The sequence below is a fragment of the Excalfactoria chinensis genome, chromosome 2 (assembly GCF_039878825.1).
Source record: "Excalfactoria chinensis isolate bCotChi1 chromosome 2, bCotChi1.hap2, whole genome shotgun sequence".
In the NCBI taxonomy this organism is placed as follows: domain Eukaryota; kingdom Metazoa; phylum Chordata; class Aves; order Galliformes; family Phasianidae; genus Excalfactoria; species Excalfactoria chinensis.
Window position 1 is genome coordinate 114,776,577 of NC_092826.1, and position 100,935 is coordinate 114,877,511.

At 42.0% G+C, this 100,935-nt stretch overlaps 2 protein-coding genes across 3 annotated transcripts; both read right to left on the bottom strand.

Annotated features, from left to right (window-relative positions):
* Nucleotides 1-938: 938 nt before the first annotated feature.
* TCAIM (T cell activation inhibitor, mitochondrial) lies at nucleotides 939-23,122 on the bottom strand. 2 transcript variants are annotated; one of them, XM_072330221.1, is made up of 11 exons: nucleotides 23,011-23,122; nucleotides 21,317-21,388; nucleotides 14,738-14,873; nucleotides 13,659-13,812; nucleotides 12,246-12,492; nucleotides 10,928-11,050; nucleotides 8,897-8,994; nucleotides 6,511-6,602; nucleotides 4,271-4,503; nucleotides 3,604-3,735; nucleotides 939-2,230 (listed from the first exon to the last, which is right to left on the bottom strand). In XM_072330221.1, exons 2-11 carry the CDS (start codon nucleotides 21,343-21,345, stop codon nucleotides 2,005-2,007), a joined length of 1,470 nt encoding a protein of 489 aa, XP_072186322.1. In that variant the 5' UTR covers nucleotides 21,346-21,388; nucleotides 23,011-23,122; the 3' UTR covers nucleotides 939-2,004. The 2 variants fall into 2 exon arrangements, with proteins under 2 accessions (XP_072186322.1, XP_072186323.1); XM_072330222.1 differs by having other exon boundaries at nucleotides 944-2,230; nucleotides 13,668-13,812.
* Nucleotides 23,123-37,025: 13,903 nt separating this feature from the next.
* TOPAZ1 (testis and ovary specific TOPAZ 1) lies at nucleotides 37,026-67,297 on the bottom strand. Its single transcript, XM_072329561.1, has 19 exons — nucleotides 66,445-67,297; nucleotides 63,620-63,687; nucleotides 61,809-61,939; nucleotides 60,603-60,664; nucleotides 58,232-58,344; nucleotides 55,587-55,672; nucleotides 54,910-55,047; nucleotides 49,828-49,891; nucleotides 48,586-48,737; nucleotides 48,248-48,340; nucleotides 47,864-47,979; nucleotides 46,734-46,800; nucleotides 45,343-45,517; nucleotides 44,535-44,635; nucleotides 43,853-44,018; nucleotides 42,560-42,724; nucleotides 39,389-39,592; nucleotides 38,674-38,857; nucleotides 37,026-37,300 (listed from the first exon to the last, which is right to left on the bottom strand). Exons 1-19 carry the CDS (start codon nucleotides 67,200-67,202, stop codon nucleotides 37,087-37,089), a joined length of 3,057 nt encoding a protein of 1,018 aa, XP_072185662.1. The 5' UTR covers nucleotides 67,203-67,297; the 3' UTR covers nucleotides 37,026-37,086.
* Nucleotides 67,298-100,935: the final 33,638 nt, after the last annotated feature.

Consider the following 100,935-nt stretch of genomic DNA (forward strand, 5'->3'; position numbering starts at 1 on the left):
TGATAACCTTCTCTTCTGTGGGTTGACATATTTTGCTGGAAGATTTTATGTACTTCTCCTCTAGAAGAATGGTGAGACTCCTCAGATCTGCTCCAAACTGGAAGTGTCTAGCAGTGATAATTTCCATTACTCCATTACATTTCAGCTCCATTCCATTCACTCTTGCCTGTCCTAGCCAGGTCGGGGTCCTCCTTACTTGCTGAAAGATCCCACACTCCATTGCATAATGGCTCTTTACAGCTTACATTCCTGACAGTTTTACTTGTCTTCTTTAAGATTCAAAGAGAAGGTCCCCAGGTCTAGCTCCTGCTTTCCTGTGACATTAACGTCAGTCCTCACTCAATCTCTTACTGTGATTGCTGTCACAGTCACATCAGATTCTTGGTCAAGTCTACTTGCCTTTACTCATCAAACATTTTCTCTCTTCTACAGTCAAACTGGACAGCTGCTTCTTTTGCCTGAATGCTTGCAAAGAGGTATTCAAGTTCAAGCAAGAAAAAGAAAACTGCTTTTATTCCTAAAGGCAGCCTACTTTCAAAGAGCTATTACAGGGAGTATTGCTAGGCTACAATTGATGGGAGTGCTCATTTGCTTAGTACAACTGGGACAAGGACATGATTATCAATGCTGGGTGGAACGAGGGGGAATAACACACAACAGAAATACACTGCTTAGTCAGAAGAAACTATCAGCCTACCTTTAGAATCTATCAGCAATAATTACCGATAATTTGACTGAAGTAAAGGCACAAGATCGTCTCTGCTTCTGCCTCTGTGTTTTATAAAGAGACAGGCTTGACATCATAGTGGCCTCTTTTAAGACTGGCACTAAGTAACTCAAAACTGAACCTTTCAATTGGGAAAAAAGCCCCACAAAACAACAACAGGGAACCCCAATAACTACCTTCCCTCAGTACAGACGTAAATACAAGACAGGCCAACATCAGACAAATCCTTTTTATTTCTTCTGTTGCCAGTTGCTAAAGGTGAATTAAAGTCCAAAACCATTAAGCTGTTAGTTCTTCTCAAAGGATGTTTTTCAAAGTAGTAGCCCACATACAAAATACATCTTAACATGTATTACAATGAAAAAGTGTTGACAAATTCACAGTTCGTATTTCATTTTAGTCAAAGAATAAAGTACCAGTAAAGATACACATTTGCTCTACGGAGCCTTACTGCAAGCTCCTTGCTCTCACTGAGAAGTACTTACTCTTGCAGACAATCCCACTCAGACCAGTGCTACTTTTCCTTAGATGAACCATTAAACTACTCAGGCAGTAAGAGCTGCGAATGGGATTTGCAATCTGTTAGGAGTATACGTGAAGAAGATGGTCTGTATTTATGAAGCAAATGCTGGAAAACAACAGAATGACGCCTCCTTTACAATAAACGCAGACAGTACAACTGGCTTATGTTGAAATTCTAAGGCAACAATATAGGAACAGAATATGAAACTGTACTGCAGAGACCAAACTTAAGTACTGTTTATTTCTGCAGAGCAGTTGTACTCTGATTTGGTTTTTTTTTTAATTTAAATTTATTAAGAGGTAGCAATATGGAATGCTAATATTGCCACCAGATAACTTACGTATTCAGTTTCTGCACCAAAAAAAATCCTTTATGACAATATGTAGTGTCTTGTTTGAGTATTATACTCCATGTTTAAGGGTGCCTATCTAGCAATACTTAAGTATATTAAAAATACACGTGCACACTTCCGCAGACTTGCAATGTAACATCTTTTCATTGGTAACTATAAAAATGCAGTTCCACACTGCTACCATACACCAGGACTCTTACAGTAGTACAGAGAACATACAGATCTCTTACCTAGAACTGGTAATACTGTGCATTGTGCAAATTGTCCAGTCCCTTCGGAGCAGCAGTTAGCAGAAAATTTGAGGATATCAAAATACAGATTTAAATAATTTACTCTTAAAAACACTCATATTTATAGCCTCTTACAGAAAATAAACAATTCATCTGATTATCAGATATGTCCTCAGCTTTTCCAGTTCCAAGGTATACACAGGTCTCCATCCTGCAGCACGGAGTAGAAATGTGAAATGCAAAGGTGCATGCCTTGTAGGTACGGTAATGATTCTTGCAGCAGTCGCTTACAACAATCTATCATCTGCGCGCTGGTGACGCTGGGCTCCTTATACAGCCGATCCAAAGAAAACTTCTCAGCAGAACTATCTATCAGCTCTTTTTCTGTGATCATCATCCTAGCAAATAAAGACAGCACACAGGGGCAACATTAGAACTCCTACAAATATTGAACTTAAGAACAAAGTAAGCTAGACTACACGTGCTTCCATGACTATGCACAGCAGCGCGCCCACACACATCAAAGCTCACAGAATCATTGTTTTTTACTAATCTGGTGGTCAGAAAAATACCAAAGAAAAGCCCTGTGAGGCTCCATATATATAGAAATACTCAGATAACCATGAAAGTACAGGCTTCAAGAGTAAAATCATATTAGTAACTACTCTGTAACTTTAGGAGTCAGCTGGTGATCAGAACAGCACGCTGCTACACACCGAGTTTACAGGCCCTCACACCTCCTGCCTGGCTCTGGGCTGGACTAGACCTGGAAACACAGAGGGATTGGAGGGTAGTCCTGCTGTTGGGTCAGCTTGGATTCAACTAGGTCTGATAGTGTCAGCATCATCGGAGGTGAGATGACTCTGTACCTATTCAGTCAGGCTTCAGATTCCAGAGGTGGTGCTACCTCTCATCTCATCCAAGAAGTACTACTGTGAGAGAAGCCCCAAACTAAGCATGGTCACAGCTACTGAGACTATTGTACTTGTGTTAAATGTCTACTGAAGGGTCTCAACACCACTCTTCATCTGATGTGAGTGCAGGAGCTGCTTACATTTGCAAAGCACTGCACATTCGCTGACACCTGTGAGCTAAGCTTTCCCCCTCTGTAAAGCCCCAGGCTCCCTTAAGGATATCAAGTTAGCTACACTCAGTGAGAAATGCAGGCTTATTTTTACTTGCTTCCACAAAGATGTTTAGACCTCAATAAAGCACAATATAAAACAGACACTACGCAAAAGTGAAGAAGTGGATTCATATTAAATCCTGCATTACTAGACAACTGACATTATTCATGTAGGTAACACAATTTTGTAGAAGAGTAACATCCAAACTCTCCAGCACATCAAGCCATACAGAATTCCAGCTACACTATGGCATTTACTGCACGTAAAACATTCAAAATATACCCAGGGCATCTCAAAATACTTTCTCTCAGATTCTCTTCAACCACCATGGGAGGCTAAGAAGAAACAGAAGTACAGAATGAATTCTGATCAAAGAAAGGATTGAATGGAAAAGGAATTTTCGGATTCAGTAAGATGATAACAACAGAGAAATATCACATATCCACACACGCACAAAAAAGAAATGGTGATAAACACAGAATAACTGTTTTGTATTACCTATAGAACAAGAGTGCCAAAAGAAATCATCAGGCTGCAGGTCTATTGTTGTAAGCTATCCTCAATGTTTCAGCACTGTTCCAAGTAAGAAACACGTTGTGCAAAGATTTTCATGAACAAAAATGTACTGAGATATAAACACTTACTCTTCCCTTCTTTTCAGATTCTCTCTTGCTTCCTGCGCTTTGGCAATAATAAACCATCGAAGGGTTGCTGGATCACAGACTGTTGGGATGGTGAAGTGTCCAAATTCATGTAAGCTTGGTGTGTATCTATCACTGCAATGAAACGTGATGGAAATGAAAAGCAAGGCTTTTTTTCCACGTAACTACTTCCATGAATTACTTAAATGGATTCTGAACATAAGATTATCAGTAGATAATCAGAATAGTAGGTAAAAAAAAATAATAATCAAGTTTGGCTCATAAGAATACATAAACATCATACATAAGTATTTCAATAGCATTTCATAAGCAACAGAGTCAACAATATTAAGAAGTACATATAGTTGGCATCATCATATATAAATAAATGTTGCTCTGACAGCACAAAACCTTTGATTTAACCCAATACAACAATGTAAGATAAAACCTCCAACCTTGACTCCAACTTGAACAAAATACGCATAATTTCCATCAGCCTGACTCTTTCCCTAACCCATGTAAAGGCACAAAAACCCTTAAAAATAAGATAGATACATTGAAAATCCAAAATTATTATTATTTTCTTCTTAGTGAAAGCAATAATCAGTGGAACAACAACAAAAAAAAGTAAAAGCTCCAGACGAAATAAATCTTTCCTGCAAATACTCACCTTTCTAGAATCATTTGCAAGCCTCTCAGACTCTGTGGATGAAAAGGCAGTCGACTGTCAAGTAGTTTGTTATAGAAAGAGTCCAGAGTGTCATAGTACTCTTCGAGAGTCAAGAGGGGTTGCAGCTCTTCTACATATATTACTTGTATGCCTCCCAGAAGTTGGCTTATCCGATCTTCCAAGAACAGCAGCCTTTCCTGAAGTTTATAATAATTTGGCAACCTCTCAAAAACCTGTGGGGACACACACACACGCACGAGCTTTTATATTATCAAGCATATACAAGTGAATTGCAAGAAATGAAAATGTGAGCAAGAGACACTGAACGGTGCAAAAAAAACAAAACAAAACAAACAAACAAACAAACAAAAAAAACCCACAACAAAAAAAAACACACCCCCACCACCCATAAAAAACACGGGAAACAGCAATCAAGGAATATATATATAATAAAGAAAGAAATATTGTATTATACATTTTGGGGTGAGATATAATGGAAAAAGTCCGTAAGTATTTTCAGTATTTACACTATAAATGCACCAATACCATATGACAAGATCAGTGAATGCCCTTTATGTATACAGAATTAACATTCCCAAATCTAAAGCAAATTATAATCTAAAGCCTACATAAAATGTGTATCTATCATACACTGCCATCAAGAGTGTCTTTGCCAGCCTAATTAATATATCAATTCCCCAAACAGCAGAGAGCCTGCAACACTGGGACTAGTTTTTTTCCATGGACTTTAGCTAATAATATTTATCTGGAGTCTGAAGGAGAATCATAGAATCACAAGGTTGGAAAGGACCTACAAGGCCATCTAGTCCAACCGTCCTCCCATCACCACTGATACCACAAGCCACTAAACCATCTCTCATAGCTCCTCATCCAAACACCTCTTGAACACTGCTAAGAATGGCGACTCCACCACCTCCTTCTGGGGGAAGGAGGGAAGGAAAGAGCCAGACATCTAATTTACAAACTTCTGCCAGAAAAGATTAAGATGTGATCAGACTTGTGAGCCATGACATAGAAGGTTGGTGACAGAGAGAATGCTGTAAGAAAAAAGTCTGTCGTAGTCACCACATTCCACCTACTCAGCTCTTAGCAGAACACAGCTTTTCATTAAAAAAAAAAGAAAATACTCCTGCTGGGACAATCAAGTGATTTCAGAATAACCTCTTTATAAATACGAGAGAGCAGTAGAATCCAAGCAGCTTTTGGCCAGTTAGAAAGAGGAAACGTTTATCTCATTAAGGAATTGATTGGCTTTTTTCCCCCAGTATTAGAAAAATACTTGTATTCCAATTACTATCAATGCAAATCTCAGAGTAGAAAGCTCTGCATTCAATTCTAGTTTCTCACTTTATTAAGTTCATAAATCGTTCCATATTAACAAAACATGGCTTATCTTTTCCTTCAGTGAAACATACAGGCAAAAATCCGAATCGCCACCAGAGAAAACTTTGGGTTGAGCGCTCAGTTTTCACATGATAATTGATTGGAATGCAGAAATAAAATATTCTTAAATTCTAGCTGGGTGAAATTTCCAACTATGAAATTCCTCTAATTATCTCCTTTACATGGAAATATTTTTTGAAAGAGCTATTGCTAGCATTTTAATTATCAAGATTCAGGAAAAATTCCTTGAAGTGACAGGCATCCTCATACTTTATTATGCTTTATTATATAGGATGCCAGAAATTTGCTGACTCTGAACTTGACACAAAGAGCAGAATTTGCCTATTCACTGAAGATAAATTTTTGTAACACCTCTGTCATCTGCCTAAAAGAACCAAGTGAAGATACAGAGTTGGTAAGCAGACACCGACTGAATAAACCCCTTCGCAACTCCATTTAAGTTCCATTTACATCAACCATCAGAACAGAATTCCTAAATTCTTCATGGGAATGAACACTATAGAGGAAGAGATATTCTACCAGTGCTTATTGCACTTATTACTTATAGACTGGAACAATGCGTAACTTATTAGAGTCATTTATATCTAATCAGAGATGAGACTGGTTTGTTAGTAGAAGCAGCAGGAAAGATCTGACAAAGATTGCTGTTAGCAAGATAAGATTAAATTCAGAACGTGATGTACAAGGTTATGCTAAACATAGCAGCCATGTTTTCTCCTTTAAATTACTCATCAGTAATCAGTGACAATATTTTGGCTATAGTTTAAAAAAGGATGTCATAACAACAAACAACAGCACTTGCTCTGAAACCTTACTTTGGTCCAGTGATGGTGAACATCCATGGTCCCCAGCATCACGTGGCCTGCTGCGCTCATACCTGAGCGGTCTGTGAAAACCACTGTGCGTCCTAAAGATCAAAGGAAGCTCCTTACTACATTTCATTATTGCCCCCATTCACACAATTACGTAAGATTTAGGCATGCTACTAATTTGTCACCAGTAGCACATTTTCTTAGCACAAACAACATGAGCAGTTGCTTTCTTTATTCTCAAAATCCAAAAAAGTGATCCCTGAAAACCCTAGTTCAATACATTTCCATACAAGCCTTAACTAGCTTTTGCTTTCTCCCTGTTTAAACAAATAGATCCAGTAGACATTCAGTTAACTGGAAATACAGAAAATATTAGCAAACAGCCCCTTCAAATAATCTGTACAAATAACATATACCCAAGGAAATATGTGCTATATACTTAAGGCATATAGAAATAAAGTAAAGGTTGAAGAACCATTAGCATAACCATTCAACAGTACTTCCACAAAGCTCTCTGTAGCATGCAAGCCATCAGAAATGTCTTCCTATTCATTTTTTGCTTGTTTTTAAGATAGAATAGAAACAACATAAAAGACTCAGAGTGTATGTATATATATATATATAAAATTCTTAAGAACTCTTCAGGTTAATAGCACATGCAACTACTTATCAAAATAAGCTTCCAAAATAAGCCTTCTGTATAAGATATTCATCTACAAAACAAGGTTTAATAAGAAGATTTGGAATGTAACCAAGCACCAAAATCAGAGTGCAAAAAACGAAACATAAATCAAAACACTTTGTTACCATAAAGCAAACAGATGACAATCTGTAAGCTACGCAGCATGAACATTAAATGCCTGTAGCTGTCCAAAATCTCTAAATAAAATGCTGCATGCCAATCAAGGCAGGACTCTTGAGACCAAAAGAGCAAGTGTATCCTTCACAAAAAAATCATAATGGACAACTGTAGAAAAGGGTTATAAATCCACTTTTGATGTCATCTCTCCAAGAACTACAAGACTGAGACTTTGCTTTGGCAGAAATAATTAATTAGGAATTTCAAGGATAGAAAAAATAGACAAAAAGTTTAATATAATGGCTTCCACTTTTGAAACCAGTAATTATTCTTTAAGTGTTTAGATGATAAAGGCAGACAATTATGTTAAAAAAGTATCTGTGTGAGAAACAAAGCTTCTCTTGAACCCACTTCTCTACTTAAGTATACTGACTTTTGAGCCTGCTCTCAGCAATTGTGTATCCAAAATCCTTATGAAAGTGCAACACTGACTACAGGACATCTAGTCCATCCTCTTACCCAAGGTGAGATCAACTGTACCTGTGTAGTTACTGACAAGTATCTACGAGAATCGCAGAATGGCCTGGGTTGAAAAGGACCACAATGATCATGTAGTTTCAACCCCCCTGCTATGTGCAGGGTCACCAACCACCAGACCAGGCTGCCCAGAGCCACATCCAGCCTGGCCTTGAATGTCTCCAGGGATGGGGCATCCACAGCCTCCGTGGGCAACCTGTTCCAGTGCGTCACCACCCTCTGTGTGAAAAACTTCCTCATAATACCTAACCTAAATCTCCCCTGTCTTACTTTGAAACCATTCCCTCATGTCCTATCACTATCCACCCTCGTAAGCAGTCACTAAGTATTAAATATATTAAGTATATTACTAAAGATTTTAAAAATAGAGACTACAACAGGCTCCCAGGACGTCTCCAGTTCTTTACATCCTTAGCACGTGTAGGTGAAAAAGCTAATTTGAAATCTGATACAGTTTAAATCTATTATTTATTTATTGTCTTACTTCACTCCTATTCACAAAGGATTAAGTGAATCCCCCAATGAAAGCCACTCAAAACTGAGTATCTGAAGATGTTACAATTACAGCAAAGAGCTAATGCCACAGGTCAAACAGTTGTAAGTCAGGTTTAGAAGTAGAGATAATATGACTTTAAAGGGGTTCTAGTAAGTCCTCCTTATACTGACTCTTCAGAGATTTACTAACATTCTTGTCTTGCATCTACCAGGAGTAACAAAATGCTGTTAAGCACTGCATCCTTTCAAAGACATGGGCTGGATTTTTTGTTTTTACTGCTTAGACCAGTGACTTCACCTCACTCGGCCTGCACTTACTCAGAAGCAAAATGAAAGGTGAGTGTAGTGAATATCATGGGAGGAACAGTCACTTCAAAAAAACAGCCAGTAGCTTACAATGTAAACTCTGACCTGCTTTTCAGTATGCCTGACAAGTTTCCCTGCAGGTATCAAAAGCACTCGTGAAAACCAAACCGAGTTCCCTTGACACAAAAGACTCAAGTTAACCTCTGAATCAATACTATGCTAGGATATACGAAACAAGTAATGGAAACACACCTTTGACATTCTTTAATACTTCAGGTCTCTGTTGTACTAAGCGACCTAGACTGTGCAGCTGGCTACAGCGATGAGCAATACCCCAGCTCCTCTGCCACCTAAAGAAAAATACAATTGAGAGCATTCCATTCTCAACATTATAAAAACTAAAGAAACCAAAAAGCAACAGATGAATTGAGATACAGATGAGAGGCTTATAGCTCAAAAAAGTAACACTCTTTAACACTAATAAAAGCAAAGACCTACTGAAAAGCTGTCCATGTCATACGCTATTTGAAGAGAGAAAAGCCTAAATGCAATTGAACAATCTCTCTTGAAGTAAGCACCAATAATAATATGGGATAAAAGAGCAGAGTAAACCTCTCCAAGAGAAACAAATATAAAAGCTGGTGGACATAACGGAACTTGAAAATTGAATCTCTTGCTCAATAAGAAGGGGGTTAGTAAGTAAATAGCAACATACAACCCAGTATTTGGTTCAGTCATGCGGCATGTAGGTGCTGTTTGCACATTGTGTAACGTTTGTCTAGAGGAGCAAATACTGTGTATAAGGAAGTTGGTTTTTTTTTTGTCCAAGCTCAAAAAACAATAATTCTAGTGGTAAACTTTGTGTCTATAATAATACCTTTGTTAAACCATACAGTAGCCAAGTTTTACACTGGGACTTTAATAAATGTAATTTCGACATCTCTTCCATCACAGAGATAGCAAAGCTGTTCATTACATTTCAGAAAGAGCTTAGATCACAGTTGTCCCAGTACATATGTATGTACATATAAATATGTTCTTTATCTTCTGCCAAAGCTCCGACTGTTGAAAAATGGGAAACTGGTATTCCTATATCATACTAGGTTTGGCTGGAATTGACTTAATTTTCTTCATAGCAGTCCTGTGTGCGTTTGTTGTTTTTAAACTGTTGATAGCACACTGATGTTTTGGCTGTTACTGCATACTGCTGACACAGCACTGAGGTTCTCACTCTTTCTCCTGCTATGTTCCCATCAGCAAGTATGCTGAGGACAGGCAGGACTTATAGAGAGGATAATGCCAGCTGATCCCAACTGACCAAACATGTTCCAAGACCATGTGATGCTGTGCTCAGTAATAAAAGCTCAGGAAAAGGAGGAGAAGACATAGACATTAGTAGTTATGGCATTTGTCTTCTCAAGGAGCCATTATGAACATCGAGGTCTCAATGAATTAATTCCTTATTTTGGTTTGCTTGCACACACGGCTTTGCTTCATTCCACTTGTTAAACTTTTACACCGATCTGCAAGATCTCACTTTTGCTCTTCCTATTCTCTTCCTCCAGTCACACTGGTGGTTTATGAGTGAGGGGCAGCCTCATGTACTTAGTTGCTGGCTTTGATCAGACCACTACATTTCATTTAGAGAAATCCATGACTGGAAAAAAAAAAACACTCTTTGGGATGGGGCAATTGCCACTACACCATAGCACATAAAATGCAATTCAATCTATCATTCTAATAACTACCTATTGTTGCCTAGCAATACCATTTTGACTTTCAGTAGCACCAGAGAGGGATATAAAGAGGTGGCTTACAGATTCTATCTTCTCTTCAGCCATCCTAAGCATACTCATGGAATAAACCTAACAACCTCATTCTTCATTTTTTAGACCTGTAAACATCAGCATCAGACTGGAAGATCACAAGAAGCAACCTTCTATTGACATACTTATTTGTCAGGTTCCTGGTACTTAAATCCACTTCTAAATGATGAAAAGTTAACAGCCCCTCAAAAAAAAAAAACCAAACCAAAAAATAACAGTGAGTCTATATATTGAGTTACAAATGCTAGGTATTTTTGAGTAGACTGCATCAGGAAACTGTTGTCCCACTAGAAATCTTCTGGACCAATCTTACCCAATGCATCTCATATACAATATTGTTGTATATGAGATACAGCTGTTCTGATGAAATTAGCCTTTAAAGCTCATGGCATGACATTACACACTTAATTGCTTTGACTGCCTTCATGCAGACACAATGGATGTAATCTATTATTACCTGATATCTGAGAGCTGGAGCTGATGAGAGAGTTCAAACTTTAAACGTTCTAGTTCTTCTCTAAGCGGCAAACTCTTCTTCAGCTTGATAACTGCATTCGCTTCATTATCATCCAACCAGGATCTAAAAAAAAAAAAAGAAAAGAAAGAAAAGTAGAATGCTGTATTTTCTTTCATGCAAATAGTATATCTAACCAATATATCTAACCAATATAAAATGTTAGCGGTAAGAATTCAAGTTAAACGAAGAAAGAAGTCTCTTTAAAGTAGAGGACAGAAGCTGATGCAGCTAAGTCACTTCCCCTTAAAATATTAAGAAAATCTCACGGTTCTTGTTTTGGGGACTGGGCAATCAAAGTGAACAGAAAGACTTTGACAGTGTTAGAACAATTAGATTTTGAGAGTTGTGAAAGGTGGCAGGCAGCAGATTAGTGCTATTTATTTAGGGGAGCAGCTCCAGAACTCAGTGCTTTAATGAATGAAATTCCCAATCATATATCTTAAATAAACAGATGAACTCCAAAATGATCTTCATAGACTGTCAAATAGAGGAGGTGGTACTAAAGGGCCAAGTTACACAACTCCTACAGAGCCGGGATGAACACAGGTTACACGGGTCAAAGTTTCACTGGTCTTTTTCCAGTAACCACAATCACCAAAATGTGACTTGCGGTGCACTTTTAAGGCTCTGAATAAACAAACCATTCTGTTCGTAGGGGAAAGTTACTCTTTAATTTAGCCTTATACAGTATTCTAATGGGGGAAAAAAAAAGAGGAAAAAGGAGGCCCAGTGCCAGATGGCTAGGTACTGAAACAAGACTGTTAATACGTAACTGTTTGCGTCGTCTCTTGTAAATGTGTAAAAATAACTAAAAAACATTGTTTACTTGGTAAATCTTGATTAACTGCTTTACAGTAGCACAAGCACAGCAGATTTCCTTGGGAAATGCTATGAAAAATAATGGCTATTTTTTGCTCTGAAGATGCTACTATCTCAATGCTAAATTTATTTCAAATTGAACTAAGTCTCATTGATACAAAGAGGGTTTTTGAGACAGCATTCTTGTCCTCAAAAGCAGCACATGCAAGCAGTTTATAAACAACAAACTTCTAAATCATGACGCATTTAATGCAAGTTCAGTATTTATATTTTCATTAATTTATGGCTGGTACCCCAAACAATACATTAGAAGCTCAGTGCTATAACATCTGGCAACTTGAAACATTCCAACCTTAATTTTCATGTATTACCTCCTTTTATGTATTATTATCTTAACAAAAAAAGAACCAAACCATAATCAAATAAAAGCCTTACATACGTTAAAGTTGTTTCCACTCTTTGGGCTTGGTCTAGTTCTTCCTCAGGATCCTTGAATCCAGTAAACGAATAGTAAGTCTTATCCCATTTGATAGGTCTGTTCAGTGTGCTTTTTGCTTCCTTATGGGGCTGAGAGTTCACACTCAAACTCTGAATATGCTCCGTAGATAAACTGCAGGAGTTGAGAATATCTAATACTGTGCTCAGGAGATCTCGTGTGTGTAGAGTAAAACTGACCGCTCGAAACCCTACAAAATACAAGTTTCACAAAATTAGCAGTATTTAATTGACATTGCTTTAAGTGCTTTCACATTTCTATCATACAAGAACTAAAGCAAAGGTGCACGTAGGTAGAAATTACTATTGCTCTGTTTTTTCAATATTCACTGCAAAATTGAAAGCAACTGAACCATAAACATTTTTAAACAACTGAATGATTGGATAAATTGGAAACCTAGCCATAGATGCAGTAAAACCCAGGAGAAAGTACTTTTGCCTTAGCAGTGTCAGTCCAAAACACAACTCCTATTGGAACTCATAGTCAATTTGCATAGAATTTACTGTGGAAATGCAGCAGTGTAACAGATCTTCACAGACTACAAAGAAAAACTTCAGAACAGAACATTACACTTGCACACTGGATAAAACTAAGATCTGGTAGTTAAGTGTTTGGACTAATTACTCCATTAGATAGCAAGCCAATCCAGGAGTAAGAAGCAGAAGCTTTTAAACTTTTCAATTGTCATTTTAAATAGACTGAACATACTGCTACTATTTTCCTGAATATAGTGTTATTTTGTTGCATTTTAAAAGAATCTCTCACAATTAGCTCATGTTTCCTGACCAGCAGGATACAGAACATGAAACTCCTCTGTTAGAAAAGGCATACTGATCCACCAGAGACAAATAGGGAAAACAAAATTAATCAAAACCTGTGTTGGAAATGTGGCAATATTGTCTGTATTCGCATAGCTAAGAGTCCACATGGCAAATTCAAACTTTAGTTATTAACACAGAGCTTCTGATTTCAGAATAAATACCTGCTGATCCTATAAACACCCCGATACTGAGTACTACACATTGCCTTTAATAAAAACAAGCAACCTGCTGTAGCTCCAGTTAAACACAAGTAGTGGTACTAAAAGCACTGTAACTATAATTGACAGCTATGTTTTTCACTTCATCATGCTGTCACTTGATCTCAACCTCAAATTCTCATCCTTTCAATGCTTTTTAAAGCTCAGATTGCTTAATTACTTGATACAGTCTTAGCTGGTCTCATCTAATGCCCATTTTCATGGTTTGACATGATTTTATCGAGTTGAAAAGTCATTGTGACTGCACACAATTAAGGAACGATCTTTCTTAAAGAATTTTAATACAGGAAGATACATTCTGCACAATATAAAAGCACCTGAGGTACCGAAGGATTCTTGAACATTAGAAGAGTTTGGTTCTCTTTCTCTTACATAAAAGGTAAGCTGAGTTGGCTTAAAGGAGTGAAACCCTGGTTTCTGCAGATTCTCCAAGTAGCCATTTAACCTCTTCAGAGAGTTTTCATTTACTGCCTGTTAAAAAAAATAAATAAATTATGAAAATAATTACAAATGCGACCAGTTCTCATCTAAACATTCTCAGTCTCACATGTAGAATTTGTTTTTACCATCTGCCAGCTGCTCTAACTGAACAGTCATACAGTTCATATTTTCCAGCATAAAGGAATAATTATCTTGCGTGAATTCACTGCATGATGTACATACTTGTACATTACTGCACAAACTTCATTTTTTAAGGATCTGGAGCCTAAAAAAAAAATAAAATCAACTGATTTCAAATATAACGTGCAGCCTTTCAAGCATTAAGTATTATAAATTAGGCTGGGAGAATTTAGTCTGGAAAGGAGGCTCAGAGGAGACCTCACTGCACTCTACAACTTCCTGAAAGGTGGCTGTGATGAGGAGGGGTTTGGCCTCTTCTCCCAGGCAACAAACAGGACCTGAGGAAATGGCTGCAAGTTGTTCCAGAGGTGATTTAGACTGGACATAAGGAAAAGCTTCTTATCTCAGAGAGTGGTCAGGTGCTGGAATGGCTGCCCAGGGAGGTGGTGGAGTTGCCATCCCTGGCAGTGTTCAAGTGGTGTCTAGATGAGGAACTACCAGAGATGGTTTAGTGGCTTATGGTAGCAATGGTGATGGGAGGCTGGTTGGGTTAGATGGTCCTGTAGGTCCTTTCCAACCATGTGATTCTGTGATTCTAATTTCATATTTTCATCACAACTAAACAGAAAATATAACCCATAAATTAAAAAAAATAATAAAAAAAATATTTTTTAACAAGAATAGAAACCTTAAAAAAACAGTGCGTGCTTTTGCTCTTTTGTAACAACTACATTTGGCCCCAGTGCTTTCTCTACTCTGACAGCGCAGAAAACAGATCACTCCCATCTTTGACATATGTCACATTTACAAAGAAAGCCCACTGCACGATTATTACCCTCTCTTTGGGATGCTGGCCAAAGAAATCTGGATGCACAGCAAAGTAGAAAGGTTTGAGAGCATGGATGGCATCAGCTCCTGACAAAGTTCTTGACTGAATAATGCACTGTAGCAATATCTTCTCCAGACATAACCTAACAAAGTAATAAAATGTTTATGTATGATGCAACCAACCACACGACAAGCTGATATAAATTACATTAGAATGTAACAGAATGGCGTAAACATACTCAGTTGCAAATATAATCATTTAGAAGTGTTATTAGAAGGCTGAGGGCTGGATTTTTTTTACCCTTGGGACGCACCATGCTGCATTAATATGGAGCAAACCTAATAGGTTCCAGACACAGTGGATGCTAATGGCTGATTAAAGACATTTAAGCACAATAATATTTTCCTCTAAAGCAGGCTCAAATGCTAAATATCCCAGTCATATAGTTAGAATGATAAAGACTGGCTGTAGTGGTACTTCTTGTAGACATTCCTGAAGCTGCTGATAAAAAACCAACCCTTATATACTTTTGAATCTCCAGGTTAAAACCACAGCCCTCCCATTTTTGTTCCAAGCAGTACCAGAGTATTAAAGGCAGAGTATTAAGTTTTACCCATAAATAATCAAAAAAGTTCTGCATTTGAGGACCATATGGTCATGACAATTCTGAAACAAATTCAATCTCAATTCCCAAAAATACCCTTTTAACAGCATCTAGTAAAAGATGACAGTACTTTTTTGTTCTTTCATCTTCATGGAAAGAAAGCAAAGACAAAATAGGAATTTCAGTGGTACATAAAAATGACTGTTTCAAGAACAGAAAGAAAAGTTAAGTACTAGAAGCAGAGAAAATACTTAAGATTGAATATATTTGCTCATTCATAAATTAAACAACAGTCCTGCAAAGAGCATATTTGTGTAATAGAAGACCAAAACTGAAGGAAAAAGTCCCAAACTGAAGACCACCACTATTTCCTACCATGACTCAAAGCTGATATCCAAGCAGCATGTTAACTATAGTATATATAAAAATGCAAGAATAGGCCAAGTGTAAATCTTTAGTAATGCTTCTCCCTTACCTGACTTAACAAATTCAACTGGCCAATCATTCCCTGTGTGATTAACATTCATTTAGTTTGCAACTCAAAAGGGTAGGAATTCTGCTCTGTTAAGCAACACAGTAAAGTTTCACTCCTCACAGTACCATCCATTAGGAGGACTACAAGCCCCAGTAAGAAAAGAGAAGACAAGGAAGAGACAAAGCTGCTTCCTATTCATATAAAACAGTATAATAGTAAGCAAGACCATTTGTACAAAGACCTATTAACTCAGCATCCTACACCAAATAATAATCCTGGACACAGAAACATGTGAGACTATTTTCTGATTGCTCTTGTTAATTTAAAAGATAGCCCCCAAAGCCCCAAATCTCTGCTCAGACAACAAGCAGTCTCTCTCCTACAGAGAAATGTGAAACGACAACAGTTGAGTTGTCAAGCAGATGCTATGACCCTTACTTTACCTTTCTTCAGTCAACCTTTCCAGCTCTTCAATTAGAAATGTGAAAGCAGTTAAAGCTAATGGTTTCTGCCTCTAAGAGGAAGGCAAATATTTAACTAGCAGGTCTTAAAAGTCAGCCCGCTGCAAAAAGGAAAAGTTTTTGTAGAAAAAGTGGGAAGGAAAACTTGTAATGTAAGAAGACTGATGAAATTTCCGACTGTTTTGACTAAAGACAATTTTTGGGAGTGTAAATTAAATGGAAGATAGAATTACATCATTTAATACAGGCAAAAATTTCTGCCTCTTTGCTGGTAGCATCTGAGAAAGACTCCCAAGAATAGTGCCCTGTTACCAGCTAGGACTGAATTAATTTCCTTCCTAGTAGCTGGTACAGTTCTGTGTATAGGCTATTTCAGCTCCTCGTGCTGCCCTTTATAAAAAAGGGGCTGGGAAGGGGTGTGCACAGACAGCTGGAAGGGGACAGAAACGGGACATCTGACCCAAACTTGCTAAGGGGTTATTGCACAGCATATTGTGTTGTGCTGAACTATAAAACTGGGGAAACTACTGCTCAGAGACTTGCTGGGCATTGGTCAGTGGGTGGTGAGCAACTGCATCACTTGTTTTGTATATTTTTCTATTGTTATTATTTTCTCTTCTTTTTCTGTCCTGTTAACTGTCTTCATCTCAACCCACAAGTTTTCCCTTTTTTCTCACTGTGTGGGGAGAGAGTAAACAGCTGCATGGCGCTGAGCTCACTGCTGGGTTAAACCACTTTTGGTGCCCATTGTGGAGCTTGAAGGTTGAGGTAACAACAGATCTGACAAGAGCCTGTTGAAACAAAATGCTAATAAGCATTATATTAGTTTAATAATCGTACAATGCTGATCCTTTTATTCTCAGTGTTGTTGTGCTTGTTCTCACAGTTGCATTATGGAACACCCTACTAGCTGCCTGTGCTCCCCCTTGCTCTGTTCACTATCTCATACTGTTACTGTATAACATTGGCCTATGTTAAAATTGCCAATTGTGAGATTAGTTTGGTATTTGTATTCTGTATTGCCGTCATCTCTGTACTTTGGGAACCATCTCCTGGAAACTATTAATAATTACACTCTTTACTACGAGCTGTGTTGTAACACACCAGGCAGCTCAGCACCACAAAGCCTTTCACTCAATCCCCACCAAGGGGGGGATGGGGGATTGAATTAAAAGAAGGTAAGACCTGTGGGCTGATATAAAGACAGCTTAATAGGAACAGAAAGAAAAACCAACCAACCAAACAAAAAAACAAACAAACAAAAAAGCCATCAAGAATATACAGAACAGGTAGTGCAACACCGCAACAAATGCAACAACGCATTTGTTCACTATCCAATGGCTGATACTAAGCCAGTTTCTGAGCAGTGACCCCATCCAAGTCAACTGGCCCCAGTTTTACAGTCCTTCGGGTCAGTAGGGAGGATGCATGGTGTTGGATTGCTGCATGCTGAAGGGAGCTCCGGTTCCATCAGAGCTCCTCCTTTGTTACTCTGGGTGATTCTTACAAAGCACTGAGCAACCACAACAGTGATAACATGAACCATTCTATAGTAATTAACTTCATAGAATTCAAATTCTCATCCAACATCAAATCCCCCTAAGGTACATGGAAGGATGGGGACAACTGGTGCATCACTCACTAAGTGTATCCTGGTCCTCAAGCAAAAGTAATCCTATGGATGGGTTAGTCTTTGCTCGAGGCAAGAATAACCCAGCACATTTTTCCTGCATGCTACAGAGACTTTATCTCCTTCTACAGTACATAAGAGCTTTGACTGGGTAGAGCCAGCTCAACTGTCAGATCCCAAGTGTTGACTAACAAGGTGGCTTTTGCTAAACACGTGTCCAATGTTTGAATGTCCCAGCACCCAGTTTTAAACAGATCACTGTATCACTTTATCTTGTCAGAGGTTGGTATATGATAGAGGAAGTGACATATCCACTCAATGCCATACTCTTTGACCCTGGTGTCTATGAGGTCACTTCAGAAACGAGCCCTGCTGCCTGACATAATTCATTCTAGGATGCCACACTGCCGCAAGACTTTCTTTTCAAGACCCAGGATAGTGTTTTGGGCAGTAGCATGGGGCATGGGATGTGCTTCCAGCCAACCAGTGGATGCTTCAACAATTTTAAGTACATGGCACTTGTCATGGCAGGTTTGTAAGAGTGTGAAATAATCAACCCACTAGGCCTTCCTAGGTTTATATTTCAGCCATTGTCCTTCATACCAGGGAAGCATTATCATTCAGATTCCTTTACTGAAGTACACATTTCATATTCATGGAAATCCTGTGCAATAGCATCCATAATTGAGTTTACCCCTTGATCTCAAGCCCATCTATACGTTGCATCTCCTCCTTGATCACCTGAGGTGCCCATGGGCCCACTGAGCTAAAAATAATTCACCTTTCTGTTGCCAACTGAGAGCTACCCAAGCCATTTCAAACCTAGCAGCCCAATCCATCTGCTGGTTACTTCTATGCTCCTCAGCGGCACAACTCTTGGGTACAGCACTGCGTGCTGTTGACCACTAGGGCCTTACACTCTACACTCTAATCTGAATTAAAAGCCTCTTCATTAACATAAAAACTAAGACCAGCACATCTAATTTGCCTGAGGAACTGCCCATTGGAAACTGGAGCAGTCATTTTCTTGGAAGAACCCCCTTCTGAGCTTGCTTGTCCTCACAATCGACACATCCCTGTCTCTAAGGTCAAAGTAGATTTTTCCATCCCATTTCTGCATATCCTCTCCATGGTCATGCAGGTAAAATCCCAGGGTAGTATATGGTGTGTACCCACTATAACCTTCCTCTTGAGCAGAGGAATGATTTTTTCCCACACCTTCTCTCTTGCCCTGAAGAACTGTCATGGCAGGTAGAGCCCAAAGTTATAGACTAAATGAACTCCGTGAACATTTTAGAGGGATGGCCCACAGCCTACGGGGATGATATCTGCACATACACATCAAAAGACATGATGTAAATTATATGGAATGGTGGGCGGATATTGTCCTGGTATCAGCTTGAATAGCATTAATTTTCTTTCTAGTTGCTGGCACGGTTCTGTGTTTTGGATTTAGGATGAGAATAATGTCAACAATACACTGATGTTTTAGTTGCTGCTGAGCAGTCAAAGACATTTCAGTTTCTTGTACTGCCCTGCCAACGAGGAGTCTGGATGTGCACAAGGAGCTGGGAGGGGACAAAAGCAGGACAGCTGACCCAAACTGGCCACAGGGATATTCCACACCATATGGTGTCATGCTGAACAACAAAACCGGGGTGAGTATGCCATGGGACTGTCACTAACTGGGGGCTGGCATCGGTCAGCAGAGGGATTAGCAATTTCATTCTGCATTATTTATTTCTTGTATTAATTTTTTATCCTCCTTTTCTGTCCTATTGAACTGTCTGCATCTCAACCCACCAGTTTTACCTTTCTTTTCCCCCACCCCACTGGAAGGGAGCAAGTCATAGGCTGCCTGGTGCTGAGCTGTCTGCCAGATGAAACAACAACAAGTAGCCATGATCTTTTTATTCATAACATCAGGAAGAACTGAAGTCGTAAAGCAGTAAGGTAATATCATGCTTTTATGGAGTCAAAAGCTCTTAACAACAAGAAGGTGCCACACTTGCTCAGTGACAAAGGAAAAAGCTTTATTTGCCTTAGCAAGAAAGGAAGCAGAGCACCCTGGATGAAAAGTTCACTTCATACGCATTACTATTTGGGATCCAGAAATACAAAACCAATTGCCTCACTGAGGGAAAAAAAACCAAAAATAGCAGTTTTCCGCATATTTTTCTATTGCAGAAAGTAGATACAAAGTTGTAAAATAATTCTTTCCAGCAAAGGCAAAAAAAAACCAACAACCCAAGTTAATCCAATCAGTTATCTATGTGATGGCAACTTTTGATTAACAGCTGAGTATAAAACCCACATCCTACTAGGTGCAGCTACCGAGAGGAAGAAGGGGGTTTGTTTCTCTCTTCATCTTGCTTGCATGCTGTATCAAGTATCCATTCTCCAGCCATGCTGCACACTCCTTTCAGCACTTAGGACAAAAAGTTCCAATGTACCTGGAAACTATTTGTCACTTCCATCTGATATTCTGTACAAGAAAAATGGCCAAGTATGGACAACTTCATTTTCCTTGTTTTGTATCTAAACAACACTGTCGTGCTAGTAGGAAGGCTCAGGATTCCAGCCAAAAGTCTATTTTGAACTTGCTTAAAAGAGAAACGCTCAAAGGCCAAAATTAGTCTGAGTGACAGAAGGATGAATTCACTCCCTGAAGGTGAAAGACAGAACTCTGAGGCATCCTTCAAGCAAAGTGACAAAATAAATTAGTTAAAATGCATGTAGAGAGAGAAAATGCAAGAGAGATGCTTATGGCTTCTTGCAGAAACGACAATGAATTACTCCAATAGCTTCATTCTGATTTAAAGAGCAGAGAAAGGCTTTGTGTTAAAATCAAGGTCACAACCACTTTGAGGACAGCCGTCGCTACACCATGAAAGATATGAAACACAATCTCTACCAGAACACATTGTGCAATCACGCTCTAGGGTAGATCTAATTTATTGATTGAATCATTCCCTTCAGCTCTCTTTTCACTTTTTCTTCACATCTTTCTCAAGCTTGACTTTTTGTTAGTTTTGGCACTGACAAACTTTGTTAAACTAAGCTCACTACTACAGATATATTCAGGCACTTTTAAACTCTGAGCCTTAACAACTCAGTAATGCATTGGATACCACACTCAGGTTGAGAATACCATTTTCTCATAACCAGGCAATTCTAAAGCCCTCGCTTTGTCGAGAGCCTTTTTGACTACTCACTTGAGAACAAGCTTAAAGACTTTGGGGATTTTCAACTGTGCACACTCTGCTGATAACCTCAAAAGCTGCACAGAAGAAAAAGCCAATGAAATAAGCACTAAGTAAACAGCAACAACAACAAAACAGCCCATCAATTTTGCATATATGCAAATCATAAGCAATCTTGAGCATATACCAATTAGGTCAGCAACGTTTCTTACCTTCTCACAACTCTCAAACAGCAAAACATTTCAGCAACTCAGTGCTCCAGAAAGCTTTCATCCATCCAATCACTTAAAGGGAAAAGAAATGAACCCCATTTAGTCGTGGACATCAGCATTTCTGCCCATCGCTTATCAGTGCATGTTCTACACATAAAGATGTTTCCTCTTTTGTCTGCAAACAGTGGGCCTTACAAACATTAAGAGCTCCTACAATGTTTTGATTTGAAGGGTGAGTATTTAAAGATGCTCCAGGGAGAGAAAATAAAATCCTTACCAATTCTGTACTGCACGTGCTTCCTACTTCTGTTCTTAAGAAAAAACAATGCGTTTCAAGCATTAGCACACCTGAGCTACTGAAATTCCATGTCATTTTTCAGTCCTCTAAGTTCAAAACTTTACAAATGGGCGTGTTTTAAAATGTACGTGCCAAGTATTTTATGGGACCAAAGGGAAAGTCTTGCAGAATAGCACCTGGAAGCGTTTTGAGAAGATTGAAAACAATGATTTCTGGACTACACATCCATAACTGAGCATTTTGAAGCAGAAGACAAACCACTCACACATCAGACTGCAACCACGCATCTAACAATCATTAGGAATTACGACCCCTATTGGCAATGTTTTCTTCCCAAGTTTTCAATGGCTTCTGAGAATACTTTTCTTCATGCTTTTCAAAGTAGAGTGCACCCAGTATGTATGCTGTGTTGAAGCACTTGGGAGCATGCTGTTACCTGGGAAATGCCATTCCTACTTGCTATATAACAGGATGGTTACCGTAACTACTGTGTGAAACAACTCAGCTCTTATGAGCGCATCTTACCGACACAAACATACATAATCAGGACTATATTGCCACATACTTCAAGCAGGAGGCAAACACATGCTGAGCTAAAAGCTCCTCTGTTTATAAATCCCGTCTCCTGATTTCCAGCCAGGTGGGCCCGACACCAACCCTTTCATTTCTAGCATCCCAAACAACAGCACTAAGCCATAAACTACGCTAAGCACATTAACAAGCTCTCTGGAAATAAAACGCTTTTCTGTCCCTGTGCTTTTAGCTACGAGGATCTGGACAGAGGACAGAAAAATACCAAGAGCCTCACTAATGGGTGCTGGCACTTTATATAACCAAACAAAGGCATCATTGTTGCTTGCTTGAAATGCTCTACGAGAGGCTCAAGAACTGTTACGGATCTTAAAGTTTCGTGCTTTTATGCCCACCTCACATACACGCCAGCTGCCAGAAAACAAGTCGCTAATTACGCAGCGGTCGTTCTCACATCGCCTTTACCAACCCTACGCCGTGCGCTACCACTTCGACACCGCACCCACGGCCGTTAATTGCGGCGTTTACCCGTGCTGGATCCTCGCGGCAGCGTGAAGACCGTACACAAGCGAAAGAGATGACCGCATTCGGCAAACAGGTTCCAGCGGCGCTCACGCGCTCAGAGGAAAACAAGCTACAGTAACCCAACCGCTGCTGTTTTTCAGGGCTCTCACAGCTCGGCCGAAGGCACCCCGCGCTCCGAACGCAGCCGAGCACGTCAGGGATGTCCCCCCGGCGGCAGCGCGCTGCTCGAGCGCAAGGACGGCACCGAGACGCGACGGACAGCCCCGACAACACCGAGCCCCGCCGAGCAGCCCCCTCCCACGCAGAGGATGCCGAGTCCCCATGCAGCAGCCCCGCTCACCGCCGCGGCCGTACAGCTCCGCCGCCCTCCACCCGCCGCCCGCCGGCGCTCGGCCCCCATCGCCCGGCGCTGCCCGCGGCCCCGGAAGCGGCGGACGGGGGCGGGGCGCGGCGGTGGGCGAGGGGATTCCCGCTGCGGGCGGGGCCGGCGCCCGCATGCGCTCTCAATCCGCCGCTCCGCTCCGTTCCGTCGCGCTCAGGGGGCGCCCGCGCAGGCGCAGCCGTTTCCCGCCTGGCGTCGCTGTGCGGCCCAACACCTGCCCGGCCCCACAGTGAGGCGGGAAGGGCCGCGGTCAGTGATCATACCCAGCTGACAGCAGCTAACGGCCTTCACGCCTTTACGTGCGCAAAGCTCGGCCTCAGCTTTAAGAAAACACGCTAAAAAAACCACAACACGTTGTTTTTTTTCGTCCTACAGAAAGAACTGCAGTGTTAACACTGGCATTGAACGCTCTCACAAAATGCATTAGATCTCATCTAGATGAGATCCGCAGTAACAGAGAAGGTGAAGGTGACATAATTTCTGATTTTCATTCTCTGTCTGTTTCCAGGTATATCAGAGGTAGCGACAGGAAGAATATGGGTAAAATAGACTTGGGTTCTATCCAAGTTTGAACCAATGTAACATAAAGGTAAATAAATGTGATTAGTCTATTTATTTCAATGTATTGGCAACATATATTGCTTTAGTCAGCCCATGTTGTAGGATTAATCTGACCCACAAGCATTTTCTCAAAGTGCTTTTCTCAATAAACAAATAAATAAATAAATAAAAATCCCCAATGAAAACACACTATTCTTTTTCTTTTACTACAACGTGCATCACAAATTCAAAGGTTTGTAAGCTTTCAAAAGCACGCTGTTACACATACTTGTTTTGTCCCTCCAAATTCTCTTAACTGCACACTGTAACAGGACCTCACTGCTGGGGAAAGAAGAGGAAAACTATCTACTGCTGCAGAGTGTAAGAACAAAGAGAGATTAACTGTTAGGGAGTGCAGCTACCTGCATACAACCCATTGCATTTCTGAGCAAAGGCTAAAAAGAGGACTGGCAAGGCTTAGGAACTGCACGTAGCGCAGCGAAGCTTTAAATCAACAGTCTCACAACCCTTGGGGGATTTGCATGATGTTCATAATGTGCAGCACGTTTTTGCTTCCCAATTAAAGCCATTGGTTACACAAGCAAATTGGTTGCATGACCAGGCAGACAGAAGAATACATCTAATTGACTCAAAAGAAAAGTGTGCTGTTTGTTCCAATTGGGAGAGATGAGCAGCAGGTGCCGCTGCCAGATACCTGCTCCATTGCACAGATCCAGGACAACGACCTTCTCCCATCCTTCTGAGCACAGGAACGAATTCTGACTTCTAGCCCAAAGTCTAGAAGTCTGATTATGAATGCTGCCACCACGTTCAGCGGGACAAGCAATATGGCTTCCTCTGGCCTCATTCTCCTCCATGGGCTTGGCTTGCCTGCTCTACATGACACATCTCTGCAGGAGCGGAGTGCAGGTGTGTGTGCATGCCAGGAGAAAAACTGTGGGTTCCTAAAAGCAAACGAGGGCTCCCATACATTCAGATGATTTCTATAAAGTGAAACACACATTTCTGCATGAAAGGCATGGTTTTCCACACATTTCAGAACTGTAAAATGTAACTGCAGCACTTGCAGCTTATCCAGAACCTTCCTTCCCTAGCGTAGGGATGAGAAGAGCAAGGGGAAAGGGCCCCAGGGTACAGGCCCCAGCCTGTACCAGCCATCGCAATGAAGTGCACCGCTCTGGATGCTGGCAGCACAGCTCCAACTCCCGGCAGGCAGAGGTGGGCCACGAGATACTGCCCTCAATCACGAGTGAATTACAAAAAACGAAAGAGCAACAAATCCAAAGCAGAGACAGAGCTCATCACTGACTTGGCAAGGAGGGACAACCTTATTGTGACAGTTTCTTTTTACACTGTAAAATTTGACCCAAAACAGGCTAGACAAGCCAGGAGCAGTTAGGGCAGTTAGAGAAGGGTGGGACGATGCACAGGGTTGCCACGGCAACCAGCCCACCAAAACCAAACACAACCCTTAACAGAACTCTTGCAGTTGCTGCCAGAGCAGACCCGAAGTTCTCTGCTGCTCTCTGCAATGAACTGCACCGCTCTGGATGCCGGCAGCACAGCTCCAACTCCCAGCATGCTGCACAATGACATCGAGGAGCTGTGCAAGAGCATGATGAGGCTCAGCATTAACAATAAGCAGGTGTGTACCAGAGATGCACCTGACAGTACAGGGTGGGCCAAACACAAAGGGCTCACACCCAGGCTGTCTGAACCAGTGAGACAAAGGGTGACCCCTGCTGCTTATGTGTGTGACCCATCCAAGTGTGACCACTGAGCCACATGGGGATCGCACTCAGCTCGGCCAGGGGCTGGTAGATAGGGATGGGGAACAGAATAGGCCCCGCATAACCCATGGGGAAATGGTTTTGGTCCTGCTGCGAAAGATGGACACTCACAAGTCCACGGGGCCAGCTGGATTGCACCCGAGAGTGCTGAGGGAGTGGGCGGATGTGGCTGCCAATCCACCCTCCATCACCTTTCCACAGTCCTGGCTAACAGGGAATGTCCCGCTGGACAGGAAACATGGTGGCCAGTTATGAGCGTTGTCCCCCAGGTATTGGTACTGGAGCCCCTTCTAATTAACATCCCTATTGATGATCCCGACGAGGGGATTGAGACAACCTCAGTAAATCTGCAGAGGGCATCAAGTTTGGAGGGAGTGTTCATCTGCAAAGAGGGAGAAAGGTGACACAGAGGGACCTGGATAGACTGATCAATGGGCCAGGCTAAACTCTATGAATTTCAATACAGCCAAGCATTGGGTCCAGCATCTTGGTCACAACCAACCCAGGCAACCTTCATATCTTGGGGAGGAGAGGCTGGAAAGCAACCATATGGAAAGGGACCTTGCTGTACTGACAGACAGTCGGCTGAATGTGAGCCAGCACTGTGCCCAGGGGGTCAAGAAGGCCAGTGGCATCCTGGCTTGTATCAGGAATGGTGTGGTGAGCAGGACTAGGGAAGGAATCCTGCCTCCATGTTCAGCACCAGTGAGGTCCCACCTTGAGTACTGAGTTTAGTTTTGGATAGCTCTGTACAGAAAGGACACTTCAGGTGCTGCAGCAGGTCCAAAGAAGGGCAACAAGGCTTGTGAACAGCTTGGAGAATATGCCCTATGAGGAGCGACTAGAGGAAGTGGGGCTGTGTAGCCTGGGGAAGAGGAGGCTGAGGGTAGACCTTATTACTCTCTATAAATACATGGAAGGTGACTGCAGTGAGCAGAGCTGGTATATTCTCAATGATAACAAGTAACAGGACCAGGGGAAATGGCCTCAAGTTGAGCCAGGGGAGGTTTACATTGAATACCAGGAAAAGCAACTTTACACAAAGGGGGGGTTATGCACTGCAGGGATGGTTCAGTCACCATCCCTGGACATGTCTAAAAAGCATTTGGATGTGGTGCTCAGGGACATGATTCAGCAGAGGGCTGATAGAGACAGTATAGTACGGTTAGGTTGCTGCGTGACTTGATGATTTTTAAGGCCTTTTCCAACCTGAGCAATTCTATGATTGTATGATTCCAGACTCCAGAGGGTAACGAGGCCTCAAAACAGAGATGTGACCTAAATGGACGTCCTGTGCAAAAACTAGCAGACCAATCACCAGGAAATAGCCAACAACCACATCCACCTCAGCACATGAAGCGCAAGCTCTGCAGTCGGAGAGTGCACAACAACAGCACCCAAGATGGGCAATCTGCAGACAAAGTGCAGGATGACTTGACACCAGAGGCCAAGAGGCGAAGAGGTCCATTTGCAGCATCTCCACAGACAAGCAGCATCTCACCCATCAAGTCCAACAGGAATGCTGATGAGCAGGCTCAGCTGAGCTGCACTCCAGCCACAACTTCGGGTGCCCAGCACGAAAAAAAGCGAGAAAGCTTCAAGGCAGATGGCCTGAATGCAGCCAAAGCGGAGAAATTACACCTTGAACTGTTGCTGCAAGAAAAGGTTGAGGTCAAGAAAGCACCAGGGAAGTGTAAACAAAAAACGAAACATCTGGAAGTGCAGAAAAGCAGAAAAAGATCCTTCCTGGCCATGGATGACTGCTTTGCAATTGAAGATCTGGCAGATGAGGTCATCCCACCAAGGAAAAGGATCAAACGAGCAGAGCCCACATTGCACCGGGGCTCCTTCCCTGGCAAACTCTGACAGTCGAAGCTGCACAACCAGCTGCAGCAGCTCCCATCGCTGCCAACCCTGTAGCATGCCATGCTGCAGGTGGACAGCCCCTCTGCCAGTCCTGCTTGCTTCTTCAGCCTAACCACCACTGAAGGACTCTAAAAGCAGACAGGCTGCACAACAACATGGCAGCCACAGGTCATTATGTAATGCCAGTTGCAAAACTGTACTGTTAGACAGTCTCCTTTCCATGTGGACATGATAGTTCATTTACTCTGTGATACCTATAATGACCAAGGAATCATTTTCCATCAAAACCAAAGACATCAGATAAAACTATATTCGTTTCTGTAAGTGCACAGAGAAAACTCTTACCTGATATAGATCTGTAGGTATTTATATCCACAAACTTGAATAGCAAATTCAGGTGATCCATGTTGTTACTGTATAGTGTCTATGTATGTGTACGTATTTATTTCCATAAACCTGAATAGCAAAAGTAGGTGATCCGTGTTGTTACAGTGTCTATGTATGTGTAGGTATTTATTTCTATAAATATGAATAGCAAACTTAGGTGATCCACGTTCTTATAGTGTCTACGTACGTATATGTATTTATTTCCATAAACTTGAATAGCAAATTTAGGTGATCCATGTTGTTATACTTTCTATGTACGTGTAGGTATTTATTTCCTTAATCCTGAATAGCAAATATAGGTGATCCATGTTGTTAGAGAACACCTTCTACTCTGGTATGTACTTCTGAGTTTCTTTTGCAGGGGGGATGAATTTTAAAAAGCCATTATCTTCTTCTTTTCTTGAATAAAAGTTTAACATTCAAAAGCTGTGTTTGCACCATGAATATTCTGCAAGGGGGAAGAAAGACTGCAATCCTTCAAGCCTGAACATTCTTTTGCACTCAGTTTCACCTTGCTCAAAGGAAAGTCGCATGGGGCAGGGTCACCTTCCCAGCAGCCATCTCTGCCCTAAACCCTACATTCACTCCTCAACAGAACAGCGTGGACAGCAGAATACCAGGAAAACCTCTCTTACACAATGTTGTACTACTGATAAGACGTCTTACACATTTCAAGAAGAATGCTAACCCAAAAGATGGAGCATAGTTTATTTCTGCTGCCCCGCTATCACTCCATTTAATAAAAAAGATTTTTAATAACAAAGATCCACTTGTCAGTTTTAGGGTCCATCTTCTAAAAATGGCACTGCTCAAATTAAGACAAGCCTACCTCTCAACACCTGCGTTGCTCCATCTAAACTTTCTGTTTTGAGAAAAATTTCTGCAGCATTATTAACAATTTGACATCTTGACGCCAACTTCTCTGGCCCAGTAAATCCTTTCAGAACTGTAAAATGTATCTGCAGCTCTTGCAGTTTATCCAGAACCTTCCTTCCCTAGCGTAGGGATGAGAAGAGCAAAGGGAAAGGTCTGAGAAAGCCGTGATACTCACGAGCACAGACTACTTACACAAAACACAGATTTCATTTGGAGACACATTTGTGCACATCACTTCAGTAACACGATCCAAACTGGGAGTGAAAAAGAAAGAAACTGCACAGGAAAAACTGTCATGAACAGCAGTGGACTCTCAGATTCGGTAGGCAAATAACCCAATATCCATTGTTCAACAGCTCCCGCCACACCATTACCCATAATATTATTTCTACAGTCAAACATTCCTAGAATTTAATAAATTCTGTCATCTGTTTGAGTTTGCTCACGTTCGTATATTACTATCCTTACCGCCAGGCATCAAAAATATGAGAGAAAAGACTCTGATATTCACAAAGGGACGATGGCCTGAAAAGCACTTCTAGAGCTCCAGGATGTCTGAACTATTTATGAAAAGGCACACAGGATATCCTACGCAGCATATCCAAAGTTAGTTTGGCCACAGCAGTCAGTCCAAACACTTCATCCTATCTCATTTTCTGCACAACTTAAAACCACTTCCCCTCGTCCTGCTGTTCTCTACTGTTCCAAAGAGTTGACTCCCCCCCAGTATACAGGCTCCCTTTACTTAGCCTTTCAAGGCTGCAATCCGGCCATCCCACAGCCTTCTCCAGGCTCAACAAGCCCACTCCCTCAGCCCATCTTTGTAGGAGAGGTGCTCCAGCCCTCTGATCATCTTTGCGGCCCTCTTCTCGACCCTCTCCAACTGCTCCCTGTCTTTCTTGTACTGGGGGCTGAAGGCCTGGACTCAGCACTCCAGATGCGGAGTAACAAGGGCAGAGTGGAGAGGGACAGTCACCTCCCTATCCCTGCTGGACAACCCTCTCCTGATGGAGCCCACGATACCCTTTGCCTTCCAAGCTGCAAGAGCACACTGCTGGCTCACGTCTGGTTTTTCAGCCACCAGGAAACACTGGATACCAAGACAGCCAGAAAGACTAGATATGACAGCTAAGAAGCCGGGCGGGATGCTGGATGAATTGGGTTGAACCCACGGTGCAGTCAGGAACACCTGATGGAGATCAGCTTGTTACTACTTGGGACTTATTTCTTGTTTTCGAGAACACATCCACACATGAAGATGGTTCCAAGCAAAGCACAGGAGAACAGCTACATCAGAAAAGAGCCAAAGTCAAATGGGAAGGGATTTTACCAAGGGAATCCTAAGCCGCCTGGCAGGCAGAGGTGGGCCACGAGATACCACCCTCAACCATGAGTGAATTACAAAAAACGAAAGAGCAACAAATCCAAAGCAGAGACAGAGCTCATCACTGACTCGGCAAGGAGGGACAACCTTATTGTGACAGTTTCTTTTTACACTGTAAAATTTGACCCAAAACAGGCTAGACAAGCCAGGAGCAGTTAGGGCAGTCAGAGAAGGGTGGGACGATGCACAGGATTGCCACGGCAACCAGCCCACCAAAACCAAACACAACCCTTAACAGAACTCTTGCAGTTGCTGCCAGAGCAGACCTGAAGCTCTCTGCTGCGCTGCTGCCCATTGGCCCCGCTGTTGGCCAGCTTCAGCACCAGGGCAGCAATGTCATCTAAACTGAAGAGCAAGGAGAGAGCGGTGCCCCAACCTGTACCAGCCACCACAATGAAGTGCACCACTCTGGATGCCGGCAGCACAGCTCCAACTCCCGGCATGCTGCACAATGACATCGAGGAGCTGTGTGAGAGCATGATGAGGCTCAGTATTAACAATAAGCAGGTGTGTACCAGAGATGCACCTGACAGTACAGGGTGGGCCAAACATAAACGGCTCATACCCAGGCTGTCTGAACCAGTGAGACAAATTGTGACCCCTGCTGCTTATGTGTGTGACCCATCCAAGTGTGACCACTGAGCCGCACGGGGATCGCACTCAGCTCGGCCAGGGGCTGGTAGATAGGGTTGGGGAACAGAATAGGCCCCGCATAACCCATGGGGACATGGTTTTGGTCCTGCTGCGAAAGATGGACACTCACAAGTCCACGGGGCCAGCTGGATTGCACCCGAGAGTGCTGAGGGAGTGGGCGGATGTGGCTGCCAATCCACCCTCCATCACCCTTCCACAGCCCTGGCTAACAAGGAACGTCCCACTAGACTGGAGACTCTAATGTCATGGCCAGCCATGAGCGGTGTCCCCCAGGGCTCGGTGCTGGAGCCCCTTCTATTTAACATCCCTATTAATGATCCCGATTGCACCCCAATTGGGAAATCTGTTGAGAACCTGAAGGACAACTTGACACCACTGGCAAAGAGGAGCAGATGCTCAACACCATTCACAGCAGCCAAAGCAGACAAAGTGCAAGTCGAAACTCTGCAGCAGCCCCAGAAAGCACCAGGGAAATGCAAACAGAAAACAAAACATCTGCAAGTGCAGCAAAGCAGAAAAAGATCCTTCTTGGCAATGGACGATCCCTTTGCAATTGAAGATCTTGCAGATGGGGTCATCCCACCAAGGAAGAGGATCAAAGCACCAGAGCCCACATTGCACTAGGGCTCCTTCCCTGACAAACTGCCAGCCTAAGCTGCACAACCCCTTGCAGCCAACCCAGAGGGAAAACAGGCCTCAAAAGAGAGATGCTACATAAAGGGACGTGCTGTGTACAAACTAACAGATCGACAACCAGGAAGTAACAGCCATCATGCACGTCCAACTCTGCACGGGAAGCAGAAGCTCTGCACCCCAGACGGGAAATCTGCTGAGAACCCGAAGGACGACTTCACACCATTGGCCAAGAGGTGCAGATGCTCGCCACCATTGGTAGCAACCACAGCGGCCGAGGTCCAGCTGACAAGTCAGAAGTCCTCTCTCTTGCCAAACAGTTCCATGCACGTGCACAACTCCAAAGGTGTATTTTGAGTCTGTCCACATATTCGTTATCTTTCCTTGTGCTAATTCCTGGGCTCGGATAAGCACAATTCTTCCCCCTTCTGGGCAGAGGTCCCGGCAGGCAATGCTGCAGACTCAACCACCTTATTTTCATTAACAATCGCATACCTTGCTACCCTCCATCCTCTGCGCGCTCAGATGGGGACATAGCTGCACCCATCTGCATACTGGTTTTCTGCCCTCTCTAGTGGAGTCTCCTTAAGATCCATTTGGCTGGAGTAGACATTTCCTATAGTCTCAATGCAGTCATGGGTAAATGGGTCACCCTCATCTCCACTGAGGATGTCAGCTGGGTTAATGATGTTGGACACCACCCAACCACGCCAAGAAAGGTCCTCAGTTTTTTTGATGGCCGTGGTTCACGGGTTTGGAGCATTGCCTCTTTTCTTTCTGGTCCCACTGATGGTTCTCTGTCCATTCTATGCACTCCTCTCAGATTTCTCTGGCTATCAACAACTCATCTGCGTACTGCAGCAGGATACCTTCTCCTTCAGGTCGGTGCCAGAGCTCCAAGACCTCAGCCAGCTGGATCCTGAAGATGGTAGGGCTATTTCTGAATCCCTGGGGAAGACTGTCCAAGTTAGCTGCGTTTTTCTACTTCTTGATGGAGTCTCCCACTCGAGGGCAAACAACCTCTGGCTTTCAGGTGTGAGGGGGATGCAGAAGAGTGTGTCCTTGAGATCCATAACTGTAAACCAAGACAAATGCCAGCCCAGGTTGGTTAGTAAGGTATATGAATTAGCCACTATAAATCCTGCGTTACATGATTTATGGTTCTCAAACACTGTACTAACTGATATTTCCCATCTGGTTTCCGTCTTGGGAGGATGGGGATGTTATGTTCAGATTCACGCTCTACCAGTAATCCATTTTGGATCAAATTATCTATGATCGGCCCGATTCCTTTTCTCTCCTGTTCTCTGAGTGGATACTGTTTAACCCTTACTGGAGTAGCCTGTTCATTTAGTGCAGTCACAATGGGGAGCGCCAGTTTTGGCTCTCCCTGGAGGATCTGTTGCCCATACCTCGAAGGAAACTGATGTGCTTATTTCTGGGGGTATCGTGATTTCCATTTTCCCATGATTTGTGCAGGTCCCAGACACCTGAGAGATATTTCATCCCGTACCTCGAACTGCAACCTTCCTTTCTCAAAGGTGATTTCTGCTCCCATTTGTTTCAATAAATCTCGACCTAATAAAGGCTTAGGCCAATTTGGTAGGGATAACAATTGATGCACTCCCCCCGTTTTACCCAATCTGATATACACGGGTTTTGTCAAGAATGCCTTCTCAGTATGGCTGGTTGCTCCAGTAACCTGTAAATAAACAGAAATGAAAGGTAAAGGAAACTCATTTAGTACAGGACACTTTGCTCCAGCATCCACCCTATTCCCCTGGCTTGAGCTTATCTGCTAGGGGAGACCAACCTGGTCCCCATCGGTCCCCTGATAAAGGGGCCAGGCTGGTGTTCCACCGAGGTGTTCTGTCATTGCTCAGAGGACACTTCCTCTGCCAGTGTCCATACTGTTTTACAGAAGGCGCACTAGTCTGGCAGAAGAGAGCCCCAGCCCTCCCTCCTCCTTTCCACTCCTGTCAGACACTCAGGTCTAACAGCATTTTTAACCTGCTGCCACCAGGGCTTTTCTTTCCCATCTCTGCATACCCTCCCCCCTGTTAGAGAATACCCTGCAGGCTATTTTGATATGTCCTTCCAAATTACATCCCTCAGGGCTCCGGATCTGCTGTAGCTTATTGTGAACTGGGGGAGCGGACTGTCCACACTTGAAGTGCCATTCGCAATAGGACTCCCAGGAGGTGATGGCGAAATAACGCTGTCACTAGTGGGCTCCTCCCTCCTTCTGGGCACCTGGTAGAGGTCTGGGAGTTCTTTCAGTTGCTTCAATTTCAAACACCTCAGCCCCATTCTGCAAGAAGAAGAACATCTGTGAATTCCCCGCGTAGCAACAACACTAACTGCAATATGGTCTTCTGTTTTAGAGTACCATTCAAAACCCATTTTTCTCCAGCCTCCAGCTTAGATAACAACCACCATTCACTGCAATACTTAATCCAGGTGTTCTTCTTTAACACTCCTGCTGTTTCACTGACAACTTCTTTCAATGGGAGAGAACTCATCCCAAAGAAGTTGGGGAAAGAAAACTGCCTGGCAAAGGCTTACTCGTCCCCTGCCCCATTTATACAACACTTTACAAACAATTCTCCTTTGCTGTTTCTGGTCAATTTCCTTGCAGGACAGTGAAATCCTGCACTCAGGGCTCCACACTCGATTCACAGCAAGACTGTGTCTCATTCACACATCACTCAGCGTCACGCTTGCTCACTGAAGTCAGAGAAAGGGGTGAAACACAAGAATGCTTCAGCAACCATTACTCCAATTACTATTCCTGTAGCTACTCCAAGTACTGCCCACACTATCAGATCCAAAACCCAATCATTTCCTTCAACAGCTCCCAGAGGGAATACGGGTAGCCAGACTTCTAGAGTATGGGGGAGTCCCGCTCACAATGGCGCTCTAGCCCGCAGTAGGACTCTGACCCACAACACCAAAACTGGGATTCAGAGGGACTCAAACCCCCTTTACCTTAGCGAGGCTCTAACCAACAACCCCAAAGCCAGCGTTCAGAGAGACTCAAACCCTCCTCCTACCTTAGTCTGCTGCACAAGGCCGTGTCCATCAGTCTCAGGTCGCCGAGAAAAGGAGATCCGGGGGAACAGATTCCAGTGTGCGCTGGACATCCAAAGCCGGGATGACACAGTCCTTGATTGGTGAGAGTCCCATCTGGGGTGCCACAACTGACCTGTGGAACTGCACACAGACTCACAGAGGGTTGGAATTAAGGTAGTCATATTATTTTAAGATGCCACACCAGGGCATGAGGCTGACACTGCCACAACTGCACAACTACTGCCTCTTAAGCAGACAGATCTATCCCTCACCAATGCACCATCATTAGCAAGAAATGCTAACTCATCCTAGACAACGGGTCATCCAAAACTAACTAATTGCACAAATGTCTTCTAGCTCTCCCCTCCTTCTCAGACATGCGCTGTGTTTAGGTAGATCTTGTTGAATATGACTTCCCTTGTAGCGGATGGTCCGGTTTCTTATCTGAAAGCTTCAGACCTGGAACTCAAGGAATCTCCCACCATGCAAGGCACCATCAATAAGCAAAAGCCTTGCCCCTTTCCAGCAGACTCCGCCCAAGTTCTGTGCATCCCTTCTAAACCGCTCCTCAATCTCTGCCTCTGGAGTGAGTGTTCTTCCCTTGGCTAAATCTGTGGAATTCAAGCTAGGGCCAACCTTGTACATGTACAGAGGGCCCCCCTGTACAGTCCCTCTGCACAGGGACCAGCCAAGGGTTTCTGCCTCTGCTCGCTATCAGCTTCTCCTGCCCCATTACACCCAGTGGCACGCAAGCTCTGAGGCCGAAAGCCTCACTATTATGTTCTGATCCTAATTAGGATACAGGTCAATTTGGAAGAGTTATGCAGAACGGGACAGACTGAAAAACGTAGACTTGAGATGGCCAACAAAGCAGACAAAGATGCAAAATACATCCACGGAATGTGAAAGGATAACCATGTGCATTAGTTACACCTCTGCCTACACAGACATATTTTACCAAGCTGAGGAGCACTGCATTAATACTCTGGTAACTAAAAGTTTGAACACAATAGCAGAGAAATTTCAAGTTACTCTTTCTTCTCATGTAAAAGTCTCACTAACATCCTATTTGAATTCTCCTGTGACCTGAGCACAGCACACAGGTCTGTCCACTACAAGCTCTGCTCCAGGCTATAGTTAGAGCTTGGCCATATGCGCAGCTGGGAACTTCAGCCCAATTTATTCGTGAGCATTTGCAACAGTGTGTGCTATGGAATGGCGAAATGAGTCAGACTGCACAGTCTGACTCACTTCAGACATTCTTAACCTCCACACATGGCATATCACACTCCAGATCCCTGCAGAAGTTGTTAAACTCTTCACCTCTACTTTGCCATCGGCTTATTCTCTGGCACACCTATGAACAGGAACTACACGGGTATGAATGGAATTAGGTATTTCAATGACAACACTGATTCGCAGAAATTTTGGATGTTTCACACAAAGAATAAAACATTTATTAACATCTCAACAATTCCTCCAGGATGATCCGCCCTCCCTTCTCCTACTACAATTTGAAACGCCGTTTAAACCAACAAGCTTCTCTTCCCAACTTCTCACTTCCATCAAAACATGTGCGTTTTAAATTACCCTCAAACTACCAATGCTTTGAAACAAAATTGTGTCAGGTCTTCCAAACCACATCGTTCTGTTTTACCTGGAAGAAGCTCTCCACACCTGTAAAACCTGCAAACAAATATACATTTTGTCTCCCACATGGGGGGGAAAGACATCTATTAAGGGAGTTGCTTTACTTCTAACAGAGCTTCTTTCACCTACTAAGAAACAGTAACTTACACCCGGGGAAAACAGATGGATACAGTAGCTGACTTAGCAAAACTGTATCATTTTTGTTGCACCTTTCTCCTTTGGAACATTCCCTCATCCTTTCAGGCTCCTGGAGTTCCACTCACCCATTACACCTTACTTAGCAATGGAGTTTCTGTTGCCAGAACCCTACTGAGAATGTTGGTCAACAAACCTTTCTGAAGCTCTGATACACATCAAACAGACCAGATTCGTACAGCGTTCCAAGAGGGCTCAAGAAACATGAAGTATAAGACTGACAGTAAACCTGTTTAGATTGCCTACTCGTTAATACTGGCGACACAGAAATAAACTGTATTGACAGAAAGCTGGATTCTGATGCATCAGTTCCATCTTCCTAACTTCTGAGCAACGATGTGGGGAGCTTGCTACGCCTGCTAACGTCAGACCTGACTGAGACTGCATCACATCAGTTGAAGATGCCACTCAAGGGATGGAGACAAAACATTGCATCAACTTTGCACAGTTCCAAGCTAACCTATAATGTCAAAGAATAACCTCCACAATAAACAGGAACTATGGGTTTTTGGAATAGGGAATTGAAGGTCTAAGGGGCACACGGATGGGACAACAGCCTCACAAAATAAAAGAAATAAGACAAAAGAAAACATGCTGTTTCTACAGACTACGAAGCCACATGAAAACCCTTCACTTAGAGAAAGCAGAAACGCTCAACCAAAGTCTGAGATTCTCCATAAACTAGGACAGTTAAGATCCTAAGGATACAGCTTTTTCATCATCTAGTGATGCCACTAAAAACATCTATGTAAAGTGGGACGACCATCCAGAGATCTGCTGGGAAAGTGTCCTACCATCTGCATTATCATCAGTGTAAGTATTTAAAAATACAACTGAGGTCTGAAGCCTTGCTCTCAGTCGGTAAGGTACAGTCTGAACACAGTGGAACTGCCTTTGGTATTTTTTATTATTTTGAACAATGATTGCTTTCACCTCTAACCCTCACAAGACTTCAGCAATTAATGACTACTGAAACAGCCAGACCTTTCCTGCCCATTTCATATTCTCCTTAAGCCATTTTAGGGCAGATGTGAGCTCCAAGCTGTACACTTCTTCCATATTAACATTCACTGTCGTATGCCGAAGAAAAAGCTTTGGATCAGATATACCAGCAGCCAGGATAAGTCTCTCCCTTCCCGCTTGGTAGTCACTGCTATTCTCAGCTGCCTGGTCTTCACATCTGAAAGCGAATTTGCAAAAACACAGAATTATGCAACGTGCACACCCGGTGCCTCATGCTTTATATTGGCAACAAGATTACAGAACCATTACAGTAACGCTTTACGTTCCCTTCGCTTTTCACAGGTGCCAATTTCTCGACAAATTTCAGCTGCTTATTCTCAAGAACATACACACTTAGAAGAAGTCATCTTTTTTACCTATTTTACAGTGCTGAAACGTAATAGGATTTCAGGCCAGTGCAGGGCAGCTCTGCAGTTTTCACACTGCCTGAAAAAATGCTCGACTCTGGGCTGGCAAATGCAGGAAAAGAATGAAAATTGTTTCATGAACTGGAAATGGCACGGATGTTTTTAACGTGCTCAGGCCCAAAGGATTCCCCATGTTTGGCATGAGATCATCTGCGGAATACAGATGTACTAAGTTACACACCTGTGTTTAAACAAGAGTACAATTTATTCATTAAGTAACCCGGCAAAAGCAAAATAACCAACTCATGACATTGTCACCTAGTAGGGACTGCATCTCCAACATCTACATACATTCCCTAAAAGAAAACCAATCTCATTGTGGTGTTGCCTTTCCCTGTGTGCCAAATTAGCTGAAGAATATAACCGAGGTGTGATCAGAACTGATCTTTGGATGAGAACAACTCTCACATTCATAACGCTGCTCTGGACAGAGCTATTTTCCCAATAATTTGATCACTTTTAAAACTGAGACCGATTCTTGTTCTCTGACGCATGCGAGATACACATGCATTTTACAGGACACTGCCATTCGCACCTCATGTAACCAGTGTTCCAAACGTCAATTTAACATTCCCAGCAGAAAAACCTGCCAGAAATCAAATTGTCTGAGGGAATGCATTCCAGAAAGCACAACAAAGATCCTTTAACTCATCACAAGAACAAAATTAACGCATGTAGTCCTTGGGAAGGAGAGACGGAAAAGAAGACAAGAGTACTCAAGTTTGAGATGCCTCTACGCATCTTTCTTAAGGAATGCAGCCTTGCTGTGCAGTTTCACACCTTGATGCTGAGTCATCCCATCCCATGAAATCCATTCGAGGCATAACCCCACAGTTGAACTACAACACCACAACTGAGATATCAACCCACCCTGGTTTCCAAAATACACCTTCAGACAGGAAACACAGGCCAGCAACACCCAGCAACAACTTCTTTTCTGCTACATGTATAAAAAACAAAACCAAAAACACAAACTACTCGCTAACCAGTTTGCAAAAGAAGGATTCCAATAAGTTTACAAACAAGGATTCTCTCTCTCAACCAAGAGAAATTAACATCTCTAATTACTTACACGTCCACATGGGTAAGTACAACAACAGAAGGTTTGTATCTGACTACACACCTTTTCAGTATTATTAGAAAACTCTGAGTATGAGCTCCTGGACTTTGAATGTCACTGGCATTTGAAACGAGGAATAATTCAATGGCCAACAGCATCTCAACCTCAGACACGTAAAAAGGAACCGGCAGTATTTTGTGACGTAAATTTCCTTGCAACGGCGGGTAGCAACCCAACGATAAAGCAGCTGAGAATAAATGCAGAAATGCAAGAAATTAGGATAGCCAACACTGAATGTGGATCGGTTTTCTTCCTCACGTGGCTAAGAATGTGGGAAAAAAAAACACAAAACCTTAATGCCTTTTACTGCTCCATCTGGGAAACGGCCTGTTATCAGAAGACAACCAGAAGTATTTACTCACATCAGCATCGCGGTAAAATGTTACCTTTAACAACGACTAGCAATCATTAAAGCCTCACAGAGAGATCTAGTCTGCCCAGACGGACATGTGAAGGTGATGAACATTTTAAACGCGTCAAGGTTCGTCATCTGAAATTCTGAAATGGATCATTTCATTGAATTCCATTTATTTTGTGCCAAGCAGTATTCAGTAATTTCTATTTCCCAGTAAACATCCTGGTTAACTGGAATTCCCAACATCGACACAGAATGCTCTTTACTGCTCACAACGACCACTCTCACCCTTTTCAGACCAACATACGCAGCTGCTAACGTTACCCACAGAAACCAGAGAAGGACGTTTACAAAGCAGCTTACTTTTGTAGTAGGTTCGAGCTTTACTCCACAAACAACTTCTTCCCAAACCTGTGATTAATCCTCTAAGTAAGAAAAAATCAACAGCTATGTTTCTGGAAAGCATGAAGTCTACTGCAGAAGATGAGACCCCAAGGTTCTTGCTCTCAAAACAGGCTTTCAACAGCTTGTTAAAAACGCCGCTGTACTGAGAAACTTCCACAGCATCTGAAATGCAAAAAACAATATTGACCAGTGAACCCCAATGTAAACCTACCTGCAACCAGCCCACCAAAACCAAACAACCCAGCACAGCAGTCTACCAGTTGCTGCCATCTGCAAAACCAGAAGCTTTCTCTGCTGCGCTGCTGCCCATTGGCCCCGCTGTTGGCCAGCTTCAACACCAGGGCAGCAATGTCATCTAAACTGAAGAGCAAGGAGAGAGCGGTGCCCCAGCCTGTACCAGCCATCGCAATGAAGTGCACCGCTCTGGATGCTGGCAGCACAGCTCCAACTCCCGGCAGGCAGAGGTGGGCCACGAGATACTGCCCTCAACCATGAGTGAATTACAAAAAACGAAAGAGCAACAAATCCAAAGCAGAGAGAGAGCTCATCACTGACTTGGCAAGGAGGGACAACCTTATTGTGACAGTTTCTTTTTACACTGTAAAATTTGACCCAAAACAGGCTAGACAAGCCAGGAGCAGTTAGGGCAGTTAGAGAAGGGTGGGACGATGCACAGGGTTGCCACGGCAACCAGCCCACCAAAACCAAACACAACCCTTAACAGAACTCTTGCAGTTGCTGCCAGAGCAGACTTGAAGTTCTCTGCTGCTCTCTGCAATGAAGTGCACCGCTCTGGATGCCGGCAGCACAGCTCCAACACCCAGCATGCTGCACAATGTCATCGAGGAGCTGTGCCAGAGCATGATGAGGCTCAGCATTAACAATAAGCAGGTGTGTACCAGAGATGCACCTGACAGTACAGGGTGGGCCAAACACAAAGGGCTCACACCCAGGCTGTCTGAACCAGTGAGACAAAGGGTGACCCCTGCTGCTTATGTGTGTGACCCATCCAAGTGTGACCACTGAGCCACATGGGGATCGCACTCAGCTCGGCCAGGGGCTGGTAGATAGGGATGGGGAACAGAATAGGCCCCGCATAACCCATGGGGAAATGGTTTTGGTCCTGCTGCGAAAGATGGACACTCACAAGTCCACGGGGCCAGCTGGATTGCACCCGAGAGTGCTGAGGGAGTGGGCGGATGTGGCTGCCAATCCACCCTCCATCACCTTTCCACAGTCCTGGCTAACAGGGAATGTCCCGCTGGACAGGAAACATGGTGGCCAGTTATGAGCGTTGTCCCCCAGGTATTGGTACTGGAGCCCCTTCTAATTAACATCCCTATTGATGATCCCGACGAGGGGATTGAGACAACCTCAGTAAATCTGCAGAGGGCATCAAGTTTGGAGGGAGTGTTCATCTGCAAAGAGGGAGAAAGGTGACACAGAGGGACCTGGATAGACTGATCAATGGGCCAGGCTAAACTCTATGAATTTCAATACAGCCAAGCATTGGGTCCAGCATCTTGGTCACAACCAACCCAGGCAACCTTCATATCTTGGGGAGGAGAGGCTGGAAAGCAACCATATGGAAAGGGACCTTGCTGTACTGACAGACAGTCGGCTGAATGTGAGCCAGCACTGTGCCCAGGGGGTCAAGAAGGCCAGTGGCATCCTGGCTTGTATCAGGAATGGTGTGGTGAGCAGGACTAGGGAAGGAATCCTGCCTCCATGTTCAGCACCAGTGAGGTCCCACCTTGAGTACTGAGTTTAGTTTTGGATAGCTCTGTACAGAAAGGACACTTCAGGTGCTGCAGCAGGTCCAAAGAAGGGCAACAAGGCTTGTGAACAGCTTGGAGAATATGCCCTATGAGGAGCGACTAGAGGAAGTGGGGCTGTGTAGCCTGGGGAAGAGGAGGCTGAGGGTAGACCTTATTACTCTCTATAAATACATGGAAGGTGACTGCAGTGAGCAGAGCTGGTATATTCTCAATGATAACAAGTAACAGGACCAGGGGAAATGGCCTCAAGTTGAGCCAGGGGAGGTTTACATTGAATACCAGGAAAAGCAACTTTACACAAAGGGGGGGTTATGCACTGCAGGGATGGTTCAGTCACCATCCCTGGACATGTCTAAAAAGCATTTGGATGTGGTGCTCAGGGACATGATTCAGCAGAGGGCTGATAGAGACAGTATAGTACGGTTAGGTTGCTGCGTGACTTGATGATTTTTAAGGCCTTTTCCAACCTGAGCAATTCTATGATTGTATGATTCCAGACTCCAGAGGGTAACGAGGCCTCAAAACAGAGATGTGACCTAAATGGACGTCCTGTGCAAAAACTAGCAGACCAATCACCAGGAAATAGCAGCCAACAACCACATCCACCTCAGCACATGAAGCGCAAGCTCTGCAGTCGGAGAGTGCACAACAACAGCACCCAAGATGGGCAATCTGCAGACAAAGTGCAGGATGACTTGACACCAGAGGCCAAGAGGCGAAGAGGTCCATTTGCAGCATCTCCACAGACAAGCAGCATCTCACCCATCAAGTCCAACAGGAATGCTGATGAGCAGGCTCAGCTGAGCTGCACTCCAGCCACAACTTCGGGTGCCCAGCACGAAAAAAAGCGAGAAAGCTTCAAGGCAGATGGCCTGAATGCAGCCAAAGCGGAGAAATTACACCTTGAACTGTTGCTGCAAGAAAAGGTTGAGGTCAAGAAAGCACCAGGGAAGTGTAAACAAAAAACGAAACATCTGGAAGTGCAGAAAAGCAGAAAAAGATCCTTCCTGGCCATGGATGACTGCTTTGCAATTGAAGATCTGGCAGATGAGGTCATCCCACCAAGGAAAAGGATCAAACGAGCAGAGCCCACATTGCACCGGGGCTCCTTCCCTGGCAAACTCTGACAGTCGAAGCTGCACAACCAGCTGCAGCAGCTCCCATCGCTGCCAACCCTGTAGCATGCCATGCTGCAGGTGGACAGCCCCTCTGCCAGTCCTGCTTGCTTCTTCAGCCTAACCACCACTGAAGGACTCTGTGGGAAAAAAACATGCTTGAAACAAGCAAAAAGAACAGTACAGACTAACTGCTTTAACTTTCAGCTCTTAACACAGGACGTCTCTTTACTTACCACAACCATTTTGCAAGCCTGGCAAGTTCTGCAGAACTTCCAATGCCTGCCTGTATAAACTCTGCCTCAGGTACTTCTGCATTAGTGAACATAACAGGTGGCATCGACTGACGATATCAGCTTCACTGCATGGCCACAGCGCTGCATTGGTGATCCACTCTGACTCTGGGGCAAAGAACAGCGCAGTGATATTATCACGTTTTAAAACTGCTAAACTTCTGACATTTGGCCGTTAAAAGAGCACTATAAGCTGTAGCAGGAAACAATTCTCCGAACTTCATGTAACATGTCATTTGAGCTATTAGCAATTTGATCCATGGGACTAATACTTCTCTGATGTATTCTCAGAACATTAAGAGTCAGCCGTCATTAAATATTATCGTAGTGTAATGAGCTGTAAGCAGTGTATACAAAGATAGGTGCGTATATAGATCTGTAGGTATTTATATCCACAAACTTGAATAGCAAATTCAGGTGATCCATGTTGTTACTGTATAGTGTCTATGTATGTGTACGTATTTATTTCCATAAACCTGAATAGCAAAAGTAGGTGATCCGTGTTGTTACAGTGTCTATGTATGTGTAGGTATTTATTTCTATAAATATGAATAGCAAACTTAGGTGATCCACGTTCTTATAGTGTCTACGTACGTATATGTATTTATTTCCATAAACTTGAATAGCAAATTTAGGTGATCCATGTTGTTATACTTTCTATGTACGTGTAGGTATTTATTTCCTTAATCCTGAATAGCAAATATAGGTGATCCATGTTGTTAGAGAACACCTTCTACTCTGGTATGTACTTCTGAGTTTCTTTTGCAGGGGGGATGAATTTTAAAAAGCCATTATCTTCTTCTTTTCTTGAATAAAAGTTTAACATTCAAAAGCTGTGTTTGCACCATGAATATTCTGCAAGGGGGAAGAAAGACTGCAATCCTTCAAGCCTGAACATTCTTTTGCACTCAGTTTCACCTTGCTCAAAGGAAAGTCACATGGGGCAGGGTCACCTTCCCAGCAGCCATCTCTGCCCTACACCCTACATTCACTCCTCAACAGAACAGCGGGGACAGCAGAATACCAGGAAAACCTCTCTTACACAATGTTGTACTACTGATAAGACGTCTTACACATTTCAAGAAGAATGCTAACCCAAAAGATGGAGCATAGTTTATTTCTGCTGCCCCGCTATCACTCCATTTAATAAAAAAGATTTTTAATAACAAAGATCCACTTGTCAGTTTTAGGGTCCATCTTCTAAAAATGGCACTGCTCAAATTAAGACAAGCCTACCTCTCAACACCTGTGTTGCTCCATCTAAACTTTCTGTTTTGAGAAAAATTTCTGCAGCATTATTAACAATTTGACATCTTGACGCCAACTTCTCTGGCCCAGTAAATCCTTTCAGAACTGTAAAATGTATCTGCAGCTCTTGCAGTTTATCCAGAACCTTCCTTCCCTAGCGTAGGGATGAGAAGAGCAAAGGGAAAGGTCTGAGAAAGCCGTGATACTCACGAGCACAGACTACTTACACAAAACACAGATTTCATTTGGAGACACATTTGCGCACATCACTTCAGTAACACGATCCAAACTGGGAGTGAAAAAGAAAGGAACTGCACAGGAAAAAACTGTCACAAACAGCAGTGGACTCTCAGATTCGGTAGGCAAATAACCCAATATCCATTGTTCAACAGCTCCCGCCACACCATTACCCATAATATTATTTCTACAGTCTAATATTCCTAGAATTCCTAGCAAACAAGAAAAACATCCCCACAATGCCAAAGTTCAGAAGACTACTGGTCAGCAGGGCACAACAAAATACCTTGATCCAGATGGGCAACTGAGAAGGATGCAGACCATGAGAAGGCAAGAGACACATCCAGCCATTAAACTACAGGAACAGATTAGTACCTCATAAATAAATGACTCATTCTTTTTCTTCAAGTCAGGTGCCTACAGTCCAGTGTACCTTTATCCACTGCAGTGCTCTGCGATAGGAATTCATGACACTTATCCCAGCCCTTCCGATGAAAACTCTGTCTGCTTCATTACACTGGGCATGTTTTATCACTAAGAAGAAAAAAATACACGTTATTTTTGTTTCTACCAGTAAAAGAGCTTTAAAGAACTGACAGATCACAGCACTTGCACACATTTTCTGAAATATGGGGCACTAAGTGTCGTAGTTTTTTTTTTGTTTTTTTTTTTTTTTTTTTTTTTAAGTCTGACAACCAAAATTAGGGTAAAACACAACAGTTTGTCCAGACACTCTGTAACAGTACTTTGGTTTATCCATAAGATGTCTGGGCATGCAATGGCATAGCTTATGAACCAAACCATAACCACAGATACATAACCGTTGCAACCCCAATCAATTCCTTTTTCTGCACACAAGTATATGAAGTTAATTTGTGCTAATAAGTGTTGCACTTCAGAGTACAATCCTGAAAGACACTTTCTTGCCACTGCTCTGAGAACGTTCCTCATCTCTTAAAGATAATCAGTACTGTTTTCTCCTCTTGATATGAGAAAGCTCAAATGTGTAGTCCTCAGAAGGGGCAGTCCCTCAAGTTTAAGCACCATGTACTTCATCACAGAATTGTTTCTACTGATCATTCCATCTGTTTGGATTTGTGCCTAAAGAAATTCTGAATGCTGTATACAATCAAATTAACTGATACAAAGAAAACCTTCAGCATACATTTTGGCTTTGTCCTTTTAAAAACTCTACCATGAACAGGAGAAGCAATTCAGTGTTTACTTCAACTGAGTTTTACCTGCATCAGCAAAATCACAAAAAGGAACTCCTGGTCCGTCTTTCTCAGAATCTTTTGTTAATATTTCAGTGACACATAAAGACAATCTTTGAAGATCGTCAGAATGTTCACACGCAGTTCTTGCATTAACGTACAAAGCTCCCAACTTGGCCCAATCATTCTTTTCTTTGCAATACTGCGAAGAAAGCGAGTGATGAATATCAGCTAATTTGTTTCCAGAATACCAAACAGAAAGTATAATGGAATTCAAGAGATAACTAAGATATAATTAAGCAGAAAACAACAAGGATAACATATAATAATAGCCAGTGTCCTATGAAACGACTGAATGCATTCCGATGGCATTTTCCTCAACTACTCTTTTGGAAAAGAATCAGGCCAGACAGTCTGTATCAGTTCACGTGAAGAGTTTATAATGAAATATTTCCAACGATGCTATGATCAAAACCCAGTACTTTATCCTTTTTTCTCTCAAAGTTTGTATTTTTATTACATTTTTTCTCAAATCATTAAAATTCGATTAGCATCACCAACCCAGTTTCCTTTCACCAAGGATTACAACCTGAATCTTTCTCACAACGTGGACTAAAAATAACATGCGGTCCTTGTGAGACACTCCTTACTACGGTATAACTTTTCTGAGAGGTTCAGGACTCAGGCTATATTGATGTGCTATAATACAGTGGCACACACAAAAGAGTTAAATTTAAAACAAGTGCTTCAGGGTACAGATAACTGCAGCAGGCTGCAGTGCAAGGTCTGCAGGTAACCAACTGAGCTGAGATCAGCTACACACATGTCAACAAGGAATTACAGAGACTTTTGGGAACTGGGTAAGCAAAGTTGTAACCAGTCCTGATCCCCTCCTACTTCAACTTCAGCATCTGTGCAATAATACTTTGTAAACTACACTATAAGTGGACATAAGTAATCTGGCCTCCAATCTGAAAAATGCAGAGACTCAGCAAGTAAGCGAATCTCTAACATTTTCATATTCTTCAAAATAACCTACCTAGTGTCCCCAACCACATCCTTTAGTAATTTGCCTTTTTATATTAACTAGGAGCTCTATCCACTGAATAAAGTATTAAACAGTTTCTGGTGAAGAAGGATGCATCACTGCCAATTACAAGCACAACAAATAACTGCTTAAAATTATTAAATCTTTGAGTTGGGTGCAAGATAAAAGATACATGTAGGGAAATTAGAATAAAAAGTGACATCACAGCAAATCAAAGACAGTTTTTCCCTGCATGGTAACATTTCCCCAAAATAGACTCGCATAGAAATAGATTATCTTTACATTAAAAAAGACACCACAAAAATAGCTATTTTCCAGAGAAGTCATGGTTTCAGCACTCCAAAAAGCCTGAAACATGCACACACAGTACCTGAATTTCTGCCATTATCAAGTTCAAGTCCAAAAGCCAGTTGCTTTTAAAATGCATCTCCTGAAATCTTCAACAAGAAAAAAATATTAATACTTAATTTTAACACATCCTACTGAACTAAACCACAAGGAGGTGATCAGCCATTCATTATATTTGGACTAAAAATGATGTAATCTTTTATTTAATTTACTACAAATAATATGCATTCTGGACACTGAAAAGAGACGTTTACAACCATATCAAAACAAGACAGCACATGAATCTACAAATAAACAAAGAGATATTTTCACAGAAAATACTCCCTTGTCTCACTATAAACACGACTGAAAAGGTAGCAATAAGACTTGAAATACATTAAGTAAACGCAGACTGTATTGCATATGTTTCTGACATAAAGGTTAGAAAAAACAGCAACCAAAGTGCAATTCAACTTCCAATAGCTAGGAACACTTTATTCTGATGCTGCTGCCGGTACAAGAGATAAATAAATCACTTGTGTGAATAAACTCAGATGCAGAGCTGAAGCAGTAAAGATGCTCAGCTTTCACAGACACAAACTACTTCTCAGTTTAGTGCAGAAAACAGACACATACTGAGGTCACTTGGAAAGAGCAGTTCCTCTACAAATGAGAATCCTGGTTAATCAGAGGTTCAGGCTGTGATTACCAATTTCCCATACATATGGAAAGCAGCAAACAATTTTGAGGTTGTTTTCCCTTAAAACGGCATTTCAAGGGCTGTTGTAACACAGTAAATGCCACCTGTTTGGTTCCTCCAAGAATCAAAGCCTGTTGAATGAACTGAGTTTCTCAACTTGGGATGAAAAATAGATTGGGGCAAGCAACAGGGAGACACCAACAGGCCTGAAATCACACGTTCTGCTCAGCATAAAGCATAACCCAGCAGCACTGAAAAAAAACACCGAAGTTTTAAATAAGAATCTTTGATCTCTGAAACAGTACATTACAAGCAGCTGAGAATACAAGTAGCCACAACATGGCAGTATTTTCCTCCAAAACAATTCATCTGCATTGTCTCAGCACTATTAAAGCTTTCGCATAGATTTATAAAATAGAACTTCAGGCAGAACCAAACGGATACAATTATAAAATAGTTCCTTAAAGACGTACTTGGATTTTATGCTCAAGACAGAATCAATTTCCTGGCTTGAAACTTGCAATTGGTGAAGGAGTTTAATTATGTAGTTAAAATGTTCATACTCAAGAAACACACCAGCATCAATAAGCTGTAATATCAAACAGGGAAGAAAAGTAAGCAAACAACACAAATGTCAGCATGTTCATCATGTTAATTATCCCCACAGTATGAGTGGGAAGAACGTGTAACAGTGAATCTCAGCCAAAAACTAAGGGATTAATGGAACAAAAATTCAGCTAGCCACAATTTTACTTTTTAACAGTAACTTTGAAAGAATATTTAAGAAATATCTTTGGATGGTAAACCAGGCAAAGCATATAAAATTCCTACAAACAGCGGTGCAATCAAGCTCATACCTTACAAAAAGTACTGATCAGTGTAGGCACAGCATCTCTTATATTCCGGGAAGCCACACATTCAAAAACTTTCAGAACTACTTCTAAAGCTGGCTAATTTAAAAAAGGAGAGAGAGGAAAAAAAAAAGCTCAGTTAGTTTCATCACTTGATATCTTGTTCAACTAGAAAGGCAGCAGTTATTCAAACAGAAACTTGTGATTCTTTTTTTTTTTCCCCAAGAACCTAGTACCAAATCACAAGAAGTGCTGTAGTAGTCCTTATAAAAGAAAAAACACCGATCAACTCCCAAATGGAGAGACTTGGTCAAAGATTTCAGAAGTATTTCAAAGCCACTTACTAGTGTATTAATCTGTGCAGTTACATTCAACATCTGGAATACTTCTTGCAACAAACATTTCTTGAGCAAACAAATGAGAAGATCATTCAGCACTTGAAAATCAAAATTCTCACCAGGTGCAACTTCTCTGTAATACCTGACAAATATTTCAACTGAAAAAGCAATTAAAAATGTTTTACTCTGGGACAACTAATGCTATTTAAGCAAATTATTTCCTAAACCTTTAAATGCAGTGTAACAGCTTTTAATAATTCAGGATATTGTGGCATGTGACAGGATACGGAGAAACACAGGTACAAGGAAGGCACCTACCATGTTAACATTACTAAACACAGACTGACTACTCTGAAATACCTCACGTTACTGAGCTGAACTCCCCAGCTCCTGTAAGGATTCATAAAAGCTTAGGTGATTTAGAGCAGCAACAGAAAAATGCACAAAACAAGGCTAAAAGTGGCAGCGCACCACGGCAATGAGGCTTTTCCAAATGCAGTAGGAAGTAAAGTGCAGTGATGCCATGGTAGATGGTCTTATCAGCTGTTCCAGAGCCATTCATGGTAGACATATGCTGCAGCCCCTAAGAACTCAGTGTTATCTGCATTACAGCACTATTTCATCAAAGGAATACAGGACATAGCAGGATCGTATGTTCACAAAGGTGAACACACCCTCTAAGCTTTCAAAAACTTAGATACAAATAGAATGACTGCCCAGGCTAAAATCTAGTCCTTTCTGACTGAACTCAAAGGTTCTCACGGATCTGAATCAACTCTGCTCTCTAAAATGTGAAAACTGGAATTGTCTGGACATACACTAGTGTGAAAAGACTAAACTGAAGTTGTCTGGATGCTATAACAGCATTTCACTTATAAGAGCTTAACTCTAAAGTTTCTGGATTTGTAATGTTCGGTCAAGATGTTGAAAAGTGCTGTACCAAAATCCTGTTTGTTAAGCCTCCCAATTTGCCCCAATTACTCATATCTATTCTCAAGCCTAGTTCCATTCAGACTAAGTTCATTTCCCGGGTAAGTAAGATTTGTAACAATATCCTGAGATAACTGTGTGTCTAAATACCCATCCTTAATGTTCTATTTTGAACATGAATACAGATCGATTCCTCTAATATGAAAATTTCATTCACTGCTGCAACATCACCTGTTTTTCTCCTAAGTCTCTCTACTTAATTTGCTTTAAATAAGCTATGTATCAGATACACATAGAAAGCTACTGCTGTTACCATACCTGCACGTTTCAGAAGGCCCGACTCATTGATACTAATATATGTCTTAAGTATTGCCATGCAAATCTAGGAAAAGATTTAAAAGAAACATCATTAAATATGACATCAGTTTATGTCAAACTAAAGAACTACCCACAATCATGAGTTCTATAAGGAAAAAAGATTTACACTGCTTTTAACTGTTTAACCCACGCATGCTGATAAAAGATGCAAGAAGGTAATTGGGTCTGAAGGCAAATGCCGTGTCAAAGGAAAGCAAATCAAATAGGGAAATGACGTAGATGAAATGTTTGGGAAAGCAGCTGCTGGGATCACAACTGCACATGTGTGGGTATACATTCAGCAAACATTAACCTCAGGTTTGGGATACTCACACATTTTGCTATAGATGAAAAAGGAAAGACTACTGATATTACACCCTCAGAGTTCTGAATCAGAAAACAAAACAAAAACAGCAACACCCCTTTCAGATGCCCTCTGTCACTTGTGGAACACCTACAGTCTTTTTGAAAACAATTTAAAATAGGTCTTATATTTAAGATTACTTTGTGAAATAATGGAAAATCAAGAGATGCACTCTCCCTTCCAAACTTGTAAACATGTTATTACAGAACTGAGCTGTGCTTATATTTAAAGGTAACTTCAAGATTGGGAAGGACCCACTTAGTGAGTTTGTTACAGTAAATGAATTATAACAAGAGCATGAGGCAATGGCTTCTGGCCAAGATATGTTTCTTATTTTAAATAGCCATTAACCCTCACAAATGATCTAGTCAAATAACACTAAAATTGTACATTTTAATATGTAGATTATTAAGGTTATTACTTTTATTCTGAAAAACATACTGTTATTGAACTGGTCTAAGAGATCCCTTAGACCAGATGGAAAACTGCATAGAATCTTTGATCAATAACATGCACTGTTACTCTGTAATGGTTTAACTCATTTAATCCAAATCTACAATTCCAAGTGGCCAAGGGCATTTCCAAAACAAACTTGAACACATGCTTACAGCATGCAAGTTCCTTTCTTCAGTAATCTCTTATCCTCCTCCTTTGTACTGACACCCCCAAAAAAGCCAAGATTGCAACTGGAGCTCTGAATGTTCCAAGTATTAGTGAAATTGCTTGGAAAATGCAGTTGTAGTAGGATTTAATCATGGAATACACTCCACTACATGCGTAAAGAAAACAGACTGTTTACTTCATTTAAAGACTCTAGAAGGCTTCAGCTGATTGTTTTAATTTAAAGTTATTACTGAGTATACAGACCACATAAAATGTGCCAATCTCTGTATTTTGAGTTAATCATAATAAATTCTACATGAATATTTTCATGAAATTAGGAAGAGATGATTTTCATTTTCAAAAAGTAGCATAGATACTATTCTGTTACCTACCACTTGATCCAGAGATCATTTAATAAAATCCTTACTAAAATGGCTGTGCATTTTTTATAAGCAACTGACTGCCCAGTAGAGCAGTTTTACTGCAGTCACACACAGGTGTTTAAATTACAAGAACACAAAAATCCATGACATCTTTCAGCATCTCCCAGCATGTACTCTGATGTTCAGTAAGAGGGAAAATCCCATGCTGCAGCATTGCTCTTTTAAGAGATTCTTTTCTTACAGGGTATTAGCTTCTCTGGAGATACACAGTCCATATTGACTGTGGCTGAAGACTGCCTACAGGACTAGGAATTATTTGAAGTTAGTTACAGATGGTAGTAATTGATCAGCACCAATTAAGTCTCCTTTATTTAAGATGCCAGATTAAAAAGCATCAGCAAGCTGTAATGCTTTATTCGGACAGAGTTCCCTGCTCCTCATCATCTATCTGGACATCGAAATCTACAGTCTGTTGCTGCAGATCTACAGGTGGAGCAGGGGCTGTTCTTATGCCAATAAAATACACAAGTTTCCAGCCTTCATTATCATGGCAGTCACTGCTTCCCCCAGTCCAATCTGCACAGAGTCTAGCTGCACTTCCTTGCAGGTATGGTTGGAGGTTCAACCTCACATGTGTGTGCTCTCAGAGAAGATACACTCTGTCGTTTTAGTGACACAAATTCTCAAGCACTCTGCCCTCAGTGAGAGGCTCTAACTGTGCCCTGCAGCTGGAGATCCAGAAAGCTGCAACCACTCTCCTGCTTAATTAGCGCTGAGGCCTCTGAATGTACATGAAGATAAACCCACTGGCTTGTTAGACTCACAAAAAAGATTTTTCAGATTTTTCCTCAGCCAATTCAGGGGGTCTAGAGGATCTACTGTAAATGTCTCAACTGTCAAAGCATCACATCAGCATGTGATATGCATCTACTGTACTTGCAGGCAAAATTTTAACCTCCTTTATGCAACCAAAGGGAATAAAACATGAGAAGTTCCGGCTCCTTCAAGGAAATGAGTAAAAAAAAAAAGGATGTTGGGTACCTTTACCTCCAAATACTAAAGCTCTTTTCCTCCAGTAAGTGGTAATAAAGGACACACTCGCACTGCAAAACAACAGATGTCTGATACAAGAGGAAGAGATACTTCCCTGTATTAGTAACTCATTATTTTAATCAATTAGTTTTGCATTCCTGCATTTACAAAAACACACAGCCTTAATTGGATAACAACACTTCTGCCTACAACGAACAAAAATCAGCACTAACAACTCACTGCTTTTGCTATTTTCATTTCAATGTCAAAAACATTTGTTTTTACTAATAGTATGTTTAATATTTTAAATTGCAATCAGATGCCTCTGAATAAATACAGAACTTCATTTGTTTGTTTCTTTTTAAAAAGACAGCAACCACACTTAACTCTCTGAAAATGCCTACAACTACTGAAGCACTTAAAAGCTGGAAATGTGCTGATGCTGAGAAACACCTGAAAAACTCAACAGAAGCATAATGTTATTCTATATCAAACAATGCTCCAATGGCACTTGGACTTATGAGACATCTGAAACAATAAATTATTTAGTTTTGTATGGCCTCTCAAGTATGAAGTGATCAGGATTTTTCAGTCTTATTTCCTACAGCTACTGAATAGACAGAACGAACAAAACTGTAAAAACTCAGAAGGCAGCTATTCTTGGAAGGCCAGCTGAAGTCTAAACCTAGTTAAAGCCATTACGTTACCTCTGGGGAGCATTTCAAGTGTCCTGATAGTCTTGTTTACTTTGCCTAATGCAAAAGAAATTTCACCATGTGAAATGAAAGGCAACTTTATTTAAATAAATAAAACCCATAATTTGCAGAACTCTTCGAACTCAAGACTATGCTGATTTTCAAAACAAAGGATGTTTTCAAGAATTAAACCCCTGTTTTGTTGTCAGTTGCAACTGCAAAGAGTATTAAATCCTAGTAAGTCAGGCTTTAAGTCATCACAGAACTATAGAATCATAGAATGCCCTGGGTTGAAAAGGACCACAAAGATCACGTAGATTTCAGCCCCCCTGCTATGTGCGGGGTTGCCAACCACCAGACCAGGCTGCCCCCAGAGCCACATCCAGCCTGGCCTTGAATGCCTCCAGGGATGAGGCATCCACAACCCCCTTGGGCAGGACAGTTTACTTAACAGATATGAAGGAACTTCAATAATGGTGAAAGACATCTCTTCAAAAATCCTCTTAACAATCACTGTTGGAAACTTAATACTAAACATCAAGACTAGTATTCTGCTTAACGGATCATAAACAGATTCAGTTCCCCTAAATTTGACAAGAAGACTTCTTTGATGCTGCTTTCATTTATGTACTCTGGTGCCACCATGAGGTCTACAAACAATTATCATTTTAAACAGGCCTATTAAAAAAAACTCCAAAACAAAATTAAAATATACTTCTAGACTATCAAGAAAGTCAGGTTATGTTCGGTGGGAAGAAATTTAGGAGTGCTGTACCACGGCTACAATCATATGGAATAGATTTTTAATAGCTTAACACAAACATTTTAGTTCTGTAACATGTATATACAGAAGCACTACAAACCATGACAATTCATGCAACGTAGCTGAAAATCATCACTGATACTCACTATTGCCTGCCAAAGACGTTTCACAACTGAGACAAAAAAGAAACATCCCTTGATGGATTATTCCCAAGTGATCCTTGCATTTTTAAGCTGTCATGTAAGTTTTGAAAACTGGGGGAAAAAAGCAACCCAAAAAAAACCTACAAAACCCAGTTTTTCCTCAAGACATAAAAAGGAAAAAACACTGAAAAATAACACCAAATGACACTCACTTATTTTAGAAGTTCTGATACAGTAAGTACAAGAATTTTTAGAATAGCACTTGCCTCAATCAGGCCCATTGCTTATTATATTGTTTTTCACATTTGCATTCTTGAATTTCTTGCTTGCTGACACTAACAGTAAAATTGTAACTCATACCAATAAGGCGCTAGATAAGAAATAGTCTTATAAGATCTGCTAAGGACAAGTTTACATACCTCCCTTTAGTTGTTTTCATGTTTTATTTCCTTCTAAATGACTTACATAACCACCTAAGTCTCAGCCAATTTCAAAATCTCATTACATGACAGCACAATTAGTTTGGCTTCCACAGTTCTTGGAAGCAGTACAGACTCAATTTATTGTTAGAGGGTTTGAAAACACATCTACTTTTGCTCACCACCATAAAAATAATATTGTCTGCAAATGGAAAAACTGCTGCTCTGTTGGTGAAACAGACATGCACCTGTTTCACTAAATTTGCCGGAAGTAACCTATCACAGATGGCTTCTGATTTTAAGAACGTACACAAAGTCTGGGTTTGCTTACAGGTCTCTGATGCTTGTATGGAAATGTCTCAGAATCTCCCCATTTTACTACTCTATACTGCCATGCCATGCCCTAATTCTTGCTCTTTTGTTGATGTCTGTACTCTTAAAAAAACTGCAAGTTCAAAGTTAAACAATTTTAATACAGAAACAAACCATAAAGCATCTTCAAAAGATCTTTTGAACATCATTTGACCCATCAGCCACTGACATTTAATCTCTCAAAATATAAATGAACACAGGAGACGCTGATTTGCATTAAAAACAGTTGCAATTTACAATCTATTTCCTTCTTTAGTAAATCTCTTTACCTTTTCATGCCCTCGTTTAGGAACGTGCCAAAACCAACATCTTGACCTTTCACAGCCACGCAGAGTCACAAAATAAAACCTGCAATATCTACGGGGCAAGTAAATCATCTCCAGGATCTGCTGGACAGAATGGGAAGCCTAAAAATAAAACAAAATTAAAAAAACAAGCAGAAAAAAAAAGCACAAATATTATTATTGTTGTTATTATTATTTTTAAGTATGCATGTCCATTTTTTGGAGATTTTCAGAATAGCCAGGTACAAGAAGAATAAAGACAACAAAATACAGCATGGCTCTGGATAACCGTCTGAGAATTCTGGGTAGGCAGAATTCCTTTATCCTTTCCAGCGCCCAGCAAAATGGATAATGCAGTCTATCCTAAAAATACAAAACTTTCTCAGCTTTTCAGTTCTACAAAGACAATAAAACAAAGAGCATTATTCATGTTTTGTTTGCACTGGAAACAGAATTCAACAGAGGTTCCCTGCAAACATGTCTCATCATCACTAACTTTGTTCCCAGAAATTCTATTTATTTACTTATAACATTTTAGAGGACTAGAAACATGAATATACACAGGTTAATAATTTCTTACTATAGAAGGAGAGAGCCATCTTAATGTTTGTAACACGTTTACTGTCAAAGCATTAAAATACATTCAGGATTCAGCAACTCACTTTTATATTTTTGTCTGTCTTTCCTGTCTCAGACTCCCTGAAAGTTTGCAGGGGCAGTGAAGGACTTTTTCCTGAGAATCTAAAATCTGAAAATTAGGATAAGGACAATAAATGGATCATGTAATAAAACGGGTCATTGTGAAACCACTCTCATTTCTCTTATTTTCTTTTGTATTTAGAAATCCTTCAAGTCACACACATGATTAACAAAAATTTGATTAATACAATCTAAAAACCAGTAATTTAACTTAAGAGATTTCTAATTATCCTGATATGAAGTAAACAAGCTTTGGGGGAAAGAATTTAATTTTTAAATTAAAAACTTCACTACTTTTTTCAAGGTTTCTTATCTTACTTAAGAGAGACGAGAAAAGAAACAGAATCAAAATATCCAGAAGTTCCAATCTTAAAAGCAAAACAAACAAACAAACCTTTAGCAGTAATCCTTGCACTGCCACATCACTAACAATAAATATATGGACTTTTTTTTTCCAGAATTGAAATAAAATCTTTAATAGCCTACATGTTTTAAGCACTACAATGTGAATGAAGTTCAAGTCCAATGGAAGTTACTGGTTTCTTAACCATGAAACACGGGTTTAGATCTTTAATTGCTGTTGATGATGGAGTTTTCTTCTGAAGAAGAATGAGCAATGTTGCAATATTAATGGAAGATACGAGTTCAAATTCTTCAATATCATATTTAAATAGAAGGATGAGCTTTTGAATGCCTTCCTTTCTAGGGTGCCCATTTGGCCTCAAAGAACTGGGTATTCAAAAGGCAGGGTACTTAGTGCTTTCCAAAAAACTATGGTTTAAATAAAGGACATCTAATAAAGAGGCATGTTCCAGCGGAGATTTGCACTCTTGATCTATAGGTTGTTCTGGACAGACAAAACAACTGCAGGATGGGAAGCATATATACAACAGAACAACTAATTATGAAAACGTACTGCCACAGCAGCATGATTTTATGCAGCAGGAACGGGGAATTTAGGAAAGGGAAGATTTAGCCACAGAAATAAAACTAAGAAAACAGTCAGCTACCAGCTGCAGAAAAAAAAAAATGCCCCCAAGAACTTTTAACTCCAAAGTTTCCCCCCTTGATACTAACTGTCACACAATCATGGAATCAATAAGGTTGGAAAAAGTGACCTCTGAGATCATCCAGCTCAATCACCAATTCATCCCCACCACGCCTACTAAAGCATGTCTGTCACTGCCACATGCACACACTTCTTGAAATCCTCCAGAGATGGTGACTCCTCTATTTCCCTGGGCAGCCTGTTCCAATGCAGAACCACTCTTTCCAAGAAGAAATTTTTCCCAATAATGAGCCTACTAAGCTTTTCCCCACTGTCTTGAGTTTTTGGCCAGGTTATTGGAACAGTCTGCACTCTCTCATCCTACATCATTCTAGCACATCAAATTAACAGGGAAATGGCCTTTAAGTGAAAGAGTTGATCCTGCCTTCATTGTTCTGGGGAAACAAACAGGACAATCCCATGAAGAAAACTGTTTTACTCCTTCCTGGCACAGATGCTCTTGCTTTAGAAGCTTTTTTGACCAATGCTAAGGAAGCTTTAGAAGAACTCTTCAGAAGACTTATATAATGTTAAAGCCAAAGCCACTTTAAAGCCAAAGTAACTTTAAACCACTGTAGTCTATAGACATATTTCACAGTTGCTTTTTATAGTATTTATGTTTCTTGCACTTCCTAAAAATACTGGTAAGTCATGTGATGGTAAAATCTCTCTGCAAGCTCAGGCTGGCAGTATAATCTGAAATTAAACAAGAATGTCTGACACCAACCTCAATTCAAGATCCACATTTATAAATATCCATATTAAACAATAATTCTGAAAACATTACATCCCAAAACACCTGCTGCAAAGGAACAAAATGCATATCTGTCCATAAAGTCCTGTTTTCTTCCATCTTATGTGCCAAATAAAACTATACATTTATGTAAGGCTAAACATCACAGTTCTCGTGTGCAGAGAAAAGGAAACCATGACTATAGTTGCGCTGAGTTATGATTTCACTATTAGCAGACACACTTCAGTGGTACACTGACCCAGTTATGAGATATATCAGGTCAAAATTAAGTGCTGCTTATTAATTCTAGATCATTTCCTTGATCCAATTTAGTAAATGCTTCACAAACATTTGAGTTGGCATAAACAAGACATTTTTGATTGTTGACAAGGTGGGCAAACTCCTTTGCCAAGAAATGCTGACAGATAACAATCAATCATATCGCATTCTCTGACCTTAAATAAAGAAAAATAAGTTATTTGCTAATAATATGGTTCATACACCATCTATCAAAATCCTAAGAATGCGGACATTATTGTACAATTGAAGTATTTGAAGACTATAAATAACAAGGTAAAATGATTGATAATGATGCTATCAAGTAAGAAAATGGTTAAAAAATCCAAAACAAGAAACAAGTAAACAACTCAATAAACGAAGAACTAGTCTATCATGTGAGAGCTTACATTTATGCTTCCCCATGTACAATTAACAAGAAATTCCAACTGAAGACTTTGGGAACTGAAAAAAATCCCTATGATTTTGTAGGTAAGTAACATACACGTGAAAATGAATTTTGGAGGTTTCATCCATAGAGCATACAATACCATTCTTCCAGGGTTTCTGCACTGTACTTTCACTGAATTTGTTTACATTCGGAGAATGCAGCGGCAATTCTGAGAGCAGTTCACAGCTCACGAGATCCCTGTAGTTACAGTCACTGTTGAGCATTAAAAAACAATGGTAATCAAATTAAAAAGGTGCTTCTTCCATATGAAAAACACCTAAAAGGGGGGATTAAGTGCATAAAAAATGACAATTTCATCAAGAATTAAGGTGACACTAAAAAATTCACAGTAAAGTTGACTGGCTGGCAGTCCCAACTACTTTCATTACTCCCATAGCTTGGTCCAATCTTATTATGGTATCAGCTGAGATTATTCCATTCTGGAGCGTAACTACACAAAATTCTGTGAGTAGGAAGGGCATACATGAATCACTTCTCTTTTTTTTCTCACGTAGCTGACAGGAAGTTTGAGATGATTTCTGCCACCTTTGAAGAAGCCTCTACTTTTCAGTTGTCTGCTATATATAATATCTGACAAAGAAGTGATCCACAGAGCATTTGAACAGTCAACCATTTTGTTTCCTAATAGCTGACTGTACTCAAGAGAACCCAAAACCTATTCTGCCTTTATTCCCAAATATATATATTCTAGTTAACTTGATTTTGAAAACATTTTGTTTTACAAAACAAGATGCAAATACTGCTAGCAAAATGCGTACTGATCTCTTATCTGCAAATAAAGCCATAGGAAAAAAAAAAAGTTCTTTTATCAGATCTTCCCCCTCCCTTCAATTAATAATCTAGGTTAAGTACAAATGACATCGCATCACGCTTGCTGTTTGGAGAAAGAAACAGACTTGCTATTTTCTGTGAGGGTCACATTCCATCTATTTAGCAGCTCATAGCCAGGGTAACTCAAGCCATCCTGAACTGCACAGTTTTTAATGCAGTCTGAAGGAAAAACACTAATGCAGATGACAATAAATTGCATCCACCAAGCCCAAATTCCTCAACTGCAATCTTTATATTAGTCAATACAGAGGGAAAATAAGATGCAAGTATCTAGTGGCCCAGAATTTTACCATTTTTACGTAAAAAGTTTTTTAACATATCCCCGTCGTGTCAGCCTCAGAGCTGATAAAACAGGAATTTATCAGCAGCCCACCTTCAGGATAACAGTCTCAGCTCTTTTTAATCTTGACATCCAACTACACGCAATTTCTGCCAAGAACTCCAAACTGTACAGCTGTACAAACTGTTTGCTTATTGAACTGAAGTCACCACTAAAGAGGAATAATAACTGTGTTTCTTTCTATGCAATGGTCATGTTTTTGAGTAAAACTAGAGAAAACAGTTTTACTCCAAATAAAGGATTAAATGTCCCTTCTCTAAGTACAGAGGTTTGCATTTCAACTATGGAAACATATCTTACCCCTAATGCTCTGTTAAGGAAGGAGATGAATTACTGTGGTATCTCTTGCACAAACTTTTTTTCCAGCATAATCTGCTTTACTATAGCACAAAGAGCCACATACGCTATAAAGGAAAACTAAAACAACTTAACAGGAGGAGGAGCTTGGAGCTTCTAGTTGATTAATGAACAGACGCAGCATTTTCCACTTAGTGTGCTCTGTGACAGATTTCAGTCACAGAAATGGGACTGGTGCTGGACAAAAGCAATACTCTACACTAAAGTTATTTGACTACTTGTGAAAATTACTCGGAAATGTCTATGATCCAATTTCTCTTTTAATTACCGGGATATTCCATAATTTAAGTATAATTTTATATTTTTTCTACAAAGTCATCTTCTGCTTCATTTTTTTCCACTGACACTGAATGGAAGTTGCAACTGAATTGTACATATGCAAATCATTCATACAATAAACATCATAAGCACCATTTGAAGCTTAAGCACATGCTTAACTCCACATGCTGTATTTTTAGGTGTCTTTTTTTACCGCCATTCAGGTATTTGTCAGCCTGAATTTGAATAAAATCTTTAAATCCTCTCATGAATTTTGTGCAGTTCAAGGAGGTATCAAAACGGAAGCGTTATTTTTATTTTATTCCAGTAAGTACTATTGTGGGTGAAAATACATCCATTTCATATTACACTCATATAGGGAAGCTAGAACAGGTGAGACTGGCATAAAGAGAATAAATTAAGTCAGCAGTCAGAGGACAAAATATCTTCTGTTGTCCTGTTAGGCTTTAACGAGAATACAGGTATAACCATGTAGTTAGCACAAAGAAATCATATTATTTGCTTTTTATTTTCTTAAGTGACCCAAATATAACAGAAAACATTAATTAAAATGCTGATGGTGTACTGGTAAAAACATCATATTCCATTTGTAGAGTGACTAGGGAACAACATATTATCTTAAGGACAGAGTATACGTATGTACCTTTTTTCAGCTTCACTTTTTTCTCTTGGTTCCACAGCAGCCACTCCATCTGCAAATTTGAACTGTAAAGATATTTAAAACAGTCCTTGATGGTTTAAGTTTGGTTAAGTCTGAGGTTTGAAAAATACCTACCACTAATCTCACAGCACCGAAAAACAAACATATTAGGATACTGACTTTATAAAGCTGTAACACTATGAAGAAGTCCATCTTCAGAGTGGCCTGGCAGTACTGCAACAAGTACTACTTCATCAGTAACCTGTACCATTTGACAGACCCGTATATCCTTTCTAACAGTAGGGGGAAAAAAGAGCGCTGTTCATTTTGTGAATCAAATTTTATGAGTGCCAACTCCATTTATTGAAGGAAACATTTATATTCCTCTATTAAACATCGATTTTGCCAGGGAAATCAATTCTTTATTGTTCGATTACCTCAGTCGTGCACTTACCAATCTTCAGCCATCTGTACTTTGCAGTTTAACTTACCCAGTTAAGACCATTATCCACTCCAGAAGTAGTGGAAAATGACAGACACTATCAGCACCTGTGTCTGAGCGGCAGTGAAATGCAAATTTTAATCCATTATCAAATAAGTAAATACCATAAAATTTCAGCAACTCTTAAAAAAATCCTAGGCAGCTTATCTAGAAGAAGAAGGTGACAGAGAGTAGAAAGGTCAAATAACATCACTGAGCATGAAAATTGCTTAACGCTCCCACAGAGTTGCCAGGAAATCAGAATGTTAATGTCATGGAAGGTTTGCCCAAGTAATCAACCACAGAACACTTCTGAGATGCAGGATGGCTGCGTAGCTCCAAACAACACCCTGTCCTTCTGAGACGGTGTGGTGAGAAATAGAAGCTTTTACCGGGTATGTCACTTACGCACAGAAGTGTCTGTGTGTCCATTGGAACAGTCCCTTCCATAAAACTGCTGAAACAGAATTACTGTAAAAACTGAGATGACAACGTGTTGTTTCATATCAAATTTGACGACAGATTATTAATGACAGGTTAAAAAAAATTAAGTTCTATCAAGCAAAGTTTATAATGTCAATAGCACATAGTAATACTCTGACAGCAATATTCTTTTCATTACAGGAATTTAAAAATGTTGATGAAACAGCAACAGCAATTACAACTGCCCAAATACACAGACTACTATTTCTTAAACCATTCAGTGACAAAGCATGATTTCTTAGTACCTTTTCCTCTATTTCAAAACTCTTTAGAAGCTCATCTACTTCTGTTAGTTGTCCATCTTCAAAAGAGTCCTCCGTAAAACTTCGCATAGGACTGTTTCCGCTGGAGGAATTGCGGATTTTAATATCTGAAGCTGGAAACGCACACATTATTTGCTTCCCATCCTAAAAGCAATCAGAACTTTTACCTCCTACATATTCTAAGAACTTAATACTAATGGCATTTAAGAACCTATAGGACATTGCAAATGCAAAATTTGTACGTACAATTATTTCACTTAAAGCATGAGCCCTGTCAAATAAATATTAAACTGAATCTGCAATTAAAATACCAACCAAGCTGTATGTTCTGCAGTAGTCCCTGCAGAACAGTACAACAGGTTTATTTATATCAAATTTAATTCAGTATTTAAGAAATAAACTCAGCTAAGATTTATTGCTAGAGAACAGCCCAAGATACACATAGTAATTTGCTAAGCAAATAATGACTTAAGTCTTTACTGGAGCAAGGGATAAATTAATTGCAATGACATAATGCAATGCAGCAGTAAATACATATAGCTAGGAAAAACTTAAAATTCCTGTAATACTGTAAACTCAAGGAGTATTCAATGCCAGGAAATGTCAGAACCTTCTGTAAGCGCTGCAGGAGATGAATGGAACACCAAACAGCAGTTTTCTGAAGCAGCTCTTTACACACAGTAAAAGAGCTTTTCATCAGAAAGAAATTCACTATGTCATCGGATCACACAGTCACCAGTCTGTAACGTCATCGATACACATCAGCAAGAAGACAGTACAGAACATTTCTACTTGGAAGATGAAGATGACTGACGTCACCCAGATCGCTCAAGCCTAGCTGTAGTTATTTGCTGCCATTCTTACTCTGTGAAGCCACTCAGGCAACCAGCCATGATATCCCTGTGTAACACAATGCACCAATGAAGTAATACGTATTTCCAAATGAACATGTAAGTTGCCAGGGATAATCACTATCAGTCATCTTTTTCTGTTCTGCACGGGTAATTTGTCTTTTAATAAGTCATACACCGAGCATAGATTGATGTGAATGAGGTTACTTAAGTGTGTGATGAAAAGCTACATTAGTCAGATCTGGGAAAAAGGACCTGCTTAAAACTTTTTATTTTCAGCACAAGACGACTCACAATTTTTTGGCCTCTAGTTTTATTCAAATGGGCCATAAAACAATAATTAGTTTAAACAAACACAGTAGTTACTGAATAGCACAAGACCTGCTTCCAGGTTTGGTTTCAATCACCTCAATTCTGTAGATGCCACAACACATACCCTCTCTATTTACCAGATAAGAGGTCTCTAGCTGTAGACTTGCTCCCTACTCTGCTTCAGAGGTCCTGGTGTGTGAGCGAATACCTCTGAAGCGGTTATTATTTTTGCCTTCTAATCACTAAGACATTATATCTTTTCTCCTCTCTCCATTCCCAAGGGGAAATTCACTCCTTTTTCTACAGGATGGAGATTTCATTAATATGAAAACACTCAATGTCTTACGACTTTCCAATCAACTAACCAAAATTCTTGCTTAAAGAGCTACGGATATCCAAGAAAGTACTATCAACAGACAGGAACCACAGAAAAAGATGTTCCTGTAAGAGAGGTTCATGTCATTTCAAAATACCTGTATTTCATATAATTGGGAAATCACTGTTACAATAAAAGACATTACTAGCTAAGTTCTCATTTTATGTGGTACATATAAATCCTAGGTTTCCCCCGAATATCTCTGCCGTTACTTTCTTCTTGATATGCATTCAGAAACTTCTAGAAACGCTTACCTTTCAGCATCAAATCCCATGAATTTTCAGCCTCATTCGACTTCCCAGATTCTTGTACATTAATGTCTCTGTTTTGAACAAAAGGAGTACATAACATTCTCATCTTGCAAATCAGAACTAATCTAACCAGTTACACACAACTGAAGTTCTCAGTAATGCTTTTAGCTACAGACAAATCCTTACGACACACTACCCTCATTAGAGTGTGCTTAAATCTCTTTTGGCTATTCTATGTTTATTCTGATAAACATACATGTGAATACATTAAGGAAAACTAAGACATTTCAAATTCCAAATTTTCTACTAAAAGCTCATCACCTCCTTTCACCTTTGCTTGAACTATTGAAAAAGGGAATCTTTTCTATATGGTAAATTATGGAAAGAGTGTACTAACAAACCAACTCATGGGTTTGAAATAAAGAAATGTGATTTATAGTAATTTTACATTCAAGAGAGTTTGTATAGCTATGAATCCTAAAGACAGCAAGAAAAACAACTGTTTGCAGAAAGACACTTAGCTCAGTTATTTTAAAGAATAGTTGGAAAAAAGAATGGCAATTTGCAAGAACCTACTGAAAACAACAGTTCCCCACTATGTGCAACTTTGAGCTACGTAACACTCAGGTACAAATATCTCTGTAGCTCTACAAAAAATACTAAGAGCTTAATTATGCCACAGCAAGTCTGCAGAGATAGGAGGGATTTTTCTCCGAATCAGGTTCTCTGTAAGCTCATTTCCTCTCTCCCATGCATTTATATGAAATGCGGAGGTTGAGTGATTTTTCCTGTAACAACTATTCTTTTTTTAAATCGCAATGCAGATAGTTCCAGAAAGCTGGCCTCATCACTAAGTTTTATGCCTTTTTTTTTTTTTTAAATGGAAAATGCATAACAGCTCCAAGAGACTGAAATCTTCATATTTAGGTCAGAAGCTGTTTCCAAATCTCTACCAGATTCTGATGTATAGTGTGGAACACCTATGGGAGCTACATCATAAGTTCCTGTCAAGGAGATGCCTCCATCACATACAGCACATTACGTCTATCACCAGCTTGACAAATCTAAGAGCACTGACAGAACCCAAATAAGTCAATGCATTTTCAAGTTCCGGAAATGAAGACAGACTGCATCATGTCAGAGTTTGAGCAGTGAATGCAGAATGATTTTGCATGCTGCTGCTGATTAAATTTAAACAAATCTCTCTCTTTACAGCACAAGCTGTGTTAACCACTGTTGCTCAGTCTGCTACTCTGCATTTGAAAAAGGATTAAGTTTGGGGAGTTTTATTTGAAGGGAGAAAAGTAAAAAGCAGAAGTATCCTAAGAGCAGGAAAGGGTGCTGCTACTCTTACAGAGGTTGTCATCTTGTGCACAAAATGAACACTCATACTAACAAATTTACTCTGACACAGCCCAACTGCTTAAGAAGATGGATGCTGCTATTGAAGACATACCATTTGAGTACTGCTCTTCACAGGTTTGTTTAAGCAGAAGTATTTTTATATTAAAAAAAGAAGTTTAATATTCTCATGTCTAGAAAACAAGTTGGCACACTCATGAAATTCCCTTCCTCTTTCTTGTAAGCTTAGCAAAAGGAAAAGGATAGGAAATGCAAAGACGCAGAAAAAACAAATGCAGTTATTAGATGGTGAAACATTGGAAAAGGTATTGTTTAAAATAAAGATAACCTAAAGCCACCAGGAGAGCACAAAGAAAGAAAATAAAACAACCCTCAATAAAAAAACCTTAATTTTCAGATAAAATTCGTGTGCAGTTCCAATCTAAAGAATTTAATCTTAAGACTCTTTTATCAAAGAAAAGTATCAGAGCTGCAGAGTTAATGAGTTAATCACAGAAGGGAATCGTAGAATGATCTGGGTCAGAAGCAACCTTTAAGACCATCTTGCTCCAACCCCCTGCTATGTGCAGGGACACCTCCCTCTAGACCAGGTTGCTCAAAGCTCCATCCAGCCTGGCCTTGAATGCTTCCAAGGAGGGAGCATCAACAGCCTCAATGGGCAACCTGTCATCATCTAGTCTAAATTTACCCTCTTCCAGTTAAAAGCCATTTCCCCTTGTCTTACTGCTACATGCCTTTACAAAAAGTCCCTCCCCAGCTTTCCTGGTAGGCTCCCTTCACACACTGCAAGGCCTATCTCACAAGGCACTATGGTTTAATTTATAAAAACTTGCTGCCCCAGCCCAGTGACTTTTATTAGAACTTTGAAATCCAGAAAAACACAAATGCCTACAGATGCGTATTAGGTACATGCTGAATGAAGATGCAGGTTCCCAAACAGCTCTAACATGTAAGCCAAATCACAGATAAGAAAACTATTCACACGTGTGGTTGAAGAAGAGAAGTGTGGATGGAAAAATTCAGAATGGAATGCTACTGTGGAGACAGCCACTTAATACAGACGCAGTAAAAGAATATGCTACACTGAGAAAGGAAAACATAAGTATTGTATCAATTTACATGTATAATCTACCCTCACAGGAATACTGCTTAAGTCAGATACTTGAAAATATTGAGTAATTAAAACACTTATTGTTACTAATTAACTTTGCTTATATTTCATGTTTCACTTTATCTATGCCATGGCTTGAGGATTAGGTCTTCCTTCCATTCTGAGTTTATCCTAGTTCTTTAAAACATACAATAAACCAAAACAAAAAAATAGAAAAAAATTATTTGCACTCAGAAAACTACCATACCACAAACAAGCTTTGACATTTAGGAAGAATGACTGCTACTACCAAAATATATTGATACGAGATTAAAGTACTTAGCATTATTGTCATAAAGTAGAACAGTAAGCATACCTAAAATTACTGTTTACTGAATGGCCATTTTCTGAAGTAACAGCACACTCCGGATATTGCTTTTCTTCTTTAATGGAGAAGCTGGAACAGCATGTCTTTGCAGGACAATTTCCACTGTCTGTGACTGTAAGCTCCTCTTCGCCACTGCTTCCAAAAAGATCAGGGTCATCCTGGATCACATCAATGACAAGAACATCTTTGTTGTAAGCGTCAAGAACATCTGGAAACTTTTCACTTTTGTGTTGTGGAAGATTGACTTTTGATTTGCTATCATCGTGTATTTCTAATGCAACATGGTGGTCAACTGCATCCCCTGAATGATGGGAAACCTCTGATTTCCATATGCATTCACTACCACTGAAGTCAGGTGAAGATGACTTAATCTGTCTCTCAAGACGACATGGATATAAAAAGACGGGATCAGGGAGTGTGGACATCTCATTTGAAGAGCCATCATGCCAAATGTCCTTATTGTTAACCTCATCAGCTTTTTTCTTCATGGAAGTTGTAGATACGGCATCACTTACTACAGCAAGAGGCTGCTGCTTAACCTTTATCAAGCTAGTCTCCCCATCTCTCTTCTGACTTCCTGAAACACTAGAGCTATCAAGTAGCTCTGGTGGGCTACAGGTTTTACTCTCAGATGAAACAACAGGTTCCAATGTCCCAGATTCAGGTTTGTTTCTGCGTAAAGGTATTTTGAAATTTGTCAAGTTTCTGGTGTTGAGTACTGTTGTTTGTTTTAAATCAGAAAGCATTTGGTTCACAACGGATGCTTTATGGTCTACAATTACTCTGTTTCTTTTTCCTTTAGATGCACTATTCTGGCTTGCCACAGATGGGTTTCTCTTTGTTACAGCTTCATTATCTTTTGCACTTGTAAAATTTGAGGTTGCTTTATCTTCTTGCATATCATCAGGGTTAAAAGGTACAGCACTTTTAACCATATTAACTGGTGATTCCACATTTTCACTGCTCGTTTTACGAGTCTCACAAATACCCACAGAAGAAGATTCTGAGATTTCAGCTGAATTTAGACAGTCAGCATTTAGACCCATTATTTTATGTGCAGGTTCTTTGTTAACTTCTGCCAACGATGTATGCAAAACCATCTGTCTCAAACTCCCTGTCACACCACTGTTTCCGATAGTTTTGACACTGCTTTCATCAGAGAACTCTGCAAAGTCTGAACTTATTTTTCCTCCTGAGACGGACCCACGACTTTTAGGGACCCATCCAGAAGTCCTGGCACAAGATTCAATAGGCCAAACATGCTTGCCAGTCATAGGTATTGCTCTTTGACAGGTAAACCGCTGCAGTTTCTTTTTAACTTTATTTAATTTTTCATCCATCATGCTGTTGTGATCATTGGAAACATTATGGGCATGAGTTAGTGCTCTCAGGCTACCTGAAGTAGCAGAATGGCACCGTGATGCCACAGTGTTTGCATCTTTTCTTTCTGCTACTATAAACAGACCAGATGCCTTCTTACAGCCATCTTCAAATGCAAGCGATTTAGTACTATTCTTTCTCCTATTCCTTCTATTCTTTTTCTGTGCTTCACAAGTATTGCTTTCTGTACATATGTGAGACGCACAATCATACAAATCTGACAGAGCTGTTTCTTTATTATTTAGTCCTAAGGTTGCAGAGGAGTCTGAAGAGGCAACTGCTGCTTCTGCTGCTAACTCACACTTACTGCATTCATTAGTAATGTCAGGGAAAACAGTCTGCATGGCTGACATCTCAGCAATTTTCACCTTTTTTCTACTCCTTCTAACAGTATTACACCGTTTTTCACTTGAGAACTTACTGTTTTTTCTCTGGTTGCATAAAAAACGCCCTTCTTTATGCTGAGCTTTTACTTCTTTATTAAACACGAAACTATCGTTTATGATAGTTTGCATTCTATTAGTGTTGCAATCCCTATCACTCCATTCTACAGTACCACCAGGACTAACAGAATTCCCCTCCTCCTGGGCCTTGTGGAAGAATCCATTAACATTAAAGGCGCTGGTAGCTCCGTTCATTGAAGATTTTACAAATGTACTGATGCAACTACAGGCCTCCAGTCTCACAAATGGGTTCTTTCTTGTAACATCGAGCAAGTCGTTACAGCTGTTCAGGCTTTTTCTACTATTCTCAGCATCATCGTGTTCTGCATTTATCACTTTTTCGACTGTAGTTAGGCTAAAATTCTGCAAGCACTTGACAGAATCAGTTCTGGGTTTTCTTTTTTTAAACTGCACACCAGACCTTTTGGTTTTAGGATGACAAGGAAAAATCTTACTTTGCGTCCCAGTTAATTCATCAACTGCGGGAGATTCCAAGAAGTGAGATTCCTTTTCACAGGGATTTTCTGATCTCATTAGATTTGCCTTACGCTTCTTCACAGCTCGTGTACCTGAGTTTTGTTTATTTTTTTTCTGTTTTTTCTTCGCTGCTCAGAAACAAAGCAAACTTATTAAAGAGCAAAATAAGGGAAAAAAATAACAACCCTATTGCAGAATTTTACCAAAACAACAAAAAACAGTCAAGGTTAGTAAAGAGCATAACACTACATAAGGCAAAAAAATCATTTCAGTTGCATTTCACCATTTTTTTTCTTCTTTCAATAAGCACTATTAGCAGCCTTAAGAGTATCAAATTATGTTGTCTTCAGAAAACACGCAGATAAACAACAGAACCTGAAGATGTTGAAAGGTCAGTGGAAGCTGTATATTTAAAATGAGGGGAAACCAATTAGAGCAAATCTGGCAAGAAAATGCTGATGGCATTTGCACAATCAGTTGTTAAAATCTTTTGTTTACACAATACATTCTCTGTAATAGGAAAGATGCTTATAATATTATGGCCATTTATTTCAGATATATAGTCCAATTAAACGCATAAGACTGTTCAAGACCCAAGAAAATTCCAGGACTTGCATTTTTGCAAAATACTTCTTACTTGAGAGTAAATATGCATTCTTTAAACTGTACATGCAAAAACAGGGAACTAACCTGAGAACATATTGGAAACATTTTGTCAAGATCTCACATCTCCAAGTAAAACAATTTTAATATCTCATTTTTTTCAGGACATGGTATCTAAATATTGATCAATAACTTATAGCAAACGTTGGTCATTTGAATACATTCATTTTTAAAACAAAAGAATGCCCTACAGATAACTGTCCTGAAAAAAGGAGATTTTCACAAACCCTATTCCAGAATTGTTCAGCTGATGTAACATTCGCTTAATATTGCAAAATAAAATCTAAAATTCTTAGCCAGGGCGTGCTGCTCCTGATACCCCTTACTTCTCCTATTCACCCTCAGGTTACATGGTCTGCTCTATTTTGTGCTAAATGACCAATGACTGCTTTTCTACTTCAAAAAGCTTTTCCCCCCTCCTAAAGTTCCTATCTCAAGAAGTATAGAGATGAGAGCTAAGTGACTGACCACACATTAACGCATACTTTGAGACAAGATACAGGCCATTCTTTTCTGCCTGCATGACTTTGCCCCTCAAAGTCACTTCCACCTGCAGAAGTAAAATAATTTCTTGCTTTTACTTTCTAATGAGGTCTTACTGCAGCACCAGCACCTTGTCCTGGAAGCCCAAATTCTACACCTGTACTTCTACAACAGGGCACAAATGCTTACCACTTTCCTGCACGCTATCTGCTCCTTTCTGAATGTCTGAGCTCAGCTGATGTTCTACGATACACTTGCGCTGCTCTCCTTCAGCAGTTGACTGTTCTTGGCCACTTAAGCCCTGCACACATAGTAATGGCAATGAGACTTCCTGCGTCAGACTTGCAGCGTTTTCCTTGGACTCCACAGACTGTGTATACAGCTCTAGCATGGCAGATCTTCTTGCCCCCTGTAGTTCTGATTTCACCAAAGACTGCCCGCCCTTCTTTGTCAAGTATCTCTTTCCTCCCTTCTTCGGCTTTTTCAGCATTTCTAAGGAACACCCATCTACACTCTCTGGGTTATCCACCACTTCCTGAGGTTTTGGTTCAGACAAGAAAGACTCCTCAGTCCCCAAACTCTTAAGGCCTGGGATTTGCAGATTCAGTATCATTAAGGAGGCAGCGTTTTTCATTTCAGTGCTACACATGCCCTTTCTAGGTGGCAGCACCTCAGATTCTGACAAACAGGAAACAACACTGCGCCCCTCTGTCCCCTCAAGATCCTCCTCCAAGGCTGGGATTTGCAGTTTCAATTCCACATAGGAATGCTTGCGTTTTTTTCCTGATAGTCTTGTATTCTCCTGGAAACCAGCAAGGTTTGGTTTTTCTGGGCTGTCAGTCTCTCCTGACAATTTCTTCTGCAAGTCAGTTCCTAAGCACAACGGCTGCTGACCATGTCCTGTCTCTTTGCCTACAGTCTTTTCCAAACATGCTCCTGCCACTATGGATGCTGCTTGCCCACCTTCACACACAGCGCTGTCTGGTACCTGCAGAGCAGAACCATTCTTCCTTTCAGAAGACACCCTGCTCTGTACCCTCTTGTTTTTCTTACCACCCAGCCTCTGCCTACTCTCAGCTCGCTCCTTCTGCACAGACAAAAGAAAGGTAATCTGCTCAGAGGAACCACCGGAGTGTGCAGCAGATTGCAAGCATGAAGGTGAAGGCTGCTCAGGTTCCCTCTCCAGTGCCAGCTGAGGACTCAGCTCGACTACCACCTGCTTCCCCAGCTCACATCCCACCCCTGCACCCCAGACAGTAAGCAGTGTCTCAGTCCCAACCACCTTCCCAGATCTTAACTGTGGCATGGTGGGGGGCACCACCAAGCCCTGCAAACCCCACACACCTGCACACCTCTACCAGCACACTGCCTAGCCCGCACCCTGAGAAGTGCAGGCCCAAACAGGGAGGGAGCACAACCTTCTGCCTCAGCACAGCCTGGCCCGCGGGAAGCACAGCCTGCGAGCCCACAGCCACCAACCAGTTCCCAGCCCCACACCTCCGTACTGCCTCACAGATAGATACCACCACCGTTTCTGCCGCCTCCCACCCCCCCCCTCCCCGCACGGCGGATCCCTCGCCACTTCTCAGTTCACTGCTCCGTCCCTCAACGCCTCGTCCGGGCCCCAGCGCCTCCTGCCAGCGACGAGCTGCTCACGGAGAAAGGCGGGCTGCTGCCGCGCCACGACGCAAAATGGCGACCCAGGCGGTGTGAGGGAGACTTTGCCGCGGCCCGCGAGGCCGCAGGCGCGTGGAAAGGCGGGAGCGCCGCTTCGCCAGGCGGGACATGGGGCGGGGCAGGGTCGGGTACGGGCTGAAGTGCGGATGGCTTGTGGCGGGATCACCACGGCTTCAGAAACGCCAAATGGCTGCAGGCTGCGAAGTCGGACAGACCTGAGTGAAAAAAAACAACAGATCACAGCTTTCTTTAGTCAAGGGGGTGTACTGGGTTGTGTACTGGCAGTTTACATAAGCTTTATATTTCAAATGAGGTGTTCCCCGAGGAGATAGTGGAGACGGGACAAAGTAGATGAAATAGTTAGACTATATAGCCAGAAAACAGACAAAATTAATTTTGGGGCTTCAAATGTCATAGCTCCTACACTCAGCTTCCTGTGAGATCTGCACACAGAAAAGAGTCACAGAGTCACAGGGAAAGACCCCTGGAGATAGTCCAGTCCAACCCCACGAAGTTTGTTGTGTCTCTCCTTTCTAGAAGTGCAGTGCTGTGATGTGGAAGCACTTGAAGAGTAAGGGTGTCCTCAGAGTCCAAACCAACTAGTGTTGGCCTGCAGTGCAGCTGTGGCTAAATCACTCTGTATCTCCATCTATAGACAGGGATAATATAGCATTATCCAAATAAAGACAGGAACAGTGTCTGGTGGTCAAACCTCTCCAGAAGTGAGGAAATGAAGTTCCATACAAATATGAGGAAGGGCATCTTTACTGTGAGCAGTGGAACAGGCTGCCCAGAGAGGTTGTGGAGTTTCCTTCTCTGCAGATACCCACCTGGACACCTTCCTGTGGAGTACTAAAGGGAACCCTGAAAAACAGCATTTGAATTAGCTTACTACTCTCCAGTATCGTCATCAAGATTTAGTACCCAGTCAGTTATTTACAATAATAAGAACTTTAGTCAGAGCAGATTTTTATGAAATGAATAAAAATGTACTTGAAATGAATACTAATTAAAGACATTCTTCATGTAAGCCCTTTGAAAAAAAAAAGTGACTGGAGCCTCAGAAAGGACGTCCTGAAGCAGCTGTGGATTATGTTAAAAAACAGATTGCATTCAGTTAAAAATATTGCTAAGGAGAGGTATTATAAACATTACCTTACAGTGGATCAAGGTAACTGTCTTTTTAAAATGCCTAAAATAAGAGTCAGAGATTTAATACGTAGTTATATTATTAAAAACTAACTGAAAACAACCGTGTGAAGCGTTACTTGAAACTGTAGATTAATAAAGTGTAAATGGATTAAAAACTAAATAAACAGCTTGGGGGGGGGGGAGAGGGAAGGGGATGAGTTATTTCCATATCCAACCATTTGAATTAGTAATGCTACAGTAGATGCTTAAACTTACTTATAGTTTGAAATTCTGTCTTATTGGAAATAAAGATAAGTGCTTGCTTCTCCTGTGTTTTGTAAATGGTGTGCCTCGTTACCATATCTAAGTTTTAGAGCTAATTCAGCTTTTGCTATCTATTTCTGTGCTTCACTGGTTTCTTGTTCATCCTAGACTTAAACAGTCAAAGAAATACTGGGTACTGTGCGTATGGAAATAAACAGGGAATCCTAGTGTCTAAAAATACATTTTTTTCCAGAATAAATGATACTTTCAGTGGTGACTGACAGTTTCCAAAAGAGAGAAAGGAATTTATGTGACTCGATTTATGTAAAGTCTATGAAATTATTCTTTCTTTCTTCTCTCAGAAAATCATAGAATCATAGAATGGCTTGGGTTGGAAGGGACCTTAGAGATAATCGAGCTCCAACCCATTGCCATGTCCAAGTTCCCAGCCACTAGATCAGGCTGCCCAGGGCCCCATCCAACCTAGCCTTGAATGCCTCCAGGTATGGGGCAAGAGAAGCGAGTGTTTGTACTTAGCCTCCCAAACATCATCGTTTACATTACCAGTGTGGAGGAATTGTGGCTGCAGATCTAACACTGATATATTTGACCAGCTTTCCATGAGTTTTTGAAGAGATGGTATTTAGAAACACATAAATAACAGCTACATAGGTGAGCAAATCCCACACAGACTCTACTGGGCTGTATTTTAGTTCATTGCTGGTACACTCACCTAGCAACAGAAATTATGTCTTCTTTAGGAAACTGGAAACAACTTAAACATGAAATGACTTTGTTTGTACCCAAAGATACTAAACACAAATGTGATTTTTAAGTAAATTCTTTCCCCCACACCTTCCATTCAAATATATGGCCTATTTGGAAATAGGTTTATTGCTTACCAGCTGAACTAAAGCATTTCTGTACATATGCCACTCTCTAAAACTGTGTTTGATTCATACTAAAAGATGTCTGTCTGCTTGTCTGCACTGTCACTACGAACTCTGATATACAGGAGTCATATTTGGATACCAAAGGATACACTTGGAAACCAGAGCTTGCTGCTGATATAGTTAGAAATAAATATAGTAATAGTACAGCTATTAATTGATATACAGCCGCTGTGGTGTTGAAAGTAGAGGTGCCTCAGTGGAGATATGTGATCTGCTTTGCAAAGTAATTACACTGTGGGACATTATGAGGGTAGACTATGTGAATGCAGTGAGTGGCTGGTATTTCAACCTTTATTTTGGTTGCTGTTTTTTATTATAGGGCCATACAGAGTAGATTAAAGTAATTGGATTTTCCACTAGTTTAAAATGAGACATTGGAGGAAAAAGGACAGCTGGTGTATTTCATAATGAACCATCTGGCATTTTTTGGTCGATCCTCTGATTCCTAATTTATTATAGAATTACAGCATGAAAATCAAAATTATTGATTGCGTGGAATCAGTGTTTCCCTCTGGCACATTTTGTGCTCCTTCAGTTTTTGGCAAAGAATGGTCCTAGAAGGAATAAGGACCTCTCACACTAAGCTATTGCAAAGCTTGGAAGTCATCTGTGCCATTTGCCTTTAGTAGATATGTTCTTGTAATTATGCTGTTTCACTCACTATCCACGTGATCATATCCCATCTGAACTTTGCAGAAAGTGGTACTAGTCAGATTTAAGGCTCCATGAGGGAATTGCTGCTTTAGGATAAAATTCATTGTATTCATTTACATTTTCGTGTTGGTTGTTGTTGTTTTTAACTTCTCCTGGTGGGAGTCTATGAAATAAACTAATTAGCAAGAATTTGAAATTCGGAAAGTAAAGGTGCAATAGAGAGGTTAACTGATGGAGCAGGAGAATACAAACTGAGTCTCAATTTATGTTAAAATTATCTAAATAATTATCTTTGCTTTAACTATATGGTAAATAACCATATACCTACCACTGAATCTGTCTTCAGATTCAGCTTCTTTTAGTGGCTGGATGAAAAAGATGTTGGATTAAGAGGAAGACATCTGCAATCCAGCAAGTACAGCTCTGTCCCACTGTCAGAAAAGACTTTGAAACGTGGTTTCTGAATGAAAAATAAATAGATAGATAGATAGATAGATAGATAGATAGATAGATAGATAGATAGATAAAAAGGGGGGCGGGGGGGAGGGGGAAGAAGAAATTGAAATTTGGTGGATCAGAGCAAGAAAAGCCATGGAGTTAGAAACAGTAGTGGTGGAGTGAGAAATACGCAGAGCATAATAAAATAGTAAATAATACGGGAAAAGCAAATTGCTTCAGAATATCACCCTTAAAAAGAAAGAGTGGTGTGGTGAAGACAGAATGTGGTGGGAACTTCTTTGTGGTTCAGACTCACTGTAGAAAACATGAAGGAGCATCTCCAGCAGTACTCTTAGGGAAAAAAGTACTTAAAAATCCTTGAACTTTGGGTGGTGACACTGATCAATGGCAAACCAGAATCCAAATCCAAATCCTAATTAATCTTGCTGCTGGACATTGAACTAACCTCAGTGACCAGCTCCTAGCTTCAATTTCTTGTACTCTGGCCACCCATTAAGACCTTACATTGAAGTCTACTTAATAATGTCAAGGTGGCTGACATACAAAACATGGAGCCTCACAGTCAGAATAGCTTTCTGTGTCTTTTTTTTTCCCCCCCTTGAATGCTTCATCCATAATAATCAGATCACTCCACATCTATCAATACATTCTACACTCTGTATTGCTTTTGAGCCTGAGGAGTTTATTTGGTGCTACTGTATGTTTTCAGAACCTGAATGGGACTTTTTCTGAGCTGCAGATCAAGGAAATGACTGCTGCTTGCCTTTTTCTCTTTGGAGACAGTATTACTCTCTAACAATGAAAATACCTTTTGCAGTTGATGAAACATAATTTTTCCAGTCCTGCTGACTGAATTGAGCAACTGACTGATTATAAAGCTTCCCCCAACAAAAGCAGCATACAACCATTTTAATGTGCTGACTTCACCTCTAAACATTACCCACTGACACAACCAGAGTAAACTATGGAAAGAGATTCTCTTTCAAAAGTTCTCTCTCAAAAGCTTTCTATTCAGAAATAAGGCTGGCGATAAGTGATTACTAAACGTTAATAGCAGTGTCACTGCTCAGTAGACAAGTCAGAACAGTAGAACAGTTAATTTCTTTCTTGTCTGCAGTGCTGGTGTTGCACTCGGTATATGTGTGCCCATTTATTTCAGTCATTCCTTTCTGGCTGCTGAGAAGGTACTGAACGTTGGGCCGTTTCATCTACATCTGACTACGGTGGGACGGAGATCACAGAGATATTAAGTTTCTGCATATTTCATGAAGACAGACATCCACGTAGATGAGAAATGATCTGTGGAGAAAAAAGCTAATAGGCTTAGCCTTTACTAAACATCAGAGTGCCCAAAGAAAGAGATGTCAGGTTCTAGATCTTGTTCTACTGCTGACAGAGCTGTGGGTTTTAACATCTTCTGTAGGGTTACAGGCAGGACTTTCTGTCAGGGGATATCTTGTTTATGAGAAGATGCATATGAACAGAGAGCCTTCATGGGAATGACACTGGCTGACTGGGGCCTCCAAGACACAAAAGACAGGGAGCTGTTGGAGAGCGTCCAGAGGAGGGCCAAAAGATGATCAGAGTGTTGGAGTACATCCCCTGAGAAGACAGGCTGAGGGAGCTAGGCTTGTTCAGCCTGGAGAAAAGAAGGCTGCAGGGTGACCTCATTGCAGCCTTCCAGTACCTAAAGGGAGCCTATGAACAGGAGGGGAGTCCACTCTTTACAAGGGTAGATAATGACAGGACAAGGGGAAATGGTTTTAGGTTGAGGGAGGGAAGATTTAGGTTGGATGTCAGGGGAAATTCTTCACTAAGAGAGTGGTGAGGTGCTGGAACAGGCTGCTCAGAGAGGTTGTGGATGGAGGTGCTCCCTGGAGGTGCTCAAGGCCAGGTTGGATGGGGCCCTGAGCAGCCTGGTCTAGTATCAGATGGGGAAGTTAGTGGCCCTGCCTATGGTGGGGGGGTTGGAGCTTGGCGATCCTTGAGGTCCCTTCCAACCTAAGCCATTCGAAGATGCTATGATCCTTGTGGCCAGAGGGCCCTTAATATTGTTGTTAAGGGTTTCCTGAAGTCAGGATAATAAAGTCCTGGATAGCAGCTGCAAAGTTACATTACTCTTTGCAGCCTGAATAAGAAGTGTGTCTGTGTTACTGGATTTCTGAGGAAGCTGTGAGGATGCAAAGGTATCTCCCCTTCTGGTGGTAACACTGCTACACCTGCATCTGCATATTTGACATCAGCAAAGTAACCTCAGCTTTGTGGAAGGGATTTGAATGAACTGGCTGGTACTGCCTTGCTCCATGCTGTGCTGGAAGCTTGGAGCAGGCTGAAAGAACAAGAGGATGCAGGGAGGTGAAGAGATTTTTGCAATATGTTTTTTGTTTGTTTGTTTGTTTGTCTGTTTGTTTTTTTCTTAGTAATTTCATGTTTATCCCCACCACCATAAAAAAAAAAAAAAATAATAATAATAATTGCATATGCTCCAAATGTGTGAAAGGTTCCTTGCTCAATCAACAAATCCCTGTGTTACTGATTATATTGGGCTCCTCAGTTAATCCAGATCTGACAGAAAGAAATGCCTTGCTCTGTAGCTGGAAACATTTTATAAAGTGGGGAACAGACACTGATCACAAAAAGCATAAAAACAAATTTAACTTGGAGCTTGACTCCTAAATTTGCACTTAAGGAAGCAAAAATACAGCTTCATCTGAGACAGTATTCAGTGCTAGTTTTACTTACTTTTGTATTAGCATGTAGCTGAAAGAGCTGCTTTCTGACCTCTGTTTCCTTCTGAGCGTCATGGGAGACATCTTTTATTCTGGCCACAATTCTTCATCCTTCCTGTCTGCTGTGACCTCCGAGTAAAATTGTTCCTTCCAGTCTGTGCTGATTGGCATTAACCTGCCTGCAGGCTGAGCTGCTGTGAGCTCTCGTTGCTCATAATCGGCCTGCAGCTGATGAGGACGCCAGGAGGGGCACTGTTAGAGCGCTGAATGTTTTTGTGTATCTTGTGATCTTGCTACCAGAACGCACTGTGCATTAAGAATGTGGTACGCTGTCTTTGTGTCCGTCTGGAAGCACACAGAAATGTTAATAAACCAAAGTAATATCTCCTGCCCATTTTTGCTAGTCAAATCTTGTTAACTGCAGCCAAGCTAAGCTGGAAGATAAGATGAATATAATGTTCGTTTTCCAAGAAATCAGAATTAAGATCTGAGATATTGGAAATGAATTGTTGAAAACTGGAACAATTAGAGAAGAAACATGGTCTGTAGTTTCCGTTGTCTTTTAAGCTAATGACATATATCCATGCGAAAGGGAAGGTGAGGTTAGTTTAGTTTTCTCACTGTTCTCTCCATTTTAACTTACAGAACTGATTCCTTTGGAAAATATCTCAAGACTTGACATCCACACAAATTTACCATCACAGTTATTTAAACCAACAAACTGTTAACAAAAGCTGCATTCCTTACTTAGGCTTAGAAAGTGATAAGCCTGAAAGTCATCAACCACAAGTCACATAGCCTTGGGAATTCTGGGGAATCACTGCTCAAACTTTTACCTGAACCCAGCTGCCAAGCTTTTACCTATTTAAGAGCACAGCTTGCCCTAGCAAAGGAACAAGGATTTCTATAGACTGAAATCAAGAGCCCAAGTTGTACCTGTAAACTACAGAGGAAAGCAACACAGCTCCAAAGGATCTAACATTATTTCTTGTCTGCAGCTAACTTTGACATCAAAGTCGACCATCCAATGTTAACCATACATGATGTGTCTGAATTTTCAGAATTGTTCCAATAAATGAACCTCCTCCTTGGCCCGTGTGGATTTACAGCAAAAGCATTCTTATATGTAGTTTATGCTGGGTAATAAAACTACAAATAAATGTAAATAACATCTTATTTGCATTTTTTACATGTTGTTCTTGTAAATATAAATGTCTTTAATAGCAATGTATGTTTGCAGCATATGTTTGTTCTTCATATTTTGTTCTGAACCTTGAAAAGAGCCAGGTGATGGTTTGCATTCGTATTCCATACTCAGGCATCTGAGAAAACATAAGTGAAATCTGTTTGTTGCCTTCTGTGGTCTAAGAATGATGCCTGAAATTATTCATCTGATCAGGGCCAAGCCAAAACTGGCCTGGAAGCACTACCTGTGGTGGGATATACTTGCTGCCTTGTCTCTTCCCAAGACTGAATAACCTTTATATCTCATTTTCATGTAGCAGTTTGCCACTTGAATGTGTACTGTGGTCTCCCCATCTTGCCATTCCTAGCCATTGAGCAAATTCAAAGGTATGCCCACAGTCAAATGATTATTTCTGTCTTGTGAGTCTGTTCAGGTATTTCTAGCTTTAGAAATTTTACTTTAGCTTAATTACAGACTTCTGTGAACACGCAGTATTCCCTTACTTATTTGTTGAAATGGACAGATGAATTAACACATTGCTGTCTCATTTAAAAGGATGGACGCCGTGTGCAGTATTTATTTCTAACACTGCTTTTTCAGTGGCCTGTTTTCTGACACCTTTGTCCTCCCTTTTGCTTAACTAACTGTGGAGTAGGAAAGAGGTAGATGTCAATACTCACCCACCTCCTGGCAATCTGCTGTGCAGCCAGGCACACTACACTGCTGAGAGGCTATACTTGGGGTCACACAGAGCAACATGATGTTTTTTCTTGTTTTGGTTAACTCCAGAAAAATAACAGGACAAAAGCCAACACAGGCAATGCTTAGATGACAACAGGAGGCAGAAGTGTGAGGCATCTGTGTGTGACGAGCACAGCCCTTGGGTGCTGGCCTGGGGCGTCAGAGAGGCCTTGTTCCCAGCCGTGTGCATGGCTCCTGGGCCCTGCAGCCTGGGCTGACCATTTGTTTCTGAATAAGAATCCATGTTCTTTGTGTTGGACCGTGTCCTCTCGCTAGGAGGATGTGTAGATTTCAAAATGACTGTAGAGCTGCCTGAAGTCAGTGGCTCACCAGCAATTTTCATAACACCCGTGTCGTCTTCTTTACTGTGAAAACAGATGCTAAAGGAACGAATGCCCAGTGTGAATGAAAACTGCAGTTCATACAGCGAGCCCCAAACCTTAATTTAAACTCACCTCAGGTTTTGTATCTGTTGTCTTCCAAAGCAACACCTACGTCGATGTTTTGGGCACCTTTTAAACTGGAGGTGTTGGGGTCAGGAACTGCATTATGGCTATCTGATTCCCACAGAGCAGCACCGACTGGTGGAGATTGCAGGTTACCACCGTGTATTTTGTGTGTGAAATAGCAGCAGGAATGTGTGCAGGGCAACTAAAGGAATAATTTAATCATACATGGCCTTTAAATATTGACTAATTGATTTAGCACTTGAAAAATATTTGGGGTGTGCAGTTCTGTCTTCTAATACTGTAAATAGCTGCTGCTGGTAGTCTCCAGCTGGATTCAGGGAACACTGTTGGTCAGAATGACCTTCCCTCCTTTTTGCTGGAGCTGGAAACAGAATTAATCAGAAATGTCATTCAGATTATTCAACTATAGTAATCTTAATATTAAAATGTACCTTCTATGAAATGAAACCATTTTTATTTTGAGGAAACTAAACTATGTTACATTAAAATGCCAGAAGCTCTTACAGTTAGGAATGCATGTGACTGATATGCTCAATTTCTCCTGCTATTTTATGAAATCCTTGTGATATAAATTGTTTTCCAGAATCATAAAATGTTTTAGAAGAAATGCAGGTTGTGGAGACTAGATTGGATTTTTCAGGAGTGAATGGCAAAGCTGCAGACAAATAGCAATGAAAAAGTAATGTTTTGATGTGATAATAACTCTAGACAGAAAGTATTTAGCTGAAGAACATAATGGGTGACACTTTCTTGATTGCTCAGAACTAGTATTAAGTTAGTTCTCTCAGAAAGCCTGAAGACACAAGCAGATCTGTCGTTTCTAACTCAGTACACTGGGGTAACCAGGAAAAATGGAAAATGGTTTCTTTAACAAAGTGAATTAGGTCTCTTAGCTACATCTGCTCTCTCTGTCATCTTGAACTGCTTTATGGCATGCACAGCGCTTAGCTGATACCAAATAATGCCTGCAACTCAGTCAGAGGGTCAAGGGAGCCTGTGCTGGATCTTTCAGCTGGTATACAGCCTATACGTTAGAATCATAGAATATTTAAGGTTGGAAAAGCCCTCTAAGACCACCTAGTCCAACTGCCGACCCACCCCCCATGCCCACTGACCACGTCCCTCAGTGCCACATCCACACTGTTCTTGAACACCTCCAGGGACAGTGACTGCACCACCTCCCTGGGCAGCCTGTACTGCTGCATCACGTCTCTTTCTGAGATTTTTCCTAATATCCATCTTGAAAGATACTAAGATAATATTGTTCAGTTCATCTCTCTCATATATTATTCAGAGATCTTTAGTTCTTGCAGATCTTGTTTTGTTCCTAAAAGAGATCTAAGAGGTAAGGTTTTGCCAAACAAACAAACAAAAATCCCACTAAACCCAAACTCTTGAGAGTTTTACTAAATAACAGCATTTTGTTCTGCAAGCACAAACATTGCTCATGTTTCAGTAATGTCTTTCAGGCCATGCCTGAACCACGCACAGGGTGAAGAGATCCCCGAGGAAGGACAAATGGAGGTGTTCCCCACAGCAGAAGAGGTATGGTTATCTCAGCATGTTGCCCATGCTCCTAGCCTGCTCTTTTGGGGTGCAAAAATTCTGTCCTGGCGCACACTCAAGATTAAAGTTTTCCAAATTGTGTTAAAATTTGGGCTCCTCCAATGGATGTTTTTCTGAACAGACAAAAATTTCTGGGTGAAAAAAAAAAACAGCCTGCCAAAATCTTCCAGCTGGCTCTTGCTGTTCACGTGGAGAGGAGGCATGAAGTTTTTCATAGCTAATAAAGATGTTGATGTCCTACTTTATCAGGAAGCTTAGTTTTGGCTGTGGGAACGTGGCTAATTCTTCCATGGATTTAATGCTGGCAAAATAACACAATCTGTGCTAGCTTGCTAGCTGAGATCTCTCACCTAGCACCACCTTCTGCTGAATTAACACTTGCCTTCTTAGTAGCCTAAATATCACCTGCAGGCCCCACCTCACATTATCAGGCTAGTTTTAGCATCAGAGGCTTCTTGAAAATTCCTGCCCATTAAGTCAGCCCACAGAGATTAGAGTTCATTGTAACAAAATGACTTTTTGGATAGGACCTTAAATTGCAAACTTGCATCAGGCTTCACTCTGCTTTTTTGCCAAGTACTCCCAGCTGCCAATAGCTAGTGACTTGCCATGATTAATCACTTTATTTCAGCTGAAAAGGAGAAGGAGCAGAAAGGTGAAATTTTTCAGGGTGTCTGTGTTGAAAAGTACGGGTGGGTCTGGCCATTGGTGCACCTTGTCCAAAGTGTGCTTGTCCCCAGCAGCTCGTGCTGCACTGGTGGCCTCGGATGAGGGATGGAGTTTGTCCAAGTCCTTTGAAAGGACTTGGGCTGGTTGTCTCTCTGGTACTTGTCCAGTAGTTTGTGATATACAGGTCCTTGTCTGCTGGCACATACATATGCTCTCAAGGGAAAGTGTTAGAAATACTGAGGATGTTGCAACTTCAGCCATGCACATGCAGAGTGGAAGTATTCTGTTTGTACATAAGCATAGGTAGCGGGCAATCTGAATTTCCCTTTGTGGAATTTTGTTATAGTTGCTTAAATCTTTATACTACTTTTTAGGGCAGCCTTCAAATCATCAGCATGTTTTGTGTGCCTTATCTAAACACCCTTCATAGTGCTTAATCTCTTGAGTTTTAAATACATGTGAGGAACACACAGTATATGCAAGACACACTGGATTATTCTTTGCTTTGAAATAGGACCTGATTTTAAAGACCTTATTATCAAGGTTACAGTAACAATATATTAGAACTCTAAGCATTACTTAGTAGGAGAATTTTAACCCTGGAGTCAAAAGACCTGATTATCAGTGTTGAGTGTAATCAAGTAGAATGAGCATATAAGAAATCTTTGCAAGCAACGCAACAAAGCAGCTCAATGTTGTTTCCCTTGCAAGGCCATGGCCTTTTCATCACATTGACTGCACAGATATAGCTGGGCTTGCAGTGTTTTCTTCCCCGCCTTTGTGATTATCACTAAGCAACTGGCCCCTCACTGTTTCTCCACTCAGAGCTGTTTTATAGAGATTTGCATCATTTTGAACTTTTTCTTTTTTACGTAATGTATTACAAATTAATGGGCTAAAAGGAAAGTGCCTTGGATGAGTGACATTGCTTTGTAGAAGAATTATGGATTATATTATCTTCTCCAGCTCTCTATGGAGAGAACATGAAAAGCTTCTCCACAGCCCCCACAGTCCCTCCTGCTGCTGAAATCTTGCAGGTTTGGAGGTGTTTCAGAGGTGTCTACTAAGAATGTATCAAATGGATGTGCTTGTACATAAATCTAGACATCATAATTCAACAGCTGAGCAAATCATATGCTGCCAGTGAAATTTAAGACTTGAGATACTCCTATGCAGAAATCCAATTAATATGACCCATTTGTCCTCTGAGGTTGAAATCTACTGCAAAAAAATATTTCTGCGCTGCTTCTTGTAGCTCATTTCCTGAGAGAGGAGCTCTCTACAATCCCAGAGTACTGGGTTGAACAGGAGCAAGTGCTGGATTCTGCACCTGCCCCAGGCCATCCCCTCTTCTGAATCCTGATGTCCTCAGCCTGCTTGTCTCCTCCTGAAGTTCTGTCTGGAGGCTGAGCACTTCTCCCACCAGGCTGCGCTCACTGTTGCCATTGGGCATTGACAGAGAGCTGGACCTGCCTTGCAGACCGAGACCAGGGCTGGGCCCTTGGATGTTGTGGCGAGTCCCACTGCAGATTCTAAAGTATCAGGAATGTAGAAGAACTTACTTGTTTTGCCCGTATTATTATTGTTTTTTTATCGTTTTGTTGTTATTTTATGTTGTCCTTTTAAATTGTTTGCTGTTCTGTCTTGAAAAAAAAGTTCTAATGGAGCAACTGGAATGGACCTTCATGCTGAGCTTCAGTCCTTCTTCCAGTCCAAAGTCTTCTGCTTCTCCAAAGGAATAACTGCCTCTGTAGCTTCTCTGACACTGCCTGGAGGCTGCGGGGAGCTCGGGGCTGTCTGCTGGACTCCTCCTGATGTCTGGGTGCAGCAGCTCAGAGGATGCCAGTCCCAGTCCTTCCCTCTTCCTCAGGGCTTGCCTGGAGGTTGCAGGGAGCTCATGGCTGTCTGGACTTTTTGTGTTGTCCCCGTGCAGTAGCTCAGAGGATACCAGTCTCAGTCCCTGTCTTTCCCTATTCCTCAGAGCTTGAGAAAGAAGAGGTGAGAGGTCTTGGGGAAGGATGAGGGATGGGGAAGAAAGGGTGACAGAGAGCAGCAGCTAGTGCAGGGGTTCTCTGGCAGATGGTGACAATACAACACCAATATTGAAGCTGAGATCCCCTGGCACACCATGGAAGGATGTGGCAACGTCTTCAGGCAAGCATGATGTTATAGTGCCTGCCGTGCCCTGATGGGTGTGGAGTCATCTCCATTGGTTCTTCCTCTGGAGGTAGGTCCACCTCCATGGGCTCGATGTCACCTTCAGGATGATAACATCCATCAGCTTGGCTTTGCTGCTGCTCCTCTGAAGCTTTAGCTTCTTTGGTGGAGGAGGATCCATCCTCCTCCAGAAAGGCTCCCACAGTGGGGGGGAAAGCCACTCTCCAAAGTGCTCCTTGTGTCAGTTGTTGCTGCCACCAAGGTGCAAGTTGCTGTGCAACTGGTGTTTTGTTGTCAGGGTCCCCTTATGTATAGGGGTCGTCAGAGAGGCAGCTGGTGACATACAGCCATGGCAGTGCGACCCTAGGAATGTCCCATCATTACCAAAACACGGTTGTGTTGGGCAAGGGGAGTCTGTGACCTGACAGTTGTCTTGATTGTGACTAATGGGATTCCATAGGGCCCCCTTTTCAAACCAGTTTTATTTAATGTTATTATTGATGGCTCCAGTAAAGACCTGGAAGTTACATTAAATACATTTGTGGAAGATGCTAAAGGGAGTATTGACAAATTAGCGGGTGGTCACTGTCTGCATGAAGAGCAAGGGCTGGATTCTACACCTGGGATGGGACAGACCAGGCTGTGTGTACAGACTGGGGAACAAGCAGCCCTGCAAAAGAGACTGGGGGTTCTGGCTCGCTATAAGTTGAACCTAAGTCAGCAGTATGCCCTGGCATCCCAAAGGGCCAACCATACCTTGGGGCAGTGCATCAGGCCCACACTGCCAGCTGGGAGAGGGAAGGGCTTGTCCTACTCCACTCTGCACTGTGAAGCCTCACCTTAAGCACTGTGTGAAGTTCTGGGTGCCACAACATAGTAAGGAGATAAAATTACTAGAGACTGTACAAAGAGGGCAACAAAGATGGGGAAGGTCCATAGGGTCTGTAGGGCAAGACATAAGAAGTGTGGCTGAGGTCCCTGTGTTTGCACAGCACAGATCAGAGGAGCTGATGGAGGCCTGATGGCAGCTGCAGCTCCTCACAGGAGCGGAGGGGCAGCGCTGAGCTCTGCTGTGTGTGACAGCGACAGGGCCCGAGGGAACGGCATGGAGCTGTGCCAGGGGAAGGGCAGCTGGGGGTCAAGGACAGGGGCTGCACCACAGGGCGGTGGGCATGGAACGGGCTGCACAGGGCTGTGGGTATGGCCCCAGTGCTGGAGTTCAAAGAGTGTTTGGACAGCACTGTCAAACACTGGGTTTGGGTTTTGGGTGGTGCCGTGTGGAGGTGGGGTTGTACTTGTTGATCCTTGTGAGTCCCTTCCAACTCAGGACATTCTGTGATTCTGCCAAATAGACCTTTCTGGCACACTCGCTACCTGTGTTGCAGAAACTGAACATCACACATCAGCTACAGGAGAGGCAATTTTCAGAGATATACCTAGATTTCCATTCTAAATACTGGGTGTAGAAATGAGAGTAGCAAGCAGTGTGTGCCCATACACTGTTCCTGTCTTATGCTTGTTGAATCTGCTTAGAAAGAGTGTCAGCTTCCTGTAAAGATCTAAGCTCTTAGTAATTACAGCTTAAATTGTTTCAGGATATCACAGGATATCATCTCTATAAAGCTCTTTATTAGCTGTGTCAACAAATAGAGGCAAGAGAAAAGGATGTCCTGGTGATTTTCCAGTGTGGATTCCATCCCTTTTTTATTCCTTTGTGAAATTAAGAAATCTCCTAGAAAGTCTGAAGCAACTTTGCTACAGGAAGCATTGAAATGATTTATAACAAAGCAGCAAGATGCAAAAGAGATATGAAACCTTGCAGCTTCGTAATGACACAGACCTGGTGTTTATTAAATGACTGTTGGAGACATGAGTTACTTGCTTGGTCCCTGGGTGAAGCTGACCACATTCTGCATCAAACGTCTTCTGGGATCCAAGGAAAAGCAAGCGATTCTCATCTCCCCCTTTTTGTGCTTTAATCCACTACTGAATGTCCTGGATATACAGGTTGGCATGTAACAAAAGTCTGTATTTTTAATTCAGGATTTAATTCAGTAACTGGTCAGGATTATGGTTTCGTCCTTATAGTGCACCTTCCTGAATAAGAAGCTGGTAATTATCACATTTTAGTTGTCTTCACAACTTCTGATAGTTTCATTTGAAGAAACCTCCTTTTCCACATGGACAGGAGCCATTCTGCAAAGACTGTGAGAAGTTCCAAGTCTGAGCTACAGGCATAGCAGGAAACACCATTCTCACATCAAGCAGAAACACCAGGGCGACACTCGAGCTTTGAAGCTCCTTATTGGAGCCTATGAGGTGATTTTCTTCCATGGCACATGCTTTCAGTATCCAGGTCTCCCCTCTCCCTCTTGCCATTCCCAGTGCTTTGTGCATGCCACGGACTAAGGTAGCTGCGCTCATGCCTGGAGTGGCAGAACTTCCCTTCCAGCAGCGCAGCAAGCCTCCATTTATTTTTAATTGCTCCCCACCGTGTAGGCCAATTAAGGATGAAGCCAGCAGGGCAAGGATCACTCACAAACTCTTTGAAGGGAGCAGACCAAGCATTTGCTTCGCCGGAAGGCTGCCATTCACACATTTGTGCAAGAATGCAAACAATTGGGCTCACGCAGGGGGATGGAGCTGCCTCGTTCAGTCTGAACCACTTGCTAGTGCAGATGGCAGTGAGAGTGGCAGCACCGCTGAATATTATCCCCGGGCTTAGAAACTTTCCAAATGAGATTTACATTTGTGACCCTCCCCGTTTCAGCAGGAAGCACTGCTAGGGCAGCTTTAGGAATTGCCTCTCATTGTCAGCTTCTGTATGAGCTCAGGGTTTCATAGCCCTTGAGGTTCAGCAGGCTTAAGTACTTGATCTTTTGATAGAGTGAAAGGGGAAATGTTAGAGGATAGTAAGCACTGCCTCCATTTTTGGCTCATGTGTCATGCTCCCATAATTATCCCTTTAAAAGTCTTGTCTGACAATTATTTTCCTAGCTTGAGAACATGGCAGAACAGGGACTTGCTGGGTATCCTGAATAGGTTTCCAGGAAATCCTGGATGGGAGCTTTTCTGGGTAGATAGAAATTAGCAACCAAATGTTTTCGGTGCTGCTGGAAATGTGTCTGCAGATGCGTCTGGTGACACTGTGAGCTCTGTGCCCTGTCCTGGCTGTGGAAGAGAGCTGGTGTTCATTGCCAGGTTTGCTCAAAACTGGGAAATAACAGCGTATGCAGCATCAAGACGTGATGGTTAAAGTGGGTCTGCATCAGCTTCTGACTGAGGCTCGTGCTTTATTATTTGTCAATTTGTAAATTATCTTCGTAATTTTTGTTCATTTGTTTATGTGGAGGGGAAGGCCCTAGAAGAGAAATTTTACTAGCAGTAAGCCTCTTGTGAATGGGTTAAAAACCGTGGCTGCAGCTCATATCCGTCTGCAGAAGGCTTTTCTAGAGAAAGACTTTCTCTACAAATGTTCATGATGCCTCTCACTGGGCATTTGTTTGGGGAATCCCTGTGTGCCCAGAAGGGCTCGTCCCAGGCTGCACATGCTCTTTGCACAGCAGAAATATAAAATGATGCAGCTTGATTGAAGCTGCAATTCCAGTTTGTGTGGCTGGCTTCAATTTTACATGTAAGTCGTGCAGCCTTGTTCTCCTGCATTACAGAAACCTAGCACTCTCACTTGTATGTAAACCCTGTTTTTCCCCCAGAAGCTCCTCTAGGTGCCTGTGAGGAGGTGTGAGTAGGGCCATTCCCAGGTGTTGGGTCACCCCCAGCTCCCTGACCCCGCTGTGCTCCTCCTCACTCCTCTCCCTGCTGGCAGGGCAGCAAAAAGGATGAGTGCTGACATCTTGACAGCAGGCAGAGAGAGGCATTTCCCAATACAGGGAGCCACGGGGTTGCGCTCCTTAGGGGGAGACGCTGGTGCTGCAAATGAGAGAAGGGCTCTGCTGCTAAAAAACAACAGCGGATTTTCTGCTGTTCCTTTTGCCCCGATCCCATTTTGTTTTTTGCTTTATAAGATCTCCCTGCATACAGGCTTCTGGGGACACTGCAGCTTACATTACTATAAAGATGTATAATAAAAAAATCAGAATTCGTAAGCTGTCTTTTCTGGAAAGAAAGGCAGTTTCTTAAATAATGTCTGAAAGGAGGTGCATTTGTACATCACACATATTTCATTCGTGTAATGAAATCATATAATGCCTGCCTGTATTTTAATCTGGCATTCGGTCATTGTACCGCGTCGAGATAGAGCAGTTTTCTGATCACAGAGCTGGGATTCTCCAGCAGATGCAGGATTGTTTTCAGCACGGCAGAGAGCTGTAGCTGGGGAAGAGACAAAGCTGTTCATTGTCAGACAAGGCTTTATCTCTCTGTTTGCCTGTAGCGTATGGTTTGTAAGTTAGGATGTGACTGAGTGTCTATTTGTAAGGCTGCTATAGAAATCTATGCGTGCGCATTTGGAATGCTGGATGTGCGCTCCCATATGCAGTTAGTCATTTCACTGTGATGCTTGTATCGTGAAAGCTCAACAACTGTGTTACAAAAGAAACAGTATTATGATCATTTGTCTGGTTTTCCCCAGGATTGACAAATCCGTGGTATATCAATACATCAAAAGAAGTTCCTACGGTAGAGCAGGAGACTGTTATATCAGAGGGAAAACAAAACATTAGAGAAAAGGAAACTGCTAACCTATATTCATGAACACCTAACAGCATTTAGGGAGACAACCTCCAATTTAGACCAAACCCTATAAACTGTATTCTATCACCTGTGTTATCTCACACTGGGGATTTGGCTTGTTATATTTGCTTCCCATGTTTTTTGCGAGCTTTGAAAGACAAGTTTTGTTCAGATTTCTTAATAAGATCAGCATTACATTTCAGTGGACAGGGAATGTCTGGGTTTGTAGTTGCTACAGCAGTTCGAATATTTTTACTGAGAGAAAAAAGCTTTTGTCTGTGGTTTAGAAAATGCTCCATTGCTTTTCTGTAACCTTGAATATTCCTTGTAGTGGTTGACATGAGGAAGCAGAAGGGCCTGCCTGCCAAGACAATACATGCTGCTTAAACAGCACGGAAAGCACAAGACTGACACTGGGCTTTAGAGACACCCATAGCAACTGGTCATCTAGGGAGAGAGGATGGTCCCAGCATGTAGGCAGGAGTCAGCTGGGAGAGAGGATGGCCAAGCTGCAGGAAGGCAGATGGAAAGTCAAGAAAATCTGGAAACTTGTGATGGGAAAAAGATGGCTTTAGCTGAAACTGTGAGCTGGGACTCTGAGGACCTGGGTCCCATATTCACTTTGGCTTGGAGTCTCAGCATCACCGTAGGTGAAGCAACCTCAGTATTTCTGTCTTTCTGTTGCCTTAGAGGTAGCAGTTTATCTGTATGCAATAGCCAATAGATGAGGTGTTACACAGAGTTGGAAATACAAGTCAGAGTGCTCCTCCAGACTGTCTTTCCTCAAGATGATCATAATATGGAAGGACTTTTGATCTACAAGTTGCAGAGGTCTCTGTGGAGTTCTTTGTTTACAGAAAAGGGTCATGGAAAAGTGGTCACGAGAAAGTGGTTTAGGGCAGTGGTCATGGCACTGAGCTTGCCAGAGTCGAGAAAGCATCTGGACAGCACACCCAGACATATGGCCTGATTTTTGGGTGGTCCTATGTGGAGCCAGAAGTTGGACTCAGTGGTTGTTATGGGTCTCTTCCAACTCTGATGTTCTCTGATTCAATGAAATTTCCACGGGAAGTTCCCTGGTAGCATTTCTGCCTCTATCACCGTTCCCAGAAACTTTTGTCCTGTCTTGGCACAAATATTTTCCTTTTATTTTTCATCTGATTTCAGTATATGGGCAACATCCACTATCCAAGAAATGTATGTTTTCTATTACAAGAGAAATTGCTTTTCTTTCCCCCAATGGCATCAGTCACAGGTGCAAAAATCTTCCTTACCCTGTGAGGGGACCATGGAACTGCAAAACCAGCATTGCAAAGGGGCTAATGGCGTTCAAAGTCTGTATAGACTCCAGTGAGCCCAGAGGCACACGTCTGCTTTCATTTTCACTCCACACTGAGGGGAGAGACCACCAAACTGGAACTCCCACACTTCAGCAAGTACCTGGAACAGCATAAAGGAGGATGTGTGTTTCAGAGGGGACCTGCACACCTAAAACTCCATTGTTTTGGGATGTACGGATATTTCGATTACACCGAAAAACAGGCATAGAAGGGATGGTCTCATCTTCGTGCTATGCTGTGAGAACAATCCCATGAGATCTTTTTTATCTGTGTATTTTGAATACACACTTTTATGGTCTAAACGCAAAAATAGTGAATGTCTTCTCAAAAATCATTGTGCCCCAAATGCTAGCAGAGATGACTTCTTACCGACATTGCAGTGTGCTTTATTCCTCTAGCACAGCCCATATTACTAGCCCAAAATTGCAATTGATGGAACAACTTGCCAAAGATTTTGACACCAATTACCATTCTTATCATGGGAGGATGCTTGTGATTTGGGCTGAAATATGCTAATAATTGAAAACCCTCTACACTTGAAGAACTCAGCACTTCATCGTCCTCCCCACCCCCCAGGCAATGTGATACACTGCCTGCCAGGCACTTGCAGAGGTAAGGTGGATTCTCCACAGCATCCCTCAGAGTGAGCAATGTGGGTAGCGAGGTGCTGGAGGATGCAATGCTGCTGCTGCCTTCATATACCAAGCAGCTTGGGGATGTGGGCTAGAAGGAGCTCTGCTGCTGATATACGGAGCAGCTCGGCTCAGCTCTGCAATGCTTCCCTACCAAAGTGAAATAGTGTGCTTGCGGATTTCTTTGTTTCTTTAGAAATCTATCCTTGCAAAACAGCAGCTTACACACATGCGAGAATAACACAGAATTATTTTCGTAGTGCTTTAAAAAGATTGAGAAAGAGGGGGACTGCTGACTGCTAGAGTGATGCAGAGCTGTTGCAGCCTATTCATTTCATTCATCCCAAGTACCCAGTCGCAGTTTAATTCCTAGATGCACTGTATTCCCTTTCCTATATAATCAGCCTAATTTGTCTTCAGCTGCAAGCAAGCGAACCAAGCTTCATTTAGTTAAGCAAGCTAAGCAAAAACATTCTTTGCTCACAGATGGGTGAGCCAGCCGATATCTTAAGATAAATGACGGGAATTTTGTGTCCTTTTTCCAGCGAGTGGAAGGAATCCTACGGATGGAAGAATGACAAAACAAATTCTGTCCCTCTCTGTTTTTAATTAGTTAAACAGAGAAAGACTAATAGATCTCATCCTGGAATCTGGAATCCTAATTTGCAATATTGGATGTTGTTTTGACTTAAACTGGCACTTTTAACAAATAGACTTTTCACTGGAGGTTTTCAGAAAGACCATGTGTAGTATTAGATGAGAAGTACTTAATTAATGGAGGAAAGCGCCAACAAACTATCAGCCAGCTCTGACTTGTCTTGGATTTGAAATAAAAGGTATTTGCTCTGTGCTGCCTGCCTGGCAATTACCACTAAATGTGTATGGAGTTAGGCCAATTCTTAATGAAAAAGGGGCCAGCTAACAATAAATGTCCCCCATGTTGCCTTGGGTTGCGCTGGTAGAGCGGTGAATGAATCAAGCAAAATGCAAACGTGAAATCTGGCTGACCCCAGGGCACCCGTGGGGGGGAACGGAGGTCGGCTGTGTCCCCCCTCATCCTCATGCCCTGTCCTAGGACACCTGCAGTACTCAAATCTGCTGTCACTTATCACTCCCAGATAGCCAGGAGATGTGCAGAATAGCTGCGAGAAGGCATCATGTCCAAATGAGCATATGCAGAGGAAAGTGCTAAGAATTCAAACCCTTTTAACCCCTGCAGTCACAGTGAATACTAGCAGAGTGAGATGACCATTTTTCAGAAGTACCCTTGCTCCTGATTGTGTGCAGGGGAAAGTGGGCAGCGAGGGGAGAATGATGTGCCTCGCCAGGCTCTAGCATTTTCCTGGTGAAGCAAATGCTTCCGAACTATCCAGTGTGCCTCAGCACTGTGTCCCAGTGCTGTGCTCCCCCAGAAGCAGAGCAGAAGCTGGGAGGGACCCACAAGAATCATAGATTCCAACCTCTGGTTCTACTCCGGACCACTCAAAATTCAAACCAAAGGACCTCAGCCACCCCTCATACAACTTGCCTTCCAGAACCTTCACCATACCTGCAACCCTCCTTTGGACACGCTCTTGTAGTTCTACGTCTTTCTTATATTGCAGTGCCCAAAGCTGCACCCACTGCTAAAGGTGAGGCCACACAGTGCAGAGCGGAATGGGACAACCCCTGCCCTCGAGCAACCCTTGCTGCTCATCTCCATCTTCTCAGGAGGAATACAAGCAGGTGGAGGAGCAATTAGGGACAACTTGTCCCCCCTGCCCTCAGCCCTGGGATACCAAGGGCACAGTGATCCATCTGCCTAGGGCTGCAGAGAAAAGAGGCAACATTCTCTTTACAGCCTCTGGAGAAGAAAACTTTGCAGAGATGAAGTTAGTTTAGCTCTTCCAGAGGCTGCAGAGAGAACACAAATACTGTGAAAAGCCCAAACACCCTGCCAGCCCTTGGGGAAAGACTTTTGGTCATTAGAAGGAGGGGTGAGTGCCCTGAGACTGGTAAGGAACCAGGCAGTTGGACCTCCCTTTTCTGGCTCCCGCTGTCTGTTATCACAATCCCCATCTCCAACTGCAAGCTCTTTTGGGACTTTAAGCAGCCAGAAGCCAAAGTGTATCGTATCAGTGAATACTGCTCCCCCCAAAACACTGGCAATGCCTGAACATGTTCTGAAAGGGATAAAGGGAAGAAGGGATGGGTTTGGCAGCACACAGTGGCTGCAAGGAAGGTGACAACTGCTTGCCAAATACACCAGCACATGGCAGGAAGTAATGGCCTCTTGTGCTGGGAATGCCTGTCTGAACGTTACAGAATGTTTGTTCTCGTATGATGTAAGGGATCACTGCCTCTCTCATTTGCCTCTGAGATTTACTTTTTCTGTTTCTGTCATGACCACTGAAGTTTTCTAATGAGTCTCATCACTGGCACTGAATGAAAGCAAGCAATGAGTCTGTGCCTTCAGATGCAAATAGAGCTTCTCGCTCCTGCACACCACTCCCACTTCACTTCTGAGCACTTGCTAAAATCTAGAGGTCATGTCAATACAAAAATAGAGTCCCAGGAAGAAAAATGGGCACTGTCAGACTGTTGTGTGGTGTGAGCGAGTCCTCCTTCCTTGAGGTCTGTGGGGATTTTGTCCAGGCTCACCCTGAATTATCTACTTGGAAAATAAACTCTGGTTAGGTTAGCTGAGCATGGCAGCCAAATGAGGATTTTCCTGCCATAATCTTTAAGGCCAAGGAGTGGGATAAACTGCAGGCCTGGGAAGGGCTGGTGATGCTCCTTGCTGGCCGCTCAGTGGTGGGATCACAACATCACCTGCAGCCCTCAGCTTTGCCATGGTAGCTGAACACAGCCAGCGACCCTCTTACTGACTGACTTGAGGTGCTCCGGGGGAGCATCGTTCTGCTTCCTGCCCCTATTAATCCCCTCTGTCTCAGTGCCAAAGCTCAGCTCACTGCCATTTGGACCAGCAAACTGCTCTTCTTCCTGTTTAGTTTTGTTTTTGAAGAAGCAAACTATACTAAATGACATTTTCAGGTGCCAGGTAGTGCACGTAACTGAACTGAAGTGGTTAATTTTTGAGCACAGGGGGTTGTGCGCAGTACCAGAATTAGTTTTGTTTTCTCAAACCAGACATCCATTCGGCACTAACACAGTGCAGGCATGAAACAATACTTACACCAGAGGAAAAAAAATAAAAAGCATCGATTGACCAAAACCTTCTGTGCCTCTGAACACCGTGCAGCGATCCAACCAGCAGAGAAACAAATAACTTATGGTAGCATTGGAATTACACACACGTAGTTGGAAATTCTTTTTTTGTTGTTGTTCACAAAAGGACTTGATCACATGCCATTAGCTGAAATCTCTGCAGGCCTTTGCCGTGTAATCTAAAAAAGCCCTTTGCTATATACTGTCGCTGGCTTTGGCAGCTACAAGAAAATGCAAAATGATGGCTGTGCTTGTATCGATTATCATCCTAATTCTGCTTCCAGTGAAGTCCATCACAAACCCGTTGCAGCCTCCCATGGGAGTGAGTGCAGGCTGTGTATAATTGCAGTTACTTTAATATAAATTCACTTACTTGACGCTTGAAATTCTGCATTCCTGCTGCAGTTATGCTGTGAATGGATTGGATTAACTGACTCCCAGGAAAAGGCTGAGACCCCTCTCACTTCCACGCTCTGATTTCTGCCCGAAGCGGGTCCTGCAGCCCTGCAGGAGCTTTTCTCTACTCCCCCTGTGCCCTCTCCATTCAGTCACCTGTGAGATTCCTCTGAGGCATCACATCTGTGTGATGGATGTGCTGCCCGCTGGCAATTGCTCATTTTGATGCTCTGCATGACGTCTCTGCTTCACGTCTAGCTCCTTACCCTGTTATTTATTTTACAGCCTCTCTGCTGACTTCAATCGTCAGTTACTCCAAGTTCTCTTTGCTGCCCACCTCTTTGGCCTGATTTGCTCAGCTTCTACCCCTGCTTCTGGTTTCTGGGTCACAGCAAATAAACATTCTTTGGTTGGATGCCTCCTTTTTCAGGAGGAAGAAAAGGTTACGTCTCATATTCCTAAAGCTAATCTGTGCCCTTTATCAGTTTCTTCCATTGTCCAAACACAGTAGGTATGGCCATTTAGCCTTGTCAGTAAGGCACTGTCTGCTGTGACTTTCATTCAGTTGGCACAGAGGGTGGCCGCAAGGCCATGACTTTATCCAGACCCTATTTTAGGTTTGTGGGCTGGGTGAAGAAACAGTAATGGAAACGTTTCTACCATTGCTAAAACCCAGATGACCCTGATGCGTGGTTGTGCAGAGGAGCCCAGACCAGGGAAATACATCTCCTCCCAGCTCTCTTACAGAGCGTGCCCTAGAGAACAGCCTGAGGACAATAACCTGCACGTTACCTACTTCTCCTGCAAACCTGGGCAAGCTCAGAACCCCAGTGAAACCTGACACGAGATCCTAGGTGCCTCTGTGCACCTGCTAATTATGAACTGGAAGCATCAACCTATGCTGCTTACAGAATCACTTCTTCTGTCTGCAGATCAGCAACTGCCAGTCACCACAGCACCCAAACTGGGCAGAGCTGCTAAGGGAAGAGGAGGAGCAACACATCATCTCTGCCTTGTTTTTCCTTGCAGAGAAATGGCACTGCACTACAAGAACTGGAATATTTCAAAGCATCACTTGCAAATGCTGAAGTAGGGAATGATGGGTGCTGGGTGAGTGCAGGTGTCCAGGTAAGCCTTTAGAAAACATGTATCCTCGAAGTAGAGAAGTCTCAAACTTGAGTTTTTCAGCTGAGCTGTTGCAAATAAATACATGAACAATCTTCAGCTAAATATCAGAAAGTTACATCTATCCCTGCAAAATCAATGAGACTGTGAGACCGCTCTGGGGGAGGGCTGTGCAAGCCAGTGGATAGGGATGTTCAAAACAGTGATCACAAGGTCTCTCCTCAGCTCCTCTGCTCTGGGCTGAGCAAACCAAGAGACCTCAGCCACTCCTCATACATCTTGCTCTCCAAATCCTTCTCCATCTTCCTTCCTTCCAAGCCAACCTGCTGGAGGACCAGCTGCCCAGTGCCCAGCCATGCTGGGAAGGAGGCACTGACACTGGGGTAGGCAGGGGCTGGAGGCACAGTGATCACCTGTTGGGTCCAGTGAACCTTTCTGTAGTTTTGTGGGTTTCATTCCACTAACAAGAGATCTTGAAGTTCATTTGCATAGCAAGCACGCATTAAAATGCATGAGGCACACAGGGCTGTGGCTGGAAGAAGACAGACATGTGCAATTTGTGGAAACCGTAGATTGTTATGACTCCAGAATTGGCATATTTATATGCTTGGCTGTTCTTAGATTTGTTATTTTCTATTTGTCAAACTGAATGCGTGTGACATACATATCATGACAGACCTTCCCTCCCTTTCACTGAAGATCTTTCAGTGCAACCGATGCCACACCATTGGTTTCAAAGCGATGACTCCCAGGCAGGGACTGGATGCCCCGAGGGAGACCCCATCCAGCCTGAAGGAGGAGTACACTTGCCAACCTAAGATATTTCTTGAGAATTCATCGCACCACAAATCACAGCCAGGGAATGAATACAAATCCTATGTGACATGTCCAACTGAGATGGTATTCTTAATCCTTTTGCAGTTGTCTAAACATAGACAAAGAGAAAGCAAGATTAAGACCTGCTATGCAAAGGATCAAAAAATGCTTACTGAGGCACAGCACAAAGAAATGAGCTTCGTGAGTTTGTCCCCATAAGCTCCTCACTGGCCAACAGCTGGTTCACTGCAAAGACTCAAACCACAGGGCAGGTTCCGCTCTGCATAAAGAATGAGCTGATGTAACATCCTGTTGTTTCAGTCCTACAGAGGATGGGACAGGCTGCCAAAGGATGCATTGATTAACTACATGTTACAGTTGGTGTTACAGCTGGAAAGATGAATGTGGTGAAAACGGGAAAAGAAACAAACAGGGAAGGAACACTCACCTGTATCTGAAGATGCAGGTTTACAGGACAGACTCCACAAAGGAACAACCTCCAGAAAAGGATACTTCCCCAGCAGCAGTCAGCCCTTAAATGGGGTCTAGGAGAGGCGCAGCCAGGCTCCACCTCTTCTGATCACACAGCTGTATTGCCTTCACCTGTGCTCCCATGGCTGACTCAGTGCTCACCTCAGGTGATCAATCAGTGGTTCAGGCCGTGACTCAACAGTTCCCATACAGCATCACTGATGCTGTCAAACACGAGGCATGAGGCTTCAGTGGTCAGGAATGTGGTAGGTGCATGGGAGCTGCGGATTGGTGGGGAGAAGCAGAGAAATGCCTTTTGTCCAGAGAATGAGGCCACAAACTGACAGCCTGTGACTTTGCAGAGGTGTGATAGAAGAGCCTCATTTCATGCGTGGGATAGTAGAAAGAGAAGCTGTAACAGCTTCAGGCAAGAAAGAGCTCTTTCTGATAACAAAACAAAACAAAAACACACAAGAAAAATGCTGTGTATTTTTAATGTTTGTGTGGCAGTCGGAAGCTGGAAATTGTTCTAAGTGCCAAATATTATGTTCTCTAATGTGTAAAACGGTGACTAATGCTATTACATTCTGTCATACAGAAGCCCTTGGGATGAAAATTCAAAGAGATGCAACAAATAACCATAAAATAAAAATTAAAAAGAAAAAAAAAAAAAGGATGGGGAACAGAATCCCTCTTCCCATTCCAGTGCGGATGTGCCGACTGACAGCTGGCTCACCTGGGCTCTTCTCCCTGCCTCGTCCTTCTGCACTGGAGCTGCCCCTTCAAGCTCACCTTCTAGCACCGCTCTCAGCATCACTCTACTCCAGCACCTGCCGGGCTCCATCCCAGGGATCCTTAATGTCTCCCACAGATGGAGGAGCCTTGACAAGCCCTGGTGGAAGGAGCTGGAATGCAGAGTGGTGTGAAAAGCCCACACGACGAATAGGAAAAAAAAAAAGCCCTAGGATTTTTTTTCCCCTAAGCCCATGTATAATAAGCTGAGCTTGATGAAATGTGCTGGATGAATGCATCCTTCGGGCGGCTGTTTCTAGGGGAATGCTTTTTTTTTTTTTATTTATTTCTCCTTTTAATTAGCCAGGCTTAAATTAGCAGCATTTACTGTTGATATTCTTCCATGAGCAGCGAGAACATTTTCAATCAGGAGCCTTATTAATATGCATAAAAGTGATTTGTTTTGATTTCAATCTGGAAGGGCCTCTTTCCCCCCAAGTTTCCATTTCTGCTCTAAACGAAGGTGGAATCACAGTGCAGTCACATACATGTACGCATGTATGAGAGCTGTTGTTACCCGGGGAAACCCTTTGCAGGGAGCTTTAAGAACTCCCACCTAGGCCAGCAGTTATTCTGCTGTGTTTTTCTGTGATGAAACAGCCCAGTTTGGGATGGAGTGGGCTTGCCCCGGCTGCTGTGCTCTGTTGATGGGTTATTAATATGAACACACTAAAACTATCTTTTTTTGTTGTTTTTATTTTGCTTCCCAGCAGCTCTGGGACTCTTCTCAGTGACCTCTTCCTCTCCCAAACAGTGGTTTTGAACAAGTGGAAGATAAATATGAGTGATTTTCTATTAATTCCTGAGTTGTTCCCCCAGCATTCGTACACTGACGCTGCAGAGGACCGATGCAGCTCTGTATGCAGAAACACACCCTGTGGCCCTCGAATGGCCCTCCACCATGCAAATAGAAGCGGGCGCTGAGTGCAGACCACCACAGTGTCCCCAGGTATGGGCTGTGGGTCCCGCTCCCTCCTGGACCCATGCTCCTTGCCTGGCCCCAGGCTCATGTACAGAAATGCCTGTAGCACCTACCAGTGTAGCTGGAGGATTTGTCTTACGTTCAACAGATGTACATTTTAATTTCAGTGCATCAGAAGTCTTCCTCACTCACAACTAATGCCAGTTTTTATGTGAAAAAATAAAATGGAAGTGGCTTTGATGTTTGTCTTTTTTTCCCCTCTGAGCAAATCCCAGAGTTTCTCACTGTGAATCTCAGTTACATTCAGTAACAACGCCTGATTCTTATTTATTTGTCAATGAAAGTGTTTCCAAGCCTGGACCTTTTCTCCCAGGAATACATGGGAAAAACTCCATTCTTATTTCCTAATTAGGAGACTCATTGGACCCTGGTCACACACTTAAATCAGAAGACAAGACGTAGGTGATGTAGATTACTCGGATTCATGCCAGGTTTGACCCACATGGGTTGCACACAACAGTGATTCACACTGTGTAGATCTGCAGTAGGCTGGGTGCACCATCAGAAATACACCATGGCTCCTCCTCTGGGCCAGTGGTGCATGGGCAGAGGGTGCTGCCTTTTTGGGTTCCGTTCCATCCCCCATCACTGCAGAGCAGTTGTGAGAGACCTGAACATAGGAGCAATGGGACAGACAGGTCATAGAATTAGAATATCCTGAGTTGGAATAAACCCATAATGACCAGAAAGTCTAACTCCTGGACTGATGAGCTGCCGATGGCAGAGTGGAGGCTGTTGTGTTGGCACAATGACAACATGCTGTGGTGCTGCGGCCCTTGGATGTGGTCAAAATGCCTGTGAAGAAAGGACTCCCCAGACACTGCCCTCAAATGGAAGAGTCTTGTGATCACGAGGACAAGAGCACTGCCTCTAAGTGACATTTGTTTCCACGAGTTGGAAGGATAGGCTTTTGATGTGTGTTTCCAATGTGCCTTTCTTCTCTTGCATCTCCTGCCCCCAGGGTTTCCTGGTGAAGGAACTGGAGCCCTGCGTGTCCCCAGAAATTAAAACAAAAACTGGCTTCTGCGGTATTTCCTGAAATGCATTTTCATCTTACGGAATCTGTCCTAACAGCAGCCCTGAAGCAGGAAAGATTTCATTTTCATCTAGTAGTGATCAGAAGCAACATCAGCAGGGAATAAATACACAAAGCCATGCTGCAGGGATATTAGCTCACATGACAAGGCGGTGCTATTTGGTTTATTACAAAAGAGAGCTCATGTGTGGCTTTGCTCCATCTCTGTGTTTTGGGCACTTTGCTCCTCCAGCGGAGAAGCGAGACCCAGAGCTGCCCAGGACAGAGCGGCCTACTGAAACCCAACGGGAATCTCATTTGGGCCGCCCTGGCTCCCCTAGCTCCAGCCCACACATCTGCAGGCTCACTTTCACGTCATGGGGGATTTCAGGGCTACATCCACAAAACACACACATTCACCCCCACGACAGGACATACAATGCCGTTCCATAAGCATGGGAATGCACTGCTTCCCATCCCTTGCAATCAGGCAGCTGAGACGCTGCCATTCTGAATCCAAGGCTGGAGGACAACATGCTTTTAATTCACACAGTAAAACTAGAGGAGCTTTTTGGGCACCACAACTGTCAGAAGGCAATGAAATGCTGCTGGGTGCAGACTAGCTGAAAGGGGGGAGGGTTCAAATCCCACTCCTGGAGGAAAGCAGCAGCTTCTGTCACTGCAGAGCTGTCATGGGTGATGCTGCCACTTGTGTCCCTGAGGTGGGACAAGGCAAAACAAAACAGAAGTTTAGGTGGAACAACCAAATAATGAATGAGCTTTATTGAAGTTCAACGAGGAACACGGTGGTGTGGAGTGGGAGTGCTGGCCGTGGAAACAAGCAGCTGCAGCACAAGGGCTCCTGGGACACACATTATTTTTATTCCCAGGGGTTTTCCATAACGCATC

Coding starts and splice junctions, on each gene's coding strand:
- TCAIM (XM_072330221.1), bottom strand. CDS start 21,345: ATGTTTTGCTGTTTGAGAGTTGTGAGAAG. Junction 11,051..12,245: donor AGAGTGGAAACAACTTTAAC/GTATGTAAGGCT, acceptor TTTTTTTTTTAG/ATCCTGGTTGGATGATAATG. Junction 6,603..8,896: donor AGTATTAAAGAATGTCAAAG/GTGTGTTTCCAT, acceptor TTTGATCTTTAG/GACGCACAGTGGTTTTCACA.
- TOPAZ1 (XM_072329561.1), bottom strand. CDS start 67,202: ATGCTTTCTGATTTAAAACAAACAACAGTACTCAACACCAGAAACTTG. Junction 55,673..58,231: donor GCAGAAACCCTGGAAGAATG/GTATTGTATGCT, acceptor CCTAATTTTCAG/ATTTTAGATTCTCAGGAAAA. Junction 42,725..43,852: donor AGCAACACAGGTGTTGAGAG/GTAGGCTTGTCT, acceptor TCTTTGCCCCAG/AGTCAGAGTGGATCACCAAT.